Source organism: Pituophis catenifer, unplaced genomic scaffold (genome assembly GCF_029215685.1).
Source record: "Pituophis catenifer annectens isolate HBS135680 unplaced genomic scaffold, rPitCat1.0.hap2 SCAF_2, whole genome shotgun sequence".
NCBI lineage: Eukaryota > Metazoa > Chordata > Lepidosauria > Squamata > Colubridae > Pituophis > Pituophis catenifer.
Genome location: NW_027256882.1, coordinates 168,976,215 through 169,120,393, shown reverse-complemented (window position 1 = coordinate 169,120,393; position 144,179 = coordinate 168,976,215). Strand labels below are relative to the sequence as shown.

General features: G+C 42.1%; 1 protein-coding gene across 2 annotated transcripts; it reads left to right on the top strand.

The window, feature by feature from the left end:
• The first annotated feature begins 40,121 nt into the window (after window positions 1-40,121).
• LOC139312861 (protein phosphatase 1 regulatory subunit 1A-like) lies at window positions 40,122-138,387 on the top strand. Of its 2 annotated transcripts, none has more exons than XM_070938016.1 (7): window positions 40,122-40,311; window positions 88,600-88,660; window positions 123,170-123,207; window positions 124,036-124,099; window positions 126,166-126,372; window positions 134,128-134,254; window positions 136,040-138,387. In XM_070938016.1, exons 1-7 carry the CDS (start codon window positions 40,231-40,233, stop codon window positions 136,041-136,043), a joined length of 582 nt encoding a protein of 193 aa, XP_070794117.1. In that variant the 5' UTR covers window positions 40,122-40,230; the 3' UTR covers window positions 136,044-138,387. The 2 variants fall into 2 exon arrangements, with proteins under 2 accessions (XP_070794117.1, XP_070794118.1); XM_070938017.1 differs by having other exon boundaries at window positions 134,128-134,258.
• The last annotated feature ends 5,792 nt before the right edge of the window (window positions 138,388-144,179 follow it).

Sequence of the window (144,179 nt, the reverse complement as noted above, 5' to 3'; positions counted from 1 at the left end):
ACTGGTCCTTTCCCATTTAAGCAGAGAGAGCAACAGTATTCATGCTTTCTAGAAATTGAATTCAGCAATAGCAAGGAATTAATTGCCTTAGAAATGCTAGGCCTCAAGGAAACCAAAAACAGCTTTCTATGAGGCCACAAGTAGAAGCAGCGGCCCTGCAGCTCCTTTCATGCTGTCCTCCAAAGGGTTCTACCCAGATATATATGTTTGAGAGAGAAAGCAGGACTGAAATTAGAAGAAACAAGGAGTTTGGCTTGCCAAAAACAATAATAAAGGGGAACCTCAGTCCATAACCAAGATAAGATGGCTATAATGTTGATAGATGATTTGATAAACCATGATAGTGAAGATCATGTGATATCTAGATAGAGTACCATTGCCTTCCTAAATCAGTTATTGACAGACTTTCAGAAGCTGAGGACCATACTTAACCTATTTTTAAAAAGACAAAGACCTCCATGGATTTACTAATTATGTGTACTAGTGGTTCTCAACCTTTTCTTCACTACAGACCTCCCCCCGCCCCTTTTAAATACCTTTTGTGGCCACGGACCACCAAGACTTAACTCAAGATTTAAATCATAACATTTCTTCAAGCCTTCATGGACCCTTTGTGAGATTGTGCCCCCCCCCCAGGGGTCCGTGGACCACAGGTTGAGAACCATTGATGTATACAACGAGTCCAGAATTTTCTGGTGGATTTTTCTCCCTCCTGAATGACAATAATGTAGAGGATTTTTCTCTTATTTTTAATACATTAAAGTTACTGAGATTGAGAAACACTGGCTTGAATGATTGTTTTTCTACTACTGTCTTACTGATACAATTTGCCAGCCAGTTTTGTTGAGTGCAGAGTGTATAATTTGCAGAATTCTCAGTCTACATTGTTAGTGGCCACTCTGAGCTTATCATTCTCTGAGGGAGATGGATGGCTGAAAAATGTGAAAAAGAAACACATAAATACCGTATTTTTCGGAGTATAAAACGCACCTTTTTCCCCCCTAAAAGGGGGTGAAAATTTAGGTGCGTCTTATACACCAAATGTAGCCTCGCCCACCCACTGGCCCCCACCCTTTGGCCTCTGCTTCTCAGCAGTTACCTCCTTGCAAGCAAACAGCAAGAAAAAACAGCTCCTTTCAGCTTCAGCACAGTCTAATTAGCACAAGCTGATTGTATCGGCCTCCCGACTCTCAGCTGATTTGCTCTCAGCTGTTTTGCGCAGGGATCTGCTGCTTGCTGCAAAGAGGTAAATTGCTGGAGCAGATTTTTTTTTCCTTGTGCTAATCAAGCTATGCTGAAAACAAAAATGGAAGTAAAGCAGGCTGTTTACTGCAAGGAGGCAAAATTGCTAAGAGGCAGGGGGAAATTTCTTTTTCTTCTTTTCCTCACCAAAAAAGGTAGGTGTGTCTTATACTTCGAAAAATATAGTAAATTCTGGGATTTATAATCCCAGCATAGCTTCAGGTTTGAGGTTCGAAAAGATTGGTCAGCACTCTTTATAAGTACAAGATGAAGAAACTGTCTATTAAAACGACTGCACTTTTCCTTTGGGTCCTATTTGAGGGTGAAAATAGTGCGGCCAAAGGCATTGTGATTTCATCAGAGATAACAGGGATGGAATTTCTGGATCCAGTTTTCGTGTTGTGGGTATTAAAGCAAAAGATTGCTGCTTTAAGCCTAAATAATTAAAGCACCAATTTTGTCTTTTGACCTATTTTACCCAACTGGGGGGGGGGGGGGGAGAATGATCCATTTTGGCAGAGTCATTACTTTTAATGCGATGCTATACAGATAGTCTTCCCTTAACAACTGGTCTCTTAGGAACCACTCAAAATTACAAGAGGCCATCCAAAAGCTACTTACAACACTGGAGTTCTGATGGAGGCGCCTGCACACACACACACACACACACACACACACGCACACACTGAACCGAATTTCAGGTACTTGGCAATCGGCTCACCTTCTCAGCTGATTACTGCATTCCAGGGTCAAATGAAGCAATTTATGACAAGGGTATTTTTGCTGGAAACTGATCTTTGCAGCCGGTTTCCAGCACAAAATACCCATAGGAATGAATTGATTCACTTAACAATCACCACAAAAAAAGTTGTAGAATTGCAAAGGTCACAGGAGTAACCTTTGACTTACAACCATCTTGACTTGACAGAAATTTGAGACTCTATTATAGTTGTAGGTCAAGGACTATCTGTATGTGCTTCAAGTTTTTGCATGAGTTAAGAAATCTGTTGTGCTACTTAAAATTCTCCAATGCCTCAAAACAACACAAACCTCATTTGCAAATGCCACCCTTCCCTGCTCTGGGGATGCTGTGATTGTCCCAGTTTGTCTTAAGAGAATCTGTCTGAGAATAGGATGGAATTATTTGGAACCCAGCTGCATGATTACCTCTTTGATTTTTCAACACAGATAGATTGCTCTTTGATGGTTTTCCTCTTTGCCCCTCCTGTAGATTTACTATTTCTCTGTGTCTCAGGAAGCTGCCACATTTGATATGCTCCCCCCACCCCCAATGTCTAATTATATCTTTCTTTCTTTCTTTCTTTCTTTCTTTCTTTCTTTCTTTCTTTCTTTCTTTCTTTCTTTCTTTTTTTCTTTCTTTCTAGTGCAATCATGTTTACCATGCCAAACTGAGTAGTACGAAAGTCAAACTTGTTTATCATTGGACTTGGGCACAATCAACCCTTTGAAAATAGAGCAAGTAAAGGAGACAATGATAGTATGGGCTAAAAATTTTGGTTATACAATAGAGTTAGAAAAATGGCAGAAATTGTGGGATAGGAATTATAAATTAACGATGCTACTGCATATAGAGAAAATCTCTATAAAATGTTTTATAGATGGCATTTTTCACCCACAAGGTTGGCAAAGATGTTTAAGGACATGTCTGCTAAATGTTGGAAATGTCATCAGATACCTGGGTTGTATTATCATATGTGGACATGCCCAAAAGCAAAAAAATATTGGACAAAAATACACAGATGGTTGGAAAAAATGATAAAGCAACATATAGATTTAAAACCAGAAACATTTTTGTTGGGCATCTTACTGGATAAATATAACGAGGGGAATACATATTTCATTTTACATGTATTAACTGCAGCTAGAATTATATTTGCACAACAATGGAAGAGTGAAGAGATCCCTACAGATGAAAATATGATTAAAAAAATATTAGTATGTGCAGAAACGGATAGACTAACACTATTAAGGAGAAGGAAGAAACTGAATATTTTTTGACATGGGACTTATTTTATCAATGGTTAGCTAATAAAAACAGAAGTTAGAAATATGTGGATATAAGAAAAGGACTAATGACATAAGGGAGGTTTGTTAAAATGGACAAGAATTATTATTATTATTATTATTATATTATTATTATTATTATATTATTATTGAACTAATACCTATGTAATGAATATTGTTGTAAACACTTTGATTATTATTTCCTAAAAATATCTGTACCCAGACAACACACTGTTTAACTAAAAATGGAATTTTTATATGTTATAAAATAAAATAAAAACTATAAAAAAATAGAGAATCTATGGGTCCTGAATCCTCTCTTAAACCAATAGCTGTAAGAATTTTGCACTTTACAGAAGGACAAGACCTCTGAGAATAATGTATTAAATGCTAGAATGTGTGTGTGTGTGTGTGTGTGTGTGTGTGTGTGTGTCTGTATAACACAAATATCTTTCCAAACCTGGCATCATTCAGATGTACTGACTGCAACTCCATAACTTCCAAAGTATTTTGACTCTGGAGTAGTTACCTCAATATACACTGCTCAAAAAAATAAAGAGAACACAAGCAGAAGACATCCGAGATCTGAATGAATGAAATAGCCTTATTAAATACTTTGTTCGTTACATACAGTAGTTTTGTGGTCCCTTTAGGTGTTTGAGCAGTGTATAAACTACTGTATGTAAAGAACAAAGTATTTAATAAGGCTATTTCATTCATTCAGATCTCAGATGTCTTCTGCTTGTGTTCTCTTTATTTTTTTGAGCAGTATATTTGAAAGCACCTAATTTTAGAAGTGTGCCATTATGGTTTAGTTCCTTGGTGACATTAGTTGATCTTACATATTTTTTGGGGGGCGGGGTGGGTGCCCTGGCTCAGTGGTTAAAGATGCTGAGCTTGTCAGTTGGAAAGTCAACAGTCCATGTTCAAGACCCGAGTGTTACTTGCCCCAGGTCCGGGAGACCTAGCAGTTCATGCTAAGTCTCCCAGAAAAACATGCAAATGCGAGTAGATAAATAGGTACCACTTCATTGGGAAGGTAATAGTGTTCCATGTGTCTCAGCATATAGTCATGCTGGCCACATGATCACAGAAGCATCTTTGGACAATGCTGGCTCCTTCAGCTAGGAAATGGAGATGAGCACTGCCCCCTAGAGTCAGATATAACTGGACAGGGGCAACCTTAACCTTTACCTTGTCATTGTACATTATGACATCACAGAACAGCATGTTCTTACTCTATATCAGTGGTTTCTACTTATGTGGGGGAGAAACCAAAGACAAATGAAAGGGCACTTTTATCCTACAACATATATCATTAGCCAGGAAGAAGGTGATCCAAGCACAACATGTGATGGTAACACCAAACTCCAGCTTTACTCAATGTAGTCCATGATTTTGACTACAATTTAAATTCCTCTTAAAGGTTAGTCATGGTAAATGCAATTGACAAGAGTTCAATGTGCAACCTCTCAAGGGGGATCAGGAAAGTAATCAACAGATCAACTGCCTAAAATGTTGACCTATGCCAGGTAGGGAAATTCAACCCTTTGGGGAAAGATTAACCTAATTAAAATGAATATAGCCTCCAGACTGATGCATATTTTAAGAGAATTTCCATATTATCCCCGTTCGATATTTCATAGAGATTGATAAATTATTGAAAAAGCATTCTAGCAAAACAAGGTCACCCGAGTCTCTTTAGCCGAACTGAGAGTGTCTTATGACGATGGTGGCATCAAAATTACCAAATTTTCCATGCTATCATGATGCTTTTATTTCAATATACATATTTATGCGGAATTGGACTTTTGTTTTTAGCATCAGTCGCTTCAATCCCTTTGCAGTCCTTTAGTGAGTCAGTGGATGACTACATGAAATCTTGTCAAAAAATCAGCTTCTCTTGGACTTGTAGTTAAATTATTTTTTAAAAGGCATTATATAGTTTGCTACATTTTTATGGTGAATTGCAGGAGTGTCTGAAGAAGACACTGGAGGTATTGAAGAGAAAAACAGAGCCTGAAGGGATCAAATGCAGATGGATAATAGTCAGTGCCAGAACCAGCTGGAAACCATAAGCTGCGCTGTGTATCTGAGCATCCCTGATGCGACACCTTTAGCACTGCTAGCTGTGCCAAGGATCAGCTGCCTTAACGGTTGAAGGGATAAATCTGAAGGCAAGTGAATGAAACACTTGAAAAAGAGCAAATGGCTTGGAAGGAGCCAATGTAATGAAAAGGGAGGACAGAAAACGGGTCTAGCTGCTTGAAATATCCATACAAAGACAGCCATCAGAATGGTATTGACGGTCCAGCTTCCCTTAAGCTATCACAGTAGAAAGGCACAGATGTTACATTATTTCATGCCTCCATGTATTGTACAGGGATTTTACATGACTCCCACCCACTTCTTGGAGGGGAGGGGCAATTTCTTTATTTCTTTATTTATTTTTATTGTATATCCTACATGGTGTTTTACTGAAACCACCCAATACAGGAACTCAGAGAAGAAGATCCACAAGGTCTTTTAAACCATTAATGCTTGTAAAAAAAAATACCAAGGAATATTTTGTCATTTAGTTATAGTGAAGGGGAGGAATGGAAAAGCCTTTTGCAAATCATAGGCTACCTGACTTTGAATGATCTGTTAGGGGGCTATTCTAGAATTTACTGTACCATATCTGGGCTGCAAAATTCCAGAAGTCCACTAAGTGGCAGCAAAGGGCCAGAGTTTTCCATATCTCTCTACTGCCATCTTATGGTGGTTCTAATCAATTAATTGCCCATAATAAGAATTCTCATTAATCAAACACAGACAATACATTTACACCAGGGGTGTCAAACTCAAATCCCAGGGGTCGGATCTGGTCCACGGGGTGCTTAGATCTGGCCCACAGGACGCCCTGGAAACAGTGAAAGACTGGCCCGTAGTGCCTCTGCCAGCGAAAACAGAGCTCCTTTTGCAGAATTTCCTTTTCTCGTGCTATCTCCTATCTTTGTATGTCATGTCTTTTAGATTTTAAGTCTCAGAGACAGTGACCGCCTCAGGACTGAACTTCGCAAGCAGCTCTGGAAGCCATTTTGGTTAAAATGTGGTGATTCAAACCAACAGCCATTTGCTTAAACACAAATGAAATGTCTGGTCAGCTATCTTATATTCCTGTCCTGAGTACAATCTTGCAAACTTGCTCTGTGTGACAGTCAGTTGTGTGTAGGTTGTGGCAGAATGCAAGCGAAGCAACAGAAAAAAGGCCTACAAATGTTCTTCTTGAACTGTTACAGAATGGACCAGATGATTCACTGCTTGGAATGATAAGATTTTCCACCACCACAGAATAATTGGGGAGAAGGGAACTAGACTCCTTGAGAAAGAAAGGAGTATGACTCAGGAATCAGATAATTTGTTTAATCTCACAGTGCAGGACACTCAATAAGGACAGAATTTGCCAAAGGAAATTTTCCAGAATATAAAACTTCCACAATCAGAGCTGTGAAGGTAGGAAAATGTGTTCCCCAGCCTCTTTATATTATCTAGGAAAAAAGTAGAAGTGTTATCTGGCTGACAAAGAAAAGATGATAGATGGAGATATAGATGTAAGTAGTGTGAGAGAGAAAGAGAGAAGACATAAAATGTGTATTCTGCTTTGTTTTAAACTTGATTTATGGGGTTTTTATAGTAATTCAGTCAACAGAATATTTATGTCTGGTAAATGTCCAGTAAACCTATATATAAAAGCGAAAACCACTCACGCATTAATCACAAAATCTCCATAACCGTAAAGCCTACAAACTTGAAATTTGGCACGTATGTTCCTCTTGGCTTCTAGGTGCTTGCTAAGAAAGGATTTTTCGAAATGACCATCAGATCATTAGTATTTCTTATACAGTAATTAATATGCTCTGATGCTACGGAGTTAGACATTCTACTCCCCCTCCCTACCTGAAAAGAACTCTGTTCCAACTGCCGGTTGCCTCACATTCTGTTACCTCAGTTCAAACTGGCAGATGTTCCACTCCTTCACTCCGGGGCGGTCTGGGGCTCCTTACAGTACTAAAAGTCGGTACCTCACCAAAATGTCTACGCCTTCCACCTATGGAACTGCTTCTGGACTCAAGGCAGTGGGAGAGATATTCCCTTATGTGTTTCAATCATCAACCACCACTGAGCCAATGGATTGTGAACCAAATTTCTCCTGCATAGTGTCCCAGCCCCAACTCACTTCTTACACTGACCTCCTCAGTTCAGACGAATCTGTTCCTTCTACTGCAACACCAGTTGAAGAGAAAAGACTGTCTTTCTGCTGCCCGGAAGTACAATGGATGCTTCAAAATGATGTCTTTTGGAGCCAGAGAGGTGAAGAAGGGAAATTTTATGCCAACATTCAAAGTGCAGAGGCAGGTCCCCCCAGGATAGGGAGTATCATGGCGGGGCCTCAGCAGCAACCTTCATTTCTCCAGATATACTTTGTAGATGATGATGACAATGAGAGTCTGTCAAGACTATGGGGATGCTACAATGGTCATAAGTGTGAAAAATGGTCATAAGTAGTTTTTTCTTTAATATTTTTAATTACTAACATTACAAACAACATATACAATATTTCACCCTGTGCTATACATAAGAAAGGAAGATTTGGTTCTTCGGATATATCCTCATGATCGCCAAAATCCACATTCTCGGGGTACAGGTACCGAAGCATCCAATTTTCCCAGCGCATAGTCCACGAATGGTTTCCAAATTTTCCAGAAAATATCTTCTTTATAGTCACCATTTCTAATTTTAATATCACATGTCATTTTATCGTTTAAAGCTAATTTCCACATTTCACAATACCATTCTTCTATTCTAAAATTCACATCTAATTTCCAATATCTGGCTATTATAATTCTACCCATTATAATCATAATTCTAATCAATTCTTTCTCATATTTTGTTGGTTCTATTTCCTTAATTATCAACAGTAATATAGTTTCTGGTCTCAATATTATTGCTTTCCCCATCATTTCAAATATCATTTCCTCCAATTGTTGCCAAAACTTTTTAACTTTATCACATTTGTACCACATATGTTCATAAGTCCCTAATTCCATATCACATCTCCAACATTGTTTACTAATTTTGTTATCCATCAATGACAATCTTAATGGAGTCAAATACCATTTCCAAACAACCTTATAATTATGCTCTTTAATCCTTACAGATAAAGTCTTCATAATTCTACTCTTCCAATTCACGTTCCAATCTAAATCTGATATTTTAATATTAAGTTCTTTTTCCCAATTCATCTTCATCACCCTTTGTGGTTTTCCATCAAAATTTATAACCTTATATATCTTACTAACGAGTCCCTTTAGCCCAATTTCATCTTTCATAATTTGGAATACTAAATGTTCAAATGGTCATAAGTAGTGAAGCACAGGTATCCAGCTTGTACAATATATTTTTCTTGTTTACTAGGTAACATTAAGTAGTAACCCTACTTTCTTTTCTTCCACTGATGGTCTGGTCTGTTCAGGAGTTTTCAAAAATGGAAATTAGCCCCACAATCCTATCAAAAAAAACAACAACAGAAAACCAGTGGGGGAAGAAGAGAGAGAACAGGTGGCATATTGAGCATTGAATTAAATAAATATTAAGCTATCAAATGGAATGAATATATAGTTCGTTTTTCTTTACTTTTTTCAGAGCTGGGAGTGCTACAAGCAGAGAAGTTTGTGGAACCCCTGAGAGTTCCCATCTGTCATGGTTGGTGTGTTGTTTAGTTTTGTAAGAAACAACTTACTGGCACCTGAATCAACCGAATAACCGAAAGGTTCTGCAAGGCCACAAGGTGGCGCTACACTTCTGCCATATTTAACTGGAGCTGGCAAGCGGATGATGATTGTTGGTACCTATTTGCAAAAAGCAGCCCTTTTAGGGAAGACTGCCGCATACGATGCTGCAGTTTTGCACACAGGCAGCAAAGCTGCGTTCATAAAGACAGTCGGCAGGAAAAGTTGAAGAGAAGAATTAGGCCACTGAGTGACTCCTGACTCAGGGCAGGAATCCAAATTGAACATTCCCTGATAGAAAGCTTCCAGCCCCCCCCCCCCTTGAACACATCTATGAAGGAAGCATGTTTACTTCTCTGAGTAATTCTCACTTACTCACTCAATCTGTCATTCTCAAATTGCTCTTATGGTCAGAAAGTCGCCCCCCCCCCTTCTGATTCAGCCAGAATTAGCCTTCCTATATAACTCAGACGCACTACTGTATTCCACATCATCAGTTTCTGAAAAATGCTTATCCTCGCTGAGTCATCTTTTCCAAGGCTAGTGCCCAGCTCCAGTGATCTCTCTTCCTACACCTTCATTTCTGGTCATTTGATCCTCTTGCTGCCCTTCTTTAAACCTGCTCTGGTTTGTCACAATCTGTCTTAAAGTCTCTGGGCACGATATTTAAGATGCTGCCTGACCAAGACAAACCGAAATAGAACATCCCGCTATTTGCAAACTATAACTTGGTTGATGCAACCTAATACTGTATAAACTTTCTTGCAGATCTTGCAGATCAGAAAATTCTCCTTTATTCATTCTGGCTAAATAAACGGCACGGCCAAATATTCCTCTGTATACACAGAACCATTCAGTATAAAAATGCCATGCCTCCCCTTAATGTTGATTGGCTGGATTCCTTTAGCTTACTACATCCATAAAAAATGCTTGTTGTCAACACACCTCCAATGGAGACCAGCACAGTGCCCTGAATGGGGGTTTGTGTGTGTGTGTGTGTGTGTGTGTGTGTATTTGTTTGTTCGTTGTAATCAGGTACATTCTGTAATATTTGGCTCATTCACCTGGCATAAAATTCAATGACTCTTCCTGGAAAACTTTAGTTCAATTTTGTTTGTTCCCAGCTCTCTTCCAGGCAGGCACAATTCCAAATACAATTTTTTTTTAACCTGTAAGAAAGATTGTTTATATTCTACAATCCTGAAGAAATGCATAATGATGCAAGACCACATACAGAATTCAGATGCAGATATCTATCTTTTTTTTTCCTTCCTTCCTTCCTTCCTTCCTTCCTTCCTTCCTTCCTTCCTTCCTTCCTTTCTCATCCCTTAAGGCTTTGTAAATTTCCTGGAAAGTGTCTTGGTGATGTTCATTATGTTATAAAGAATCATCCCATTAGTTATTTTAACCCAATATTGTCAGCATCAGCTAAAAGCAAGAGGTCTTTAAACAGGAGGTCTTTGGGTAAACTCTTTGCTTCACAGTTGTCTGTCTTTACTCTGCAATTAGCATATCCAATATAAAAGGCACCACAGAATAAAAGTCAATCAGAAGAAAATATAGGGGTATAGAGGAAAAACATATATAACAGCAAAATATTTACATTAGTGCTTTCTTTGCACAGAATTTGGATTGCCTTACAATAGAATTTCGGGGTGGATTTATTGATTGTGGCAAGTATTCACAGAAACCTATTTATATAAAATTACAAAAATGGTTTTCCCTAAAATTTAGTAGCCTACTGCCAGTCAGATGTCACACTTGGGAGGGGGGGTGCATTTTCCATTTGCACATTCCCACAGTACAGAGATGACCGCAGTACAGAGATGACCTGACAATAGCTTCCTTCTCTTGTGGCTCCTTCACCTTGTCCCCAATTGATGAATGAGGCAGTTGTCCTTGAGCGCCCTGATGTTAATGTCCCTTATGCCACCCCATCCAAGGGCAGACTGAAGGCCAGAGCCTTCCACGGGACCTGACGTTTTCACCAAAATGAAGAAAGGAGCAGCACAATGGCACAAATCCTCCAGCACAATGGGGCAGCGTGCTTCCCTCATTCCCCCACTCCACTTTGCAGACACTTCTATTCCAGGTGTAGATTGTAGATTGTAAGTACACATGTAGATCAGGGCGTGGCTTATTTTGTGGGTGTGGCTTGGAGGTCATGTGACTAGGTGGGCATGGCTAGCTGGTCAGAGTCATTTCTGGAAGGTCTTCGCACTTACGACCAGTCCTCGCACTTACGACCCGACTCATTTGTTTGCTTTTAACACTGATCAGCTGTAGGACGGCCCTTTGAAGCCCCGCAGCAAGAGTTTAAACAGTTTTTTTCCCTCTAGTCATCAGCTGGGACTCAGGAGGCAGCAATAGATTGGGGGTGGGACCAAATAAAAGGTAAGAATAACGTGGGGGGATGGGGGGTGGGAGGGCGGGGGGGGAGAACCGGTTCGGTGATGTTATATCGTCACCGCTACTGGCTCGGCCGAACCGGACCGAACCAGGAGGAACCCACCACTGGTGTAGATCCAGATTGTAAAAACCTGTTACAATCCGTCACTTTGGAAGGAAGTCAGCTGGCTGCCACAACTCGAAGCAGAGAGAACAGAGGCAGAATAGGAGCTGACTTGAGGGGGCAGCAAATGTCACCACAGTGCAAGTTTTCTGCCAATTCAAGGACGGATATCACTTCAACTCAGCCCCAGAAAAAAAAGGAGTGGAAGAAGAGAGTGGAAAACAAGAAGGCAAAAGTCCGTTCTCTTTTATCAGAACTGGCAGCTGCTGAACCAATTGATTTTCTTGAAAGAAGGTTTCCCTGAGCTTCCCCTAGTTGACCCTTAGGGTCATCAGAGCTATCAGAGGACACCACAAGGGTTGTATTGTTTACCAAAAGGCCTGGGGCAAAGAGAGATTAGGGTCCTCTTGTTTGTAGAATGGAAGAGAGCAACATAGAGCGGTGGACCAAGGTCAAGGATGCAGTACTCTCTGCCCTTTGCACTGGCTTATATTTAACATTGCAATTGCTGCTGTTTTAGTCAGCCAACGTTTGGCCAACCCTGACTCCGCCTGCTTTTGCTTTCTTCAGTCTGTGCTTGAATCCTGCCATGCTCAAGAGCCAACCACCTTGCATTGTTGGGAGGGAAGGGTGGAGGGAGAGACTCAAGGACTTCCTGCTGAGCCAAACAGCTGACATACTGCACATGTCCTGAATGAAGGCTGCCTTCCCAGCAGAGCTGTGGGGAGGAGAAGCGCTTGCCAGCCCCCTGCCAGTTAATGACTGACTGATAGTGGCATGCCGTTTGGTGCTTGGCTATCTTGGTGAGCTTCACCTGCAATGAAAAGGATACCACTGTGGCTGGGAACCAAGCCAAGCTTTCCTAGAGATGAACAAATGTCAGCCCAATTATATGCAGGATGGGGCAAAGAGAGGCTATTTTCCCTGATGAAGAGACAACTGTAGGGATCCCAAATAAGTGTGAAATGTCTTTTAAAACAGCTTTTAGAGGCCAACTTTCAAGTATGATTTATATGTTGATTAGGTCTTCCCTCCAGAACCTCAAGGGAGTGTATACAACACTTTCTTCCCATTTTCTATGCACCATCACCAGGGGTGAAATGCTCCTGGTTCGGACCGGATCGCCCGATCTGGTAGTGATGGAGGCGGGTGGTTCGGAGAACCGGTAGCAAAAATCCCTGCACCGCCCCCCCCATGCCCAGCTGAGCTGCACAATCATCAGAGGCTTTTTCTTTTAATTTTTAAAAGCATTTTTTCTACAACCTCTTCGGCTGAAAAAATGCTTTTAAAAGTAAAAAAAAAAGCCTCTGATGATCGTGCGGCTCAGCTGGGATCATCAAAGGGATCGTCAGCAGATGATCCCAGCTGAGTTGCCTGATTGGCAGAGGCTTTTTTTCTTTTAAATGCCACTGACCAGTGGTGGGTTCCTCCCAGTTCCACCCAGTTCCACCGAGCTGGTAGCGGTGATGATATGACATCACCGAATCAGTTCTGCCCCCACCCCACCGCCGCCTTTTTGAGTCCAGGCATTTTTTAAATCCAGAATTACAAGATTACATCTGGAAGTGGTTCAGGCAGATGCTTCCCTGATTCACTGGAGTATAAAGAGGGAAAGGTCCAACACAGAGTTACAAGATTCTGTTATCACAGCCAATCTCAACAAAAGGAATTTTAGCCTTCTTGAAGAATTGATTTCTTGCTCCAATCTACTAGTGGGGTTAACTGTAACTGGTCCAAAGTCATCCAGTAAGAGTTCACAGGTTGATTTAAACTTTATGGATATCCTTTGTTCATCATCCAACCCTGCATCACACTATCAAACCTATCCTTTTGAACTCTTCTGGTCACCATGATGTAACAAAGATGTTGAGACTCTAGAAAGAGTGCAGAGAAGAGCAACAAAGATGATTAGGGGACTTGAGGATAAAATATATAAAGGACGGTTGCTGGAATTGGATATGTTTAGTCGGATGAAAAGAAGGACTTGGGTGACATGATAGCAGTGTTCCAATACCTCAGGGGCAGCCACAAAGAAGAGGGAGTCAAACCATTTTCCAAAGCACCTGAGGGTAGAACAAGTTTCCAATGGATGGAAACTAATCAAGAGAGAAGCAACCTAGAACTAAGGAGAAATTTCCTGACAGTAAGAACAATTAATCAGGGGAACAACTTGCCTCCAGAAGTTGTGAATGCTCCAACACTGGAAGTTTTAAAGAAGAGATTAGATAACCATTTGTCTGAAGTGGTGTAGGGTTTCCTGCCTAAGCAGGGGGTTGGACTAGAAGTCCTCCAAGGTCCCTTCCAACTTTGTTAAATTATTATTATTAACTTGGAAGAGTTAGCAATTGAACTTTGGGTCTTGTCAGCTCTGTCAACTTCGCTGGCAGCCTGGAGGGAAGGGATAGAGGAATTTGGGGAAGATGTGCAGAAGGAAAGGAGGATATAAGTCGCAGAGGGAAATACATTGTCAGGAACCAGAGGTGTCAAAAGATTCAGCCACCTCAAGGATGCCTGGCCTGGGAAAGAACCTCGTCAAGACACACCTGACATCAAATTGGTTCTCAAACCATTGCACTGACGATCTGGTCACAGGGGAAGGGCCAGGGAAAGGGAAAATTTTTAACTTGTAACTTCCGCATAGGAATACTTAGATCTAGCTGCAACTACTAATCCTTAATAAAAGAACTTATCACTTCAACCAAATGGAGTCGAGGATCTTTCTTTCTTAGGGACCTAGCTCGGGCAGGTCTGACAGGTCTCATGAATGAAAGGTGAAGAACTGGAGCTCAAGTATACATCAAGAACCCTGACTACCAGACATGCCAACTAGAATTCCTGACTCAACAAAATTGTCAACACTGGAAAAAAAAACCCACCTCTTTTCTGTCACCTAGTGTATTTTCTGTATGTTATAGTTTCATGGGAGAATAGAAAAATGTAAAGGATGTGGCATTCAAGTCAATTACACAGGAACCTTAGCACTACCTTCATCAGGATTCCTCTGAGATACGTTGAGCTGAGATGAAATGAGTGGTCCAAAGTCACCAAGCAGAGATTTGAAACAGGATCTCTCCATTGCACCACAGTGGCTCTTTTTCATAGGAGCCCATCAGATATTCACAACTTTGTTTTCTTTATTTGCTCATGTGTTCATGAGGTTATGTAGCATTTCCTTGGAACTTCTTGTTCCCACTCATCCTGAGCTTGTCTGTGAAATCTCTAATTCTTGGATAGCTTGGTTCCAGCCTCAGTTCTTCTGAATGCTTTGGACTTCCTATCATCCCTGAAAACCGGCCATGCAAGCTAGTTCCAAAACATTTGCAGTTTGTATTTGGGCTAGGAAAAATCGCTTTGGCTGACCTAAGCAAGGCCCCAAAGGATTCTGCCATTCCTTTGTAAAAGACCTGCTGTAATAGAAAAAGTACAAAGTGACTTGCTGACATTTCTTGTTTAACACAGGTACAAAATGTGCAGAAATTCTCTTGTCCTCTATCACATCTCACCTGCCCAGATAAATCAGTGGAAAGATTTAGACATCCCTAATATTGTTTCATGAGAGCAGCATCCTCATCCCGGGAAGTATTTGCAGGAGAAAACTGCCAAGTGTGCAGATTATGCTTTACTTTTCCTTTATTTTTCAACAAAAAAAATTAAAATAATCTTACAAACTCCGCCCACTTGCTCCACCTCATTTGAATACTCAACATCTATTCAAGTTCTGACATTAAATATAAAACACACCTGGAGAAAAAGGGAACATTTTTCAGGAGAAGGCTGGAGAAGAGTTGGAAGATTTGCACATCCTTCCCCTTTATTGATTCTTTCCTTTCAATGCTTCCCCCATATTCTTGGCCACTCAGCCCATTCAACAACCCTTTAACAGAGGGTTTTGAAAAGTTCCAAAGTTGCTTGAATTTAAAAGAATGAATCAGGAAAAATAGCGAGACACCTGGCTCAAGCAGCCCATCCAGTGGTGGTATTCAGGCAGTTCTATCCGGTTTGGGTAAACCGGTAGCGGCGGATGCGGGTGGCTCCGCCCACCCACCCAGACGTAATCACGTCCCATTTATCCACATTTTGGACACTCTGCACATGTGCACAGGCTCACATTTGCGAGCCGGTAGCAAAGGTAAGTGAATACCACCCCTGAGCCCATCCTATGAGAGGCGCCGTCATTTGCTCCCCCGTGCAGTATTGTTCTCCTTCACTACTCGTGGAAATTCTCAGAGCAGGATGGTGGCTGAGCAAGCATGGCAAACAATTCTAGAAGCCTAGCCAGAGAAAATAGAGGTGACACCCTTCTCTGCAAAAGAGTCTCCTTTCTCTTCTTGTGCTTGATTCTGCCTTCTCTTTCCAGGATGTCAGGTCTATTTAAAATAGGTTCCTTCTGGTTTATTACTAGCCAGACAGCCAGAAATTGCAATTTCAGCTGTCATGAGGCAATACTTGGCACCGTCATAAAAGGCAAAATGGAGCAACATTCCTGGCAAGAAATAAAGGGGTCACCTTTTGCGTCGCAGACACAATGCATAAGTGGCAGCTTGGTGATGCTACTGTTTGGTGAGTGCTTATCCCCACAGGTGGGTTTCAGTCTCCCCAATGAATCAGGATTCAGAGACCTCATTGTATTATAATAATAATATTGTCAGACCTGGAAGCCATCTTTTGTATTCGGCCTTCAGACCTGCCACATTTACTACTGTGGGAAACGGGAGTGGGGATTGTATGGAGCATGGGTAATATAGTCATAATAACATTCCTTTCGTTGGGGGTGTTACTTGGAACACACACACACACACATGTATGTATGTATGTATGTGTATATATGTATATTTGTGATACATTTTTAAATGTTCAGTTGAGTGAGTTTCATGTTTAATGAATAAAAGAGATAATAACAATAATAACAATAACAATAATAATAGCAGCAACAACCTCAGCGAGGCACTAATTTGGCATGGTTGTGGAGCCTGTGTGTTCTGAGAGAGATGGGAGCTATATCGCTAGTCCTTGACTTACTACCACAATGGAGCCCAAAATTTCCATTGCTGAGCAAAACATTTGTTAAGTGAGTTCTGCCCCATTTTACAACCTTTCTGGCCACAGTTGTTAAGCGAATCGCTGTAGTTAAATTAGTAACATGGTTGTTAAGAGAATCTGGCTTCTCCGTTGAATTTGCATGTCAGGTGGTCACAAAAGGGGATCGCATGACCCCTGGACACTGCAACTGTCATAAATATGAGTCATATGCCAAGCGTCTGAATTTTGATCACCTGACCATGAAGATGTGGCAACGGTCATAAGTTTGAAAAACAGTCATAGCTCCCATTTTTCAGTGCCGTTGTAACTTCAAATGGTCACTAAACAAACTGTTGTAAGTCGAGGGCTATCTGTACAATGTTTTAACCATACTGGGCAGGTCTCATCAGAGAAGCCAGATGAAGTGTGTCTCTCTAATAAGCAATATGGTGAGATTTAACTAATAAAAATCCATACGGAATCAATACGTGGCTTAGTCAATGAAGCCTCCACTACATGTTGAAGTTCTTGGACATGTAGTGACAAATGGGCTACATAGCTGAGTAACCAAGGCCAGTAGCTGCAGGTCTACTGGAAAAAAAAGGTGTTTACTTGTCACAAATATATAAAATTAAAAACAAAGAAATAAATATCTGTTATTACAAATCCAAATCCAGCAAAAAACGAATATCTGAAAAGAATGTACCAGTTCTGGAAAGAACAACATCCAGAATCAGAAATAACAGTCCAAAAAGCTTGCAGATCAACACTGATTTATAATGTGACATAAAGTATTCACAGAAGCAGAATTAGAAGACCTGCAAAGTTCTACTCAGGGCATAGAAATCAAAGCCTTGCCAGAAATAGCTCAGACTGTAGAGCCAAACCAGGGGAAGTCAGCAGTAGAGGAAACCAGCGTTGTTGAATCATTTCTGTGAGAGCTCCATCATTGGAGGTTTTTAGAGAAGAGATTGGACAGCTATTTGTCCAGAATGGTATAGGGCCGTGATGGCAAACCTATGGCACGCGTGCCACAGGTGGCACATGGAGCCATATCTGTGGGCATGCAAGTGTTGCCCTAGCTCAGCTCCAGCAAGCATATGCATGCTGGCCAGCTGATTTTCAGGCCTTCTCGGCCCACTGGAAGTCGGGAAACGGGCCGTTTCCGGCCTCCGGGGTGGGGGTGGGGAGGCCGTTTTCGCCCTCCCCAGGCTCCAAAAAAGCCTCTTGAGCCTGGGGAGGGCGAAAAAACGGGCCTAACGGGCCCACCAGTAACCTTTTTGCTATCACGTACCAAAAGCAGGAGGAGCGCAGGGGGGTCACGCGCACATGCGCAGGGGATGGAGCACAAGGGGAGCATTGAATTATGGGTTAAAGGTTAGCCATCACTGGTGTAGGGTATCCTGCTTGTGCAGGGAGTTGGATTAGAAGACTTTCAAGCTCCCTTCCAACTCTGTTACTCCGTTATTCGTTCCCAAACCAGTCACCCTCTTCTCTGCCTACTACAGTACTCAGAAAGAATAAAGCCCTCTAACTGAACTGAACTGCTCGATGCTGCCCATATATACAGCCAAGATATTGCAATGGAGTTTGGGCTGGAAAAATATGCCGTCTTCACTATCAATAGGAGAAAAATAGTGAAAACCGAAGGAATCCAGATTCCTTGCAGAAATAAGATTAAGAGTCTGGATGAAGATGATCACTGTAAATACCTGGGCACCCTTCAAGCTGATAACATCCTGCACATAAAGAAGAAAGTTAGATGTCAATACATCATATGAATGTAGGCGATATTCAAATTGAAACTCAGTGGAGGAAATACCATCAATGCAATGACCACCTGGGCAATTCTAGTCATTAGATTAAACAGCTGGAATAGTGGATTTGATTCAAGCAGAACTAAAAGCCCAGGATAAGAAGAGCAGCAAAATAATGACTATGAATCATGCCCTTTATTCTCGCAGCAACAATGACAGTCTCTGCCTACCAAGGAAAATAAGTGGATGTGGAATATTGCAAGTACACCTGACAGTTGAAAAAAGGCATTAGAAGAATATCTGAGGGCTGGTGATGAAAATGTACTGAAGCTGGATATCAAAGAGACCAAACTGCCCTACAAGAAAGACCAAATGATGAGTAGAAAAGAGACATGGCAAGGGGAAGGAAGGAAGGAAGGAAGGAAGGAAGGAAGGAAGGAAGGAAGGAAGGAAGGAAGGAAGGAAGGAAGGAAGGAAGGGCTATGCTAAATCATAAATTAGTTCAGTATGGTTATATAAACTACAGTTTGATGACTCCAGACAACAAATTAAACTACAAACCACGCTATGAAGATCCCAGTGGCTGAGTCCATGCACTGTTGTCAAAAACAGTTCAATCACACGAAGTCGTAGTGTAATGTACAGAGATACCAACTCTGGGCTGCAAAAATCCAGAAGATTACAGGCAAAAGGAAATTATGATTGTTGTTTTATTGTATTATTGTAAAACACAAGTAGTACATTATATATTTGGGCTCAGTGGAATCTATACAGTATTAACTAAACAGTATTAACACTCTATTGAGCCACGGTGGCCCAGTGGTTAGAGTGTAGTACTGCAGGCTAATTCTGATGATTGCCGGCTGCCTGCAATTTGGCAGTTCGAATCTCATCAGGCTTAAAGTTGACTCAGCCTTCCATCCTTCCGAGGTGAGTAAAATAAGGACTCAAATTGTTGGGGGCAATATGCTAACTCTCTAAACCGCTTAGAGAGGGCTGTAAAGCACTGTAAAGCGGTATATAAGTCTAATTGCTATTGCTAAAGTTTAATTAAACCTTTAAAGAAAAGGAAGACATTTATATCAATATTAACTATGATTTCTAAAATAGTGTTGAAAAGAATAATGTTCTTTCAATTGACATTTGAAGCTAAATGTGACATCCATAAACAACTGCACAAAACCTCAAAATCTTCGTTAGACAATAAAGGTTTCTGTCTTAGAAATAGCACTTAGACTTATATATCACTCCATAGTGCTTTACAGTCCTATCTAAGCAGTTTGCAGAGCCAGCCTATTGCCCCCAACAATCTGGGTCCTCATTTTACTGACCTCGGAAGGATGGAAGGCTGAGTCAACTTTGAGCTGGTCAGGATCAAACTCCTAGCTGTGGGCAGAGTTAGTCTGCAATACTGCATTCTAACCACTGCAGCACCATGGCTCCACTATCTTGTGATTTAATGGTCATCCAATTTCTGCAGATCCAGAATCCGTAGCATTGCTTAAAAGCACAGAGCACAGAAAACGTTTTCCCACCTGCCCGGTGGCACAGTGTCCATTGCCTTGCTGGCCACGTGCTGCTCACTCTTCCACTAGAAGAAGCTCAAGACTTTACAAAAGCAAAGCAATTGTCAGGGCCTTGGGAAGGCTCTATTTGTCAACCAATAATACCACAAGCTTCCCTTAATCCCTGTGGAAAAATTTTCTATAGACCTTTGTGCCTTCGTGCAGATTAACAGGGTATTTTCCCCACCGTAAATCAATATATCAGAAACCGTAAATAGGCAGTTCTCAAGGGAGCAGAAAAATAAGATAAACTGTATGAGAGCCACTGTTGTTTTTTAAGCTCCTTTCATGAATCACTTATATATAGCATCAGGAAACAGTTCTTTCAGGATATTTCAGGAGCCAAACTGGAAGTTCCTGAAGTCAGCAGTATTCAAGGTGCAAAAGTTTATAGGTTCTTGCTGCAGATAAGGGAGTAATTCAATTGTCTTAACTTTTTATTGGCTTTCATCTGTACTTTTTAATGGCCAGGAAGCTTTGCATGCAATAGCAGCCTCCCTTCTTTCACACTGAATTAATACGTTGGTTCAAAACCTGAGAATCAAGATTTGCCTTCACACATGTCATATAAGTCACATCAGTTATATACTATGAAGCTATGATTTATTTGAGCTAAACATGCTATATGTACATATGGTTGTTTTGTTAACCTTCTTTAGGATTTAGCATGTCATGTGAAACAAGCTCTGTAGTTCGTTAATGCGGCCAATTTTTTTTTATCATTGGAGCTCTGCCCCTTAATCAGAGGTTCTGAGATTTTTTTTTTTAAGCTAACAAATTTTGAAAGCTGAAGAAACGTTCTGATCTAATCCGATATCTTCCTTTGTACGGCAACCAGCGAGAGATGCTGGACACCATACAAAACAAATTTTAAGGCTGGCAGAAGAAAACAGAGGCAGAACCGTTTCACCCGCAGTCCAGAAAAGAATGAAAAAAGTTTTGAGAACTTTTAAAATTTTTATATAAATAGAAACTGTAACAAATGTCTTGCATTGAATCCCAATATCTATATCTATCGAAGCGAGAAAGTGTGTTCATACAAAGAAGCCGAATTGTATTCACGTAGTATTCCAGAACTTAAATCCAGGCAGCCTAATTTGGCTTTACGCAAATTAAACCTATTTGCATCTTTTAAATCTTTTTTAAAAAACTCAGGGCAATAATATAATCACAACAAAAACATAAGTCAATGCCTGAGATAATTACAATCTCTCATAAACAAAAGTACAGTTTTGTTTTGTAAAATGGAATAGTGGTCAAGTTTTGAGATGGAACATATTTTTGCATAACAGAGTACTGAGAGGAGAGGAGAAGGAGAAGCTGCTTTTCCCCTATAGTGTAAGGGAGCCTGAGTGGCATAGGAGGCTAATGCCTCCTACTAAGGCAGCATATAACATCCAGCTGCCTGCAATTACTGCGAGTTCAATTCTCACCAGGCTCAAGGTCAACTCAGCCTTCCATCCTTTCTAAGGTGGGTAAAATGAGGACCCGGTTTGTGGGGGCAATAAGCTGACTTTGTATAAATATACAAAAGTATGAAGGTTATTGCTTAACGCATTGTAAGCCGCCCTGAGTCTCCGGAGAAGGGCGGCATTAAATAAATAAATAAATAAATAAATAAATAAATAAATAAATAAATAAATAGATAAATAAATAAATAAATAAATAAATAAATTTCCCAGAAGATGCTGTCTCACGAAAATCAGCTAATGATCTTGGTTGAGACATTTAGAATTTAAAAATTCACCTTGAGATTAACTTAAATGCCATCACTCTGATTCTGGGATAATTGGGAGTAAATTATTAATACCTCCAGCATAAAAAAATGAATGGCCATCACATAATGTGCACGTGTAAGTTAGTGTACATGTGCCTTGTAAGTTAGTGATTGCAAGCAAGAAGCATGGCGGGGGGTTACATACAGTTAGCATGAACTCCCTGTAAAATCCTACTCAAATATGTACGGCACCTTAGGATTCATCCAAGGGCTTCCCTGCATGGCTGAGCAGTCTCTGAGGCAAGGTATCGCCTCTCTCCCAGCAGAGTGAAGGGAAAGCAGATGTCATTAGTGAATGCTCTCTCTGTGCTTCTCATTTAAGCATGAGTGTGTGACCTTGCAATTTCTCAAATAGGATGAGAATCCTCTTCTGCAATGAGAATACTCTTTGTGAACATCCAGTATGGAGAAGACAGCCATTTAAGATCCATTCTGTGCGAGTAACACTTTTTGACTATTGAGGACAGTGCTGTCTAGGAATAACAGAGTTGGAAGGGAACTTGGAGGTCTTTTAGTCCAACCCCCTGCTCTGGCAGGACACCCTAGACAAACGGTTGTTCAATCCTTTCTTTAAAACTTCCAGTGTTGGAGCACCCACAACTTCTGGAGGCAAGTCATTCCGCTGATTAATTGTTCTGTCAGGAAATTTCTCCTTAAGTTCTAGGTAGCTTCTCTCCTAGGAGACTCCCTGGTTTGACATATCCCTCTCTTTCGTTCATTATTGTCCTCCTGCCCTCTCAATCTAGTAGTACGGGTACTATTCTTCCTTATTTGCATGCTTTCTGGGTGTTGGTGATTATAATATTGGCATAACTCTTAGGGAAATGTGGCCACAAGCCATCTGCTTTTCTCCTAAACCTGCCTACCTGTTTCTGCTTTTCCCATTCTCACCTCTTCCTCAGCCTCCACAAGAGCCTCTCTTCCTTTATCCATCTCCTGCCCCAGCTCCTTTTCCAGCACTTCTCTCTCTCTCTCTCTTTGCCTCCTTATACACTTTCCCTGCTTGCATCTAGACATTTTATTTACTACTTTGCAGCAACTGCCACCTCTCCAGAAAACACACATTCCTGGACCTCATTTGCTTATCATTTGATGACAGCTGTCACCAGCACTGCTTCTGTCTCTTCTGGCTTCACACCGGCCCTTCCTATACTTTTTCAGGCCTTGCCACTGATTCCAACTCCAGTTTCCTCCTCCCTTTTCTTCTCCTTGAACCACTAGGAAAGGCCCATTCACTTGCTAGTGATGGGGCCATTTTTCTTCCTAATGCATGGCACTGAACTATTCTTTTTAAAAAAAATCCTGGTAGAAATGGGCTTTGATTTAAAAAAAAAAAAGCATCAAATTTCAGCTCCACCCAGGTGTCTGGATCCTAGGGCAATCCTACATCATTGTCCTTTAAAAAAATTCAAAAGAAATTAACACCAAAGATTCACTTTTTAAAGTATTTTTCATTGCAAAATTATTAACAGCCTGTGTAGCAGGACTTTTACGTTATTTCAAATTGGCTGACCCTAAGCAGGTTTCAAGAGGCGAAAAACAATCAACAGCATAAAAGCAATATAAAGAACACTATCCTTGTGATTACAACGTTTCACTTCTCATCAGCATCTTTGGGACATCCATGACCTGGATGATTGAGGATGTTAGGAAATGATTATTACCTAACTTGTTGGGTTGGCAATATATAAACCCTCAATATAGCTTTAAGACTGCTGTATTGCATCATACTGTGTCCTGATTGGTTAGCTCCATAGCCAATGTTCTTAGGAGGGAGCTAGAAACATGATTTGTTCTCTTTGCTGTTCTTGCTCTCTGATATCTCTGTGTGCTACTGTTTGCAAATCCAGAACTGTTTATTGTGAATGATTATGACGATTGGTAAGAAGACTTTGTTATTGTATTATCCCTGGAATGTCATTTTGCTATCTCCTGCTTTATATGTGTATGACCTGGACTGTTTATTGGACTGTGCCTTACTATTTCCCGAAAGTAAACACAACTCAGTGTATCTGTGTGTTGACCGTGTTTATTTGTAACTACTTTCAATCGCTTTCATGAGCACACCCTTGCTATTCAAGGGTTACCTGCGAATTCCTTAACAGAGGATCTCCATAGACTTCACCCCAAAGTGGAAGTTGGAGACTGGGCAATAGTTGATTAATATGGCCAGATCCAGGGACAGTCTTTTAAGGAAGGATCATTCCAGTGTTTCTCTTAAGGATGCTGACATCCTTAGGATCCCTCTCTCAGATCAGCACATTTCCTACTGTCTGCATTCATATCCTCCTCCTCTTCATGACAACTCATATCAGTTACCTGAAGTAGGAATCAACTGGCAGAGTTTGCCTCACAAAAGTCCTAGTATTAGTAGCAACAGCAGGAGCAGTAGTGACAGTAGTAGTTGTAACAGTAGTAAAAGCAGTACTTTTGTTTTTCATTTGCCTGTAATACAGAATTGGAGACCAAAATTACAGCATATACCATCACAGTTTGATATAATCACACACTACATTCCAATTTAAAATCACAGTTTAAAATAGTCTTAAAAGCTATAGAACAAGAGAGTGTCCTGACCTACTGTATTTGGCACACAATTGACTGTATTTCATATTGAAGAGCTGAAGTCTAAAACTGAATGCAGGTATTCAACCTAGCTGAAAACAAATCATTCCTAATTTGTTATTGTTTAGGAACATTTTTCACCAAATAAAAAAAAAAGTGGTTTAGAAAGTGGCTTGAAAGTATGCTCAGAATCCAGGTTCTATTTGAGCACCAGACCCAACTTCTCTGCTTAATTTCATATTTATTTATTTCATTTCCTTCACTGTCTCTTTTTAATTGTACCCTACTCATTGCTTCTTGCCTCATCTAGCCTCTTATCTCAGCTATTCTTTCCCTTCAAACTTTTATTACAGCCTAGCAGTTTCTCCAATCCATGGGGAGGATGCAATCCCTAGAAGAAGTTACAACTTGGCAGTGTCTTTTGAAGGAGAACTACACTAAGCACCGTCTATAATTAACATGGACATATTCATTACAAGCTGAAACAAATCAAAGCAACCACCTTATGACCATATGTCAATTGTGACCCAAGCCAGTGTAAGCTAGTTACTTGAAAAGTCTGGCTTAGTACATGCTCTTCATTACTAGGAGAAGGCATAAGGGAGGTAGTTGAACATAAGGAAGGAAGATTCAAGACCAGCCTTCTATTACATGAATGGATTGTGTTATAACTTCAAAGGATCTGTGAAGTCGATTCTGCAGTTCTCAAACAAAAATAGTCAAGGGTGGCAGGTGAGTTACCTATCAGCTTATTGTTTTCATAAGGATTTTTTCCCCCTTCCTCTTGAGCACTAGCCACAAATTTATAGTGAGAATGAGAATAGGAAACTAGCATATTGTGGGGGGTTTTTTGTTCTGTTTCCACAAAACAGAATTTGGGAAAGAATTGTCCCAAAGGAAGGTTGCCCATGTTTATTTAAGTCAAAACTGGGAGAAAACCATCTTAACACAAACATGAGATCAGGCCAAGGTGGAATTTCATTCCTATGTCCAACAGGTTTAACACTGGATTACAGGAATGTGTTCTACTTGAAGGTGACTATTGTATTAAAATGAATCAGACCCTGCCTTGCTGGGATTGAACCTGCCTGTCACCTATAAACATTTCATAGGGGTCTTCTCAGAGTCTTATGTGCCAGGTGCTGATCCTATGGACTAAACCCTAACCCTAACCCTAAGTAATAATTTTAATTAGCAATTTTATGATGTTTGTGTATCTATATTTTTCTTGACTGTACACCACCTTGAGTCCTACGGGAGAAAGGCGGTATAGAAATATAAATAATAATAATAATAATAATAATAATAATAATAATAATAATAATAATAATAATAATAATAAATGGTCAGTCTTTTCTATCATTCCCAGCCCCCCCTCCCCCGCTCTGGAATTCACTTCCCCTAGACCCTAGACAGCTTGGCCTGTCTCAGGAATTCTGGGAGTTGAAGTCCACAGGTTGTAAAAGAGCCACAATTGCCCACCCCTGCCCTAGATGCACGGGTGTCAAACTTGATCACGTTACGGGCTGGTTCGTGATGTATCCCGATGTTTTTTGCCTTTGTGGAGCCGGGGTAGACTTGGCCTGCGCGTGACATATCCGGCCCATGGCCTACCAGTTTGACAGGCCTGCACCTAGACTAGAGGCTGGTGCAGCACCTTCCCTCTTGTCATTACTCCTAGTGGCTAATACAACCCTGTGCCATCATAATCTTGATCCTAATGAATTACTTAGAGCCATTTGTCTCAGGATGGGTCAAATAATGTTTTATGTAACTGCCTTATTACCCCTTACCCAATCTTTAGGCTGAAGTGAGTTACAAAACTTGCCAATAAATAAATGCATATAATCTCTACTGAAACTATGACTTAATTCACACTTAACACTAAGTGTTAAGTCATAATGTGATCTGTTAGCATGTTGTGGGTGGACCCAGCCAACCAAAGGTTGTGTAGCAAAAGAAGGCTTAATGAATATCCTGAACCCAGACAAAACAGTGTTAACAGAAGTTTGTAGTCCCAGCTACAAGAAATATAAATGATTAATTCTTCATTGTATTTTTTCTTATGATTATGGTTTTAAAATAGTGATTTAAAATGCTTTATGGATGTTTTATTTACCTTACTTGTTTGATTTAGGGTTTTAATGATTAGGCAGGATAATTTATAAAAAGTATTATGATGTAACTTTAGAGAGAGGAGTTAAAATAGAATTTACTTATAATTCCTGTAAAGAAGCCACTTCTTTGCATCTTTGTTTTCTATTTTTCTTAAGCTTTTTTTTTTTGCCTTCTCTTTGCTTTTTTTTTTTTTTTTTTTTTTGCTTTTCCTTATTGTACACTAGTTTGGATTAATTTTCAAAGACGTTTCAGTAAAAATCATTTATCCATCTTATTTATTTTTGGCTTGGGTTAGGGGAGAAATTTGTACTCCTGTAGACAAAGGTGACTTCTGTGTTTCTCAGACATCAGACATGACTTGCTGCCTAATTGCTGAGCTCCTCATTTCTTTGCAAGTGTCTTAGTCACAATGTGGGTCATAAGAAAAGGCAAAATTCCAAAGAGTCATTTGGGAAATGAAGATCTAACCAACAATGCTGAGCACAGAGTTTTGGTCTGTTTATTTTTATTTTTACAGCCACCTGGCTCCTTGTAAAAAAAAAAAAAATCCTCTATAAAAAGCATGAGAAACAGCCACTACTTTCTCAAAAGAAATTTAAGGTTGGATTTTCACAACATAATATGCCATGGTTTAGTGATTAACCCATACCTGACTGGTTTTTCATAACTTACTAAGCCATAAATAAAGATACACAGTTTTAATGTGTAGTCTTAAACCAAAACAAAATGAATTGCCTTTTGGCTTGGTGTGATGCATGAAAGCAGTCCAAGATTGCTTTTTAAGAAACACTGTTAACCCAGATCAAGAATAGGCTCCTGGTAATCTCCAGATCACCCAGATGGCAATGAATAATGGGAACTGCTCTCCACTTCCCAAGGATTTCATGTTGCCCGCTTGCATCTTCACTTAAACCTAACTGTAGCAAAGACATCTTGAGTGGTGTCTTCCCTAAAACACATTGAGAAGCTTGATTGATTTTTTTTTTTTTAAATCTGTTTGGTAGGCTATTGTCAGTTCAGAAGGATCAGCAGCAGATTTTACAAGGCAGCTACTGTAAGCCTTTTGTCAATTACACCTGCCCACAGTATCAACACATCCTTGCAATCTGTGTTTTCTGCCATTTCACTGCATTATTGCCGTCATTTTCTTCTCAGCCCATGAGTGAGATAGGTGAAAGTTCTTAGCTGTACCAGTGTTATAACAGCATTTCCTGCTCTTATTCTGGCACCTACAATATCACACCAAGAAAAGGATTCACCCAGCACACATTAACAGACACATAGCAGAAATAAAATTGGGAGGGGGGAGGTAGGTTTTAGAGGAGAGTTCAGAGAATGAAAAGGGAGGGAGGAGACTGACTGGAGATTATTGGGACTTTGTGGGTGTGCCTTTGAGTCAGTCTTGATTGACTCCTGGCAATTTCATGGACAAGGCTCTGAAGTTTTCTGGGCAAGATTTTTCAAAACTGGTTTGCCCTGGTCTCCTCTCTAGTGTGATTGGGCCAATCTCACTTCGCTGGTTTTGTATTTAAAGTAGGGCTAGAATTCACAGTCTCCTAGTTTGTAACCTGGTGCCTTATCCATTATACAAATGCAGAAGAGATAAAATACACTGGGCAGCTGGTTATTCAATATCAAGATCTCATTGCCCCAAATACATAATGCCCTACTCCTGCCTTGATTTCATTAGAGCTGCGCAGATCTTTGAAGGGGTGCTTTCCTTCAGTGGAAGCTGAAGAAATGCCTTTTCAAAACTGCTGTTTGAAACGATGTGGTCCCCTCATGTCTAAAAGCAAACTTTCCATGTTGCTTTGCATTACCTCATCCAACTACCTCTTTCAGCAATTTTAATCTCCTGCAAAGGTTTCTGCACATGAATGTTTGCCTTTATTGGAAGTTGTGGGAAGATATTTATACAACACATGTATAAATATTTCTCCTAGTGATTGCAAGGGTTAGAGCAAGGCTGCAAAATGAGCAAAGCACAGAATGAATTCTTTGCTCAGGTATAGTCCATATAAGTTTGAACTTCCGCAGATCCAGAAAGCTCCAATGACTACTAGACTTCCAAAACATCTTTTAACTTCTTTGAAGTAACATGAAGGGACCTAGTTCGATTCAAAGAAATTGGAACCTTGTATTTAGAGGAATGGGGCAAGTCAAACAGAGCAGCCCAGATGGTGAAATAAATGATTGTGTCCAGCATATACAGTTGACTAGGACATCTTGTGGTCAAGCCCAAAGTGGAGAGCTTGGTGAATTTAGCAACCTGGCCTGTGCTTCCAGTCTTTTGCACATGGACTGTAGTGCTTATTCCTGGTGTGCTATCTGGGTCAACAATATGGGACCAGAACAGGGGTGAAATCCAGCAGGTTCTGACAGGTTCTGGAGAACCGGTAGTGGAAATTCTGAGCAGTTCGTAGAACTGGCAAATACCACCTCTGGCTGGCCCTAGAGTGGGGTGGGAATGGAGATTTTGCAATATCCTTCAGCTGGAGTGGGGTGGGAATGGAAATTTTGCTGTATCCTTTCCCTGCCACGCCCACCAAGCCATGCCCACCAAGCCACACCACGCCTACCAAACTGTGCCAACAGAACTGGTAGTAAAAAAATTTGGATTTCACCACTGGACCAGAACCAGGTCTGATTTTCAGGACTACCAGAACTGTTCATTACCCTATGGATTGGCAAGCAAAGAGACCATGATATAGCCAGAAGGTAAACCCTTCTCTACAATTGAACAGGAAAGAGAAAAACGGTTGCTAAAGAAACTGTTAGAATTCTGCCTGCTTATTGCTTAAGAAAGACACTTTATAAACAAAGGAGAAAGGAAGAGATGTTCAGGAGATAATAGCAGTTGAGGGTTGAGCCCGCAGGGACACTTGCTGATTCAAACACAACCTGTTTGACCTATGTGATCCTTCCTGAGCAACCTTGGGCCCCTTCTGATCAGATTGCATTTGTCTTGGGTTTTCACAGCACTTTATGGAGCATGTCAAACCAATTAGAGAGACATTTATGCTAATATCCTTTCAAGTAGGACAAGGGGAACAAGGAAGGCATTGTATTACAGTAGAAGATTGCTGTGAAATAGACATTCAGCAATAAAATAGCTGGTTTATACTTTATACCTGTGGATCTGGTAATTTATGGCTAAAACTGCCTTTTTGTTTAAGAGGAAATAGTATTGTGCTCAATGAGTTGCTCATTCACCTTAAAGCTTGTGTGTGTGCGCGTGCGTGCGTGTGTGCATATACAAACAACACACACACATGCTAGCTGTGCATATAGCATGGTCTAGTGGTTAAGGCACCAGGCTAGCAAGCTGGAGCCTGTGAGTTCTAGTCCCACCTTAGCCACGAAAACCAGTTGAATGACCTACAGTAGAACCAGTTACTCTCAGCCTAACTCACCTCACAGGGTTGTTGTGGGGAAACTAGGAAGCAGAAGCAGTATTGTATGTTTTAGTCAACTTGGGTCATTTGTAAGTAATAAAGGTGGGATTAAAATAAAATAAATAAACAGTATAACATTGTGGCTTGGTTCCCACAGCATGTTAAGCTAGGATCAAACAAGTCACAGTATGGTTTAGTCTTTAGTGTGTTGTAGAAATCTAAGAAATCTAAGGCTATGCTATCACATAATCCTAAACCAATGCATTTCGATCATGGTTTATCAAGAAAACTATAATGACTTGAGTCACTTATCATGCTAAATCATAACAGATAGTTCACCTCAAACGAATATGTCATATTATAACTGGGATCTCACAAGCTAAATCCTTGACTGAAGGCTTGCAACTTTACTTGTTGGTTTTATTTTAACTGAAGAAAATGTGTAAATTCTAAGTTGGGACCTTTATAAATGGGTTTAAGCAGGCCAACCATATCTGGATTGCAAAAACCCATTTGACCAGTAAATGGCAGCAAAATCATGCAGAAAACTCTAATTCTCTGCTGCTATCTCGTGGTCATGCATATTTTTGCAGCTCCACATAGTGTAGGCTATGACCACATACTGTTGTTATTAGCTGTTGTTTCTATATTTAGAAAACTGACAGCCTGACAGTTGCAGCATCCCCATGGTCACATGATCAAAATTCAGATGCTTGGCAATTGACTCATATTTATGACGGTTGCAGTGCCCCGGGGTCAGCTTATCACCTTTTGCAATCTTCTGACAAGCAAAAAATCAATGATGAAGATTAACTTAACAACCATGTTACTAACTTAACAACTGTGGCAAGAAAAGTCGTAAAATGGGGCAAAGTCACTTAACAAATGTTTCACATAGCAACATAAACTTTGGGCCCAATTGTGGTCATAACTTGAGGACTGCCTATACATCTGGAAGATATTACATTGGGAAACAGTGATATAAAGAAAATGTAATGATTCTACTAAATAACCTAATCCATAAAAATCTTTGACAAAGGGCAAAACAAGAAAAAAAATACCACTCAATAGGAAAAAAAATGTAACAAAAGTAAAGTTGTTTTTAATCACAGTTATGTGTACCTTTTGCAAACTATAGATAAAAATCTCATTCTTTGTATAAATCATGGAAAGGCCAGCTATTGCCTAAATGTTCAGGACAAATCAGGCAGAATGATGGCTGATACAAAGCTTGACAACAAAGAATGTGACACAAAAAGATTTTTATTATGCAACATGTTGACAGAAACTGACTAAATTTAATTTAACCAGCAGACACCACAATCAGAGGACTTCATTTCAAGACATATTTGCCAATCAATTTCTACTCTCCCATATTGTTGACTTGCAGGCTCTCAGCAATTCTACTCAGGAAGTGATGTCGGGTTTCCAGTTTAACAACATCTGGTTCCCCATCCCTGCTCCCCCCCCAAAAGAAAATTCAATATACAAGACCATTATGTGTTGTACTAGTCTTAATGACAACACAAGTTTTAATGTTCTTAATCATGTTTCATCTGCCCCTTGAATATGTTTTAAGAAAGTTATTGCAAATAATTCTCTGGGGCCTCTAAACGAACTGAATTTTTCCTTATGCACTTATAAATTCAATGGAACTGAACTATTTTCAGGATTAGGGGAGGAAATCCAGTTCCAAATTTTCCAGAAATTCATACAAGCCCTAACTGGACAAAAACTACGAAAAGCCTCAATTTGTCACATTTATGGAATAAAGGAAACAAGAAAAGTTGGTTTAAGGGATTATTCAGTTAAAGGTATCCCACCCAGGAGAATGAATTGAAAAAACTTTATTAAAAATGCAGAGGTTGCATGTAGTTTCTGAGCAGAGAGGAAAGTGTTTTCTAAAAATTTGTTTTCTAATCCCCTTTTCCTATTTCATTTTTCATAGGAAAAATTGACTCTAGTGAGTATATTCTAATCTGCCCACAATCTGCCCAAATTTCCCTATCCATATCATTAACAATTCCTTGTCCCAGCCAAGGCCTCCCAACTTAAAAACTTTTTGAGAGAACAAATCTTCTTATCTAATTCAATATGAGTGCTATCCATGGAAAGTCCACAAACAGGACAAGAAGGCAATTACACAATCCTATAAATGCCCAGCATTTACCTTATTTAGGGATTGAGGCCATGTGTTCTTCATTTCAGCATTCTTTTAAACCAACATGATTGGTCATTGCTACAGCTTGTGATCTCAAATTCCATAGTTAAATTATTGTGCATTTTATAAAGAGATGCTTCTCTTTTGTCCTGATTCTTGTCAGGCCCAAGGAACCAAAAAGGACACAAGGAGTTGCTTTTAAGTAGCTTCCTTATTGTTGCTTTCCTGTAGACAGAAATTTTACCAGATTGAAGCATTTACCTGCGTAACAATAGATATATCCTGAGAAGTGCTAGGAGTTTGCTCCAATAATGAAATCCAAATTTTTTTACTACCGGTTCTGTGGGCGTGGCTTGGTGGGCGTGGTGTGGCTTGGTGGGCTTGGCTTGGTGGGCGTGGCAGGGGAAGGATACTGCAAAATCCCCATTCCCTCCCCACTCCTGGGGGAAGGATATTGCAAAATCTCCATTCCCACCTCTCTCTGGGGCCAGCCAGAGGTAGTATTTGCCGGTTCTCTGAACTGTTCAAAATTTCTTCTACCGGTTCTCCAGAACCTGTCAGAATCTGCTGAATTTCACCCCTCTTTATACATACCAAAGAATCCAAGCTTCTTCATCTCTTTACTTGCTGGGAAAGAGCCCCTTCATCCCGCAACTCTGGCTCACATTCCATCACTATTGTCCCACTATCACACAGCTTCCTTGGATGATTCTCAATGAGCAGGTGGCAACCATGGCCAGTAGATCGGTTGCACCACTGCATTAGTGAATCAAGGGTGCCAATTGTTGGATCAGGAAACCCTCACTCATGCTTTCATCATTTCTCAGTTGAACTGGTGCAATGAGCTTTACATGGGACTGTCCTTCAAGATTATCCAGAATCTGCAACACATCCAGTGTGGGTAGTTATGGACGTACCTCAGGATGCTCATATAACATACCTACTATGCGTGCTGAACTGGTTCCTAGTTGCAATCCAAGTGGAATGGTCATCACTGCTAAAGCCCTTTATGGCTCATGATCAGGTTATTTGCAGAACTACCTCTCTCTGTTTCCGCCTGTCCCACATACTGTAATATAGTGAGCTTTGATTAAAGGCAGAAACATATTATTGACTCTTCTTAAAACATGGTGACCTGTTTTTATGGTGTATCCCACCCCGAGTTATATTTTTGGGAAGTGGGTAGCCATAACTCTTTAAATGTATAAATAAATGATGGTATTACAAAATAGAGTAAAATGCTCTCTTACTTTCTACTTTATTCCACAGCAGGCTTACTTTTATACACTTTTCCTATATACAGCCCGATATTTTTTTTCTGACCTAAAAAGCTCCAAACACTGATATATCTAGAGGTTGCCAAACTACCTATCCCAACATTCCAAACCACTTCCCTATTTATTTGTTTATTTCTTTAGTTTATTTATTCACATTGCACTTTTATTGTTTTTACAAATGACTCAAGTGGTGAACGTATCCAACACACCAGTGCTGGGTTTCAAAAATTTTTACTACCGGTTCTGTGGGTGTGGCTTGGTGGATGTGGCATGGCTTGGTGGGCATGGCAGGGGAAGGATACTGTAAAATCACCATTCCCTCCTGATCAGCTGGGACTTGGGGGGCAGAGAATAGATGGGGGAGGGGCCAGTCAGAATTTTTACTACTGGTTCTCCGAACTACTCAAAATTTCCGCTACCGGTTCTCCAGAACTGGTCAGAACCTGCTGAAACCCACCTCTGCAACACACCTTCCTCCTCCTATTTCCCCCACAACAACAACCTTGTGAGGTGAGTAGGACTGAGAGAGAGTGGCAGCCCCAAAGTGATCCAGCTGGCTTTCAGATCTAAGACAGGATTTAAACTCACAGGCTCCAACTTTCTAGCCTGGTGCCTTAACCACTAGAGCAGTGATGGCGAACCTTTCAGCACCGAGTGCACAAACCGGAACGCCCATGTGCGTGCTGCCCACCTGGTCTTCTGGTTTCCGGCGTGCGCATGCGCACTGGCTAGCTGGTCTTTGGGTTTCCAGGGCACAAAGATCAGCTGGCTGGCATGCATGCGCACACTGGAAACCAGAAGAACAGCTGGCAACGGCTCTGCATGCCACCTCTGGCATGCGTGCCATAGGTTTGCCATCATGGCACTAGAGCAAACTGGCTTTTGGCTGCAGTTTCTGAGAGGAAAGAAAACGACCCGCACTGAAAAGCAGTAGAACATGGACAAGCAGATACACACAATGTTGTTGAAGAACAGAACAAAAAATATCACCGAGCATGGGATTTAGGTTTTGTACTTTCCTTCCTAAAGCAAGTGCTTAGTCTTGGCACGTATCAGTGAGGTTTAGTTAAAATCTCAGAAATGTGAATAAATGATTAGGAGCTAGTTTTCAGCACTCACGATTATGCTTTCTTTATCGGTGGGGCCCAGTCATAAGAAAAATACACAGATCATTTAAATGTATAATTTAACATTTATGAGCAGGCAACTTTCCTTTTTAAAAATTGCATAATCTTGATTATGGGTAATATATTCATTTTACATGTATCTTCCAGTGCTAAGAAAACATACAATTAAAAGATGTTTTGCTGCTTTTCCACAGAATTCATCATCTACCAAGCCACTTCGGCACATTCTGTTTGTTCACTTTTTCCATGTAAACCACCACATACAGGTGAAACTCGAAAAATTAGAATATCGTGCAAAAGTTCATTTATTTCAGTAATGCAACTTAAAAGGTGAAACTAATATATGAGATAGACTCATTACATGCAAAATGAGATAGTTCAAGCCTTGATTTGTCATACTTTTGATGATTATGGCTTACAGCTCATGAAAACCCCAAATTCACAATCTCAGAAAATTAGAATATTGTGAAAAGGTTCCATATTCTAGGCTCAAAGGGTCCCACTCTAATCACCTAATTAAGCCATAACACCTGCAAAGGGTTCCTGAGCCTTTAAATGGTCTCTCAGTCTGGTTCAGTAGGAATCACTATCATGGGAAAGACTGCTGACCTGACAGTTGTGCAGAAAACCATCATTGACACTCTCCATAAGGAGGGAAAGCCTCAAAAGGTAATTGCAAAAGAAGTTGGATGTTCCCAAAGTGCTGTATCAAAGCACATTAATAGAAAGTTATGTGGAAGGGAAAAGTGTGGAAGAAAAAAGTGCACAAGCAGCAGGGATGACTGCAGCCTGGAGAGGATTGTCAGGAAAAGGCCATTCAAAAGTGTTGGGGACTTTCACAAGGAGTGGACTGAGGCTGGAGTCAGTGTATCAAGAGCCACCACACACAGACGGATCCTGGACATGGGCTTCAAATGTCGTATTCCTCTTGTCAAGCCGCTCCTGAACAACAAACAACGTCAGAAGCATCTTACCTGGGCTAAAGAAAAAAAGAATTGGTCTGTTGCTCAGTGGTCCAAAGTCCTCTTTTCTGATGAGAGCAACTTTTGCATCTCATTTGGAAACCAAGGACCCAGAGTCTGGAGGAAGAATGGAGAGGCACACACTGCAAGATGCTTGAAGTCCAGTGTGAAGTTTCCACAGTCTGTGTTGATTTGGTGAGCCATGTCATCTGCTGGTGTTGGTCCACTGTGCTTCATTAAGTCCAGGGTCAACGCAGCCGTCTACCAGGAGATTTTGGAGCACTTCATGCTTCCTTCCGCAGACGAGCTTTATGGGGATGCTGACTTCATTTTCCAGCAGGACTTGGCACCTGCCCACACTGCCAAAAGTACCAAAACCTGGTTCAATGACCATGGGATTACTGTGCTTGATTGGCCAGCAAACTCGCCTGACCTGAACACCATAGAGAATCCATGGGGCATTGCCAAGAGAAAGATGAGAGACATGAGACCGAACAATGCAGAAGAGCTGAAGGCCGCTATTGAAGCATCCTGGTCTTCCATAACACCTCAGCAGTACCACAGGCTGATAGCATCCATGCCACGCCGCATTGAGGCAGTAATTGATGCAAAAGGGGCCCAAACCAAGTACTGAGTACATATGCATACTTATACTTTTCAGAGGTCCGATATTGTTCTATGTACAATCCTTGTTTTATTGATTTCATGTAATATTCTAATTTTCTGAGATTGTGAATTTGGGGTTTTCATGAGCTGTAAACCATAATCATCAAAAGTATGACAAATCAAGGCTTGAACTATCTCATTTTGCATGTAATGAGTCTATCTCATATATTAGTTTCACCTTTTAAGTTGCATTACTGAAATAAATGAACTTTTGCACGATATTCTAATTTTTCGAGTTTCACCTGTAGACAATTTCTTTTATTTTTCAATTTCACATGTAGAAAATCAATTTATTCCCCCATAACATTAAAGCCACATCACTTTTGCAATAGCTTGAGGACCTTGTCCCAGATCACCCATTGCCAATATCATTACTGTATGCAATGAAATTATGCATGCGTTTACAAAGTCTAGTGGAATACTCTTTGCAAAATGTTCATGTGTAATATATCAGGCTTTGTGTGTGTGTACACACACACATACGCATATATATTCTTCTTTCCCCATTTTTTTAATTTTAGGTGCTCCTTTAAAAAAAAACTCTTAAAACTTAATGCATATTTAGTATCAGTGACTGTGTGTTGTATTGCACAGTCATAGTGACAAATATGTTTAGACAGTAAGAGTCTAAAAAATAAAAAAGCAAAGAGTTTTCATCTTGTTCAAATGTTCTTTCATTTGAAAGCCTGCGTGACTTCATCCCATAAAGTTGATGAGAAAATAAATCTACATAGAGCTATTAAACAGCAAGCGCAAAGAAACTGCAGTGTTGGATTTCTGCTTTGTTCAATTGATTTTGAAACTGCTCCTATCCTTCTGTGCTGGAATGCCCATCTAAACTTCCTTTTAAGGAATGGTTGTAATTAATATAATTTGGGATATAGTTTTCTGCCACCTAGAAAACCACATGAATGTCTTGAGTATAGGCAAATTTGTACCTGTTTAGTAATAAAAGATGCAGTAATCACATGGAAGCTCTTCAGATGTTTCTGAATTACAATTGCTAGCATCTCTTGCCATTAATCATAGTGAGAGCAAAGATTCCCAATTTTTGCCTTACTGTAGCCCTAAGTACATCCAGTTAAGAGTAAAATCCAGTAAATGCAATTTTCTTTCAAGTGGAAATAAATAGGATTATATTATAATAAGGCAATTATTGATCTTCTGCCTTTCTTTCTCCACCCCCACCCCCCATTCTGCAGCTGCTTACAGTGTTTTTGATTTGAGAAATTTGTTTTTAGAAGCTGTTCCATAGAGAAAATATTGTTACAACTGGAACTGCATGTGTGTGTGTTTTCCCCCCAGGCAAAATCACTCAAATTTAAGTTACTGTTGATCAACAGCTTTTCCTGGAAAATGAACATACTGCATACTGAGTTCATGCATCCATAAAATATTTTTTTTAAAATACAGGTTGTTTTGTGCAGCCCCAAACCCTATTTTGGTTTCACTCTGCAGTGTTTATTTTTGTGTGTGTAGGGGTGGGTAGGGATTGAATCTAGAGAGATTAGAAGGTGGAATACACACATCTTTAAATAACTGTCAATAACAGCTATCAGCACATGAATTGACTCATTTGAATGTGTGAAAACAAACTGTAAGAAATGAGTCACCATCAATCTGTGCCTTTCAACCGAGCAAATATGATCCCTTTTAAACCCAAATGAGAGCCTTTAAAAAGAGACAGTGATCCTCGATGACTGTGTATCTCTGAGCCCACCTTGCATTCTCTATGTAAAAATTATTGGAAGGGGGTCATTTTACCACCCACGCCACCCTATGAATCCACAGACTTCATTTTGTAATTCCTTTCGATAATCTGTTAGTCAGCCAGAATTATTTTAGCAGATAAGAAAGTCAGGTTTCTCTAAAAAAGCTAAGAAGGGTCAGGCTTCATCAGTTAAAACCATCAAAAAATTTCAGACATGTATTCTGTGCTAAAAAATATCAAAAACATCCACAAACAATCCAGTAACAAACCAGGTTCTTATTATTCATCAAGAAAATGGGATACTTGTGTCCATGAAATTACCAGAAATTAAATTTGAGAATTTTTTTTCTTTTCTAGTTATTAATGCTCAGCCCTATATATCTTACCAATTTGTCTTTATTTATCGATTTGTATTGTACTTCCCAATTTCTATAGTGACCTAGGCAGCTGATCAGAAGTAGATTCAGTATATTCTTTCTTTTATCCTGGAACTCAGAAGCTTCCTTGACTATCCCGGACTTGTTTAGCTTTAACTTTAACTTTAACAGGACTCAAATTAATGGTGCTGTAACACAATTATTCTCATCCTGTCTTACTTCAGTCCTATCCTGTCTGAAAAAAGCCTATTGTTTCAAAAAGGACATGGATAAGTTTATTGACATTATTATAACTGTATTGCCTTTCATATTTACGATAGGGCTTAAAGGCTTCAAGGTTTAGTGCCTGACCCCATGTCCTAATGCAATTACTTTCTGAAGCCTACACGGTACACCTGCTGATCTATTGCTTTGGCAGCCTTGGTAGCTGAGAGACAAGAGATCAGAAACAGATTCCAAACCACATTCTCTGCACCATCGCACTGTTCTTGATATATGTGTATCTGTCACTTGATGGCTGCAACGTCATGTCTTTTGGTAATGCTAGTCACAACTGCAATAGCTGTAAAATTGTACAGACTGTAACTTCCGTGTGTTTCCCTGGAAAATTAAATCCCAACATGCTAGTTCCTGCAGGTATGTTGTTCCAATATGTTCTCTTCACTGCAGCATTCAATGTAAACAAGTGTTTGTCTATCTATCCCAAATACAGAGCCTTTCAATAGACCTGATGCATATATAAAGTGTAATAAAAATGAGGATTCTATGCTCGTCTGAAAACATTTAAGTTTCATCCTGGTTCTTATTTCAGTTTCAGAAGTTGCTTTTTCTGTGTGTTCAATGATGATAATAATGGGTAACCTTCTTCAACCTGTTGTCCTCCTCTAATATGTCACTGCTGGCATTTTGGGAGTTCTAATACAATTTGGACCCCATGTTAAACTACAACTTCCATTATTCCCAGATTGCATTACCATTATAGGATGGTGGGATGGGAATATAGCTTAGCTAAGTGTCAGATTGTGGAAGGAATTTCCGATGCTTTCCTTATTCCTTCTCTAGTATTTATTTAGACATAGGTACCTGTGTGTGCCAGCTACTCCACAGATTCTACTTTGATTTTCATTCTAAAGACGAAACTGTATTCACCCATTTCCAGCCCTACACCCTGCAACAGCAATTGTCTCAGTTAAAACAGCACTTTTGCCTGAAAAATCTCATTGGAAAAGAGTTTTCACTGCGATCCTAACCATTAGCAGAGAAAGGGGGGTGGGGGGTATCCAGTTCGTCGGGGCTGCTTCTGTTTGTTCTCAGCTACTATTGCCCACTTCAGGGTATTGCTGATCTAAAGATTTTACGTCGTCTTTTGTCAGCCTTCTGGCTGCTTCACTTGCTGTAGCTAGTCATATATGCCAACTTGCTAAATTGCAAAAAAGAAGTGGGGGAAAAGCTACGAAGGATGCGGTCGAGTCCGTGTTTTGCTTAGTCAGAGGTGGAACAAGGGAAGGATTTGGACCGATGGCGCGGAGGAATCTCGCGTTTCCTCAGGGAGCGTGGCTCAGGGACGAACCGGCAGAGGAAAGCTTGGGAGATTTGGCGTTGTCAGAAGGCAGATCGCGCTAAGTAACTGGGTTTAAAAAAAAAACAAAACAAAACAAAAGGCAAAACACATGGAGGCTCAGGGCATTTCGTTTACAACTGCAACGCCATCCGGTATTTGGCGATTCGGAGTAAGCCCCTCTGATTTCAGCGAGGCTTACTCTTAGGTAAATATAGGTCGACTCGCAGAAGCAAAGCAGGTGTAAAGCTTCGGAGGCCCGAGGTCGGGCGCGTCTGCAGCTTTTCTCTCGGCACTCGTCTTTGTGAGGGCATCGCTCCACATCTCGGCTCCCTCAGGGCGCCCCGCGAGCGCGCGCCTCCCTTCGTCCGATTTCCCACCCCGCGCGCGGTGCCTTGTGTGTGTGTATCTGTGTGGGTGCGCGCGCGCGCGCTTGTCTCGCAGGGAGGGGCGGGCGGGCAACCTGAGCGACCAATCGCAGCGCCGTTCGCGGGGAAGGAGGGTGCGAGAGCGCCCTGGGTAGGAAAGCGAGCGGCGAGGCGCCCGCAGACCGGACGGGCGAAGGGAAGAGCGAGCAAAGGTATAGATATTATCGAGCGCGGCTGAGTGAGCGCCATCGATTTTTCCCGGGACGACGGAGCCGGCATGGAACCCAACAGTCCCCGTAAGATCCAATTTACTGTCCCGTTGCTGGAGCCTCATCTCGACCCGGAGGCAGCGGAGCAGGTTGGTTAGCAACGTTCGGGAGCGCCTACTTTTTTTAGGGGGGATATAACACCCCCCCGCTTTCCCCCAATGACAAGTTGAACGGAAAGTAAACCTCAGCCTGAGGTTAACCTTGACTCGGATCTGTTTTCTAGGTGGGCTTTTTAATCTCGGGACATCGTCCTGAAGTAATCGTGTAACCCCCGGTACCCCTAAACACGCGTTTTCCCATGTATTTCCAGTGAGATTCATTGCTAGGGAAGCGTGCTAAGGACAGACGCTGGGCACATGCGGAACATCATCATCATCTCATCCCTGAGAACTGATTTAAAGTATCTGCTGCACTCCTAGCGTGTGTGATCTCTGGCGGATTTCCAGAACGTCCGTTTTGGGGTTAACCTCCAAATCTGCTAGTTTCCCCCAGAAAGCCCCCTTAACAGAATCTGCTACAAGAGCCTCTTTCTCGTTGTGTTTCCCAACTACTAGCTTAGAAAATATTGCTGACTTTCATACTGGAGGTGACATTGCCATCTTGGTTAGGATCGATGATTGAGAGGCAGGCTTAAGCTTTGCCAGTGATGGGACCTTCTTTTGGGTATAGGTCTTTCTCCAGCTGCAGTCTTCCCTGGCGTTTTATCCAGGTTAAGCATGTTCTCCCTATTCTGATGCTCCCTCCTTTCCTCACCCAAATACCCAAGCATGGCAACATAACAGACTTCACCTGGTTCAATTAACTCAGATTTTCTGGATTCACACAATCATCATCAATTCACTAAACCACACCTTAAAATTAACCAAGGTAGGCATGGTTAAAGACAAAGCTGGCCAAAATTGACTAGATCATGGATTGCTTGGGACCCCTGTATATTGATACAAGTATGCCGTTGGGAAATTGGAGCTCCCCGTGGACAGCCCTGATATATTGGGATTAGGCTTCGCCAACACTGTAAGCAGGGAATAGCTAGCCAGAGGAGTTTCTTCTGGGTTGCGGGAGGAAGGGAGATGGTCTGATCACCCTGGCATGTTATGGGGGTTGGGGCTGTCAGATGTAGCAGGCTGCTTCCATTTGATCAGAAGAGCTCAATCGGGGCTTATTTGGGGAAATACATTGTTCTGTGACTGTAGCCAAACTCCCCTCTTCTACACAGTTATTGCAAGCGTTCAGAATTCTGAGCTCCCACTGTTTGTGCCCCAGAACTGTCACTGTTTTTTAATTTAATTGACCTCTTGCTTTCTCTGGCTCCTCCTCTACTACTACTTTCCATAGTACCATCCTCTGGAAAGAGAGAAAGTAGTCATGCCCATATCCCTGCTGTGAGGAGCTTCCCCTGCAGATGAAGCTGCTCCTTATAAATCCAGGCTGTCTCCCCCCCCCCATTTACTGATACTCTTGTCTCCTGTTGGAAGATCTTTAAGGGAACAGAGTTGTATTCCCTAATCCCTTTCCCACTTCCTTTTCATTATGTTACATATTTATTGTTTTAGCTTTGTTGCAATTTCATTATTAGGTTCTAATGAGCTTGATTTTGTTGCTTAGCTTCAAAATGGATACACAGGAAGCCATATGGGAATAGTTGGGAAGGGAAAAAAATATAACCCAGGATCTCTCCAGTGGTGTTCAATTAACACCTCTATAATGTGCAGCCTTCCCGGTTCTCCTGCCCTGCTCTCCAGCTCTTGGGATAAATAGTAAAGTTGTTTTTTTTCTGCTGCAGTATTTTTTCTTTTAGCTCATTGATCCACTTCAGTGGGTAGAACTTGCTGTCCTATGCTGGGCATGTGCCTTCCCTGAGCAATAGTCACCTTTATGGATTAAGTCATCTTTAGGAACCCCAATCTACTCTGAATCTCCACATCACTTCAAGCAATAGCAGTCGTTGGAGGAAGGCAGGGAAACCTAATTGCTCAGGTTAGCTTGAGCCTGCATTTGGAATGACAAGCTGTTGCTGATATATTAATTCTGTCTTCTAAGCTTTAAAAAAAAAAGAGTTAAAATCTCCTTTGAGTTGAGCTTGACCTTTTATAACCTCATAAATACGTCCATGCTGTTTTCTTCATAACAGGATGGAAATCATTTGCCATTACCTTCTTCTGGCACGTTAAAAAAAAAAACTGGTCTAGCCTGCAGCTGTGGATTTCCTGCATAGAAACTGACTGTATGCTTGGTCCAGACAAGATGGAGAGTCAGCTGTGACAGGTTTCCCCATCTTTTCACTTCACCAGCTTTCTTGCACAGGCAGTCCCTGTCAACAAGGGACAGCTCAGAGACTTGTTTCTTTCTGGGAAGTATCCCTGAGGAGAGTTTTTGAGAGAAGCTAATAAAAGCTGACCTTTACAACAAAAGAGACCAAAAATCTCCTCAGTGCTTTCATCTATAGGTAGAAGAAATCAAAGTCTTAAAGTAAGCCTGCTTTAGATTCTTCTACCTGAAGAACTCAAGACTGCCCTGGCAAATGCCCGTTGCTTCTTTCATCAGAGAACAGAAAATTCTAAATTCTAAATTCTGTCCTTAAGTTTGAGTACAGTCATAGGAGTTGGATGTTGGGAGTTGGATTTCAAGAAAATCTGGATGGCCTTCTTCCAGTGTAGACAGTCCTGGGCTTAGATTTTTTGATTTAGCCTAACCCAGGTTCAAGTGATTCTGCTACTTTATCAAAAGCTTACCCTCTTCCCCAGGTTACCATTTTTCCCCCTTTCCTTGAGTGAACATCTTGGTCACCATGATTCTTTACTGGTCCCACAGCCTGCAGTTGCCTGGTCCACCACCTACCACCCACCTTTTCAGAGGTGTGGTGATTTGGCTAAGATGGACTGGTTTAGTTTTGGATGACAGCAAGAGTAGTGAGAAGCATTTGTTGGAAATGAAAGATTGCTTTAGGCATTCTTGCCCCATATTCTGATTTTCTATCATTTTGATTACTTGGAGTTTGGTGACTCATAACTGTGAATATGTGAATTGACTATATTGAGAAATGAGGAGTCCTTGGTGCTCTCTGAGCTTGTTTGTTTTCTTGCAGATGTTTCATTACCCTAACTAGGTAACATCATCAGTGCTGAGTTACAAATATTTGATGCTTTCAATCCTGAGCTACAAATATTCTCCTTCATAGGTATATTGAGAAACTTTGGGCCTTCAGTGACAGATGCTTTATATTAGGTGTAGGCAAGTGGCACAATCTTCAAAGATAACTGTAAGGTGAGGAGACATAAGTATCAACCTACACAGGGTTGAATATAACTTGGAGTCTGAGGAGAGGGAGGGGAGGGGGGGAGGGGAGGCAGGAGGGGAGGAGGGAGGAGAGAGAAAAACTGTCTGTTTTATGGCTCCAGACTCTAATTCTTCAAGCAATGAATGGAAAACGTAATGTGGCTACAATTAGAGGAAGAAATAGGGTTATAAATTTCATTACCCCCACCCCACCCACCCCATAATTCAACACCAGTTACCCAAAGCACAAGCAGAGCCTCTCATTCTGTCTCTGATTGGTCTGTTATTGATCTGCTGGCCACATTGCTCAGTATATGCTGGATCTTGCTTTTTGCCTTTTATTTCCCGGAATTGAATTAACTTTCTCGATTTGCCTCTTTCTATGGAATAGCATGGGTGGTCTCGATTTGAAGCAGATAAAGCACAGTATGTAGTTTTTTAATTTTAATTTTAGTTTAGTTTTGCTTGTCACTGAGCCAGCTGAACTATCATAGCTTGGATATTGTGGCTTTGTAGAAGTTCCTTCCAAGTGGTGTTGGAGTTGTCAGCAACCTGGGTATATATTAAACTGTTACAGAAAGCCAGCACTCTTTTAAAATATTGGAAAAAGGGATGCTGAGTGAATCAACTTTGATGAATTTCTTAGAATAAACCAATTGTTTGTTTTGAATGTCATCAACTTCAAGCAATTCAGCCTAGGGCTCCTTCCCTTCTTTTGGTTCTTGACACTTTTTATTAGAGATTTCAGGAATTGAACCCAAATATTTCTGGAATTGGGATTAGTGTTCTACCAAGGTTTCCGGGGGAGCATGCCAAGCTACAATGAGCATGGCAAAGACTGAAGAACCAATGAATTACCCAGTTCTTCAGAAAGAGAAGACAGAAGACCACTTATATATGTTCCTGAAGGCTCGTTCCCTTTATCATTTAAATTGGACTCTAGCGGGGACTAAAAATTCCAGGCAAAAAGAAAGAAAGTGTACACCTACTTTTGTTTTGATCAGTATTGGAATTTACAAAATGACACAACACATTATAATACTTGAAATATTAAAGAATGGAATACATAACAGAAGTCATTTAGAATGGAAATACAAGTGACAGGCCTGGATAAGGGTTTTTTGCTGGATGAACAAAAGAAACTGACTCAAGTTTTAAAATTTAAAGGGGAAAAGGTGATGACCTTGATGTCTTTTTATTGGATTTACAAAGGAGGCTTGTTAAAAGCCTCCATCAAAGAAACCTATGGGGTGGAACAAAGAAGAATTGAAGAAAGAACATATTCTATGACAATAAAATTATCATTAAACTTTTAAGATTTTTCAGAAATAGAAATATTAAGATTTTTCAGAAATAGAAGTAAGAAATATAAAGTTGGTTTATTTGATCAAAGTTAAAATAAGACATAATTTTATAAATTCTGGCAATCTTTTATGGACCTTTTGCTGGCACCAGATTGAAAAGTTGATATCTTATGGACTTCTTTATCAACAAAGAATACAGTAGGTTATGACAGACCTGGGCATTTTACAGCCCAGGGGCCACATCTGGCTCACGAGCTGTCCCACTCCAGGCCACAACATTGGTGGCATCAGTGCTTGAGTGTTGGCAACGTCAGGGGCAGGACATTGGTGTGGGGTTGGCAGAGGGGATGGGCTGGCATCCCTAGAGGGGATGACACCAGGGCAGCGTCAGAGGCAGGGCAGCAAGGACAGCCCTCCACAACAGTCCCAGTTTTTCATGTGACTCCTTGGTAAAATTAATTACCCACCTTGGGTTATAGGTTGAACAGATATCCTTATCCAGGTCTGTCACTTTATATGAACCATGGGGGCACAGTGGTTAGAATACAGTATCGCAGGCTAGGTCTGCATTCCACTGCCAAGAATTCTATCCTGACCAGCTCAAAGTTAACTTGGTCTTCCATCCTTCCGAGGTTGGTCAAATGAGGACCCAGATTGTTGGGGGCCATATGCTGATTATGAAAACCACTTAGAGAGGGCTGTAAAGCACTATGAAGCAGCATATAAATCTTAGTGCTATTGCTATTGTTGTCTGTTTGTAACTTTAAAGAGAGTGTGAAGAGCTACAAAACTTATTTATGCAAGTTGTGATGAAGTGACTACGTTTTATATATATGTGTGTGTGTGTGTGTACACAGACACATATACAAATATACATACACATATGCATATTTTCTTTATCTTACTCTTTCTTCTTTTTCCCCCTATTTCCTCTTTGTATTTTATACTTTCTTTTTATTTTCTTACCTTGAATTGACTTTAAGCAATTTACAAAATTAGATAAACAACAAAATGGCACATAATAATCTAACCATACCTAACCATTGTTGATACATTCCCTAAATCTAGAATCATTTCTGATTTGTGACATAGATATTCAAACCTAATCGGTATTATTTTTCCTTGAAAACTCTTTGAAATAGCTAGTAAATAAGTATGTACAAGCTTCTTGTAAAGCTTCTTGGAATCAGACTGTTCATAAGAGAAGGTTCTCACACAAATACTGATTTCTAAGTTCTCATTCCCAATAGGTGGGAAGTCCTAATATAATCTTTTGGCTAGCATAGATTGGTTGATCAGATTCTGTTTGGAGCAGGAGTCTCCAAGTTATTTGATCTTTATTATTGGCAGTTTCCAGACATCTGAGCTAGTGCAAAGACCCTGCATACAGTGCACTTGGTTGGATCTAATACTCCTGAACTTTCAGTGAATGTGCAAGAGACTCTACATTTACGTAGGCAAGAAAAACAAAATGCACAGGTACTGTATATGTGGTACCTTGCTCAATAGTAGTAACTGTGAGAGGGATCTTGGAGTCCTAGTGGACAACCATTTAAATATGAGCCAGCAGTGTGCAGCAGCTGCCAAAAAAGCCAACACAGTTCTAGGCTGCATAAATAGAGGGATAGAATCAAGATCACGTGAAGTATTAATACCACTTTATAATGCCTTGGTAAGGCCACACTTGGAATACTGCATTCAGTTTTGGTCACCACGATGTAAAAAAGAAGTTGAGACTCTAGAAAGAGTGCAGAGAAGAGCAACAAAGATGATTAGGGGACTGGAGGCTAAAACATGAAGAACGGTTGCAGGAACTGGGTATGTCTAGCTTAATGAAAAGAAGAACTAGGGGAGACATGATAGCAGTGTTCCAGTATCTCAGGGGCTGCCACAAAGAAGAGGGAGTCAAGTTATTCTCCAAAGTACCTGAGAGCAGGGGAAGAAGCAGTGGGTGGAAACTAATCAAGGAGAGAAGCAACTTAGAACTAAGGAGAAATTTCCTGACAGTGAGAACAATTAATCAGTGGAACAACTTGCCTGCAGAAGTTGTGAATGCTCCAACACTGGAAGTTTTTAAGAAGATGTTGGATAACCATTTGTCTGAAGTGGTATAGGGTTTCCTGCTTAAGCAGGGGGTTGGACTAGAAGACCTCCAAGGTCCTTTCCTACCAGGGATGAAATCAAGCAGGTTCTGACAGGTTCTGGAGAACCGGTAGCGGAAATTTTGAGCAGTTCAGAGAACTTTCAAATACCACCTCTGGCTGGCCCCAGAGTGGGATGGGAATGGAGATTTTGCAGTATTCTTCCCCTGCCACGCCCACCAAGCCACACCACATCCACCAAGCCATGCCCACAGAACCAGTAGTAAAAAAATTTGGATTTGACCGCTGCTTCCAACTGTATTATTCTATTCTATTCTATTCTATTCTATTCTATTCTATTCTATTCTATTCTATTCTATTCTATTCTATTCTATTCTATTCTATTCTATTCTATTCTATTCTATTCTATTCTACTTTCCAGGTTAGACAAATCAAGCTTCCAATTATTGGTTCTCATCTGATCCCAGAACCAATGTATCTGAATTGGACAAAAAGAAATCAGTGTGCTAATATATTGAGGGCATTAGGCTTAAGGATGAGAACAGCACCACATTTTTATGTGGCTTCGCTCACCTTAGTCTTCTAGCACCACTTCTTGGAAATGGCCTTCCAGGCAGAAATGGAACTGCAGTGTCATGATGGTCTTGAAACTTATCTCAGAAGCATGGTTGGCATGAACACTTTCGTAAGAGAATTAAACGTTTCAAAGAATAAACGATTACATTTCCTCTGCTCTTCTTTGGCACAGAACACGGTGCTGCCAGGTGTTTATGGACTGTTATTCTCAGACTCTGAATTATGGGAATGGAAATCTCAGCACATCTGGATCACATTAGATTGCCTAACCCTTGTCATCTCACAATGAACAGGATACTTTCTGGGACAGAAACCAGATGAGAGATGATCATCAGTGCATTTAATGGTATTTATTTATTAAGAAAATCTATATGGCCGTGTGACTCATGATGACTCTGGGCAGCCTATAGAAGTAATACCCCAAATATAAAACCCAATAAACCTCCACCCCTCTGGTGAAAACCATCAAACAGGCCACCTGATAGACTCTATGTCACCCTGGAGCCCCAGGCCCACTAACAAACCCATGTCTCCAGGACCTTTCAAAATCTTATCTCTGCAGGGAGCCAATCTTATCTCTGCAGGGATGGTGTTCAAGAGGGAAGGCCCTTCTTCTTGGTCCTTAAGAGAGGGGATCTATAACATGCCCTGCCTCCCTACTCTGGTGGGTTAGATAGATGTATTTCAATCAGAATAGAGCTGGAAGGGGCCTTGGAGGTCTTCTAGTCCAGCCCCCTGCTCAGGCAGGAGCCCCTATACTAGTAATGGCTAATCTTTTTGCGGTTGTGTGCCAAAAGCGGGGAGAGTGCGGGGGGGGGGGGTTGCACGCACATGTGCCCACACCCATAATTCCATACCCCGCCCTCTCCGCGCATGCATGTGCAACCCCCCCTGCACCCAATTTTGGGCCTAGCAGGCCTACCTGAAGCCTCCGGAGGCCAAAAACGGCCTCCCCACCTGGAGGCCCTCCAGAGGCCAGAAACAACCCGTTTCCTGACTTCCGGTGAGCCCGGTAGGCCTGTTTTTCGCCCTCCCCAGGTGCCAGAAGCTTTCCTGGAGGCTGGGGAGGGTGAAAATGGCCTCCCCCACCCCCCCCGGAGACCCTCCAGAGGACAAAAATGCCTTCCCAGAGCCTCCACGTCAGCCCTGTACGTACCTGGCATCCAAAATGGGCCGTGTGGAGACTCCTGGGAGGGGAGGGGCGGCGTGGGCGAGGCCAGCTGAAAATCAGCTGGCCGGCACGCACATGCGCACTGGAGCTGAGCTAGGGCAATGGCTCGCGTGCCCGCAGATATGGCTCCATGTGCCACCTGTGGCATGCATGCCATAGGTTCGCCATCACAGCCCTATACCATTTCAGACAGGTATCTGCCCAGTCTTTTCTTAAAACCCTCCAGTGATGAAGCACCTACAACTTCTGAAGGCAAGTTTTTAAAATATATAAGCTTTAGAGTACTCAAAAAAAGTAAGTCCCAAAGGTGCTTTTTCAAGAGGCAACTGGAAGAACTCCAACCATGAAAGACAACCATGACCTAGATGACTGAGAATCTCCATAGTCAAAAAAGGAAGCTTTATCACTGGTGACAATCTATGTAGAGGATATTTCCAGTTCATCAGCCAAGGAAAAATGAGTAGATTTTATCTGGTAAGAATGTGATTGTTTACTGTTTTTCCACCACAATCCACTCTGTGAATGGAAAGAAGTAAAAGGTTACAAATCAGCCCCTCCCCCCCCAAAAAAGGAAATAAAAATCAGATATCCAGAATGCAGCATCAACTTTTTGTGATGCTTAATTCTTAATCATTTTTATCTGGAAGTCAGATAAAATGGAGGCTATTTATTTATAATCTATAGGAAATTGGATTCGGTACACTACTAGCAGGCAGTGCACTATGCTTTCAGAAGGCAGGCACCCAACTGTTCCAAAATAACTGGCAGCCCTTTCAGCCAGGCTGAAATAGCAGGGGGAAATCATATTTCAGGGCCATACGATCTCTTGGGAGCAAAAGGGCAAAGTGGTGTAATAAACCCAGTTTCCAATGGTTATAAACATATTGAGCAACTACAGCAAAAACTGAAGATTTCAAAGATCAGTTTTGGCGGGAGCCTGGGGAGGAGTTGAAAGTAATTCCCAAACCACCTAATGAAACTCATTCTTTCTGCATCCCATTAAAGAACTCTTAAAACCTATAGAAAGCCATCTAAGTGCCAAAAGTTAATAATAGCAGTGGTGACATTAATCCATGCAATAAAAGAGGGGGTGGGGGGTGGGAGAACGAACGTCACAGACAAAACTGACAATTTTATGTCTCAATATAACCTTCCTGATTTACCTTCCTTGGATTGCGTATATTTTGAAAGAAATAAAGCTCCAAAAATAAAATTAAAAAAAAAACAACCTTTTTCTTGGTTTCCCATTATCTGCTGAATCTGAGCCCTAAGGCAGGAATTGGAGACTGTTGCTATTTTCCCTGCTACTTTTTAAGCCTCTGCTGTTTTCAATTAGCATAATTTTTTAATGTAAACCCAGGTTCTAGCCTTTATAAAATATATAAGAAGGAAATGTGTATGCAAATTCTACCCAGCTGTTCAGTAAGAATTATAACTGCTGGACATTTTCCTGTGCTGTAGCCAATGAATACAAAAATCTGATAATGAGTAACAGGTGCTTAGCATCTTAAATTGTTTGAATGCATTAATTTTCTTTTTTTTTAAAAAAGTATATTATTCAGTTTCTGGTATTTAAGAAGAGCTTTGGTAGCACAGTGGACTAAAGCACTGTTATTAACATCTGCTGCTTGCAATTACTGCAAGTTCAAATCTCACCAGGCTCAAGGTTGACTCAGCCTTCTATCCTTTCAAAGGTAGGTAAAATGAGGACCCAGATTGTGGGGACAATAAGCTACTTTGTATAAATATACAAAAGTATGAAGGCTATTGCTTAACGCATTGTAAGCCGCCCTGAGTCTCCAGAGAAGGGCGGCATATAAATTAAAGCAAAAAAATAAAAAATAAAATAAAATAAAATAATGAAACATTATCTCCAGTGCTATCTTACAGTTTAGAGTTAAAGCCGTGGTGGTGCAGTGGTTAGAATGCAGTATTGCAGGCTAATTCCACCGCCTGCCAGAAGTTCGATCCTGACCGGCTGAAAGTTGACTCAGCCTTCCATCCTTCTGAGGTTGGTAAAATGTAGACCCAGATTGTTGGGAGCAATATGCTAGCTCTGTAAACTGTTTAGAGAGGGCTGTAAAACACTATGAAATGGTATATAAGGGCTATGGCTAATGTCTGTGACTCACCAAGCATTCTGGATTTCAACTCCCTTCAAACTCAAGCAGCATGCTAAAAGTATAGGTCTTGTAGATATTGTAATCCAGCACATCTGGGAGATAACAGGATTCCTTCTTTTCATGTACAGTTTTTTTTTTTTACAGTGTTTCCTCATCTTTTTAGCCTCTTTCCGTCCTTCTGTGGGATTCTTTATTCCCCTTTGTTTTAGCAGTATTATTATAAAATGGAATGATTTCAGTCCAAAGGACTACTTTGTGACTAATTAGCAATGAACGTAGAACCAAAGAAAAATTTCCTGACAGATAGAACAATTGATCAAGTGGAATGACTTGGCTCCAGAAGTTGTGGGTGCTCAAACACTAGAGGTCTTCAAGAAGAGATTGGACAATTGTTGATTTGAAATGATATAGGGCCGTGATGGCGAACCTATGGCACGCGTGCCAGAGGTGGCATGCAGCGCCCTCTCTGATGGCACGCAAGCTGTCACCCCAGTTGAGCTCCATTGTGCATATGTGCGCGCCTCCCGCTGGCTAGCTGGTCTTTGAGTCTCTCCTACGCATGCGTGGGGGGACAGGGTGCTTGGGGGGGCATGTGCGCATGCGTGGGGCAGGGATGGGGCTCACGTGCGTATGCACAGGGGGACGTGCCACATGTGGGGGCTTCGTTTTGGGCACTGCATTTTGGGGGTTCGGGTGTGCTTTGGGCACTTGGTCCGGAAAAGGTTAGCCATCACTGGTACAGGGTTTCCTGCTAGAGCAGCGGGTCAGACTAGATCTCCAAGATCCTTCAAACTCTGTTATTCTGTAGGAAGCTTTTTATAATCTTGCTCTACCTCCCCACTAACAATTTATAGCATTTTCTAGAGTCATCCCATCTTCACTGTGTCAAAATAATAGTAATGAGAACAGGACAATGCTGTGAAAATACTGTAAATTTCAGAAAAGGATTCCTGGGCAAGTGTATCTGCTGGGGGTTGAATAGTGAAAACTATGCCATTTATTTACCCATTGAGTGAGATGGTGTCATAGGCTATGGCTCAAGGCTGTTAATAGATAACAATAAATTGAGAGATCTGAGCTCTTCTCCTCAATAGAACAAGTTAGTTGCACCAGATTAAATCTTGCCGCTTTCAGTAAAGCAGATAAAGTTTGAACCTGATTATCTTGTAAATATTTTGAGTGTTTTGCATTCACCCATAAATGACTCTTTTGTTGAATCTTCTCCTTGCCACGCCTGCTCCCACAGATGCATATACCAACATTCACTTCTGCAAATTACTTACTCTATATAGCACAGTACCATAATACATCAGGCACCTCAGTGCCAGGATTAAACCTGCCCATCTGGTAAGTATCTCCCTCCTTAAGAAGAGTTTCCAACCACCACTAATGAAAATTAGGTTCAAGTCAGTGGTGAAATCTAATTTTTTTTACTACTGGTTCTGTGGGCGTGGCTTGGGTGTGGCAGGGGAAGGATACTGCAAAATTTCCATTCCCTCCCTACTCCTGTGGGAAGGATATTGCAAAATCTCCATTCCCACCCCACTCTGGGGCCAGATAAAAGTGGTATTTGCTGGTTCTCCGAACTGCTCAAAATTTCCGCTACCGGTTCTCGATAACCTGTCAGAACTTGCTGGATTTCACCCCTGGTTCAAGTGCTCTCAATGGTAGCCTTTTCAATAGGAACTGTGGCAGCACAGTGGTTAGAATGCAATATTGCAGGCTAATTCAGCTCACTGCCAGGAGTTCGATTCTCACCAGCTTCTAGCTGGTTGACTCAGCCTTCCAGCCTTCGGTAAAATGAAGACCCAGATTGTTGGGGGCAATATGTTGACTCTGTAAACTGCTTAGAGAGGGCTGTAAAGCACAGCGAAGCAGTGTATAAGTCTAATTGCTTTCGCTATTGCTTTTCTGTTGTGGCCTCACACTTTATTGCTCTCCAGTGCTGGAAGATTGCAGACCCCTCTTCCTCACAAGAGTCCTAATTCATTAAATTTTTAACACTAATTACTAACCAGAAGTGTCCATCTTGAAGGAGGTTTGCATGTTATTTTGTACTGTTTTATATTTTTAGTCTGTTATGATTAACTTAGGGTCTCCTGAATGGGTCAGTCAGGCTATAAAAATATCTTCTCTGGGTCCTTGTAGAGATCAGTTGGGAAAAGACTGAATTTTAAATGCTGCCAGATTGTCACTCCTGGGGCTCCAATGCCAATATTCTCTTTGATTCCCACGCAAAACACAATTTCCTGAAAGTCTTTCTCTCAGTCAGCAATATCCTTAGGTAGTGTCTTTCTGTGTAACCATAGATAATATAACATGTGGTTTCTTGAACAATACCCAGTGTGGAAACATTATCTTTTTGATCAACGTATCTACATTGCTCTTCTCCTGCTCCATATAAATCTGTTCAAATCTTGAAGGGCATTTCAGAAGAATTATTCTGCAAATAAAATGGTGCCAGACAGAGGAAAGTTTCCTGTAAAATCCCAGCCCTTTTTCTTTATTACGAACTTTGACCAGCCTTTACAATGAAAAAGTTACAGTAAAAAAAGAGAAAGAGTTTAACACAAGAATTTGTTATTGGGAAAGGGGGAAAAATAGGGCAATAAAACAATGCATGTAATTAAATGTTTTGTGCACTTGTAAAACTTTTTGAAGATATTTGGCCACCTGGTCCGTGAGTGTGGTGTTAGCATATCTAAAAAAATAATAAACATAAAATTTATCTGTATGGTCCTTGTGTTTGGATGATTGGGCTAATCAGTGCACATAATAGGCATCATTAAAAGGGCACCATATAAATTCATGATTGAGAGTTTTTACCTGCCTGCATTCACAAAAGCAAAGTCTCTGCAAATAAAGAGTCCCATCTTCCCATCAGTAGAGTTGATGGCTTGGCATCAAAGTGGTATCTGGAAAAGATCCATCTATATTTTCTTAAGATTAAATTATATAGATACCCCTCACTAAAGAGCTTGTGACTGTCTAAAATTTGGTGGTAGAATTCAGGGGCACTGGTGATACCATTTTGACAATCAGCGTCCCTGTTTCTCACTTTTACTATTGATTTGGCCTTCTCCAGGGTTAATTGGCCTAAATATTCAGGAGAGAAGCCGAAACTGCAAATTTCTCCTATATAGATAGGTGCCAATGAGGTTGTTTAATCGTCTGACAGCAGCAGAGGGACCGGGCCTGTGGTTCCAGAGCCAGAAAAACCTTGGTTATAGCTCTTCCCAAACTTGCTGCTGAATACTAGTATTTAACATAACAGAATTAAAAATGTGGGAAAGCAATCGTGTTCACTGTACTTCATTGATGCAGCTTTAATCACAGTTACACTGTAATGAAATAAAAACCAATTTAGCTTTTGTCATGGCTGCATTCCTTTCCTTGTGGCCTATATTACATTCAGTGAATAAGTGGAAGCCCTCTCCCTCCCTCCCTGCCCCCAGCAAAAAAGGTTGTACAGGCTTGCTTTCCTCATAAAAAATCATGGTTTAGACCATTGAAGTCTGCGAGTCCAATCTTTAGTTCCACAGAGGAATCCAACTTAAAGCATTCTTGGTAAATAGCAATCTAACCTCTCCCAGTAAAACCTGTCACCTCCTTCATTTACTAATTCCACTGATGATGAACTGCTCTTTTGGTTAAGAAGGTCTCCCGCCATTGAAGTTGCATTTTTTCCCCCCTATGACTTCAATCCATTATTCAACATCTTATCCTGATGGATGACAGAATAACGCCTTAACCTTTTTCAATTTACATCCTTTTAAGTATTTGAAGGGTATGGATATACCTACACATACATATCACACACTGTAGGAACCATGGAGATGACCTTGGAGTAACTATCCAGGAACTGTTAAGATAACAACACATACGTAAGTATGTTCTGAATATAGAGCAAAAGGAAAGCCTTAGGAAGGGATTCAGACTAGCTTTCTGCAAGTGAGATTCTGTTACTATAGCCTGTACCGATAAAATATAGTTGTAGTCTTCTTGTGGAATCTGCTTACTGATCTGGACAATCTCGTAGGATACACACACACAGAATGAGGGAACCAGTAACCTGGAGAGGTGGGAAACTGCCCTTTTTTCAGGGTGGATAAAAATCGATGGTTTTTTTAAAAATAAAATTAAAAATCAGATTTTTTTTAATTTAAATTGGATTTTTTAAAAATCAAATTTATTTTAATAAAATGCTTTTGGAGCAAAAATCTAACTAAAGATAGTTTTCTTTTAAGATACATTAATAATTTAGTTTATTCAGCATGAAATGGAGCTTAGTTATGTAGCATAAGGCTGTATATTCTGCAATATTGGGACTGTCGGTAAATCAACAGTGGGTCAGAGGAGGAGCTGCTGTGGGACAGAGATGACAGTTGCTGTTTAAAAGTTATTATTTAAATCGAATTGATTTAAATCAAGCCTTTTTACTAGTGATTTAAATCATGATTTAAATTGACTTGATTTAAATAAAATCCACTCTGCCTTTTTAAAAGGTGTTCTTATGAGAGTTGGGGACTCATGTGTCTCCAATGCTTTTGTTTTCATTCCTATGATGAGTATGGGGTTGAATGCAGTAGCTCAAGTAGTCCCTTCTAACTCTGATATTCAGTTATTGATTTTATCTGTTCTGATAGGATTGGATTTATATCTCAAGTTTTTGTTCTGGCACGCATTCAAGGCAACTAACAAAAATTTAAAACATAACCAGAAACTTAAAAGTTAAGAATACAGCTCCCTCAGTTTCTCCTAATCATTCTTGGAGCCTCTCAGAATATTTTTCAGTTGATCTGACTCTTTCCTAAAATATGAATCCTGCTCAAAACGAGCTTGGGAATCAATTATCTTGCCATCACTCTTAATCCAGTGAGGCTGGGACCGAATCCAATATATGGAGGTCAGTAATAGTCTCCCTCCCGAGTTTGAATGTTGAATTCATTTGGGAGAATTAAGATCGCTGGGTAATTTAGATAACTCATCAACTTTTCAATGTTGACAGAAAAAACTAGGCATGTGGAGAACTAAGTATAGAATCCTAAGAGTGGAGGAAGAGCAGAATGCAGGGGTTCGGACCGGTTCGCCTGAACCGGTAGTAATAAAAGCTACCGATTCAGGCAAACTGGTACTGAAAAAAACGCTACCAGTTCAGACGAATCGGTATTTCCAACGATCAGCTGTGCCGCGTGATTTATATTGATTGTGGATGCAGGAAATCCTGCTTTCTAGCGAATCTAAATCACATGACACAGCTGTTTCCCCCCCCCACTGTTCTACTTACCTTAGAAAAGGCTTCTTAAGTCTCCTTTTTCAGCACTGTGCGGTAGCACCTGTGGTGCGCATGCACGCATTTGGCACACACTGTGCATGCACGCGCACAGCGAACTGGTAGCTAAGCGAACTGGTAGCAGACCTCGGAGCATTTCATCTCTGGTAGAATGAATTCTTAATTCCTCTCAATTCTTCATAGCTACCAGTAACTCACTGTCAAACAATCCTCTAAACCAGTTCTGGAAACCCATCCAAAATTTCGAATTCCCATTCCCAGCATCCATATGAAATACAAGTATTTTTTTTTTAATGAAAACAGCCAACAGTGCAAATAACATGTGTGGCATTACACAAAGATGGTGTACTATAGCTACAAAGAAAAGGCTTCCAGATATCTCCCCTGCCGGGATTTATATCTTTAAAAGCAAACCTCGCTGGAACGTCATAGTATGTTGTTCTTATAGCCATTTGAGAGAATGGCAGAATTGTTGACAGAAACTGAAGAGAGGAAGGAGGAGGGAGTTAAGTCAGGCACAGGATGAAATCCCACTGGGCCCAGCTTCGTTTCCCAACATTGTTTGCAACCGTGCATAGACTGTTTTCTGTAGCACCAAGGGGAAGCTTCGGCACATCTGTTTCAATATTTCTCTCAGCTCATGTGCCCTTCTCCAGCTGATCTCAGACGTGCCTAAACGAGGAAGCACTGCCTTTTCCAGCAGGAGCTGGGACCTCTACATACCAGCGCCTCCTGCTATGTTGTTTGCTCTTCATCACATGGAAGAAGGGAGGGCATCTGAATATCTCTAAGGAATGTGCTGCAAACAGCTGGGGACATCATTACCTGCCGTACTCGGGAAACTCTGGGTGGCTGCTGCTTGTGGTACTTGGATTCCATGGACACTTTTGGCCTTATTTTTTGTTTTAAAAGAACAGAGAACAACGGGGTGTCAAATTGAGTCAAGGTCACCAGAGCTTAGTCCCAGGAACAATGTTCAAATCTTTTAGCATATGCAGTGCAATCATGGATGAAAAGTACACATGACCCATGTAAGCCTTTCCATATAATTGAATGACATAGTATACAATCTAATCCCCATGATTGCACTATAAGAGATCTCAATTCCAGATGATTTCGTTGAGACATCCAAATAGTTTTCTTGGCAATAACACAGATGTGATTAGCCAGTGCCGCCTTCTGGATGCTTTGTAGCCTTAGGCCTAGGACTTTCAGGTGACTTCCCATCCAAAGTTAGGTTCCTGGAGCTGGAAAAATGTCAAATTGCTGAAGAACTAGAAATATTTCTTAAGCAATTTGAGGATTTGGGCAGAAAGCAGAAGCAGCTGGTTCCCTCAATTGCCACTGAAGCCTTTATCAGTAGTTATTTCATAAAACCTACTGTTACCAGAGTTAAAAATTAAGGAAGCACTTTAGAAATACTGTCCCATTTGTTTCTGAATTAATTCTCCATCTACATATTGACTGAATGATTATAGGCCAGTAAGCCAGTGTCAGGGACCCAGTGGCTCGTGGCTAAGACGTTGAACTTGTCAATCGAAAGGTCGGCAGTTCAGCGGTTCGAATCCCTAGTGCCACGTAACAGGGTGAGCTCCCGTTACTTGTCCCAGCTTCTGTCAACCTAGCAGTTCCAAAGCACGTAAAAAAAATACAAGTAGAAAAATAGGGACCACCTTTGGCGGGAAGGTAACAATGTTCCGTTTAGTCATACCGGCCACATGACCATGGAGATGTCTTTGGACAGCGCTGGCTCTTTGGCTTTGAAACGGAGATGAGCACCGCCCCCTCAGATCAGATGTGCAAGGGGAACCTTTACCTTTACCTTAAATCAGTGTCAGCTCTCAGCCACCACATACATTAAATTTCTCCCTGAAGATCTATTCCTGATCTGTCTTAATTTGGTCCTTCAAGACTTCCAGCATTGCACTCATCACCACACTAATTAAATTTCCCCACCCTGTGGCAGGTCACCTCTTTTTCTCTTTCCTTCAACCTTTCCCAGTATAACAGACCTTTCTCCAGAGAGTTGCTTCTTCACATAATATGTTGGAAGTAGAATAATTTGGGCCTCATCATTTGTGCCTTGAGTCAGGACTCTGGACTGCTTTGTTCAATGATTCATTTGTTTTCTTGCCTGTCCATATGGTAAGGGATTGTTTAAATTTCAGATGCAGCATTCCATTGAAAGAAGGCATCCCATATCTGAGATAAACTTCTCTTACACTGAGTAATTTTATGCTGGATATTTTATCTAGACCCTAGCTGGTCGTGAAAAATTACACATGGGGTGGAATCAGGAACACCATGAAGTCTGCAAGTCTCCAGCTCGACTTAAAATTGTCAGTTTTATTGAGACGGAACAGATAGTGAGGGGTGGGGTACCAAAAAATGAACTAGGGAAGGATTTGAAAGTAGATGAAATTGTCCTTAAAAGAACAGAAATTATGTTGGGGGTAGCACTAGCAATATAGCAATAGCACTTAGAGTTGTATACCATTTTGCAGTGAGTTACTGCCCTCTCTAAGCAGTTTACAGAGTCAGCATATTGCCCCCAATAATTTGGGTCCTCATTTTACCGACCTCAGAAGGATGGAAGGCTGAATCCAACTTGAATCAACCAGGATTGAACTGCTGGCAAATTAGCCTGCAATACTGCATTTTAACCACTGCGCCACCACGGCTCATGTAGTTCTTAAAGCATATTCAGGAGAAACAGGAGAGAAATTTTTAGTCAACTAACGAGAGTAAGATGCTTGAAGGTAAAATAATAGAGACCCTGATCTTTTTGGGTGGGTTTGAGAGTGCTGACAAGGAATCACAAAGATTGTGAAATTTTGGCAAGAGGATTCCTGAGGGGGAGGGGAAAGAAGCTCTATTAGGGTTCAAGGGACTAGTTTTGTTATCGTAATAAATAAGATACATAATGCCAGAATCAATATTAAACAGCTTGAATGGCTTTTAAGTGATTGTGTCTTAGCGTGGAATCTGGTCATTAAAGTAAATTGTTAAAAAGAAGGACAATGTTTGGTGCTTCTTGAGTCCTGCGTTCAGAACGCAAGAGGGCTTATGAAATGGGCTGCCTGAGGAGGATTGCACTAAACTGTCCCTTAATCTTGCTGAGGCAGCAGGGGGTGGATCCTCTTAACCGCAGGCTGATACTTTGGGATGTTTTCTTTCATTTGGGAGCACTTCAGAGCTTATTTGCTTTTAATATTGAGGGAAATAACAGGCTCCCAAGAGATCAAGCAAGAAAGACACAACACAATCTCACAAACATTGTAATCTTTTCCTCATCTAAGAAATGGGAGTTTCCTGACATTTTCTACACAGCTTCCATTTCCGTGGCTAGAATTAAGTCTACAACTGAGCCCTTTTCAAAATATTATGAAGGATCAGGAGTGTGTGAGAACAGGAGGTAAGGCAGCAGGCAAATCCAGAATATAGATTCATGCAGAAATGCACTGGCAATCTACCTTCTATACATTTAGAGTAACTCAGCTTTGTATTCGTTAACTAATCACAGAGTATTTATAGGAAGGCCCCAAGGACTTGTTATCTCTATTAAAAAGGGGGACAAAACTAGAGAAGCGGATCCTACAAAGAAGCAGCAGGCAAACTTTTCTGAGGATGGAGACCTTAGACCAGAGGTGATATTCAGCAGGTTCTAACCAGTTCTGGAGAATCAGTAGCGGAAATTTTGAGTAGTTCGGAGAACCGGTAAATACCACCTCTGACCCTATCCTCTGCCTCCCGAGTCCCAGCTGATTGGGAGGAAATGGGGATTTTGCAGTAACCTTCGCCTGGAGTGGGGTGGGAACGGAGATTTTAAAGTATCCTTCCCCTACCACACCTATCAAGCCATGCCATGCCATGCCACGCCCACCAAACCACGCCTACAGAACCAGTAGTAAAAAAAATTGAATCCCACCACTGCCTTAGACCCACTGGAGGAAACAATAAAAGAGAATATTTGTAGCTCAGGGTTGAAATGAAGGATCCTTGGTGGTCTCTGAGCTTGGTTGTTTTCTTGCAGACATTTCATTACCCAAACTAGGTGGCATCATCAGTGCTAGTAGTAGTAGTAGTAGCTAGTAGACTACTAGCACTACTAGGCCCCCATACACATACACTGGAGGAGATTTGTATTTTATTTGTATGAGAGTTTGAATTATATTGGCTCTTTTCACTCATATCAACCTGCAGAACTGAGTAACTTCCTACTTCATCCTCCAAGCCTCAAGTACTCAGGCATGAGTATTCAATGCTGAAATTTTATAGGAATATGCTTTTGCAACAGAACAGATTTTTGAATGTACCCTATTTATCCTAAGCATTCCTAAATTTTCAGTTCAGAAAAGAGGAGCACCCTTGAACAAAATTGGGCACCAAAATAGAAAAAAATGCAGGTAGTCCTTGACTTACCACAGTGACTATACAAAGTTACAACATCACTGAAAAAAATGACTTGTGATCGGTTTTTCACGCTTACCACCATTGCAGCATCCCCATGGTCGCATAATCAAAATTCAGATACTTGGCAACTGACTCATATTTATGACAGTTGCAGATCCAGGGGTCATGAGATCCCCTTTTGCGACCTTCAGATAAGCAAAGTCCATGGGGAAGCCAGATTCATTTAACAACCCTGTTGCTAACTTAATAACTGCAGTTATTCACTTAACAACTGTGGTAAGAAAGAACGTAAAATAGGGCAAAATTTACTTAAATGTTTCACTTAGCAACAGAAATGTTGGGCTCAATTGTGGTTGTAAGTTGAGGTCTACCTGTACTTTCCCCATGGAATGGATCAGTCTCAGGCTCTGAATTCCATATTATCTGTCCAAATAAGATTCCAGGGGAAACAATGGAATTTAGTGCAACAAGAGTTGCTAACGGGACAAATGGCTCTTGATCTTTCTTAGCATCCATGTTACCTGAAAGTAATGGGCAATATGATAGGAAGGACAGCTGCAATATGGATGAGCGATTGCTTATAGATTCTCCACATCATTTTTCATTTGGAGGCGCCTACTGTTAGTAATAATAGTTACATCATTATTTACTAATTACAATTACAAATAGTGAAGCTGACTCTGGAAAGGATCAAAGTTAATCCCAAAGGATCAATGGTGGATCAACAAGACCTTTTTTTTCATACAGTCTGTCACAGACTATACTAAACAATGAAAACTCATTATTTTTATTTAGCTTATATTGGATGAAAAAGCACCAGAAACATACATTTTTTTGAGATATTTGTTTTGTTTCCTTTCTCTCTACATAGCAGTGATGAAATTTTGAAAATGAAAATTTCAGTGATGAATTTTTGGGTTCAGTTGTGGTTGTAACTTGAGGGCTACTTATACTTTATTTAAAATACATATTCCAGTAGAGAGAAGCAAGGTTATGCAGTCCTTCAGATATGAAAGGGGAAAGCTATGTTGGAGATCATAGTGGCCCACACCAAACAACTGTCTGCAGGTTCTTAAGGCAGCTGTGCCTTTTCTTAAGATTATGAAGCTGCCCTTTGCAACTGCAACATAATTCCAGGAAAAGACATGCTTGGTTTAAGGAATTGCCAATACGTGCTATGCAGGTACTCTCCTTTGTGTGTTCTGAAGTATCTATCCTAGTGTGAAACAGATGTGCAATTGTTCTTTTGTTCCCCTTGCTTTCATTGCAGAAGAATTTCATTTGAGCAATATGCTTAAATAAAAGTACCAAATGGATACTTCCTATGCAAATATCCAGATCAGAACACAATGTTTTCACCAGATAATTCTCCAGTTCCTCTAGGTTGCCTGTCCATTCAGCAGAGATTTTGAGAGCTTAAAGTTGTAAGGAACCAAAGCAATGGGATACTTTGTCAGCAAATTGCCAAAGGTCCTGTGGTTTCTCACACTGTGGATAGATTCACACATTTTGTCAGACTGGGCTCAGAGCTTGGGTATTGAGGTCTTTAGTGTTCTGTGGGAAGCCAGCCCATTGTCTTAGCATGGTTTATTTGTTTGGGCACAGCCTTTTATGTGATGTTTTGTTAATCCAGTTTAAGGTTTGGCATGCTATGTGAATCAAGCTCCTGAAAGAGGTTTAATTAGCCTGACATGTTTGGAAGTGGGAAGCAACTGAGAATTTAAGGATTTTTTTTCTTTCTTACAAAGAAAGAAAGAAAAAAATCCTTAAATTCTCAGTTGCTGGTCTATTACGGTTCTGGTAATGATTATACTAAAACATTGATTAAATGTGGCTAAACACTTAAATGTGGGGGCTGTAGCATCTACTTTTGTAGCATCTGTGTTTGTTTTCCAGTTGCCTTGTAATTCTAAAATAGTGGCCCAACTTGGGTGGTTGTACCAACCAGCTGACTTTCGGCCCAGTTTTGCTTTAATTCATTAATTCCAGGTACATCCAGGGAGTGAGGTGCAGTGGCTGCTAATTCTTGCTCTTCGGCAATGCACAAATTGAACTCTAGCCAGTTCATTCTGGCAGCCCTGTTGTGAAGATTGGCCATTGTGATAATTGCCAATCAATGTCGGAAATGGGTCTAAAAATAACAGCGGAGAGCAGCAGTAGGATGACGTCCGGTTGCCAAACAGTTCCATGCTGCTCCAAACTACAGTTCAGTAAAGAGAGAGAACTGAAGAGATGGAGAATGAGGGCAACTTTTTCACCCCTGTATTTTATTCCCCCACCCTGGACTAGAAAAACATGGTGTTTAAGCCTCTATAATTCTCTTTTCTCTAGGTGTGTTTATGAAGGGAAACAGTATGTTGGACTAGCTAGGAAAAGCTAACGGTAATAGCATTTTTTTTTCTCCCAGAAAGATGTCCTTCATCCTTCCCAAATGAGTCTCTCTCAGACTGCCCTGGTTGATGTGGACAGCATGGCATTAGACAGCAGAAAATGCTATGCTGGGGAGGCTAATTTACATTATGATTAAATTGGAATACATTTTTGTGATGTCGAAATAAGGCTAGGGAGCCACAGTCCAACATTTTCCAATTCAACATCCTATCCTATCCTATCCTATCCTATCCTATCCTATCCTATCCTATCCTATCCTATCCTATCCTATCCTATCCTATCCTATTCTCTTTCCTCTCCTCTCCTCTCCTCTCCTCTCCTCTCCTTTTTTTTTTAAAAAAAGTTTCTCCTGTCTCTTTTCTCTTTCTCCCCTCCAAAGAAAAGAGAATGCTAGCTATAACCATAGCTTTGCCTGTGGTGCATCCATATCTAAATACATGTTGAAGGGGAAAATAATAAGGGATACAGAGAGAACATATCAAGGGGGAAGAAAGAGAAAATAAATGAGTGGGTCACAGTGAGGGAGAAAAAAAAGCTGTAGGCAGTTAAATACCAGGAGTGTTGTTGGACCTGGGAACAAAGAACATCTCATCCTGGGCCCTTTCCACCTGGGCCCTGGAAATACTCTGACAATTTAGCCTGTTTTATTAATGGATTAAGTAACACAATTTCTGTATAATTTCTCCATACCCTAATTTCATGACTCTGTTTTTATTTTTTTTAAAGGGTATTAAAAAGGTATTAATTGCAATCCCCACACGACTAAGAGATAGCAGATTAGGGAAGAGGGTTATATTTTGAAGACAAGGAAATGGCTTGATTTGGCTAGTAAGCGCTCCCACTACCAACAGCATTTTTGCTTTGAACCATCACAATATTATAGAATTGGAAAGGGCCATAAGGCTCATGTAATTCAAACTTTAACAGCATGCAGGAAAATGAATTAAAGCATTCCCTGAGTGGTGGCTGGCCATCTACTTCTTTAAAACTTTCCATGTTTTTCAGGAGCCCACAAATTCCATAGATTGGCTATTGCTGTATTGCTGTACAGCTCTTCCTGAAGTCAAGCACAGTAGAGTAGAAAGACCATTGCCAATATTCAGTCTGTGCCTCTTAATTCACCCTTTGCTTATGAGAAGTGAAAAAAGAAGCAGCGTTTCAGAACTGTCTCAGTTTTCAGCATCCTGAGTGAGTGAGAGATTAAAGAGAAGCAAGTCACTGTACCTTCAAAGGATTGAAGAGACAGAAAGCATGTAGGGATTGCAGTAAAATCCTACATCTGGCAATTCACATACACAGGAAGTAAACATGCTTTTATTTTTCTTTTGTATTTAGAGGATGAGCCTCCAGTGCCCTATTTAGCTCTTTGCTTCCCCCATTCTGTGCTCAAAAGTATTGTTTTATTGTATGCCTGCATACACAAACTCTCACTGTATATGCCTGGATGGATGAATGAATGGATGTTCATCTTCAGACTTAGATAACACGTAGATCAGCATTTTGGGTTGCAGAAGGCTCTATGTGTTTAATGCTGAAAGCAGGCACATCTTTAGAACTAACGCAGAGATGGGCATTTGGTTGAACACAGAGGGCTCCATGAAAAATCCTCATCTAAAATGCATATTGGGTTGCCTGCCATTAGCTCTGTTTTCCTCCTAGTGATTTTTACGACCCTTGCCAACAGGGAATAGTGGCGCTTGATAGCACAGCACATCTCTGAATTCTCTAGCTAAGCAGTTTCCACTTACAGGACCAAGGCTAGAAGCAAAGCTGGGGAAGGAGCTGCTAATCAAAGTTGGCAGTCTTGGGTGAGGTAGGCCAGACCAGTCTGCCTAACTCAGCTCCTTATGTCTCTACATATAATCTTTGGTATGGAGGTAATGCGTATTAGCTCACGTTGGTGCTGCCAAGTGTAAGAAACCCCTGCCAATATTTGAAAGACATTTTGTTTATATGGGTCATAAGGAAACATTAGCCATTCTGCAAGTGCCCAATTTCTCAAGGGCAAGTAGCAGCTGTTTTGCAACCGCTTAGTTAAATCTGAATCTTATCAAGCCATAATATTCTAGGGACAAAAAAAGGCTTCAATCAACTTGTTGGCCCTACTTAATTTATCAGTTCAGAGATCATTTGTTTTTTTAAGACAAGGACTAAGGTAGTTCCTTTCATATACAAAAACAGGGCTGTTTTAAGACTAGCAATGAATTTATGCCATGCAACACACCTGAAAGCTTAGGTGGCTGTGGCAGATTATGTGTTTGCCTGTGGACCTCTTCCTGCCTCCCAGAATTTGTTATCCAAGGTGGCCATCTATTTAAATAGCTTATATGAGTAAATGTCTCCCTTCCATTATGGTCACAACAGCCCTACTGTGATAAGCTGCCTAGGGTCAATATTTTGTTTACCTTCCATCTTCCCTTTATCTAGCTATCCAAATAGTGAACATGATGGAACAGCTACTCTTCAAATCAGAGATGGGCAATCTGGTGCCCTTCAGCTACTTTGAATGGTAGTTCCCGCAATTCCTTCCCAACGTGGGTTGATGGGAGTTGAAATCTAAAACTTGTAAACGGATCGAGTGGTTCACCTATGTGAGATCTTGGTGAAGGCTTCAAACATGTGTGTTCGTGTTTTATGCAAAACCTTGATATTTACATGGTTCTATTTGAGCCTGGGCTGGAGTAGGTGGTGTGAAAAAGTGCCGCCGTAGCAGGAAAGCGAGGTTGCTAATTAGGAGATTCAGCCATGGTGGCTGAGGGCACCATGGCATTTTCAAGCAAAAACTCCTATGTGAATCTCAACCATATTGAAAGAAGCACTTGTTGGCTGAACTCAGAAGTAAAGCAAGTCACGTTTGGATGGGCGAAGACATTTGGGAATTCCAGAGCCATAGGCTGGAGCAGTGTTTTTTTCAATCTTAGCTGCCTGAAGACTCTGAGGACCTGAAGACTATGAGGAATTCTGAGAGTTGAAGCCCTCACATCTTTATGTAGCCAAGGTGGAGAAAGACTGGGCTGGACAGAGAAGTCATAAGAATATTCTAGAAGAAGTTGTCAACCAGTTCCAAATATTGTGAGGAACTACATAGATTCAGTTATCAAAGCTAAGATCAACTGCTTGCAGTCCTCATCTTATGACCCCAATTGAGCCCAAAATGTATGTCGCTAAGTGAGAAATATTTTAAGCGAGTCCTGCCCCATTTTATGACTTTTCTTGCTACATTTGTTAAGTGGATCACTGCAGTTGTTAAATTAGTAGCACGGTTGTTAAATGAATCTGGTTTCCCCGTAGACTTTGCTTGACAGAAGGTCGCAAAAGGTGATCCCATGACCCTGGGACCCTGTAATCGTCATACATGTGAGTCACTTTTCAAGCATCCTAATGTAAATCACATGACCAGGGGGATGCTGCAATGGTCTTAAGTGTGAAAAATGGCCATAAGTCACTTTTTTCAGTGTCATCGTAACTTTGACACTAAGCAAACTGTCATATGTTGGAAATTACCTGTACTAGTCTTTACAGGTAGTCTTCAAGTTACAACTGTCATTGAGCCCAGAATTAAGATCCTAAGTTGTGGTGATCATTAAGCAAGTCACCATGCGACCTCACCCAATTTTACAGCCTTTTTTTGCAGTGGTTGTTAAGCAAATGCCGTGGTTAAGCGGACATTGCAGTCATTAAGCAAGCCCGTTTTTTTTCAATGGGTGTTTTATCCTGGAAACTGGAAATCAATGGGAAATGTAAAAAAAAAAAATGCTGAAAATTGCAGTCATGTGATCACAAGACACTGTAAATGGCCATAAATGGGAGCCGATTGCCAAGCACCCAAAATGCAATCATGTGACCATGATGTTTGTTTGTGTGTGTGTCAAAACTCCGGAACTGGATCATAAGTAGCTCCGAGGAAGCCCATCACAATTTTGTACGATTTCTAAGCGAACCAGTCGTTAAGTGAGGACTACCCTTGCTTTTTCTTTTTTTGGATAAGTGGAAAAAAATGAACTGAAACGGTGTGAAATGGCACATTTTTCAATTGCTTTTATATTCAGCCTTTGAAGAGTAGGAAGAGATGACCTCTTCTCTAGCGATAGTTTTTGGTGGCAGAACTCTGACAATTGCTTCTGAAGGCTTTCTCAATCCCCTTCCCAAGTGCCCTAGATGTGTCAATTCTTTCGCTGCACGTTGCCATTGTCAAGAATATAAAGCAAGCGGAGGAGGCTGTCTCGCCTCTTCTCTCTTCACTCATTGTTTATATGCTTTAGTGGAAAGAGGCAATTTGACAGCCAAGGGGAGCTTTGGATCAGGATCTCCAAAGCGATGCTGCAGTGTGGGGCTTTCGTGGCACGTTCAGCAATGCTTACAACCCCGACGCCATTTCTCCTCAGGGCCACCGATGGGCAGCCATGGCGAGCAAGCCTGTGAAATTTACAAATGGTCTCTAAATGCCTGACAGGTAGCAATTTTAGTTTGTGTCACCAAACCAGCGTGTGTTTTGAAGCACCTTTTAAAAGTTGATAGATTGATTGTGGCATGAGCTTTGGGGAAATCATACTTTTCAGGCTATGCTTTTTCTCCTTCCTCCTAACCCTCCTCCTCTCTTTTCCTGAGGAATATGTCAGGATGCTTCTTCACATCTGTCCCACCCCCTACCCCTATTATTCTTGTCATTGGCATAGCTGTGTGCAAATGAGCATGGGTGTCAAAGGACATCTCTTAAGATCCTTGACCCCATAGGTTAATTCATTCAGATACAGTCCTGGCTGCATTTAAGAATGTCTGAGGGGGAAGGAATGAGTCACGTAGTGCAGAAATTCTCAGAATCATGCCGGATGTCAGGAAACAGCACAATCTTTATCTGAAAATTATTAAAAGTATAGATTTCATGTGTGTTAGTTGTACCTTCACGTTGGGTAGATTTCAACTATCAACCTTTGGTATAAAGTAGCCTGTTGCAATGCAATGTGCTCCATCCACATCAATAGGGGGAAAAAAGAAAGAAATCTGGATATTCTAATTTTCATTCAAAATTGCAAAATTACTTGGAAAGTACAATACTTAGATACAGTATGCCAACTGATGGGTCATCATTCCTTACCAACAGTTATCTGTCACATTAGTTATCTATTATCTCTCAAAGAATTAACGATGACACTAGTCACTATTTCCTTTGAAACATTCCTGCTAATAAAAGCAAATTTACCCACAACCATTGTGATTGTTCTAGTCATTAAGAATTTTATCTTTTGCAGACCACACCATTCCTAGCTAATTTGGGTAATTCCAAAAGTCCTTGTCAACATTCTGGCTACACTAAAACTTGCAAGCACAATTAATTTTTGCTATATTCAGACATTTTCTATTTGTTACTTGTATAGATAGATAGATAGATAGATAGATAGATAGATAGATAGATAGATAGATAGATAGATAGATAGATATAGATATATTGATATAGATATAGATATAGATATATAGATATATATAGATATATAGATATGCATATTCTTTCTAGCCAGGTTCCACCTATGTAAGCTAAGTTGTTCTTCAGCCCTAGTTCTGTGAAATCTCATTCACAAGTTTCTGGGCTTTTTGTATCCTGCTGAAAAGCAACAACTCTGTGCTGCAATTTGGGAGACTTGCACAGAGTTGTTGCTTTTCAGCAGGATACAAAAAGCCCAGAAACTTGTGAATGAGATTTCACAGAACTAGGGCTGAAGAACAACTTAGCTTACATAGGTGGAACCTGGCTAGAAAGAATATGCACATAAAAGCCTATGAAAAAAGAAAAAGACATATATAGATATATAGATATATAGATATATATAGATATATATATAGATACTGGGGGATAGGGGGAGGGGAAGGGACTCCATTAATGTTCCTAACATTTGTTGTTGTTAGTTGCGAAGTTGTGTCCGACCCATCACGACCCCATGGACAACGTTCCTCCAGGCTTTTCTGTCCTCTACCATCCTCTGGAGTCTATTTAAGCTCACGCCGACTGCTTCAGTGACTCCATCCATCCACCTCATTCTCTGTCGTCCCATTCTTCTTTTGCCCTCAATCTTTCCCAGCATTAGGCTCTTGTCCAGTGAGTCCTTCCTTCTCATTAGGTGGCCAAAGTATTTGAGTTTCATCTTCAGAACCTGGACATCCTACCCTGCCATATGTTAAATCAGCAGACCCCAACCTTTTGGGCACCAGGGACCGGTTCCATGGAGAAAGGTATTTCTGCGGACCGGAGGGGGGCATGGGTTCGCGTGCTGCCTGCTTTGCTTGTTTGCACGGCCCCGTTTCTGGCATGCCGCAGCCTGGTGCTGGTCCACGGACCAGGGGTTGGGATCCCTGTGTTAAATCCTGCATTGAATTGAGATCTCTGAAAGGAGCCCTCAATCTGTAAGCAATAGCAGAATGTGCAAAAGCACTCTGTACAAAGTAGACCTGTAGAACCACGTCATTCACACAATGTACTTTTGAACAAATCTGGGTTACAATGGTCCAGAATTTCAATGTGTTTGGCACAATTACTACAATTCTGTAAAAGGCTGAGCTGGCCATCTCTCTTTTTCTGGATAGTAGAGGTTGACTCCTCCCTGCCAAGAGAGTCCCAGGAAACAGCACACTGGGTTGCTAGAAACATCTTATTGGATTCTGAAAACTGGAAACAAAGTGTATGTGCAACAGGTAGGGGGACCCCCCCCCCTCAATTCTGAGAGGATAATTGATACCAGTCAATGAAAATGAAAAAAAAAAAGTGCTGTGAAATGGGATTTGAAGCCAGATACATCTTATAATATCGGGAGGTTGACCAGGCAGTCTATGGAGAGTCAACTTCAACATCTCTTGGGGTTTAGTTAGGCTTGGATTGAAGAGCCCTTGAGAACAGCATCACCAGAACCACAGTTTGAGAGCCTATAACATATCAGGTCTTACTGTCTGGGGTTGTTGAGAGTTTATAAGAAATGGCATTTGACAGGCTTATGAGATAGATCATTGTCTTCATGTGACTATCTTTGTAGGGATGTCCAGTGAAAGAGATGATCCAATTTCTGAGCTACTATATTTTAAACCAGAGAGGGATTGTACACATTCCTTTCATGTGATCATCATGTTATAATCCATAAAATGGAAAAATAATCCAAGCACATCACTTTAAAATTAATAAATCAACTGTGTGTGTGTGTGTGTGTCCATTTGTGTGTATGTGTGTGGTACTATAGGTACTATAAACAAAAACCAAAGGAGTGAAGATACTATCCAGATCTTTAGTGGAAGGTTCATCCAAATAGTAGGTGCTCTTTCAGAAGAACACCTGAATTTCCCGCAGAAGAGAAACCTGAACATGCCTAGCTGGGAAAAGGGCACCGAATAGGTAGGATTGACTTGAGGCAGAAAGCGCTGCAGGTGTCAAGCCATGAAGGCCTTTTCAGATCAATACTAGCACTTCCAATTGTACACAGGAACTATTAGCAAACACTACAGAACCGTTAACAGGCAGTGGGTTTGCATTTTGTACCAATTACAGTTTGGTGAGAATCTTCTCCCACAGGGGCAAGTTGTTTCCCCTTGACCCAGGCACTTCATATGAATGGGATACCCCGCTGTACTTTGTCAAAACAAAGTCAGTCCGACTTGATTGACTGGCACGTGGACAGAAGTCCCCCCTATTGTCAAGCCGAGCTGCCATTCTGATCTGAGGCTTTGAGGAGTACTACTCAGCTTGGAGAAGGCACTTTGAGAGGATCCTTCAATCATTCTCCTGGCAGGAAAGCACTTCCTTGAAGTTCCCACACACATTCCCAAATACATAGAAATGCAGGGCACATCTGTTTATTCGTTGGTTAAGAACCGTATCAAAAGCTAAAGCAGATCTGTGACTTCTCAGCACCTTGACTCCTTTGGGGCTGCTTTCCTGTATCAGGAAAAGGGAGAATGTAAAATAGCTTACGTCTCTTTTGGGGGTTTATATAGGATTGTAGCCTATTGGACTGTTAAGTTTACCCTCTAGTTCCAGTAGTTCTTTGATGTGCCAGAAAGGTGTTTTTTTTAAAAAAAAAATTTAATGCCATTTGTGATAGCTTTGACTTGCAGTGTTTGAGCTCTTCTGTGGGAGATCTTGTGGGAGATCCAATCTGGCCTAACTAAGGGGTTGCATCTTCCATCTGAACATATGGCCAAGTCCTTAGTATGTACAGTCAGCTTAAGCTGGAAGAGACATTGAATTGCATTGCATTGCATTTTTATTTAATATAGCCATCCATTCCAGTGGATTCTGGACAACTTACGAAATATATTACTAATATATTTAGTATATTGTATACTAAATGTAGGGGGTTGCTTCCCATCAGAGGTGGGTTTTAGCAGGTTCTGACCAGTTCTGGAGAATCGGTAGCGGAAATTTTGAGTAGTTCGGAGAACTGGTAGTAAAAATTCTGACTGGCCCCACCCCCATCTATTCTCTGCCTCCCGTATCCCAGCTGATTGGGAGGAAATGAGGATTTTGCAGTAACCTTCCCCTGGATTGGGGAGGGAATGGAGATTTTACAGTATCCTTCCCACGCCCACCAAGCCACACCCCCAGAACCAGTAGTAAAAAATTTTGAAACCCACCACTGCTTCCCAGTACTTTTAATAGAAGGGTCCTTGAGTGCAACACTCTGCCCAATCATAGTAAGCGGGCAGAAACACTGGGAGAAAGACCACTACCCAGCTAACCAGGCCCTAACCCTATGCCATGAATGGAAAGAGGTATGCCTTGCCTTTCCTGCTCTGTGTTATTGCATTGACCCAAAAATTATGAAGCTCCAATTATTTAAAATGATTGGGGGGAAGAAGACTCAGCCAGTGAAGATCTGAGTAGCTCACCTGGCTGATGAATGGTGTGGCCCAGAGGCACAGATTTTGAAGGCAGCCTTTAGATGCTTCCTGTAAGGGCAGGCAAGGGCACAAACCCTCTGTTTGGGGAAGCCATGAGGGATGCCACTTTTTTTGTCAACAGCTTTGATGGAAACATCATTTAGAACAGGGGTCCCTAACCCCGAGCCACGGCATGCCAGAAACGGGGCCACACAAGAAAGCAAAGCCCCATCTGCGGGATGCAGGCAACACATGAAACCACACACCCCTCCGGCCCACAGAAAAATCTCTCTCCATGGAACTGATCCCTGGTGCCCAAAAAGTTAACATTGACACCAGATCCAGGATAGCACATGACGCCACCACCAATCATTCTCACCAGACTCAAGCCCAATCCCATGCCATAGACGAAATGCAACCACCTTCCAAGGGCCAGACCACGGTGGCATCGCCAGCTGGTGCCCCCCCCATCCCCACATAAAGCAGACTAGCACACGCCATAAGCACATGACAAGACCTCAGACTCGGAGCCAAACCAAAGCCCGGGATGTTGCATCACAGCCATCTGCTCAAGACAATACATCACAGAACTCAGGATGTCACAACACTAGAGCTCAGGATGCTACCACACAACCCATTACCGAGGTCGTTAAAACACAAAAGACTAATGGGCACACAGCTAAGACCTCGCCCACACAGGATGTTATGAAACAGCCAACTAATCTGCATACATCAACTCCATCAACTAATCAAGATGCAACAACACAGCCAACCAACCTGCCTTCAGCAACAAAGCCAGCACTCCACACCTCCCCACCAGTATTTATAGAGAGACAGCATCTCTGATCACGCTTTGCTCACACAGACATGAAGCTGAAGACACCAGCCTGAAGATGACGAGTGGGACCTCATCGAAACGTTGCCAAGATACTCTCAATCTTACACGGGAAAAGACCCGAATATGCCAAGACTTGCATACCTGTACCCGTGAAAATCTACGAAAATTTTGGTTCACCGAGGAACTGAGGGAGATGAAACGCCGGAAAAGACGCCTGGAGAGCAGTTGGAGGGCCAGCCATTCTGAATCTGACCGAACACTGGTAAGGTCTCATATTAAGACCTACCTGGTGGCAATAAAAGCGGCAAAGTGTAACTATTTTTCCGCTCTTATTGCGTCATCAGATAATCGCCCGGCCGCCCTGTTTAGGGTGACCAGCTCCCTGCTCCACCAGGAAGCGCGGGAGGACCCCTTGGAGGGTAGAGCCGAGGACTTTGTACAATATCTGTATGACAAAATCGCTCAGATTCGGGAAAATTTGGACTCTGACTGGGTAGATTCGGGAGGGAGGATGGAGGCAAGTCTTGAGAATATTACCTGGGAAGAGTTTGATTCTGTGACTCCGGAAAACGTGGACAAGATACTGGGCAGACTGAGCGCGGCCACATGTTTATTGGACCCGTGTCCCTCCTGGCTGGTGCTGGCCTCTCGGGAGGTTACACGAGGTTGGCTCCAGGGGATTATAAATGCTTCCTTGAGAGAAGGTGTCTTCCCTGCCGCCTTGAAGGAGGCGGTGGTGAGGCCTCTCCTCAAGAAGCCTTCCCTGGACCCAGCAGTGTTGGCTAATTACCGTCCAGTCTCCAACCTTCGCTTCGTTGCGAAGGTTGTTGAGAGTGTGGTAGCGTGACAGCTTCCTCAGTACTTGGATGAATCGGCTTATCTAGATCCGTTCCAGTCAGGCTTCAGGCCTGGATACAGCACTGAAACGGCATTGGTCGCATTGGTAGATGATCTCTGGAGGGCCCGGGACAGGGGTTGTTCCTCTGTCCTGGTCCTGTTAGACCTCTCAGCAGCTTTTGATACCATCGACCATGGTATCATGCTGCACCGGTTGGAAGAGTTAGGGGTGGGGGGCACCGTGTTGCGGTGGTTCTCCTCCTTTCTCTCTGATCGGTCACAGTCTGTGTTGACAGGGGGGCAGAGGTCGACCCCGAGGCCCCTTGTATGTGGGGTGCCACAGGGGTCGGTTCTCTCACCCCTTCTGTTCAACATTTATGTGAAGCCGCTGGGTGAGATCATCCGTGGTTTTGGGGTGAAGTATCATCAGTATGCTGATGATACTCAGCTTTACATCTCCACCCCGGACCACCCCAATGATGCCCTTAAAGTGATGTCTCAGTGCCTGGAGGCTGTACGGATCTGGATGGGGAGGAACAGACTCAGGCTCAACCCATCCAAGACCGAGTGGCTGTGGTTTCCGACGTCCCAATATAGTCAGTTGGTGCCATCACTGACTATTGGGGATGAGTCATTGCCCCCCACGGAGAGGGTTCGCAACTTAGGCGTCCTCTTGGACTCACAGCTGTCTTTAGAAGAACACTTGACGGCTGTGGCCGGGAGGTCTTTTTATCAGGTTCGCCTGATTCGCCAGTTGCGTCCCTTTCTGGATCGGGACTTGTTAAATACGGTCACTCATGCCCTCGTCACTTCACGCCTGGACTACTGTAATACTCTCTACATGGGGCTCCCCTTGAGGAGCACCCGGAGGCTCCAGCTGGTCCAGAATGCGGCCGCGCGGGTAGTTATGGGAGCAGCATGGCGCTCCCATGTGGCTCCCCTCCTGCGTGAGCTGCACTGGCTCCCTGTGGTCTTCCGGGTGCACTTCAAGGTCTTAGTTACCACCTTTAGAGCGCTCCATGGCTGAGGACCAGGGTACTTACGAGACCGCCTTCTGCCACCAATAGCCTCTCACCGCCCAGTACGCTCCCATAGAGAGGGGCTTCTCAGGGTGCCGTCAGCCAAACAGTGTCGACTGGCGGCCCCCAGGGGGAGAGCCTTTTCTGTGAGGGCACCCACCATCTGGAACGAACTCCCCCCAGAGATACAGAAGATTCCGGATCTGCGCACTTTCCACCGTGCCCTCAAAACATTCCTGTTTCAGCAGGCCGGCCTGGCCTAACTTTCCCTTTATATTGCTTTTTGATTTTATTTTAAACTGGGATGTCTTGAATTATCTAGGACCAGAGTGTTTAGTATATTTTAATTGGTTTTTTATTAAAGTTTGTATTACATGTATTTTTATCGTTCGCTGTTCACCGCCCTGTGTCCCTTAGAAATAGGGTGGTATATAAATTTAATAAATAAATAAATAAATAAAATAAATAAATAACTCAAGACGGTGAACATATCCAACACATTTTCCTCCTTCTATTTCCCCCACCACAACAACCCTGTAATATAGGTTGGCCTGAGGGACAGTGACTGGCCCAAAATCATCCAATTGGCTTTCAGAATTTAAAATAACAATAAATCCATAAGAGAATCAAAAGTAACTGAAGAAAAATAGAAAAAAAACAAGGAGAAATGGGAATGCACAGACAAAAAAGAATACAATATAGCAGAATCTTTGTGATGTGAAAACAATACTCAGTATTTCTATTCAAGCACATTTGTACCTGCAACATTTTAGGGAAAGCATTAATAATACACTGTAACTAATAAATGGTCTTGAGTACATTTAGTCTTAATTGTAGGAAGTTTCAATGTTCTTTGTGTGTTGTGCCAATTTTAAAATCAGAGCAACTTCCCTTACTTTTAAATACTTCTTTTCCAATGAAACGTGAATTTTAATTCTCCAGTTTTTGCGTTATTGGATTTGGCAGTTAACAACAGGAAGTGAATTAATTTCTTATGCTACACTGACTTTTATTTGAAAAATTTATACAACATTAAAAATGTGAACACTAAACCAACAGCAGCAGGGCTCATTATAAAAGCTTGTTGGGTGAGTTTCTTAATTTCTTTACAAGCCAAATGGACTAACTGGGCATTGCCAGAGAAGAGGGTAATATGCACCAATTCAGTTACAATGTTGTCAACAAAATATAGTGCAATTTTGCTGAACTGGAGTCTTACCTATGGCTTGTCTTCTTGATCTATTCCTGGTGACTTGCTGAAATAGAATCGAAAGGAATTTGGTGCCATAAAGAGTTCCAATGAAATCGAAGTCTTTACCATCCTCTCTAAATTTTTAATTTTCAAGAGACTCTGACGTTCTCAGTATAACTAATAAAATTGTTTTCCTGGTGGCATACTGGTGCTTGGGGACCCACAAGCCAGCTGATATTCACAAGCAACAAATTTCATGAGCTGTGATTGGAGGATTCTACTCATGTTGGTCCCACTTCAGAGAATGTTAATTGTGCCTAAAATCTAGCTGTGGTCTTTAATCCTAGGGCTGGGGGTTCAATTTAAATATTATTATGGAGATCAATGCTCTTGTCTGTTGTCAGGGCAACTAACCATATGCAATAGTAAGCCAGGAGCTACAGAATAAGACAGTCCTCCAGACCAGAGCCAGAATCCCAAGACAAACTAGAAAGGTTGGATGTGAGAGTGAGCCAAGAATCTAGATTGAAGAATAATGGAAGATAGAAGCATTAGAAGAAAGCAAGACATTCCATATAGTTTCCATAATGTTTGCTTTATCCTGGCTGCAGATCTGTTTCCAAATTATAAGCCTAGCCATGCATTTCTCCAAACATGCATTCTTTTTGTCATGTCCTAGTTTATTTCCCATGTGATTTTTCTTTAGCATTGCACTTTGGGCATTAGGTTCATTTATATGCACTTACAAGAAAGATTGTACAGCAATTCTCAGGAGAGTGCGATGAATAAGTTGTTTTTAATGGAAATGCGGTGAATTTCTCCTTCATCTACATAAGAACACATCAAGATGCTAAAACTCAGCTGCAACGCCTAGTCCCAGCTTTCCTCCTTTGTACTCTTCCCTGGGAGATGAAAACAGGGCCATAAGAAAATTGTGACAATTGTATTCTTGTCCTAAAAGATAGGTGACTGTCCCAAGTATTAAACCTGGCTTGAAGGCACCTTTATTTTTTACTCTGGATCATTGTGGTGTGAACAGCAATTAGGCCTTGGTAGGAATTGCTATGGAGAGAGAAAATGTGTGTGGATCGTTTGATGCCTCTTCACATTTGGGGGCTTACATTTGGCTGCCATGCTGGTTGCTCAGCATGGGAGAGAGAGAGAGACAGAGAGAAACAGAGAGAGAGACAGAGAGAGAGAGAGAGAGAGACAGACAGACAGAGAGAGACAGAGAGAGACAGAAAGAGAGATGAGCACCAGTAGGAAAGATATTTGGTATCACAGTTGATTTGCTCTTCCTGGATAAAGTGAACTAGTAGCATGGCCCAAGGCCCAGTCTCAGACAAAGTATTGAGAGTTTCATTTTTAACAGAATTGGTTTTGTTAAAAGGGATTATTTTTTCTGACTGTTCTCATGCCCTTGTATTTGGCTAATTGCTCAATTATTCATAAACATTAGATTGTGTCCCTTGTGTTTTGTATTTCCAACACAATTCTGAACCATGTCATTAGTGTTGCAAGAAAGCCAAGGGTCAAACACAGTCGCACTCCAGGTTGCTGAGACTTTCCATTGTGTAATTAGCATTTTCCTGTTTTACATAATTATCTTTTTTTAAAGGACTTTTTTATTAACTAAATACAAAGAAAAAGAATGCACATAATTATAAAAGAACAGTAACAAAGGTGAAAAAAGAAGCAAAAGCCTACAGTGTATATTTACAGACATCAATAAATTGAAACCATGATTCATTACGGTCATCCAGTGCTGATCTATATGAATCAATTTTGCAAACAACTGAATAGTTGGAGTCATGTGCTTGTCTTTCTGATGCCGAATAGTAAATCTTTGGACTTATAAGTCAATTTTGTTTGTCCAGAATTGAAAAATATTAAACCTCAGTTAATGTATGTACCTGTGTCTTATCAAAATGGAACAATATATTTAAATAAAGCAATAATTTCACTGCACCTCCAACAACATAAATGTAATGAAATCATTTCTAAAATATTATTTCTTGTTGAAAAGGATGTAATCTAAAAATTTATTGAAATTTTTGGTTTTACACAATTATCATCAGTGTCTGGTACCTGTCACTGTCACAATTAAGCAGGAACAAGAGTTGAGTTCAAAGAACTAAACGTTTATTATATGCTACCTATGGACAAGAATCTGGTCTACTAATGATCAGGGCAAATTGGCACTAGATAAAAGTCACCAGAATTCACCAGGGGTGGGAGTGGACTTAGGTCTCTTGTGATTGCGTAAGGATTCCAAACTAATGACTCGTTTGACCTCACCTTCAGGCTCCGCCTGGTCATCTACAGTATCCATTATCATTTTGTGCTCGTCATTTTTAAAGGCATATAGGGATTGCTGGTCAAACATAATTCTTGGATGGATCCACTAAAACCAGAAAGGGGCAGATAGTCTTGCCTTCCCCACAAATATTTCCTTGATACGTTTTGTGTAGTTCCCATTATCCCATTGGCTTTGCCAGAAGTAATTGCTAGCAGCTGTAGTTCAAGGGGCCCATGGGTTGAAAAAAGTGGGGTGGCCGCTAGCCTAGCCTGATGTAATGGACTGCGAGAATAACTTTGGGAGGCAGGAAGAAAAGGTATAATCTAGACAATGGTCTGATAACAGAGATCTGAGTCCAAAGGAGGGATGGGGTGGAGAAAGCATTTCAGAAGGAACCCTCCCAAGATCTCAGGAAAGTAAAGGCAATGGATAAGAGCCTTGGTAGTACAGTGGTCTAAGGCACCCTGTTATTAAGATGGTTATTAAGACCAGCTGCCTGCAATTACTGCAGGTTCAAATCTCGCCAAGGCTCAAGGTTGACTCAGCCTTCCGTCCTTTCTAAGGTAGGTAAATTGAGGACTCAGTTGTGGGGGCAATAAGCTGACTTTGTATAAATATACAAAAGGATGAAGGCTATTGCTGAGCACATTGTAAGCCGCCCTGAGTCTCCGGAGAAGGCGGCATATAAATCAAATTTTTAAAAAAAATGGAGGGGGAAAGTGTTTTCAGACTGGAAAAACAAACCATACTGTGGATTATTGTGGTAACCTGATTTGCAGAACATACTAAGTGGATGTTGGAGTTTCTTCAAAGCTTTAGATTCCAAGATACCAACTGTGCAGACTGAGAAAGGTGACCTTGAGAGAGAGAGAGAGAGAGAGATGAGATCCTTTGCCAAGGTGACAAGGTGCAAAACCGCTTTGAAAGATGAAGGAAACATGCAAAAAACAGGCAGAACCTCCCTAATTCATACTAGTATATGGGTGGGAGTGAGTGAAGTCTGTGAACTCTGTTACTTTTTTTTCCTCTTCCATTTAATCACATTCAGTTCCCAGAAAGAGCTTGGGCAATTTCTGCAGGTTTCTTGACAAGGTTTTTCAGAAATGGATTGCCATTGTTTTCTTCCTAGGGCTGAAAAAAAGTGACTATAACCTAAGGTCACCCAGCTAGCTTTGTGTCTTAGGCACGACTAGAACTCACCGTTCCCCTGGTTTTTAGCCTGATGCCTTAACCACTACATCAAACTGCCAAAAAGAAACACACCCCAGAATTTCAGCCTTCGTGTAAGTTGATGTCTTGGTTTGGTCTACATCAGTGGCCCCCAACCTTTTGGACACCAGGACAGCTTCCATGGAGAAAGGTTTTTCCACAGACCGGAGGAGGCCTGCTTTGTGTGCGGCCTGCATCTTGTGAATGGGGCTTCGCTTGTTTATGCACCCCGGTTGCTAGCATGCTGCGGACTGGTGCCAGTCCACAAATGGGGGGGTTCAGGACCCCTGGTCTAGATAGAGAGACTAATACCAACCCCATTTTAGTCTGGCGTGCAGTTCAGCCAGAGAATCTTCAATTGATCTGTTGCTGATAGAGGAGTATTCAAATAAAAGAGATGTATTAAGCCTAGTTCTGAGTTCAAATTAATAGTTCAGGTGCTGCTTTGCAAATAGGTGCCTTTATTGAGAGAGACAAAGAGACAAGATTCCTTATGACTCACGGGAGGGAAAAAGTACCAATTATCAGGGGCAACAGCCCTTCAAGCATGCTTTTTGGGGTTGTGATTCCTCTGTTTGAGAAGCCAGGCGGGGCTACATTCAGAGTATAAGATGCATCTAGATTTTCTTCCTCCTTTTGGGGGGAAAAAAGGGTGTCTTATACTCTGAAAAATACGGTAACTAGGTGTCACCACTAATGATCATGGAGAGGTGAAGTTCACCCAACACTTGATCGGTCTCATCCTCCCTGCCCTCCCCCCATGCTACTAATAATATCTCGTGCAGCTGTTCATTCACTTTTTTAAAAAAAGAAAGAAAGAAAATCTGGACTTTTGAGCTGAAATATTGATTCTTGACAAAACATATGGGCTAATTACATGCCATAAATTTGGACGCTCGGGGAATGACTGCACTTATTTATAATCTCCTGCATTAGCTGGAGAACCAGATTCCCCCATTTGCCAGCTTCCCTGAATGCAGAGGCATTATTAATAGCTGTAACATAGTACACTTCATCTCCAAAGCATGAGAGAGAGAGAAAGAGAGAGAGAGAGGAGGGGCGAGGGAGGGCATAATTAATTAATCATTTAATGCTTAACAGCACTTAACTCCATGCCGCTCTCTACACAGAAAGAAAGAGCAAGTGTGTACACCGTAGATATTAAGCACTTCAGTGTATTTAACTCTCTGATCGTATCAAGTGCAGCCTGGAGCCAGCAGGGAGATGCTGGAGGAACTTCAGCAACCTGAGCTCCTGTTCAGGGCTAAGTATTTAATCCTGCTGCAAAGGACTCGGGAGTAAGCAACCTGCCTTCCTCCAAAACTACAACGTTCAGTAGCCCTGGCATCTAGCCAGCACTGAGAGAGACTATGGACTTGGGGACTTCTAGATGATGTTGTGGTCCGCTGGCAGCCTGCAGAGCTGGCAGCAGAGTCGGACAGTGAGAAGGCTGGGGAGGAACATGGGCCAGTCCTGGAGTCTGGGGAAGGCTCGGATGAGAGCTCTGTGTCAGAGGCCGAGAAAGAGCCATCTGGAAGGTTCGTGCTACCTCCGGAACCTCCAGAGTCGGACCTCAGCGAGGCAGAGGAACAGGGGGAGCCTGTTCCCAGTGCGCCCATGCGCAGAGCTGCCAGAAGGCAAGAACAGTTAAAACAAAAGGGACGACTCGGGAGTAGGGCTTGGAGATGATTGGCCCCTTCCATAAGACTTAAAAGAGGAGCAAAGGCACATGGGCCTTTGCAGGAAGCAACGTTGTTAATTCTGTGCAGAAGTCTGAAGCTCTGTTTGATTCTGGACTCTGTGTGGCTTTGCCAATTAGGTCTTTGGCAGCATGTCAAGGGAGATAAAGATGGGTGATTATCAGCCTTATCCCGAAGGACTCTTTACAACTATTTGGGACTCATCTGCGAATGAACAGAATTCACAGCTGTTAAAATAAAACAGGTTTTTGGAACTACCCTTGTGTTTTACTGACTCAGGAAGCCTAGGTCAGAACAGATGAACATGTATTGGCTGTCCACAATGACTCAGTCCTTAAAAATTTCAGGTGCAAGACTGACTTATATAGTGATTGGGTTGGAGACATTGTATAAGCCATAATTGACTGGAAGAGGTAATAGCTGGCGGAGGGCAACTGATCTCACATTTGTTGGGATGCCATTGCACAAATGACATGCATTGTCAATGTGCATTGTTTGCATCCATTGATGTTGTTACTTAATTTTGATGCCAGTGCAGCTTCAGTGTTGGCTGGGTTCCCACTGAAGGGTTGAATTACCTGCCACAGCTGGCAAGCAGTCATGGCTAGATTCACGCAAGTCCAAAGTCCAAATTAGACAAACCATCTTAAAGCTGAGATCACCCAAGACACTGCACCAGGTCAGATACAAAGGTAGCATCTGCATTTGCACTCCATTCCAAGTCTGGATAGTTTTGGTAACGTTTTGTTTGTTCACTTGGCAGTGAACAAACTCTTTTTCTCTTTTTGGCAGCTTAATGATTTTTTTTTTGTGAACCCAGGTCATCTAGTTAAAATATGGGTCAATGGTCAATGCATTATGTAATCAGCCCTCCTCCCATTGGATAAATTCACTAACCTGCTTAAGCATATTGTGTGAATCTATCCTATGGTTTATTCTGAACTGGGAACCCAGCCAGTGATATTTTGTTGGCTTGTGTCCATGCCGCATCTCTGCCTTCTTAAATTCCATTTCCCTTTTTGTAATGTTCTCCAAAGGACATACAGCTCTCCAGTGCATGCACTTTACTCTTTCCAACCCAACAGAATGTGGCAAAGAGATTATGTAAAGAGGCTGAGGGGGGGGTGCTCTCTTTTTATATCTGTCAGTATACTAATTCTCTGAAAATTGAACAGAACAGGCACAAAGTTGGTGTGGCAAAAGAACAAGGAAAAAAAATTCAAATTCAAAAATGGACCAGGAGCAAAAAAATCTCTCATTGCATCCCGATGGGAAAGGCAGATGGGTAGCTGATTGCTCTGTTCAATTTATTCAAAGCTCCCCTTCCAAATTCCTTCCTGTGCTCATGTGTCCCTGAGCAGAACATATGTAAACCACCTTGTGCTTCCCAGTCCACATATATATGTACACACATACTCAGAAAAACATAAACACAATATGTTACTCAGTTACTCAGATAAAAGTAGAGATGCCTGCCTATGGATTACTAATGATGGTGGGGTTGGAGACAACTTCAGAAGCTAAGCTCTGTGTAGCCTCCCAATCTTAACTTGCTAATAACTTTAGGACTTGCATGGAGCAAGCTTGGTCCCCATCATCTACAAGCCTAGCACTTATCTCACACTTTAGGCACAGGGGTCTCAAACTGGCCAGATTTGTCACACAAAGACCACCCCCACCTCAGCTCCACGAATGGGAAAAATGTTACAAAACATCCCGTGATGGCAATGTAACATAGCGAGTTTGACACCTGTGCTTTAGGGCATGCTTTTAGAGAGTCAGGTTTCTTGGAGATTAGGAGAGATTTTGTGCAAATTCAATTAGCCCTGGGAAAGGTAGGTTCTACCTGCTTTTATTTAAACAAAATAATAATAATTCTTATGGCCCATTAATGTCTCAAGTTCTATCATAAGCAACCAGTTAGACCTCAAAGTACTGCAAGATTGCTAGTATGTCTATCGCATGCTACACACAGCCATCCTTTTGAAGATCTCTTAGTTCATGGTCCTAGAATGTTTGTGCAGCATCTGCAATTCAGCTGCTGCTGATTTTTAAGTAGGTTAAAATGAAGCTAAGCAATGCTAATAGCAATGATGAATCAGGAGAGGTGGATGGGGAAAGAGAGATAACGGGTGAATTAAAAAGTAAAGAAAAGCTAAACCTTTTTCTGCTTGCTACACCCATTTTCCCCCGACCCACACCTCCACTCCTGATATATTCTACCAGGCTGACTTATGGCTGCTAATTTTTCATTCATTCTGAACTTGGGCATTCAGACATTTGGTTATTGCATGCTAGGCTATTGCAACCTTTTTCTTTTTCTTTTCTTTTTTTTTTTTTAAAAAAAAGCTAACCCTAACACTAGCTGGCTTTGCAAGACTCAGCAGCTCATGTTACGATTGGCACTAGTTAATCGAACAGGTGACTTCCCTTTTTTTGCAATTCCTTCACTGGCTCCTAGGATTCAAACGCTAGTGGAAAATGCTGGGTGCTGCCTAGCAAGGCACTAAATATCTCACAACCGTGCCAAGATATCTAATTGCTTTTCTCTGCTCATATGAATCTACTTGGACATTTGGTACTGCAGGAGACATGCCTATCAACCTCTGAGCTGCACATGGCTGAGAGGTGGAGAGTGTTTTCTGTAATCACCATTAACCCATTAAATTCCTCTCTTGTCTTTCCCTGGTTGTCCTTAGAAACTGCTGGCAATACCCTTCACCCCTGCAATCATCTAGTTTCTTGAACTTGATGTTTTAAGAGCCCACTCTTGAATTAATTCTCTCTCTTTTCATTTATCTCTTTATCTTTCATCTCACATTTTACAAAGCATGGTTCTTTTTTTTCCACTTCTTTCATGCTCCAGCTTGAATTTTCAAAGAAGTTCATGTAATTAATAAAACCGTTCAATTACATGAATACTTGTAAAAATATGCCTCGTCTATTTATTTTTTTTAAAAAAATCAGCCTTTAACAATTCTGATTCAATTCCAAGAAATATTGACATCTGTAAGATACGTGTTACACAATAGCACAAATGTGTATATTTTTGTAAGAATATCAGCTAACCGGGACGCATCTCACTATGATAGAAAAATGTACAGAAAGGGTTTCAGGTAACTCTAGATTTTTTGGGGGAGGAGAGCTCTGAGGTTCTTCAAGATCATGCTATTTAAGTTAGGGGACAGTCACATAATGGTACCTTGATTTTCAATCAGTTCAGGGAGGATGATTAAAACAGGTGCGATTAAACTTTGGATAAGCTTACAATAACAATTAAAGATGCCTCTTTTTCAATGTAATGGGTTGGCAAAGCTTTAGCTTGATTGATCAGGTCTAATAATAAAATGATACAGATTTTGGTTGTTCAGGGCCTCTTCTCGCTAACCTTGGTTGATCTGGTGTAGTCACTGAAAGCAAAAGTTTAAAGGGAATTGTTGCTCTCACTCTTGCATGCATAAACAAAATGTACACATCAGGGGTGGGTTCTACTTACCTTTACTACCGGTTCGCAACGGGGCCACGCTCGTGCACTTGCTTTGCTCGCTTGTGCGCGCGCTCTTCTGCGTATGCGTAGAAGCGTTCTGATGACGACGGGCTCGGTGGGCAGAGCCTCCCTCCAGTTTTACTACTGGTTCTATAGAACTGGTCCGAACCGGGGGCAACCCACCACTGGTACATATTTAAGACATAAACGTAAGAGAGGTTTGGGTCATGAGGGATGTTGATGGAGAAGCTCAGCAAAACAGGACAGTTCGGTGTCCCCAAATCCCTCTTCGTTGATGTGCATTTGCCTAAAATTAATTGTTCTTCCCCATGCCCCCCCCCAAGGTATTTTCCCTTATGCAGAGACTAGCTTGAATCAGAACTAATCTAAGTAGAGCAAAGCCAGTGCTCATTTTTTATATTTCTCTCTCCTGGCAATCTCCTTACAATTCAGTCATTCACTATTCAAAAATTTTCTTGATCATTTGGGGAATCTTTTTGAGCGGGGTGCCCAGGACAGGAACAAGAGGCCTGAAAGTCCCAGCCATGCCCATTCCAACCATGCCCCCCTCTCCTCCCCCCCCCCTGAGGTCAAACACAACCCTGATGCGGCCCTCAATGAAATTGAGTTTGACACCCCTGGAATAGGATATGACAGAATATTATTTCTTTTTTGCTTTATCTTTAATTAACATCGGCATTTTTAACTGATACCTGCATTGTTAACTAAGGCTTTCAGGGGCACAAGCCCAACAACATAGGAGCATGATCAGTGTTCAGGAAGCTTTTGGTGGCTCTTCCGAATAGGAGCAGTTGCTCTACTCTGTGCCAAGGGACTCTAGTGACTAGCAAAATCTAGCTGGAAGCATCCCCCACTGCCTGTTAATAATGAGGATAACAGCTGGCAACTGGGGATCCCTCCAAAGGCGGCAGCTGCCTAAACAAAATCTGTCAAAACGTCATTACACAACGGAGGCTGCTCTACATCTGCTGAGCCTCTAGTGGGGTGGGGAGCCTGTCCCCCTCCCAAAAAATATGGCAATAAGCACATGGCCAGCTGGAAATCCTTCCTTAATGGAAAAGCTGCCCTGGGAAGGATCTCCCCTGTGTTGGCTGCCATTTTACTCTTTTGCTACCTTTCCAGTGCCAGATAGCTATTTTCTGCCAATAGTAAGGAGAACCTGCCATACCAACAGAAGGGAGGGAAGAAAAATGAATTTCACCCTGACTTCTGTTGTTCAGTTTTCCATGATCAAACAGAGAGGGATCCTTCGGGCTGGAGGACATGCAGGTCATATAACTCCAGTAGTTTATACTGTAATTACCAGTCTTTTTTTGTTTTCAGGAAGACTCTAAGCTGACTTTGTATAAAATATACAAAAGAATGAAGGCTATTGCTTAACGCATTGTAAACCGCCCTGAGTCTCCGGAGAAGGGCGGCATATAAATCAAATTAAAAAAAAAAAAAAAAAAGATCATTGCTCTGTCTAGGGGTTCATAATCAGTTGAAGCCTAGTGTTTGGGAAGACTTAGAACGGGGGGGGGGGGGGGGAACTATGGCCCTTTTATAACTTGTGGACTTCAACTCCCAGAATTCCTGAGCCAGCATTGCCATAGTTCCCGACCTCTGACTTAGAGGGCCTTTAAGCATCCATAGCTTTAAAATGGGAGAAGTTAGGCACCCCTTTCCATTGGAATATGGAAGCTTTTATGTTCCCCACCCAAAAGCAGCGACAGAGAAACCCAAGTGGAAACAACCTCACCTCAATTTCAGCCCATCACAGCAGCCCCAGCAAGAAGATTGGGACTAGATGAAGACTGAAAGCAGGATGAACTATATTTTAGGCATGAGGTCTGCAGTTAGTCTGATTGAGATGCATGAAAAATAGATGTGGCTATGTGGGAAATAGGAGGAGGGGGAAGGAGCTGGAGCTATGAATATTTCATCAATTAATGGCGTGTATGCCCCATATTTTTATTCCATCCCTGCCTGTGGATCACGCATCCCATAAAAGATGTGAGGCTTTTTGGCAGCAAAGACTTCATCGTCCCCCTCCCCTCCTTCCTCTGCCATCCTCCTTCGGATATTTGGTTGCAGGTAAGACTGCACCAAATGTCTGTGCAGCAGCTTCCTAAAAAAGGAAACGGTGGAGCTAAAAATATACACGGTGAGCAAACCAGTAACATAATAAAGCAATAAACACTTCAGTCCGGTAGTACATTTGGGGCATAGCATCAATGCAGCCTCAGCCACAGCGCTTTAAAAAAAGATCAAATCAAAATATCTGCACAGATGTTTGAAATATAAAAGAGGTCACCCTGGGAATATGCTAGAAGCGGGGCCACTATCAAAAAGGATTTCTGCTGTTCCAATTATGGCTGGGTGTGTGTGGATGTATTCCATAGAGGGCCATTGATGTTAATGAAATGCTCTTGTTTATTTATCTATTTTTTTTTCAAACGTAGTATATCCAATATAGCAAACACACCCAATAATAAACCAAAATGCTTCACAAGGGCTAGAAACCAGAGGCTTAAAACCGCAGCTAAAAGCAGCAATTACGGATTTAACAATATCGAGCTGAAAATACTTAAAATTGGAAAGAAGTGCAAAGCACTTGCATATTTCTCAGGTTGGAATCAAAAGAAATGTTTTTCCCTGGTCCTTGAAGGACATTGGAGAGGGTCCTAGCCACACATAGACTAGACAAACTTTAACACAACTGGGATGTGTTAAAAACTCGTCAGAGGAATTCTTAGCAGCACCTTTCTTCCAGTAATTCTCCAAGACAAAAAATAATTATGAAAAAGTAAAATTCTTTATTTTTGAAGAAAGCATGGTGATGCTATGGTCATCACTGCCCAATACCCCCAATTTGCTTAACAAGGGATTCTTAGCTACTCTATCCAGAACTTTTTCCTTCAGCTCAGTTAGAGGTATTATCTCAATAGCCAGCAACTGACATGCCTCCTGGTTCATCACCCCCGAAGTGGCTGAACTGAGTGAGAGGAAGAAGGACTTCAAACATGGTGTCTTCCTTAACGGATATGAAAGTGACAGCATCACTGGGCTGTCTGGAGATTGGAGGTAGTTGCAATCTAAAAAGAAGTGCTGAAATGTAAATATATTGTGATGTGTATTGGGCTGCAAAAATAATCTTGGGAGAAAGGAGGAAGAGCCACAGCCTAGGCCTGTGATGGCGAACCTATGGCACGCCTGCCACAGGTGGCACACAGAGCTGTCTCTGCGGGCCTGCCAGCTGTTGCCCCAGATCAGCTTCACTGCGTATGTGCGCATGCCTCCCACCAGCCAGATGGTCTTCAGGTGTCTGCCACGCATGCCCCCCCTGCACCCCATTTTGGGCCTGGAAAGCCACCTGGACCAACCTGGAAGTCAAAATGGGGTGTGGGGCACATGCGCGGGGATGCGCACGCATGCGTGAGGAGCTTGGTGCATGCATGGGGGCACTCTCATTACATTTTGGGGGTTCGTGCATGTGCATTTGCACGTGCTTTGGGCACTCGGCACCAAAACGGTTAACCATCACTGGCCTAGGCAGTAGTCAGATAAGAGAAATCTGTGTCCCAAGGAGTGATGAGAGTGAAGAAAACATCTCAGAAGCAATCCTCTCTTAGAGCTTTGGAAGGTAAAGTGGTTTCAGACACTTCAGACAGCAGGTTGCTGTTACTGTATCTTTACAATAAAAGTAGGATTAATACTCATAATTTGGTTTCCTGTCTGGACTATCTCATGTTTCCAAGGATTCAATCTCACCTTTGTGAGAAAGGATTGTTTTGTTCAACCTGGTTTGCTCAAAATGATTCTGTTAATTCTATTCATGCTTTTTGTGGTCCTCCGTGGTGAAGATAGCTCTATCAAGGTTTTTTTTTTTACTCCATTGTCAAATAATTGGAAAAGAATGCCACCAGCATAATGGGTGGGGAATGTCTTTTGATGTCTTTGATGTCTATTTCCCATCCCTATTGCCTTTATGGACGGGAATAATGAAACAACGGTTCAGCACGTCCATCATTAAGATACCCAGTCCGAGATAACTCCGTTCTCATAGTACTTTGCAATTGACTGTGTCTTTTAGAGAATGACAGTCTAAAAAACATCTGTACAAAAACATTGGTAGTGTTGCCAATCCCTAGTGTGCCATCTACCATAAAGAACTATCTTTAGAGTTGCTGACAAATAACAGTCCGTCTCTTCCGCCTGCGGTTTTTTTGGACATTTAGAGTAAGTTTCTTACAAGCAGTTACTGTAATTAATCTCTCTTTGCTTACAGATCCGAAGGCGTCGTCCAACTCCTGCCACGTTGGTCTTGAGCAGCGACCAATCATCACCTGGTGAGAGCAGATGCATGACTTGATTAAATGCAAATTGGCCCTCCCTCTGATTCCCCAGAATAGCATGCTTCTTATTCAGTAGGTCCTGGAAAGAATTTGAATAGTTGCATGCGAGACAGCAAAGGCTTTGAATCAGGGATGGGGGAGATCTGTAGCCATCCGGCTATTACTGAAATATCTTCTCAGCAGCTGCAGCTAATATTGCTCAATATCTAGATCTAATACAGGTAGTCCTCAACTTACAATCATTTGTTTAGTGACCATTCAAAGTTACAATGGCATTGAAAAAAGTAACCAATGACCATTTTTTTGCACTTATGACCATTGCAACCCCCCACCCCATGGTGATGTGATCAAAATTCAGATGCTTGGCAACTGGCTATATTTATGACGGTTGCAATGCCCAATGGGCGTGTGATCCCCATTTTGCGACCTTCTGCCAAGCCAAGCCAATGGGGGGGGGGGGAAATGCCTTTAAAAGCCTCTGACGATCCCAGCTGAGTCGCCTGATCGTCAGAGGCTTTTAAAAGCATTTTTTTCTGCAATCTCTTAAGGTTGTAGAAAAAATGCTTTTAAAGGTTAAAAAAAAAAAGTTGGCCACGCCCACCCAGTCACATTACCACCACCACCACCAAGTCATGCCCACAGAACCGGTAGTAACAAATTTTACATTTCACCGCTTTAGGAAACCCTGCACCACTTCTTCGGCCGAAGAAGTTGTAAAAAAAATGCTTTTAAAAGTAAAAAAAAAAAAAAAGCCTCTGATGATCACGCGACTCAGCTGGGCATGGGGAGGGGCAGAGAGTTTTGCTACCAGTTCTCCGAACCACCACTCGCCATCACTACTGGATCGGGAAATCAGGTCCGAACCGGGACCATTTCACCCCTGCAGAGTCACTTATCAACCGTGTGGCTAACTTAACAACTCCAGTGATTCACTTAACAGCTGCAGCAAGAAAGATTGTAAAATGGGGGGAAACTCACTTAACAACTCTCTCTCTTAGCAACAAAAATTTTGGGCTCAATTGTGATTGTAAATTAAGCACTACCTGTAATATCTCAAAATCTAGAACTAGTAGTATCTAGATGGCCATGACCAACATCTGGATGACCACCCCTCTCGTCCATACCTGTCCTAAAAATTTGCTCATTATTGTACTATGGAGGCATCTTATCTGACCTCTGAGGAAAGGGATATATGGGAGCTTCACCTATAATACCATCCTTTCTGATTGGTTCAAGAGACTATTTCTGATATTGCTGAAACTGTCAGACTAGAGCTAAGAACTAAGAGCCAGTCAGGTATATCTATTCCAAAATATAATTTTTTGCTGAAGCCTTTGCTGTCGATCAGGTTTTTCTATTACTTTTTGCAGTGCAAAAAATAGATTACAGAGTATGATTGATGCTAAATAATGGTTGTTCAGTCCTGCCTTAGTTCATGACTGCACAATTGAGGCGGGGGGGGGGGGGCTTTGGCCAGCTTCCCATTCCTTTCCTGTACTGCTCCTGGTTTACAGTGAATAAATTAAAATTAAAATTATCAGATTTAAGTTTGGATAAGAGGGATAAGAAGAAGGGACTGAACTAATGAATAAAACACATGTGGGTATAAGAAAACATAAGTATTATCCTGGACAAGGCTTTTGACTCCTCCCCCATACAACTTTCAAAACACTTGATAGATTGATAGATTGTCTTCAGTCCAAACCTAAGAGAGACAAAACTGCAGCACCTTAGGTGGGTGAGACTCTGATTTCCATGCACTATGACCAGAGTCTAGAAATTGTGGGAATTGTAATCTAATCTATTTAATATTTGAATCATTTTCTCTATTATAACAAATTACACATACTACCTAAGAGGCTGAGTCCTGAAATTCATCTGTTCAGCAGGTGCTTTTGCAAGCAGCATAGATTTTCCTCTCTGGTTTGGCTGATGTGGAGCAGCTCAAGAGAAACAGGAATTCTATGATATCTGTGTTGGAGTTTCTCCAGGCTGTTTTAACCAGACAATGTGTGGTTGCAAGCCATGTTTTTAAATATAAATCTCCCACAACATTGTGGAGTAGTTGAGAACATCATTCCTAGGAATTGTAGAACATTTTATGTGCCAGTTATGGAGGGAAGCTCTGCTGCCCTATAGTATACAGAGAAGTGGGTCTGCAGGAAAGGATACTATGGTGATACGGGTGCAGGAGAGGGTCAGAAGAGAGGGTAAGCCCCACATTTTTGTAATCTTGGTATTTGCCCAGAATGACACCAAAAGACTTAACATTCAGAGTCTGTTAGAAAATAAACATTAAGCCAAGTATTCAGGGCAAATTGTTTTTAGAAATGTACCCCAATTTGGCAACTAATCTATTTTGCTCAGCATTCCCCACCCATGCTATTTTGGTTTAGTGTGCAAAATGGTATGAATTTCACATATCCTGCTTTTGGTGGGATCTAGGATGAAAAGAAAGCCAGAATGCTGATGTTGGTAAATGACTTAAATGAGATTGTTGTGAAGTCAGCTTGTAGTTATATTATTACAAACTGTCAGGCTTTCCTCCCAGACATGAGGTACGCATTTACTCATCTGAGGTTGCTACATTTTCACAAGTACAAAATTCATGCTCTAAGTCAGATACAGAGACAAATTTTCTCCAACCCTTCCATTTCATCTGAGACTCTTGATTGTTTCAGAACAAAGGCAGAAATTGAGTTATGAGGCTAGAAAAAGGAGAGAAGCAACCTCTGGTTTGGGATTACCAAGAACTGGGCATGGCTAGTCTAGTGAAGAGAAGGACCAGGGGAGATATGATAGCAATATTTGAGGGGTTGCCACAGAGAGAAGGGGGTCAAGCTAATTTCCAAAGTACCTGAAGGCCAAACAAGGAATAATGGATGGAAACTGAACAAGGAGAGATTCAACCTGGAAATAAGAACTTTTCTGACAGTGAGAACAATCAACCAATGGAACAGCTTGCCTTTCAGAAGTTGTGGGAGCTTCATCACTGGAAGCTTTCAAGAAGAGACTGGACCGCCATCTGTCAGAAATGATCTCCTGCTTGGGTGAAGTTTGGACTAGATAACCTACAAGGTCCCTTTCAACCAGAGGTGGGTTTCAGCAGGTTCTGACCAGTTCTGGAGAACCGGTAGTGGAAATTTTGAATAGTTCGGAGAACCGGTAGTAAAAATTCTGACTGGTCCTGCCCCCATCTATTCTCTGCCTCCCAATTCCCAGCTGATTGGGAGGAAATGGGGATTTTGCAGTAACCTTCCCCTGGAGTGGGGTGGGAATGGAGATTTTACAGTATTTTTACAGCCACGCCCACCAAGCCACACCCACAGAACCGGTAGTAAAAAAATTTGAAACCACCACTGCTTTCAACTCTATTAATCTGTATTACCAGATATCTGAATGAGCAATGGAGGATATGAACAATTGGATAGGAGAACAAAGAGTAGGGGAGAGGACACACCAATTGTTTAGCTATCTTGATGTCTGCAGCAAACAGCATAGTTTCCCAGCCGGAAACTATTCACAATGCCTGAGAATAGTCCGGGCAACCTGTGACATCCTGAGAAGGCAGTTGGAGTGTGAGGAAGCCACAGTGCTCCCCTGCCTCACTGATGCACTATGAGGGAACTCTAAAGATGTAGTGTCACCTCCCAATTGGACTACTGTAATGTGCTTTACATGGGACAGCCCTTGAAAAGTATTCAGATGTTGCAGGTGGTCCACAATACAGCAGTGTAGGCAGAAGTGCACACACCTCAATGCATCCATGTAACAGCACTGCTGTTTGAGATGCACTGCCTCACAATAAACTTCTGAGTAGATGCCGGCTGATAATGTTAAGGCCCTACATGGCATGACTCTAGTTGTTAGCAAAACTGCCTATTCATGAAGGTTTCTGTCTGTATTACTCAAACTAGCAGGATGGGTGTGTTTCAGGTCTCTTCAATGAAGCAGTGTCATCTGGTGGGGCCTCGGAAATGTGCCTTTTTTTTTTGTCTCAGTACATGCCTTAAAGAACACCCTGGGGATATAGATGGTCTCCAACCCTGTTGGCCTTCAGGAAAGCTGTGAAGGTTGTCTTCCCCACCAGGCATTGGGGCCAGGATGTTGGTAGAGCAGGCACTGGGTAGTTGGTCAGTAGCTAGCTGGAAGTAAGTTTTATTGGAGTCTCGATTTGTTAAATGTTATGAAAGTTTAGTTATTAAAAAAAAACTGGTTATAAAAAGATAAGATCTACCATGAGGCTTATAGATTAGGGAAAAAAAATATAGGTCGGAGATGGGTGTTCTCTTATCCTTACTTTTCCTTCTTTCCCTCCAGGGCCATCTTTCGGAAACTAAGATTGGCAATGCAGCAATTGGAATTTATGTCATGCCTATTTGGATTTTTAATTGACTCGCAGGTTTCATTAATGTAGATTTGAAGGGAGTTGGGAAGAGAAATAGCAAAGAAGGGACCTAAGCGATTTGTTGAGGTTGGAATAGTAGCGAATATTTTTCACATAAATACATTTTTCAGCACCCCTCCTTCCCAATTTGCCAATGTTACAGTTAGAAAATCAATTGAAGGGGGAAAAAAGTATACCAGGATGCAACATTGGTTGTAGCTTTTATTTTTGCAACATATCTTCTCCAGCTGATGAGGTTTTCTTTTTTTCTGTCTCTGGTATCAGCATAGAGGTCCTCTCATTTTCTTATTATTTCCGCCCATGGTTTGGTGTATAAAATGAGTTGCATGAAAATCCCTCGTTTGATGGTTGCTTAATGATACAGCCAAACATGATTACCCATCCTGCTCCCAATTTAAGGAAATTATTGCAAGAAAATGTCCTCAATATCTGGACACTCATTTTCCTGTCCGGTCAATCTCGAACAGATGCATCGGCCCCTTTAAAAGACTTGCAGCCACTGTAATTGCCTGCCTTTGAATGACCTGTACATCTCTCTCCATCTGTCTGAACATTTAGGAACTTTTCATAGCAGATGGGCAGATTGGCAAAATATTCCTAGGAACTGCCTAGGAATTCAAAGCATGTTGTTCTCCAAAAGTAAAATTTAGATGCTTAGAAAAATGTTGAGATTTAAGAGCTAAGAGGTATTTACAGTTTAATCCCACAATTTAGAAGAACTCAGTATCTAAGTGATAATTATTTTCCAATAATTGATAAATAAGACTTGTTCAAGTAAAACTGTGCCACTAGGTTTCACTGATAGTAGAGCAAAGCAAACAGTATGTTAAAAGCTTGCTTTCTCTCACATATGCCCCCCATTTCTCCCAGGCAGAGACACAGAAGTGAACAACTGATTTATGGAAAACTTGCAACTTTTTGAATAGGGAGACTTCTTGATTGTGTGAAGGAAAAACTCAAAAGAGGTGTCCTTGTGAAAGGAAGTGTGGAAACCCATATTCACCCATGTTAAAGTCCAGCTTTGCATCTGATACAGAATCACATCCATCCTTGGAATTAACATCTAATGGATAGTTTTGGAAACCAATACATATAAACTTATCTCAAGGCACTGTTTGGCTCAATCAAAATTATCCCCATTCAGGACAATGTCCTTGCCAGCAACCTGACAAATACGTAACAGCAGTATGGAGCACAACTAACTTTCTTATACAAAGATGTAGGCATGTCTTCGTCCATCATTCAGAGAACTGATCCTTATAACACAGCATGTCCCCAATGCTTGGCGCACTAAAGTAGGATATTAGCAGTTCTGTTCAATGAACTATCAAATCCCATTAGCTTCTTTGGGAAATCACACTATCTATGGAAAGATAACTCTAAATATAAGACTATCCTCTAACATCAGTAGATAGGAAAATAGGCTCAGGCTCAGTTCCTGTACAATGTTTGGCTTCCCTATTTTGTCATTCTGGGATTGGCAACTCTAACTGAAAGCGATCCTCCACCAAAAACTATACTTCCTTTAAACAAATATATTTATATTTCTATGTATCTGTCTAATGTCACGCTCCAAAAAAGGGTAGGGCCGAATAATTAATACTGTAAGAGAGAGGGAGGGACAGACAGGGTAGGTACTGTAGGTAGGTAGATGAATTAAAAATATTAACAATTTGAACAGTAACTTACCCCATTTATAAAATTGATGCTGACCTGGATGTGTCACCAATCTTCTCTCAGGCAAACCATTCTCACATGCAGAGGCACATTTGTGCGCACACACATATTCTTCTCCCTTTTTCAATAGAAACAACAGAAGAAGACAATTGAATAGAGAGGGAGTGCAAGGAAAGGATAGTTGCATGGGGAGGAAAGATTTGAGAAAGGGCAAGGATAAAACTGGAAGGAGTTTGGGTGAAGGGGGAAGAAGAAAGCTTTTGTTTCGACATGACAGGAATTGTTATGTTTAGCAGCTCCCACCATGAAAAAGCTAATCTTCCAAAGAACCTCCTGTAAAATATTCTCCTACAAATTTCTTGGTTCTCTAGAGCTTCTTCTATTCTTATCGGCTGAATGCAACAAGTAATTATCCTAATTATCTGGGATCAGGCAATTATTTACCTGATACATATTCATTAGACTTGCTTGAGAGGAACAAATGGGTAAAGAATATACTTTATGGGACAAAGATGCAATAGAAGGATCTTTAAATTCCCCTGGTATGTCCACTACTTCTAGGCTGCATTTGTGATAATGCTCTTCCGAATGTGTGAGAATAACCACACATAAAGAAACAGAAAAGGAAGAGAAAAATCCCCATGCTCTTGAAATTGGTTCTTTATTTTCTGACTCAGTGAGTTTCAGATTGAATTAGTCCTTCAGGAGTACATAAACCTAACATACACTTAATCGAAGTACCAGTTAGGTTCAACCTGGAACAAAGCACCTCCTTGGAAGCTAAGCTGGGCAGCACCAGTGTAGATTGTCGTAGGGAATCCAAAATACCCAAGCCAGAGGCATTTAGCCAGAGTGCTCAACAGATGCCAAGGTGTCTCCCAGATGGCAGTTTCAGTGTGGCTTGCTGGCAGTCTCACAGTGGGCACAGGAAAAGACAGTCTCTTTAGTGTAACCTAGGGCCTCCTAGGACTCTGGGAAATCCTTCTAGGATTGCTCCCGCACTTGAGAGAAACAAGCAGGCCAGAAAAGCTCCTTTTGTACCATTAGGCTCTTTGGCATTGATGCCAAGTGGCTGAGAGAGTCAGTGACATGCAAGAAGAGTCCTTTCACATGGCATGTATTCTCTCTGTGGCTGCCAGTGGATTAGAGAAGAGAGCAGGCTAGAAAAGCTATTTTTGTGCTGCTGGACTCCCCCAGCTGCTCACCACCTCCAGAGGAAGATTAATAGTGGAGTAGGGGACGCGGTGGCTCAGTGGCTACGACATTGAGCTTGTCAATTGAAAGGTCGGCAGTTCAGCAGTTCGAATCCCTAGTGTCGCATAAAGGGGTGAGCTCCCGTTACTTGTCCCAGCTTCTGCCAACCTAGCAGTTCGAAAGCACGTACAAAATGCAAGTAGAAAAAATAGGGACCACCTTTGGTGGGAAGGTAACAGCATTCTGTGCGCCTTCGGCGTTTAGTCATGCTGGCCACATGACCACGGAGATGTCTTCAGACAGCGCTGGCTCTTTGGCTTAGAAACGGAGATGAGCACCGCCCCCTAGAGTCGGGAACGACTAGCACGTATGTGCGAGGGGAAACTTTACCTTTACCTTTAGGAGTATCTATGGAGATTCTCAGTCATCCAGGTCATGGTTGTCCCAAAGGCTTTTTAAAAGGCAACTGGACTTCCTTGGAGTTTTTTTTTCCTTGAAAACCTTTCACTTCTCATTCAAGAAGTTTCTTCAATTCTTCAGAGAACTGAAGAAACTTCTTGGATGAGAAAGAAAATGTTTTCAAGGGGAAAAAAACAATGAAGCCCAGTTGCTTTTTGAAAAGCATCTTTGGGACATATTGGAGTAGGGCCATTGGTCTCCTCCTATAGAAGGATCTTATGGTACAAAAGGGGGAGTGGTACCAAAGGAGGTTGGAAGGGCCAAATCTTTTGAAAGAGCTCTGTGGAAAAAGGCTGAGAGAAACTTTCTTTGTATCCATGGCCAAAGTGCTTTCAGACTAGGCAATATAGAGATCCTTAGTTACACATTAAGATTTTTCTGGATGGGGGGGGGCAACCATCATGGGAACATTTGAGTCGTATTGGGAGAGAAAGCTGAGAGGAGTCTTCTCCCACCACACGGACCAAAGCAATTCAAGGCCATCCCAATTTTTTTGCTGAGGTGAATTGGGGTGACCTCTTTGTTTCTGCAATATAATCAGGTAGCCCCCTGAAGCAGCTCCATCAAAGGGCCATCTATAAACCTAATGCCTCTTCATGAGAATCAAATAAGGCAAGATATTTTGGAATTCTTAAAGATGTTTTAATAATATACATGTAAATGCTCCAAAATAGAACCAGTTTAGTGTAATGCTTAAAGAAAGAAGACAAGAAGTCTAGAAGACTAGACTAGACTAGACTAGACTAGACTAGACTAGACTAGACTAGATTAGACTAGACTAGACTAGACCAGAATAGACCAGAATAGATTAGAAATAGACTAGACTAGACTAGACCAGAATAGACCAGAATAGACTAGAAATAGACTAGACTAGACTAGACCAGAATAGACCAGAATAGACTAGAAATAGACTAGACTAGACTAGACTAGACTAGACTAGACTAGACTAGACTAGACTAGACTAGACTAGACTAGAATAGAATAGAATAGAATAGAATAGAATAGAATAGAATAGAATAGAATAGAATTTGGGAAACCATGAATCCTTAGCACTTGCATAGGCATGAAATACGTGGCATGACTTTGGGCCGGTTACTCTCTTTCAACCTTAGGAAAAAGGTAATGGCAAACCATCTGAAATCTTGCCAAGAAAACTGTACGTCCATATATTTGCCAGGAGTCAATACTGACTGAAAGGCTCATACACTAAGACTACAGGAACAAATGTGTATAGTATTATATATAGATAATCCTTGATTAGTGACCAGTTGCTTAGTGACCGTTCAAATTTATGCTGGACCTCTCCAGGATACTTACGACCTGATTATGAAGTTCCAATAGCCAACACACACAAACACATACACAGAGTAACATGACTGCAGTTTGGGCTCAACCATCCTATATTTACAGCCAATTAAAACATCCCAAGATCAGATGACCTCATTTTGTTTTTGTTTTTCAGCAAAACCAACTCATAGTGAACAATTAATAACGCCTAACCTAGGGAACAATTAACACTTAATGGGTGAGTAGCTATTTTACAATGACCTGCGTTCACTTAATGCCCACCATAAACAAAAAAGGTCATAAAATTTGGGTCAGTCACGTGGGTGATCCACTTTATGACTGTCCTGACTTACAACATGATACATACATACATACAGATTGTGTATGTATGTCTATATCTATATGTATTAAGCAACATTTTTTAAAAAAAAATGTCCTAAAAAGAAAACTTTAATATATGCTTTTGTCATCCCACTAATGTACAAAAGAAAATCCTAACCATCTTCTTTCTTTTAAGAGTCATAGAAAAGAGAAAGCATTTTTTTTCTTGCTCATGTTTATAAGTAAAAAGATGCGCACTGTTACCTGTGTTATAATAGCCATGTAAATCAAAGCTGCAGCACAGAAATGAAAGCTCTTAACCCTTCCCTAACATGGTTGGAGTCAACAGCAGAAGCGAAGGAAGCGCTCTGAAACGCTGAAAAAAATACTTACCTGATAAACATTACAGCAAAGGAAAAAAAGAGGGCATCTCAATTCTGCCATCCTTAAAAAGTTAAAAGATTTATAAAAGAGGGTTATAAATCTCATTACATCTCATTAAAGATCACAAAACACCCATCTCATTAAAACTATCTAATTTCAGCATCTTATGTAGTTTCCTCCTTTGTTGTTTTTTTTTAAAATCCTCTATCCTGGGAGCAAACTTTTTCAATTCCCAGAATATTGTCAACTGGAGTGTGTTTGCAGTTAATCAGTGGCTTACTAAAGAAGCACTTATCCTCCCATTCCAGATATGACTTAGGGTTTCCCCTATGGTCTTTTCAAGGGTCAAGTTATCATGTGCAGCTTGTCTTGGGTACACAGTAGTCTAAGTCAGGGGTCCCCAAACCCCGGTCTGTGGATCGGAACCAGTCCACGGCATGTCAGCAACTGGGCCGTGCAAACAAGCGAAGCCCCATCCACAGGATGCAGGCAGCATGCAAAACCACACCCCCTCCAAACCACGGAAAAACTTTTCTCCACAGAACCGGTCCCTAGTGCCCAAAAGGTTGGGGGCCGCTGATCTAAATGACACAAGGGTTGCGACGTATGGCTTCTAGGTTTGTAAAAAAATTACAAATAGTCCTCGACTTACAACAGTTCGTTTAGTAACCATTCAAAGTTACAACGGCACTAAAAAAAAGGTGACATGACCATATTTCATACTTACGACCGTTGCAGCATCCCCACAGTCACGTGATCAAAATTTGGACACTTGGCAACTGACCAAGGGGTGAAATGCTCCTGGTTTGGACTGGATCGGGTGATCCGGTAGCGATTGTGGCAGGTGCTTTGGAGAACTGGTAGCGATGGCGGTGTGAGGCTCCGCCCACCCGCCTGGGTCTCGTTACTTCCTGGTTTTAACAAGGAACTAATGTGTTTTTTACCCTCTGCACATGCGCAGAGGGTCTGCGCACGCATGTGAAGCGCGGGCGCACGGCGTGTACACTTCCAAACCGGTAAGGAAGGTAAGTAGATTTCAACCCTGAACTGACTAGAATTAGAATTAGAATTCTTTATTGGCCAAGTGTGATTAGACACACAAGGAATTTGTCTCCGGTGCATAAGCTCTCAGTATACATACAACAATAGTGATAGATCATTATCATAGTCAGTGGTGGGTTGCTACCATTTCTCTCTGATTCGGGTGAGCCGGTAGTGGAGATGGTGAAGTGAGAGCAAACCGGTTCTCTCCGACCATCAGTTGGGCCCTCCCGCCCGCCCCTGCGCTATACCTACCTATATTTGTTCACTTTTAGTCCAGCTGATAGGCGCGGCAGAGCAGATTGCAGTGCCTCAGCTGTTCTGAAATTCAATGCGCTTGCGCGAAGCGAACCGGTGGTAACTGGTTGAAACCCACCACCGATCATAGTCATTGTAAAAATACATTCATCATAAAACATTAGATACAACACTTAATGATAGTCATGGATACTAAATAACCAATCAACATAAATCATACTAGGATACAAAGTAATATTTATTACGGTTGCAGTATCCCAGGGTCATCTGATCACCTTTTGCGACCTTCTGATAAGCAAAGTCAATGGGTGAAGCCAGATTCATGTGTTACTAGCTTAATAACTGCAGCGATTCAACTTAACAACCGTGGCAAGGAAGGGGGGAAATTCACTTAACAAATGTCTCACTTAGCAACAGAAATTTTGGGCTCAATTGTGGTTGTAAATTGAGGACTATCTGTATTCTATTTTGGAATGGATTTGAGGAATGCATTGTGACTGCAAGTTTGGACTGGACACACACGTCACTAGTATTGGTTGGTTGGAAGGGGGGAACAATAAAGAAGGGGGAGCCATTTCTTCAGAAGCCCCAGGAGAGAAAATGGAAATGTCAATAAGACAAAATCATTTGCATTGCTGATGGACCATCAGCCCAGCTTAGATTGTGTCCATAGTTGCCTTTCCATACTGGAATGAAAAATGGGCTCAATGGATTTGCATTCAGCAGAAGTTAATGTTATTCAACTTTTTTTTAAAAAAATATCCTTCCGGCTGCATAAAATTAACATCTTTTTATCCCATGGCTAAGCTTTATTCCCTAGAGCTGACAGGTGAGTTCCGCTTATTTTACAATAATTGTTCCCTTTCTTTAGTCACCCTAATATCCTTTCAGAAACACAATAGAAAAGAATCTTTAATCTGTCCCCCTCCCTTCCTCTCTCAAATCTCCTGGCATGGAAATCTTCTGTCTTCCAGTCACTGCAGTTGCAGATGTATTTTATTAGGAAGGAGCAAGAGCTTCCATGGATAGATGAGAAGTAATAAGGAGAGAGTGTGAGTCGATGGGGTTACAGTCTCCTCAATGGCCTTTTCTGTCTCCCTTTCATTATGGGATTGCAGTGTTCTGGATATCACCTGAAGCTGATTCCTGCTGGAATAGGTTTCCTGCCCATCTCGTACCCTTGCTTAACAACAATACCAATAGCATTTATATACTACTTCATAATGCTTTAAAGCAGGGGTGTCAAACTCAAGGCCAGTGGGCCAGATCCGGCCCATGGAGTGCTTAGATCCAGCCTGTAGGGCCGCCCTGGAAACAGCAAAGAACCAGCCCATGGTACCTCTGCCAGTGAAAACAGAGTTTGGGAGGGTCGTGCGCAACCCTCAGTGGCTCCGTTTTCAGCCGCGACTTCCTCCTGCAGCCCTCTGCCAGCGAAAATTGAGCCCGGGTCGGCCAAGTGACATCGAGCTGGCCATACCTACCCTGACCATGCCCCCCCAAGGTCAAACACAACCCTGATGTGGCCCTCAATGAAATCAAGTTTGACACCCCTGCTTTACAGCATTCTCAAAGCAGTTTACAGAGTCAGCCTATTGCCCCCAACAATCTGGGTCCTCATTTTACCGATCTCTGAAGGATGGAAGTTTTTGAGTCAACCTTGAGCCAGTCAGGACCAAACTCCTGGCAGTGGATAGAATTAGGCTGTAATACTGCATTCTGACCACTATGCCGCTGGGGCTAAGCTAAATTATCTCTCGTGCTCTGAAGTAAAACCAATCACTGTAATGCACATTTTAATACAAGTAGTCCTTGACTTACGACCACAATTGAGCCAAAATCTTTGTTGCTGAGACAGTTGTTAAGTGAATTTTGTGCCATTTTACGACCTTACTTTGCCATGGATGTTAAATGAATCACTGCAGTTGTTAAGTTAGTAACACAGCTGTTAAGTGAATCTGACTTCCCCATTGACTTTGCTTGTCAGAAGGTTGCAAAAAGGGATCACATGACCCTGGGCCACAGCAGTAGTCATAAATGTGAATCAGTTGCCAAGCTCCTGAATTTTGATCACATGATCATGGGGATGCGGCAATGGTCATAAGTGGGGAAAACAGTCATGTCACTTTTTTTCAGTACCGTTGTAACCTCTGGTCCGCAGAAAAACCTCTCTCCATGGAACCAGTCCCTGGTGCCTAAAATGTTGGGGGCCGTTGATCTACTTTATGGCCCATTTGTGCCTTTGGTTCTACAAGATGTCACAACCCTTGCCAAAGGAAGACACCTGCAATTCTGCAGCAGACAGGATTGTATCAGTAGAAGAGATGGGAATAAAGATAAGACTAATGGATAAAAAAATATCTCTCCTTAGAGAAAAGCTGACTGTAGATATATTTTTATCCTCAGACAGCTCTGGCTTTCAAATGGAATTTTGGAACAGTGCCAGCGTGATAAGTAAATTGCTTGATGCTCAGACTGCAGAATAACTCTTCCACCACCTGCTCACACCTACCTTTCCCCAGTGATTTGATTCCAGGTTGCGTTTAGATCTGGGCATTTAGTCTTTTAACTGAAGTGATATCTCTGTCATTTCCTTACCTAGAAAAACTAGCTGAGCGTGTAGCAATCTAGCAGTTCTAATCATTTCTGAATTCTCTGTTCTCCCAACATCTGTGGCCTACTCTAGCTATTGGGTAAGATTACAATCATACTAGGTGGTACAATTCTGAACTTTATAAGGGGAAGGGGAATCTTGGTTGTGGTTTTTGACATCACAGATCATCCTTTCCCAAACAAGCACCCTCCAGTCCAGATCTGTAGGTTTACAATTAGCATCATTCTCAGCATTGGGAATGGAAACCCACAGTGAGGAGAAATGATAGTGGCTGAAAAGCTGAAAGAGGATGGCTTTTGGGTGAAGGACCTATGATCAGTAGTGGGTTCCTCCCAGTGATGTCACCAAACCAGTTCTCCCCCCCCTGCCCCCCACCCCCCACCCCCCCACGTTATTCTTACTTTTTATTTGGTCCCACCCCCAATCTATTGCTGCCTCCTGAGTCCCAGCTGATGGCTAGAGGGAAAAAAACGGTTTAAACTCTTGCCAAGGGACTTCAAAGGGCCACCCTACAGCTGATCAGTGTTAAAAGAAAACAAATGAGTAGACCGGTGCCTGCAAAAATACATGAGTAGATCAGTGCCTGCAAAAATAAATGGGTAGATCGGTACAGCTCTGCAAGCAGTTAAAAGCCTGGTAGACCAGTACCTCTGCTAAATCCTAAATAATTGTCACATGACCATCAAGCCATGCCCACAAAATAAGCCACGCCCCCAGAACCAGTAGTAAAAAAATTTAGAACCCACCCCTGCCTATGATGCCAAGAAATCTGCAGTTGTTAGGTGGCAAGGAAGTTCTAATTTTAGCATCAGAGGGTGTGCTAAAATACCTGAAGTCATACTTCTGTCAATCTGCCCTATGAGAGAACATATTTTTAAAGACATATTTTGGAGAGTGCTTTCATGTTGCTTTTGGTGATCTTCAATCAAGGATAAACATATCAGGTTTCCTGCTTGAGTAGGGGGTTGAACTAGAAGACATCCAAGGTCCCTTCCAACTCTGTTATTCTCTTATATCCAGATCCTTCAGTCCACCTTCATGGGATTTAGTTGCCACTCCCCTGATCATATTTTCTCTGAAGATCTGTTCAAATTTCTGTGAATTCTTGCTCAAGTGAAGGGCCTAGAACCAGGGGTGAAATCTAAATTATTTTGCTACCGGTTCTGTGGGCGTGGCTTGGTAGTCATGTGACTGGGTGGGCGTGGCCAGTTTGATGTCATTCACGTCACTGCTGTGCATGGGGCGCTTGGAGAGCGAGCGAGCAAGACAGCTTTCCAACCTCTGTGTGTGTGTGTGAGGGAGGGAGGGAGAGTGGGAGCGATCTGAATAATAATAATAATAATAATAATAATAATAATAATAATAATAATAATAATAATAATAATAATAATAATAATAATTTTATTTCTATACCGCCCTTCTCCCGAAGGACTCAGGGCGGTGTACAGCCTATTTAAAAACACAGAAACAAAACAACAATTTAAAATTTAAAATCATTAAATAATTAGGCTCCAATTAAAATCCCAGAAATTTAAAATACCCCAGTTTAAAAAAGTTATGTTAATAGACCGGCCTGGCGGAACAACAGGGTCTTCAGAGCGCAGCGAAACACCCGGAGGTCGGAGATCTTACGTATTTCCGGGGGCAGTTCATTCCACAGGGCTGGGGCTCCCACAGAGAAGGCCCTCCCCCTAGGTGTCGCCAGCCGACATAACTTGGCCGATGGCACCCTGAGGAGACCCTCTCTGTGGGAGCGGACTGGTCGGTGGGAGGCTATTGGTGGCAGAAGTCGGTCTCGAAGGTACCCGGGTCCTATGCCATGGAGCGCTTTAAAGGTGGTAACCAACACCTTGAATCGCACCCGGAAGACCACTGGAAGCCAGTGCAGCTCGCGCAGGAGGGGTGTCACGTGGGCGCAACGAGTTGCACCCATAACCACCCACGCGGCCGCATTCTGGACCAGTTGGAGCCTCCGAGTGCTCTTCAAGGGGAGCCCCATGTAGAGAGCATTACAATAGTCCAACCGGGAGTCTATCTGAAGCCGAGGCACCCAAACTTCTGGCAGCGGCAGGGCAGCTTCTGAGCAGCCAGCTGCACCTGACCTACTCCCTGAGTCTCGCCGTTCTTCTGGCCCCACCCCCACCCCACTCAAGCAGCAGCTTCCCTGCTCAGCCCCAACAAGCTATGCATCCATGGTGTCCGCACGAGCATCCCGAGAGAAGCAGAGAAGATCATCGCTTGCAAGCAGACAAGCAGAGGTAGCACGCCGTGCTGTGGGAAAAATGAGAGGTCCTGTTGTCCCGCGGAGCCTGCCGCTGCTTGAGTGGGGTGGGGGTGGCAGGAGAACAGCGAGACTCAGGGAATAGATCAGGTGGAGCTGGCTGCTCAGAAGCTGCCCCGCCTCTGCCAGAAGTTTGGGTGCCTCGGCTTCAGATCCCTCCCTCTCTCCCACACCCACACGCACACACACACAAAAACAGAGGTTGGAGAGCTCTCTTGCTCGCTCACTCTCTAAGCGCCCCATGCACAGCCCATTTGAGGAAAGGGCATGCACGGCTGGGCACGTTTGGCTGCAGAAGGAGGAGCAGCGCAATGGGGTTGTTTTGTTCACTGAGGTGGTACTTCAGCAGGGCAGACGGATGTCTGCAGCTGACAACTATAATGAATATGTCCACCTGCCCTCCCGAAGCACCACTGCAGCGAACAAAACAACCCCTTTGCTATGGATGCGTAGCTTGTCGGGGCTGAGCAGGGAAGCTGCTGCCTGAGTGAGGGGGCGGGGGGCAGTAAGCTGCTAACTCCTTCCCCACAGCCCTGCCATGCTTGCCTGCCTTCCACATGGACTTCTGCTTGCCTGCCTTCGCAAGCTGGCCACCGGGACGCCAGGAAGGCAGCATGGAAGGTAGGCAAGCATGGCAGGACTGCAGGCCATGGATTGGTTTGGGAGCGTGGCCAGCCAGCCATTGCTCCCAGTTCGGCGAACTAGCTTCAATCTCCACTACCTACTCGCCCGAGCTGGTCCGAACCGGGAGCATTTCACCCCTGCCTAGAACCCTTTAAAAGTATTGATTTATGTTTCCCAGTGTTACATCACCTGAAAACTTGATAGGTATTCACCTTTACCTTTTCATCCAAATCATTAAGGAACATACTGAAAACCAAAGGACTCAGCACTGATTTTTGTGGCACTCAACAATATATCTTGATATATGAAACGAGAAAACATTACAGGTAGTCCTTAAATTACAGCTGTGATTGAGCCTGCAATTACAATCAAATGTTGACAGTCATTATGTCAGCCATCACATGACTGACCGATTTTACAAACTTTTTTTGCAGAAAAAAGTTCTTTATGTGAACCCTGTGGCTGTTAAGCAAACCAGTTTTCACTAAGGGGTGGGTTTTTTTTGCTGGAAACTGGAAATAAATGCTGATTTCTGACAAGAACATCATAAATTACTGTAACATGATCATAGGATGACTAAAAATGTGGGTTGGTTGCCGAGCACACAAAATAAGGTCCTTTGAATTGGGGGGGGGCAGCCATTGAATTTGGGTCGTACATAACTTTTTCAGGGTCCATTATAACTTTGAACCATTGCTAAGCAACCAGTCATAAGTTGAGTATTATCTATAATGTGCATCATTTGAGTAAGATTTTTGAATTATGTCTATTAGGGATGCTAGCTGATCAAACAATGAGATAAAGGTAATCAGCAAAATTTATTCTTAACAAGTTCTTGCTGTCTTCTGTTTATTAACTTATCATTTTAAGATGCTCTCTAAAGAGACTTATTGTATGCCCTTCCCAGCTATCATTGTCTGTTTGGTTTGTAGCTCACTGGATCATCTCTTTTCCCTTTTTACAAACAGGAATAATATGTGCTCTTTCCTAGTCATCTATTTTACCAGTTCTCTAAAGTTTCTCAGAAATAATACATAAAAGTTCAGGTAAAGGATCAGCCTATATCTTCAGAATGCTAAAATGTAGTTCATTTGGCCTTAAAAAGTTTTTAAATCATTCAAGGCGAAGACCTGTTCCCTCACCCTGTGTCTGTCAATCTCTAGCAAATTGACCAATTCTAAGTTGTAGGCTCCTTGGTGGTCTCTGAACTTGGTGGTTTTTCTTGCAGACATTTTATTACCAAACTGGTAATGTCATCAGTGTTAATAGAGAGTGGTTTTAATAAAGGAGAATATTTGTAACTCAGGGTTGACCTGACACTCTCAGTGCTAGTGACTAGCACTGAGGATATTACCTAGTTTGGGTAATGAACCCTCTGCGAAGAAACAAGCAAGGTCAGAGAGCACCAACACCCCCCTCAAAGAGTGGTTTGCTCCAGGGGTGGGTTCTACTTACCTTTACTACTGGTTCACAGCAGGAATGCGTGCACTTCCGCGCATGTGCAGAAGCTGTTGCGCATGCGCAGATCAACCATGATGACATTGTGGCGGGTCGGCGGAGCCTCCTGCCATTTTTACTACCAGTTCTATAGAACCGGACCAAACCGGGAGCAACCCACCACTGGTTTGCTTGTATTTTTATATACTAGTGGCTTGCCTTGTCAGTTTTGATGGGGGTGGTCTTGGTAGTTCCTTGCTTAGGCTGTTGTTTACTTTTAGCTTGTTTGTCTGCTGTTGGTAGCAACTTGATTATTTACTTCTTGATTGCTGGTCTAAATGTTAATCTCTGCTCATCAGCAGATTGATTGCTGTTGAGGAGGTGTTTACTAATTCTAAGCATTTCAATTCTAAGCATTGGCTGACCTGTCACCTCAGCATTTTTCCATTTCATTTACTTATTTCTTTTTCTATTTAGATCTTCACTAAGTTTTAATGTAACCGTGTTAGCTTCTTCTGTTATCCTCTCCCCAAACACCCCCCCCCCCTCTGTTTGGCTTTCTGTTTCCTTCTTTAGGAGATCTCATCCATGTTGAGTTCCTTTTCTCATCAGCCTCTCCTTCTATGGGGATCTTACTGATCATTGCTCTGAGTTGATTAAAATCTACTTGTTCGCTATCGAAAATACGCATTTGACATCATTCAGTTTTACTTTTCCTTAAAAAAAGGAAGAATTCCAGCATTGCACGGTCCTTTTCTCCAACATTCTTCTTAACATCTACTGATTTAATTAAATCTTTCCTTTTGATTAGTATCAAATCTAGAATAGCTAATTCCCTTCTGCCTTACTCCAGCCAGCTAGAGGAAGTTGTTAGGGAGGGAAATCATGACTTCCTTGGAAGGACCATGCTTGTTTCTCAAATTGTTTCTCAAAAGCTGATGGAGTGAATTTTTCCTCCACTATATCCTTTTATGTCTCTTTGAAAGATCTGAATTTTGTGTTTTGGAAGGCATAGTTTTGTGTTTGGAAGGCATAGTTCCATTTTCTTGGCTGGCTGGGTGAGAGTTCACACTAATAATACTAGTGTTTTTGTTTGCTTTTCCCATTATTTTAATACAGAAACTATTTACAACATTGCAAGTTTCATTCATCTGAATTTCTGAGCAGGAAAAGGTGTTTTTAACATGCAGTAACACAACAATCCTAACTTTCCGTTGTCATTGCTCCTTTGGAAGAAACCATATCCTTAATGATCATATTCCAGTTAAGGGAATAGGATGTCATCCTGCCAGGTCCTTATTATAACTATTGAATCCTATTTCTCTTCCTGTACAAAAGGCTGAAACTCATAGTTATTTCCCATAATTTTAATATTAATGTAAAGACAAGGCCATGAATCTCCTAAGCCATTCCTTATTCTTCATTGAGTGGTTTAAGATGTCCCATATCAGCAATATCCCCACTTTTTACAGAGCACAAATCTTGATCTGAGGCCCTTAGCTCAGAGTTTTCATTCACAGATGCCTACCAAGATTCAGACTAGAGCCCTCTCAATTAACCTTGCCATAATTTTGCTAACATGTTTTTATCCTTGGACGTACAACCCCATTTTATGTCAGCAGTCCATCATCTAAATAGGTCCAACCATGGTCCCAGAAACCAGATCTCTCTCATCAACACCAGGTACAGGTAGTCCTCGACTTACGACTGCAATTGAACCCAACATTTCTGTTGCTAAGCGAGACATTTGTTAAGCGAGTTCTGCCCCATTTTACGACCTTTCTTGGCACAGTTGTTAAGTGAATCACTGCAATTGTTAGGTTTGTAACGTGGTTGTAAAGTGAATCTGGCTTCCCCTTTGACTTTGCTTGTTAAAAAGTTTCAAAAAGTGATCACATGACCCCGGGACACTGCAGTCATCATAAATATGAATCAATTGCCAAACATCTGAATTTTGATGGCATGATCGTGGGGATGCCTCAATGGCCATAAGTGTGAAAAATGATCATGTGTCACTTTTTTCAGTGACTTTGAAAGGTCACTAAATGAACTGTTGTATGTCAAGAACTACCTGTACTAACCCTGAGATATTCGACTTCCTTTTCTGGTCCTGTTCCATGTAGTGAAAGGTTGGACAAGAACACCATCTAAACCTCTAGAGCAAGGATATCAAACTGGCAGTCCGCAAGCCGGATGCCTAATGTGCAGGCCACGTGTACCCTGACACCACAAAGGCAAAAACGTCGCGATACATCATGTGACAGCACATGACGCGATCGTGTTTGAAACCCATGCTCTAGAGCCGTGATGGCGAACCTATGGCACGCGTGCCACAGGTGGTATGCAGAGCCCTTTCTGCGGGCACGCCAGCCATCGCCCCAGCCCAGCTCCACCGCATATGCACGCACCTCCCATCGGCCAGCTGGTCTTCGGGTCTGCCGCACATGCACGGGGCCAGGGCCTTCCCCAATCTCTGCAGGTTCCACCCTCTGCAGGTGCCTCTCCGTGGCAGGAAGGCAGGAGAAAGCTAGGACGCGATGGGGGGAAAGACTTTGGAGATCGTAGAAGGCAGGAGGCAGCTAGGATTCAATGGGGGAGAAACTTTGGAGATCGTGGAAGGCAGGAGGCAGCTAGGATTTGATGGGGTTGACCTGGAAGCCAAAACGGGGGCCCAGGGCACATGCGCAGGGGGGGCACATGCGCAGGGGGGCACATGCGCAGGGAACATGCATGCATGTGCAGAGTGTATGCGTGGGGGGCACTAACATTGCATTTTGGGGGCTGTGGCACACGCACATGCTTTGGGCACTCAGCACCAAAAAGGTTAACCATCACTACTCTAGAGCCTTGAGCATCCTTCCAAGATTTTCAAACTCTTTGGTAGCTGTCCCTTTTTGTAACATCTGTTCCAGCTTGGATTATCTGAGAAAAGGTCATTGTTAGTGGACCAGATAAGTATTCCATTGTTTTTTCATTCCTAGTCCTGCCAGGCAGTACAGATAGTCCTCAATCTACGACCACAATTGAGCCCAACATTTCTGTTGCTAAGCAAAGCATTGGTTAAGTGAGTCTTGTCCCATTTTACGACCTTTCTCGCCGGAGTTGTAAAAGTGAATCACTGCAGTTGTTAAATTAGTAGCATGCTTGTTAAGTGAATCTGACTTCCCCATTGACTTTGCTTGTCAGAAGGTCGCAGAAGGGGATCACATGACTGCGAGACACTGCAACCGTCATAAATATGAATCAGTGGCCCAGCATCCGAATTTTGATCACGTGACCAAGGCGACATGCAACAGTCATAAGTGTGAAAAATGGTCACAAGTCACTTTTTTCAGAGCCGTTGTAACTACGAACGGTCACTAAACCAACTGGTAGTATTTTCATTCCTCATGGTTGTCCCAGAGGTGCTTTTTTTTTCAAGGGGCAACTGGACTTTCTGGTTTTTCTTTGATGACGTTTCACTTCTCATCCAAGAAGCTTCTTCAGCTCTGATGGGATGGTGGGGAATGGAAGGATTTATACTCCTTGCAGACAGCTGGACATTTGCATTCTTTTAGCAGATCGTTCAGGTCACCTGGAAGTTTATCTGTGTCATCAGGGTCCCCTGAGTGGTGCAAATGAGTGTGGAGTCTTCTTGGAACTGTTGAAAGGACTGTGTTGTAGACTGCAGATAGATGATGTTGTATCCTTCCCCCTCTGTTGAGAGAGGGATGTTCAATTTTGACATAGATCAGTGGTGGGTTCCTCCCAGTTCGGCCTGGTTCGGCCGAACTGGTATCGGTGACGATATGACGTCACCGAATCGGTTCTCTTTGTTCAGGAGCTGCCCCCCCATGTTATTCTTACCTTTTATTTGGCCCCGCCCCAATCTATTTGCTGAGAGCCAGTTGATCGGCTAGAACAGTGGTTCTCAACCTTCCTAATGCTGCGACCCTTTAATACAGTTCCTCATATTGTGGTGACCCCCAACCATAAAATTATTCCTAAAACCATTGAAAATAGGTCTTCCGATGGTCTTAGGCGACCCCTGTGAATGGGTCATTCGACCCCCAAAGGGGTCCCGACCCACAGGTTGAGAACCACTGGGCTATAAGGAAAAAAACTGTTTAAACTCTTGCCACAGAGCTTCAAAGGGCCGCCCTACAGCTGATCAGTGTTAAAAGGCAGTGTGGTGGTAGACCAGTGCGCTCGAAAAACAAATGGGTAGACCGGTACAGCTCTGTAAGCAGTTAAAAGCCTAGTAGACCAGTACCTCTGCTAAATCCTAAAGAATTGTCACATGTTTTCGGCCAAAATATTTAATAATTTTAAGGGATTTTTAATATTTGTATTATCTGTATTTTATCTTGGCTGTTCACCGCCCTGAGTCCTTCGGGAGTAGGGCGGTATAGAAATTTGATTAAATAAATAAATAAATAAATAAATAAATAAATAAATAAATAACCATCAAACCACGCCCACAAAATAAGCCACACCCACAGAACCGGTAGTAAAAAAAATTAGAACCCACCCCTGACATAGATGGCCTCACTGACCTCTTTTTCAAACTCTTTTCCAGTTGCCTCTTGAAAAAAACATCTTTGGGGACAACCATGACCTGGATGACTGAGAATCTCCATAGACATTCCCCATGGTTGTGAGTCATCTGCTACCATATCTAGCTACCCCTAAACTCTGAGAGGAAATACAGGTGCTGATTCATTTACAGCGCATGTCACTGGCAACAGCATTGAAGGGGGCCAGCACAAGTCCTGTATGCGTATTTTGAAAGTGATATTGTCCTTATTTTAATCATTTAAATGCAGGGCTGCCTAACGAACGGCTATAAACAGTAATTTTCATCCTAGAAGAAATGCCCTTTTCAGAACAAAATTCCAAGGATTGACTGAGGCCGTATTCAAAACTCAGCTACCATTTATGATATGCCTGCTGGGCTATCTATCTGTCACGCATCTGAAGCCCAACTCTTTGTGCTGAGCACAACAGGCTGCCAGAGTGGGGAAAAACACAACAACATTGCTCTCCCACCTGCAAACAACACAGGCATCGCTATCATACTCCAGTTACAGTTTCAGCAAGTGGGCTTTTTTTTTCTTTTTCTTTTTTTAACTTACCGCCTGACACACACACACCCCGCCTCCTTCTGCCAGCAGGCACCTGTGTTTGATCTTTAAATGGAGCAGAGATCACTTGAGAGCCATTCCAGACTTTCTCTTCCACTGCTCCCGGCCCCTCCCGCCTTCGCCCCCACTGCATTGCCATGATGTAAAGGTGGATCTCAGACAGAGGAGGCGGAAGAGCAATAGGTCTGTTTTTCGGCAAGCAATAACCTAAAGCTGAAGTCAGATTCCTGATTATTCCTTGGAATAAAAGAATAACAGGCAAGGCAAGGCAGAACTATTTGCAAGACTTGGAGAACTTCCATTATTGCCCTTATTTTATTTTTTTTAAATTTGATTTATATGCCGCCCTTCTCCGGAGACTCAGGGCGGCTTACAATGTGCTCAGCAATAGCCTTCATCCTTTTGTATATTTATACAAAGTCAGCTTATTGCCCCCACAAACTGGGTCCTCATTTCACCTACCTTAGAAAGGAGGGAAGGCTGAGTCAACCTTGAGCCTTGGCGAGATTCGAACCTGCAGTAATTGTAGGCAGCTGGTCTTAATAACCAGCTTAATAACAGGGTACCTTAGACCACTGTATTACCAAGGCTCTTATTATCACTTGTATGTGTCTGTCTGTGTGTGTGTGTGTGTGTCACACACATACATATAATTTTTTCCTCCTTTGCCCAAGGAGTGGCAGGATAGTTGTATTAAAAGAAAGAGCTGTAGTGGGCGACAGATCTGCAGAAGTTCGTTCTTGTCCTGCCATAGAGATCAAAAATTAGCTGGGTGATTTGGGCCCAGTCGGTCTCTCTCAGCCCAGCCCACCTCACAGGGTTGTTGTGGGGAAAATAGGAGGAGGAAGGAGTAATAATCATATTTGCCACCTTGAGGTATGAGTTAAAATAATAAAGGCAGGATAAAAAATGCGTTTAAAAAATACAAAACTGGCTGCTTCTTATGATGTCAGCAAATGTCTTCTCTTCCAACCTGTCCTTCTCAGAGCAAATCTACAACTTTTTTAAAAAATGATTTTTTTAAAAATAACATTGAAATATTAAAACATACAGGCACATCCACCACCACCCCTAACCCAAACACATGTACCTGAAATATAACAAATAAAGAAGAGAGATTCTCTGAAATATCAGGATAGTGGGCTCCTACCAGATCTTTTTACACACTTGTCATCATTGTTACTGTTCAACTAAACACGATCTGTGGATCTGGTGTTCAAAAGAAGAAGAGGCATGTCTGAAGAGGCAGGATTAAACCTGTTGGAGTCTCTCTGTACTTAAAAGATTCTCCCCGCCCCCCACACACAATTTCTTGTTCCAGTACTAAATCTATAAGTGATCAGGCAAGATACAGGAAAGATCATCCTTCTGGATAGAGTTGTCTATAAATCTTGGGGAAAGGAGGACTAGTGTAGGTCCTCCCACTCTGATCTTTGCCTGCTATTTACTTTTTAAAAGAGGGTCCCCTGAGGAAGGAGGAGGAGGAGGAGGAGGAGGAGGAGGAGGAGGAGGAGGAGGAGAAGAAGAAGAAGAAGAAGAAGAAGAAGAAGAAGAAGAAGAAGAAGAAGAAGAAGAAGAAGAAGAAGAAGAAGAAGAAGAAGAAGAAGAAGAAGAAGAAGCTGCTAATGACCAGATGACTGCAAAGAAATATGATCCTTCCAACACCTTCCCCCATCCTATCAGAATTAATCTTTTCATCACCCCCACCATCCTGCCAGAACTGATGAAAGCTTCTTGGATGTGAAACAAAACGTCATCTTCTTCTTCCTCAGGACAACAACCCTGCACCTCCAATCTAGTTACCTTTTGAAAAAGCACTTTTGAGACAGCCTGGATGACTGAGAATCTCCACAGACATTTTTGTAAAGAAGGTGTGCAAACTGCATTTCGCTCAGATTTTTTTTCAATTTTGCCCCCACTGCCCCTTCAGGTGCTTCTTCTATTACCCTTGGCATGTTTTAAAAGACTTTTTAAAGATGTTTTTGCCATAGCAGGTGGCAGCACCTAGCCAAACTTGACTGCTTAAAAAAAAAAAAAGCTAAGCTTAGAACACCAGGAAACTCCAAAACTGTAGACTATATTGGGAAGTCAAAACAAATCTCTTGGAAGAAAAAAATGGAAGACTACTTTCACCTTGTTCCCCCACCCCCACCCCAAAAAACCCTCCATGGCTGAATGCATCCATGTAAGTTGCCAAAAGGCAAAATTGATGTTCTACCATGCTTGGTTGAAGGTCACAGAAGAATGTGGTTAGGGGGACAGTGTCACAATATATTGAAGCTGCTGCTGACGTTGAACTGATTCTGAAATCTTACAGGGCTGGATTGTTAAGTGTGTATATCTTATTGTTAAAACGGATGATTGCAACTCCCAAAGATTACATTTGATGATAGTCTTCTCAGTTATCCTTCTTGCCCCAAGTTCCAACCTTTCTATTAATTTAGCATATTGCCCACCAGACTGATTTACTTAAAAGTGGGATTTGGCGCTAGGAACTACTACTGTAGCTGCTTTTGGAAGAGTCAAGAACGGGGAGCCTGGCAGTCCGGCAGAATTCTAGTTCCCATGGTAACATCCTGGTATGTTTCCTGGGTGACAGAGATGCTCCAAATTATGTACCTTTTAGATAGTGTAGAATATGTCTGGTTGTGTTTCACTGTTTGCTGCTTAGCTTTTTAGAGCAGAAGGAAGACTTTTTAGGAGGAAAACTTCTCAACCATCATCACCACTCCTTTAAACAACAAAAACCCATTTTTGTTTTTAAGGCATTTCAGATATTGTTTGGAGTTTGGTCTGCTTCTTTGGCTCAGTTAAAAAAAAACCAAAACCCTAGGTCATCATCTTCCTGGGAAAAGTCATATCAGGAGGTCTTCATATCAGGTCATGATGTTAACAAGATGACATTGTGGTGATTCATAATCAGTCAAGATGCCTGTAAGTTGATGTCACCAAGGACAAGTGAAATAGCTTTCATAAGCTTTATTATTTCTCCAAATAGCTCAAAGCTGCGAATATATCCTCCTGTTTTCTCCCACAACAACAATCTTGTGAGGTGAGTTTGGCTGAGAGAGAGGTCACCCAGCTATCTTCTCACTGTACACATATGATATTTATCTTCACATTGAGCTTTAAGAGAGTTTTTGGAATATTTTTTTGCTGTTGATGTAGCAAGTGGACAGCTATGGAGATCTTTTCAGTAACCATCATTTTATATACCTAAAATCCCTTCAATGTCCATCAGAGTATTTGCGGGGTGTCTGTGCGTCAAAACATGATTTTATGAGTCCATACACAAGGCACATAAAATCAAAGCCCACCCTTTTTATGTGAGACATTCATAAAATGCACATAAAAAGGGGTAGGATTTTGATCATACAATCAGAAACTTCATCTTGACTTCTCTCTCTCTCTCTCTGTCTCTCTCCCTCCCTCCCTCCCTGTCTCCCTCTCCCCCTCTTTCTCTCTCTCACACACATATTCTCTCTCTTCCTCTCTCTCTCCTCCTCTTTCTCTCTCACACACACATATTATTTCTGTGTATGTGTGAGAGAGAGAGAGACACACACACACACACACATTTTCTCTCTCTTTCTCCCCCTCCCTCCCTCCCTCTCCCTCTCTTTCTCTCTCACACACACATATTCTCTCTTCCTCCCTCTCTCCTTCTCTCTTTCTCTCTCACACATACACATATTATTTCTCTCTCTTGCTCTCACACTCACACATTTTCTCTCTCTCCCTCCCTCCCTCCCTCCCTCCTTCTCTCTCTCTCTCTCTCTCTCTCTCTCTCTCTCTCTCTCTCTCTCTCTCTCTCTCTCTCTCTCATCATACACACACAGAGAGACCACTGCAGCTGCCCCTGAAGTTCCTGGGATTTCAGGCTGTTTTACATTATTTAACTGGGGGCACAATTATAAATTATAACAATTTCTCCCTGTGGGTAAATAAAATGGTAGTTACCTAGTTTATCAAGAAACACTGCTTCTTCCTGCAGTGGTTTGGAAAAAACAAAAGAAGAAGAAACAAAAGCTCTTTTTTTTAGAAATAAATGAATAATACAACAAAAGAGAACTATTGTATACTATTTATAAACTACTGCAACTCCCTTGTCTGTTTGTCACCTTCAACTGAGTGAAGGTGACAATTTTTGAACCCAGGTATACCTCAAATATGCTAACTTAACATTAACCGTGTCCCAAAACCATTAATCCCACAAGATTGAAATTTCAAGGATCTTTAGACCAGTTGCAGTGGCAAAGTTGTGGCCATTGCCATGCAATCACGTCACCCTACGATACTGCTTTTTTTTTTTTTTTTTTTTTTTAGCAGTGATCGCATGAACCTAATTTCCAGCGCTCCCTGGCAGCTTCCCACAAGTGAAGTCAATGGGGAAATCGGCATGAGATTGGAACTCGCTTCTGCTCTCACTGGTTTTTTTTAATACCCGACCGTAGCTAACCTGTGCCTCTGTTTAGATAAGGGAATATCTCTGAAGCAATGAGCCAAGGGGTCAGGGGTTGCCTAGTCAAATCGAAACCTGATTACGTATTATAAAACGTAGGAGAGGGAATTATGCAAACTCTTACTACTGTCAAACTAACTCTAATACAAGAGGCTTAATTCTGTCTCCAACATTTTGAGAACATGGTCTCGGCTGGGGCTTCCAGATCTGGGCTGCATAGACCACCAGATGATCACAAAGAGATACAGGCAATAACCCCCTGCTGCAGTATGGTAGTTATCCAGTTTTTGACTGCCAGATAGCGATAGCAATAGCAATAGCACTTAGACTTATATACCGCTTTCCAGTGCTTTCCAGCCCTCTCTAAGCGGCTTACAGAGTCAGCATATTGCCCCCAACAACCAGATAGAATAGAATAGAATAGAATTCTTTATTGGCCAAGTGTGATTGGACACACAAGGAATTTGTCTTGGTGCATACGCTCTCAGTGTACATAAAAGAAAAGATACATTCATCAAGAATCATAAGGTATAGTACTTAATGATAGTCATAGGAAACAAATAAGCAATCAAATCATATTTAATTGAATCAGATCAGGTTCATTCAGTTGCATGGACCTGAGAAAAGTTCAAAAATATTTGTTGCTTGTTTACAGGGATTATTGAACCCTGGGATTTAAACTTGGACATTTAAACTCCATTGAGTTCTGGTAAACATTAACCTCTGTTTCCTTTTCACAATTTGGAGCACTTCCGCATAGTTACCGGCTCCATCCTTGAAACTTTCCACATCGAACACAAGTCTCCTCCTTTCTGTTTTGGCGAAGTTGGAGACGATTCTCCAGCTTCCTAAAAGACAGGTGTGAAAAAGTTACCCTCCGAGTACGAGACCCCTATCCTTGCTTCATCCCCACATTTGGTCTTGCAGTGAGGGAAAAAAAAGGAAAAGAAAAACACTGGTCTGCCTGCAAAAAGCCTGGTAGAAGGAGACCGCGGAGCTCCAAGGATGTCACAGTTGGGAGGTGGAGATTGGCTAGGCATCCTGCCAATTATCACCTGGTCCACCTCCAAGACCGTCTTAGCTTTAAATTCAGCTGCCAATTTGAGTTGGTTTGGCTGCCTGAGGCCAGCAGGGTATTAATGCTGATGCATGGTGCCAGTCCAGAGCAACCGCCATAGAGAAAGGGCCTTGGAAATGCCCGTTTTGTGAAGAGTTCTGGATAGGTTTTGAAATTTCAAATAATCTTTCTGTCATGAATTGGGTCAAAATATTTAAATCTGGAGATGGTTAATTTCACCCAATTAAGATACCACATGTCCTTGACTTATGACTGGTCGCTTAGCGGCCATTCAAAGTGATGACAGACACCCCCCCAAAAAAGCTACTTATGACCCACCTTTGAAGATCCAGCATCCCCCCCACCCACAGTCACATGATTGCATTTTGAGTGCTCGGAAATCAGCCCACATTTACAGCTATCTGCAGCATCCCACATCCCACAACTATGATTTATGTCATTTTGCCAGAAACTGACATTTGCTTCTAGTTTCTGGTAAAAACCACCCTAAAGTGATCATTTATGCAAAAAGTTGTAATATCAAGCCTGATCACATGGTGACCCACTTAACAACTGTTATTAGTTGTGACAGTTGCAGGTCATAACTTGAGGACTACCTGTATCACATCTCAATCGTGTCAGAAGCCTTGAGACGCTTCCGGGTTGGAAGGATTAGCCAGCAACATCACCGTTTCCCAGGGGACGCCCAGTTGGGTCTCCTTTCATGTCTCCAGCAGGAGCTGGTTTAAAGGACGGGAGCTCATCCGCCCCACAACAGCACATGGGTTTCAAACGCGGGCTTGCTAACCTCCAATCCAGTATCCTAACCATGAGAGCCACCATACTCTAGGTCTACCTGTAAAGAGAAGCAGACTGTTGTAGTCATTCTCAAGTGCTGACCTCAGGCTTGAGAGAGCCTGGTTCAAATCCATCCTCTGCCACAGAGCAATTTTAACCGAGTCGGTTTTGCTCTACCCAGCCTTCCTTACAGGGTTGTTGTAAGAGGCAAAATGGGAGGAGAGATTTATATATATATATATATATATATGTATGTATGTATGTATGTATGTATGTATGTATGTAGGTCTTTGGTTATTCGGTTTTTCTCCCGCGTAAAATTGGAAGTGTCTTGGCGACATTTTGACGAAGTCTCATTCGTCATCTTCAGGCTGGTGTTTTCGGCTTCGTGCTTCTAGGAGCAATGTGTGATCGCAGCTGTCCCTTCCTTTTAACTGCCAGTGGGGGTCTGAACTGATTGGGTGGGAGCTTGGCTATGTCCTGATTGGTTGGAGGCTTGGCTGTGCTCTGATTGGATGCGGGGTTGGCTGTGCTCTGATTGGATGGGGGGGGGTGTTCTGTTTGGGTGGGGGCTTGGTTGTGCTCGGGTTAGTCTGAGTTGCAGGGGGATTTGAGCTGGTGAGCTGTGTTGCTGTTGTTCGGCTTCGCGTTCGTGGTCGTGCCACATCTTCATGGTGGGTGTCAGTTTGCTTCATGTATGGATTGGAGGGGTTTAAAGTGGCTAACGATGCAGCTGTGGTCTGGCTTCTGGTTTGTGGTTGTGCCTCATCATCGGTGTGGGTTTTGGTTTGCTTTTTGCGTGGATTTGTGGTGATGACATCCTGTGTGGTTTTCATGAGTGTGGGTCTGGTGTCATTCTTTGTGTTAGGGACTCGTTTGTCAATAAGGACAGGTTTCCAAATGGCTGGTAGGCAGGAGGTATCATCTCATTTATTCATGCTGTGTGGGTGTTTTTCTATCTCGATGGCTTCTCTGATTATTCTGTTGTTAAAGTATTCAGTTTTGGCGATAGTTCTGGTCTTTTTAAAGTCAATTTCATGTCCTGTGGCTTTAAGGTGTTGGACCAGGGAAGAAGTTGGTTCTTCTCTGGTCTAACCTCTTCCCTGGTCCAACACTTTAAAGCCACAGGACATGAAATTGACTTTAAAAAGACCAGAGCTATCGCCAAAACTGAACACTTTAACAACAGAATAAAAAACACAGCATTCAGCTACCTGCAGAAACTAGATTACACCATTGTTCCCGAGGTCTCCTTCTGGGAAGAGCTAACAATTTAGCCAAGGCTCTTTACTGCCGTACCTCAAATTGCCGTTCATTCTATGGGCAATAAAAAGGTTTATCACCATGGAAAGCTTCACATGCTCAATTTCTGTAGGACCAGTTGGCCCACCCTACCCATAACAGAGCTGACAACTAATAAAACAATAATAAAACTCCCATCATAATGTAATAAACGACTCAAACGTGGAGGTGCTGCCAGTAATGCGATTCCGCAGTCGGCATAAGTCATCCTTAAAATCTCAAAGCGCAGCGTAATCAAGCACGACAGGCACTTTGACAAATAAAATCACAGGCTGCCGGCAGGGATCCAGCAAATTGCAGAGGCCACTGCTTAAGCGGCAGGATTGTGGGAAAAAGCCTCAGGTGTTTTTCCAGGCAGCATCTGACCGGGGCTTGCTGTATGTCCTCCACGACACCTGCTGTCTTGTCCAGCCCTTTGTGAACCAAGCCAACTTTGGAATCCCTGGGGAAAAGATCACGGACTGTAGTTGAGCAGGTGGATAGGATAAGCTACTCATTGGTGGGCCAGAACTGAAGTTTTGCCCCGTTTTTAATACTTGAAGCTTCCGGAAAACCTGCTTGTTTTACTCGAGCTTTTGGGCTACAGTTTACTGCATGGTCCTCAAACTATGGCCCGCAGGCTGCAATGATGAAATAAAAATAATAATTGAATATAAAATTGAAATGAGAATAAAGATAATTAGAAAATCAGGGCTGCTCGAATACCACTTTAGATTGAACTGAAAAGGGAAACAACAGGAGAGAGGGGAAGGAGTAGAGAGAGAGGAAGGGAGAGAAGAGGAGAAAGTAGAAAGGGAAAAGGAGAGGAAAAAAAGGGAGGGGAAAGAGGAGTAGAGAAGAAGGTTAGAAGGAGGGAAGAAAGGAGTGGGGGAAGAGAAGGGGAAGGAAGAGAAGGGGAGGAGAAAAAGAAAGGTTGGAGTAAAGGTAAAGGGTAAAAGAGCAGTCCCGAAAAAGTAAAAATGAAAAATGAAAGTTAAAAGAAAAGATGAATGAAAAATGATGAAAATGACTGTACATGTAAATGTGTTTATGAGAAATAAAAATAAAAAAATTTATAAAAAAAAATCTGGCCCAAGCAGGACCATTAGGCTGCCCTGCCCACATTGCCCCGCCCACCCTTTGGCCAAGCGCAGGACTTAACCTTTGTGAGCCCCGAGGGCTGGAACTGAAAGATAAAGCCAACAATTTTGGCCTACAGAGACATTCTCGAGTTGGGAGAGGTAAAAAATGGGGTGCACAGATGCCCCAGGAAGCCAAAAAACAGGCAAAAATGGCCCATTTTGGCCAAAAATCAAGCTGTTTTGGCCTGGTTTTGGCCTGCAGAATGCTGCTGGAGGTGGGGGAGGTGAAAAATTGAACACCCCCGGAGCAAAACAAATTAAAGTTTAATGGGCTGTTAAATTGGCCACGCCCACCCAGTCACATGAACACTTAGCCCCGCCCACCCAGCCAGTCCAGGGCTCCCCCAAACAGTCTGAGGGATGTGAATTGACCCCCTGTTTAAAAAGTTTGAAGACCTCGGGTTTACTGAGATGGGGCAAACATCAAGATTGTAGGGTTACTTTGTTATTGTTAAGTCGGGGTGGGAAACAGCCACAGTTGGCATTTCATGGTGGCCGAGGGCTGCAAAGAGGAACAACATCAAGTATACAAGCTAAGGCTTGGGTTAGGGGAAGATTCTTGGGGTTGTCTTAAAGGTGGTGTATGCCTATTTGAGGGCTTACAGAACGGGTCTATGACAATTTGCCATGGCCAACTCACCATGGCCAATTTGCCACGGCCATCTCACCATGTCTCGCCATAGGACAACTCACTACTGGCCAAGAGCTACACTAATACCAAAGAAATGGTGGAACAAAATCATTAAAGAAAGGGTGCAAAAGGAGGGACAGAATGGAAATGTGAATGGCAAAAATTAAAATAATTTTTATTTATTTTAAATAATTTAATTTAATTGTTAAATTATCCCGCAGTGAGTTGTTCTGCAGCGAGTTGGCCATGGCAAGTTGGCCATGGTGAGTTGGCTACAGCAAGTTGGCTGTGTCAAGTTGTCTCATTCCCTTACAGAACAGCTGACATCTGTCTCCAAGTGGCAGGAAGGCTGGCCATCAGCTTTCAGTTGTCCTGATCAGGAGGGGTCTTAAGGACCATAGAAAGGATCTTTGGCTGGTGGTAGCTTTGAGCCTTTAGATGGTCTGTCCTTGCTAATTGTAGCCACAGATTCAGGATACAGTATAGCCCAGGGGTCTGCAACCTTAAACACTCAAAGAGCCATTTGGACCTGTTTCCCACAGAAAAGAAAACACCGGGAGCCACAAAACCCTTCCTGTGCCTGACTATTTCTCGAGCAGCCACAACACTAGCATATGTAGTTGAATTAAACGTTCTGTTTTCTTCTGAAACTTTTCTTTTCTTGGATTTATCCATGGTTGGCCTACCGGGGGTTGAAAAGCTCAATAAATCACGTGCCGGCGGGTGTCACACATTGGTGGTTGTGATGCATATTTTGAGTGACGGAGCCGCAGCAGAGGGATGAAAGAGCCACATGTGGCTCCAGAGCCGCGGGTTGCTGACCCCTGGTATAGCCTTACCCTTTACCCTTATATCATTCCAGAGGTGTTCCCCCCCCCAATATGTCTTGTTTATCTTAACAATTGCACAGAAATAACTAATCAAACAGAGCAAGACAGACAGACAGACTGACTCAATCGATGACAAAAATGCCAAATCCAGTCTAAACATCTGGCTGTCTGGGTGAGCAACCCTAATAATAATAGAAATATATGAAAACTATAAAAAGAAAAAAAAGCTACTTAAGTTAACCAGCAAACTCTCCAGCACGGCTGAATCTTAGCAATGTTGCTTAATGATTAATCAACGGGATGGGTGGTCCAGCACATTGAAGGGCCCCAAGTAATGCAGAGAGAAGCACAAAGGAGAAGTGCAGAAGTTGGAGGTAGCCCTCTCATGCACTCCTTGAGTCACATATGGGAACAGCCTCTGTCTACTCTGTACTGTAACAAGAAGTGCATTGCTCATCAGGCTAGAAACCGAGAGATTGTGAGTTCTAGTCCTGCCTTAGCTGTGAAAGCCATCTCTGGGTGACCTCTCTCTCAGCCAAACTCACCTCTCAGGGTTGTTGTTTTGGGGGGAAACAGGAGGATATATTCGCCCGCCTTGAGCTATTTGTAGAAATAATAAAGATGGTGTTAGGATATGGTTTGAGCCTAACAAGTTGTCCAGGCAATATAAGTGTACTGTAACTTTAATCTGTAAATGTATTATGTGACTTTAATGCTGAGTCATGCTGTAATTAGGTAATGACTGGTTGTGAGAGTATTTAAGCAAGGTATTGTAATGTGTTCAGTTGCTGCTATGATATGCTGCCATTGTGTATGAAGCTGATGTGATATGCTACCAGAGTATGATATTCTGCCATAGTGAGGAGTTGCTATCTGCTACCATCGTGGTTTGTGAACCAGAATGAGTTTGTTATTCTAACCAACTACTGTTTGTTTGGTGAGAAGATATCTGTAACTACTGGACTGATTTACTGACAAAGACTTGGAATTTGTTTAAAGACTATGAGACTGTTTTTCTACTATAAAGTAAGCTTTTGATAAACAAATACAAATAAATAAAATTCAGGGAGACAGTGAGAAGATATTTCTATTGCAAAAATAGCCCAGAGTTCTGAGATTTGGTGTGTTGGCTTTACCATGCCTTTAACTTATTGTTCTTCCTGTCTTTTCCCTCTCTGTCTCTACTTTTTCCCCTAGAAATCGATGAAGACCGGATCCCCAACCCGCTTCTGAAGGTATATATTCCTGCTGCTCTCAGACTTGAACAGTGGAGTCAATTTATGCATTTAACAGAGTAATATTGTGATACATGAAAGCCATCCAGGATGATGATAGGGGAATACATTTCATGTATGAATGTACACGCTTCTCATAAAAGATATTTACTAAGAAGTAAAAGTGAAAGACGAAATTTCAGAATGCCAGGAAGACCAAAGTGTGAGTGCCACACACAAAGCCTTCATTGGACTGGAATGAGTTTTATTGTCATTGCTCTAATTAATAAGCTTTAATCATGGAAAAAGATGGAATTAATTTTACCGCTACTTAAAGTCTCCCAACGAACACCAGCTGGCAGCAAAGTAGTACAGGAAATCTAGCCCTTTGCTGCCCCCCTGTGGTTGTCTAGATTTTCCCAACCCTGATTTGTAGCCTCAATTGTATTTCTGAGATGATCTGCAGGTCTGATTCTGAAGAGGTCAAACAAGACAAAAACCATATGCTCTTTACCCTATGTTTTTTCCCCATTGTTCCATGGGAATGGGGAGAATTATAGACCTCTCCAGATCATAAACTTGAAAAAGGGGAATACAAGCGAAGAGGCTTGGGCTGATTCTAGCTTACCAACCCAAAGGCATGAGCCAAGAAAATGGTAATCACCAGATTATGTGCCCATCACAAAGGAGAAGCTGGAACTCCAGATCTTCAATGATTTTTTTCACTCATTCTTGTTTCATTCTGTAAGTAGCAAGAGCTAGATGCAACACATGGCTAGAAGATTATACATTGCACCTGAATGTTGGCATTTTGTATCTCTTAGGACTTTCTCTTTCTTCTCTTTGCAGCCAGGATTGTCAATGTCCCCAAGGCAGAGGAAGAAGGTCTCTCGCACCACTCCCACCATGAAAGGTAACTGGTCCAGAAGCCATGTTGTGGCTGTATTGAAGGATGGAATCCATCATGGCAACTACAATGCCTAGGAAGCAACAACAAGATAGTTTACTGCTTTCTGAGCCTCAGAAGGGCTCACTGTTATGTCCAACAGTTCCCTTGCCCTTCTTGAAATGATAGGGAGAAAGAAGGTTGGAAATTTGGAAAGGTCGTCTCACAAAACTTTGGTGGCTTTTCTTCCCACTCAGCCTTCTTGTATGCCCAAATCACAATCTGACCTCACCCCAATCCCCTATCCAATTCTCCAAACATGAAGTGAGGGTGAGGTGAGTAGTAAGTCAAATGCTTGCCAGCTGTCTGTAGAACAGAGCTTGAAATAACATCTTGTTGCTAAAATGGAAGCTCCACAGGCTGATGGTGGGTTTTTAAAGGTATACACATATCTTCTTTTTTTTTGCTATGTATGCTAAACCAGACGTTGCATCCTGTGATACTCATTAAAAGAGCTTAGGGTTTATTTTTGGATGAGTGTCGCCACCTTGTATATAATGTATTCCCCATTAGCTTGCAGTATTCAGAACTTGCCAGTCAGTGCTAAGATTCCTTTAGCCTTCCCATGGTTTTGTAAAGTCTTTTCTTCTCTCCCCACCCCGCTCTGTTCCCTCTCCCCCTCCCCCCAACCCCCTGTAACTTTTCACACATCCTGCCTAATCCCTGCCAGGATCATTTTTCATTAATTTTGCATTAAAGCATTTTATCTCTTTGCATTGGTCCTCTGCATTCTCTCCAATTACCAGCCTTCTCCTGCTTCGTCTTCGCCTCCGAAGCGTTGCAGTGCCTCATATAATGCAGGATGCAATTGTCAGGCTGGGGTGGGACTGCAGCAGCCACTGCAGAGGAGTGCAGAGATCAGCATTAAAAACCTGTCTGAAGTTTCTAAATTAGAACGTGTGAATACAAGAAAAGAGGAAATTTCACAATCCAGCACACAGATACAAGAATTATTTTTGGCATTCAAGGTTCAAGGTCAACCAGTGAATGCCTATTAGGAATACTGTATTATTAGTCCGAAGCCTAGGTAGTAGGAATGTGTAGAGGAGCAAAGATTTTCTTACAATAAAATAATCCTGTCCTAATGATGCATTCCACCTACAATGGTTTCCAAATCATCGGTGAATAGCTATCTTCGGGAACCTGTTTACTGTAAGTGTGGTCCAATTTCCCATACTCTCTAGCCATCAAAGGCATTTGTGAAGCTGAAGTTCACAAATTCCAGTATCTAAGGGACTGCCACAAAAGAAGAGGGGGTCAACCAGTGGTGAAATCCAATTTTTTTTACTACCGGTTCTGTTGGCATGGCTTGGTGGGCGTGGTGCTGCTTGGTGGGTGTGGTTTGGTAGGCGTGGCAGGAGGATACTGCAAAATCTCCATTCTCACCTTACTCCAGGGGAAAGATACTGCAAAATCCCCATTCCCTTCCAACTCCTGGGAGAAGGATATTGCAAAATCTCCATTCCCACCCCACTCTGGGGCCAGCCAGAGTTGGTATTTGCTGGTTCTCCGAACTACTCAAAATTTCTGCTACCGGTTCTCCAGAACCTCTCAGAACCTGCTGGATTTCACCCTTGGGGTCAATCAATTCTCCAAAACATCTGAAAGTAGAACAAGAAACAATAGATGGAAACTAATCAAAGAGATATACAACCTAGAACTAAGGAGAAATTTCCTGACAGTGAGAACAATTAATCAATTGTGGAATTGTTTGCCTCCAGAAGTTGTGAGTGTTCCCACACTGGACGTTTTTAAGAAGAGATTGGACAACCATTTGTCTGAAACAGTGTAGGGTTTCCTGTTCGAGCAGGGGATTGGACTAGAAAACCCCCAAAGTCCCTTCCAACTCTGTTATTCTGTTAAAACTGCAGGCCACTTAAACTGGGTGAGATTAACCAATAAATATGTTCCTTAATGCACAAGAACAATTTGCTGTTTTCAGCAGAGACCTTAAAAAAGCGAGCATTTCCATTAAGAATCAAGTCATCCTGAGATCACAGTTTACATGAATTCTGCCCATCCCTACTTTTCAGAGCTCCAGCTGATGGTCGAACACCATCTTTGCAAGCAGCAGAGAGATGAAGAGGAAGAAGACAGTGCTGAAGTACAGGAGTCACACAGTCCAAGCTGCTGCCCTCATGCCAACATAGAACCGACCCACAGTCCCGAAAGTTGCCCTTTGGCTCAAGCCCACGCCCAGCTGGAATCCCAGGAAAAACCACACTCTGGCCTTGAAGAACGTGAGTATGATCCTATCAATGCAGGGCAAGCTAGGCTTCCTTAGAGCATCTCGCTTGTACCCACTTCCAATGAAGAAGGAAGCCAGTCTAGATTGCTTCAAGTCTTGACCCCAATGTGACCAGATATGTGCTTTCTTCAAAGGAGATAGTCCAAGCCTAGTAAGGAACATGAAGCTCTTTAGATCAGGGGTGGGTTCTAAATATTTTACTACCGGTTCTGTGGGCGTGGCTTATTTTGTGGGCGTGGCTAGCTGGTCAGTCATTTCTGGAAGGTCCTCGCACTTACGACCAGTCCTTGCACTTACAACCCGACTCATTTGTTTGCTTTTAACACTGATCAGCTGTAGGACGGCCCTTTGAAGCCCCACGGCAAGAGTTTAAACAGTTTTTTTCCCTCTAGTCATCAGCTGGGACTCAGGAGGCAGCAATAGATTGGGGGTGGGACCAAATAAAAGGTCAGAATAACGTGGGGGGGGAGGGCAGGGTGGGAGAACCGGTTCGGTGACGTCATATCGTCACTGCTACTGGCTCGGCCGAACCGGACCGAACCGGGAGGAACCCACCACTGCTCCAGGTGTTACTGAATCACAGTTCCCAACAGGCCTGGCCTGTGTGACAACATTTGAGAGCCACAGATATTCCACCTCTACCAAAATCAAGGAAAAAAAACCCCCTCCTTTAAATTCACTCTTCTTTCATGAGGGAAATTCATTTTCCATGGGACAGGAAAATACTTAATAAAACAGTCCCTGAGGCATACTGCTTTTGGAAAATATGTACTTGTTTGTTTTGTTTACCCAGTGCATGCTCTTTTCATTCATGCCCTAATATTATAATTAGCAAAGGCCCTTCCAAGCCACCAGCTCTGGGAGGAAGGATCAGAGTCCCAAGTTTAGGCTTTGATTTATTTATTTTTTTCCTTCAGAAATGAAGGACCACGATCGAGAGAAGGGGAAAAAAAAAAAAAAAAGGACTTAGCAACACCAATGGGACAATAAGAACACAGAGCAGGATTTGATCCTGGCTAATTTCATGCCCTGATCCATGCCGCCCAGATTGACACACACATTAGACCAAGCCCATTCTTCAGAATTTGCACTTCTTTGAATATTGCCCTGCCCATTTTGGCTCAAAGGAGAAAATGCTCTTCAAAGCTGTACCTATTTCAAAGGAAATGTATGCTGCGTCGGATAGATTTTTTAAATGCATATGTACGTGTCTGTACTTGTCTATGGTGCATATCTGGGTGTCTAAATAGAGGTTTTATGCAGATTTTTAAAAATTGCCCATCCAAGGCAGGGCCACTAATCCATTAATATCCATTAATAGATCCATTAATATATGCATGACAAGTTAGCGCAGGCCCAGAAAATAATTGATCTGTCCAAAACTCATTCTAGGAAGTCACAGTGTTCAGATTTCTTCAGTGTCCAGTGGTGACCTAAATTATTATGTGTACCTTATCCCCCCCACCCCACCCCAAAGCCGAGAAATAGGCCTTTCCTGCCTGTGGAATCCAGCTCAGTCATTCAAGGAACGTGACCTTGGCTCTGCATATTGACACAATGCTACCATAAGATGGGTTCCAATTTGGAACTTCCGGCTTCTTTCCCTCATGGTCAGGCAGGCTTGTTGTTGTTGCGCATTGTAGCTCCGCAACCTGGGAGAGCCGCAATTTCTCCACCACCGATATAAGCCAGTGTTTCATCCAGATGCATGTTAAAATCATGTTGCTGCAAATCCCTTTGATCAGCTGCGCAGGTGGCAGAAGCACATATACTCTTATCTATGCCAACGCACCCTGGATTCTGTGATGCCTCATACAACCTACTTTTCCTTAATAAATCAGGGAAACAGTGGCCTCTAGTGGCCAAAGGCTAATGTGACAGCCAAGTTGGTTTTGGCCATACTCAACTACAGGTAGTCCTCAGTTTGTTGTTGACTGACCGTTCAGTTACAACAGCACTGAAAAGAGTGGCGTATGACCGTTTTTCACAGTGACGACCGTTGCAGCATCCCCATGATCATGTGATCAAAATTGAGACACTTGGGCAAACTGGTTCATACTTTATGACTGTTTGCTGTGTCCCAAGGTCACGTGATCCCCTTTTTTGTGACCTTCTGACAAGCAAGGTCAATGGGGAAGCCAGATTCTCTCAACGACCGGATTACTAATTTAACAACGACAGTGATTCACTTAATAACCGTGGCAAGAAAGGTCATAAAATGGGGCCAAACGCACTTAACAAATGTCAACAACAGAAATGTTGGGCTCGATTGTGGCCATAAGTTGAGGACTACCTGTATTTGAGAGAGTAAAATTAAGCCATTCTAAGCTCATCCCTTGCCCCAGGGGTCTTGCATTGTTTGTACCCAGGAGGGGAGGATTTTGATCCATTGCTATCCCCATAAATAATGCATTAAGAATGTTCTTTTTTAATCAGCCTGAAATCCCTTACCAAATTCTCACAGCACGAGCTGGCTCTACAATGTGGTGTCCCTGGAAAATGAGCCTCAAACGATCGCAGCAGAAATAGCAATAGCATACCAATAGCCTTTAAGTTTATATACCTCCCCAGAGGGCTTTACAGCACTCTGGGTGGTTTACAATGTAAGCATTATTTGCATATTGTCCCCAACAATCTGGGTCCTCTTTGTACCGACCTTGGAAGAATAGAAGGCTGAGTCAACCTTGAGCCCCATCAGGATCAAACTCAGGGGTGGGCTGCTGGAGGTTCGCAGGGGTTCGAGAGAACCTTTAGCTAAGATTCTGTGCAGTTCGGAGAACCCCCAAATCTCACTCCTGGCTGGCCTGTTTTAGATGCAGGTAAGTGCAGGACACGTGTGGAGGCTCGGGGAAGGCAAAAAACAGGCCTACTGGAAGTTCAGGAAGGCCGGAAACGGCCTGGGGAAGGTGTTTTCGCCCTCCCAGAGGCTCAAAGAAAGCCTCCAGAGTCTGGGGAGGGCAAAAACGCCCCCCCCCCCACCATGGTGCAGCAGGCCAACCAGGCCACGCCCACCATGGCCACGCCCACTGCAATCGGGCAGAGAACCCCTTGCTAAAATTTTTGAAGCCCATCCCTGATCAAACTCCAGGCTGTGGGCAGATTTGCCAGCAATTCTATACTTTAACCACTGAGCCACCAGGGCAGCGTGTCCTTTGACCTTTCAGAGGGGAAGGAAGTTGCAGTTCAGGGAGAAATATCAGTCACTGAAAGAGTACAGTCTGGGCTTATCCAGTCACAGAAGTAGGCTAAGTAACTTTCTGGTGCATCAGTAACCTAGGGGTGCCCGTGCCCCAGTTGTTCACCCATCTTTTAAGAGGCCCACATCTTTGGAGAAAGCACACTATTGGCAGAAAGTCAGCAGTTCGTGGACGCTCAATATTTTCCTGCATTTCACAGGATGTAATCAGGCGCCATTGTATTTCTTTCAGCCACCCACAAATTCAAATATAGAAACACCTATTCGAGCAAAAGCATTGATTGGTGTGTGATCATTTGACTCTTTGAAATGATTAAATGGATTTTCAGCATTGAAGAGTGAGTAAAGGAGAGCATATGCAAGCAACGTTCTTATTTGGTTTGTTTTATTCCTTCATTCATGGATTAGGACTTGCATTTATGTTCTCCTTTTTTTCCAGGAAATATACATCACACTTCCTTCCCATTCAGTTTTATTGTCACAAATGACCCTGTGAGATGGGTTAGCTAAAGAGGATTGAGAGACTGTTCCCAAGTCATTAAATGGGATTCGTGGCTAAGTAGGGATTGAGCCTGGATCCATCCAGTACTTTGATCACACCAGATTGTGGTAATGTCATTCCAGTGGATGAGTAGATGGGTGGGTTGGTTGCTGGATATACTGAGGCAAATGGGTTTTTCCTCTAGTCTATGCATCTTGCTTCTGCACCTCCAGGTAAATCAAAAGCTTTTTTTAATTATTATTTTTTTGTCCCTTTGAATTAGTCTTGACTGCTGGTCAGTCAGTGCCTCTGCAGTTTTCTTCACAAGTTTTTTCAAACATTGTTTGCCTTTGCCTGCTTTCCAGGGCTGAGAGGGAGTGACTGGCCCAAGGTCACCCAGCTGGCTTCATGTCTAAGGCAGGACTAGAACTCAGTCTTTCGGTTTCTAGCCTGGTACCTTAACCACTGCACTAAACCGGCTGTCATCAAAGGCTTAGACAGACCATTTTAATTTAGTACTCAACAGATTCTGGATGGTTGAATTGCAAATGTAATGAAGAGAATTTAAGGAGTGGTAGGAAAGATGGAAACCCTCCTCCCATTGCCATGTGGATGAATGGGCAGCATAGTGGATCTAATTGATATGAATGATGGTTGCCAAAAAATGTGGCAGAAAGATTTAATCTAGGTTTTAAAAGACTGTACAAGTTCAATTACAAAGTCAGAAATGCAAATAAGAAACAAGTAATCATGTTCATTCCTATAATTTAATGTGACAGTATTCTGCAGTTAGGCTACGAGACATAAGGCAGACAGTGTAAAATGTTGATTTGCTTGAGGCAGGGGGAAAAAATTGGGCTGGCTCTGCAGAACACAATCTGGGTCAGAAACTATTAGCTGGATACAGTAAAAGAAAACACAAAAATAAATTAGCACATGGCTATCTTGCAATAGCATGAAAAAGGTTCAGAGATGTTACCATTCCCTTAAAAATAAAAATACTAGCATTTGTGCCTTATGGAATTGCTTCCAGAGTAACTCAAGGAAATAAGTACAGAGGTTTACTGCAGATACCAATAGTTGCACCTCGTCCACTACCACTTTTCTTGGTTTTTCTCTCATTTTAAAGTGGTTTTTTAAAAAACCTCCTAGTTCCGCTCTCCCGTAGCTTCTAGATCTAGTTCCATTAAAGGTTCCCTCACACATACGTGCTAGTTGTTCCCGACTCTAGGGGGCGGTGCTCATCTCCGTTTCAAAGCTGAAGAGCCAGCGCTGTCCGAAGACGTCTCCGTGGTCATGTGGCCGGCATGACTAAACGCCAAAGGCACACAGAATGCTGTTACCTTCCCACCAAAGGTGGTCCCTATTTTTCTACTTGCATTTTTTACGTGCTTTCGAACTGCTAGGTTGGCAGAAGCTGCCATATTTCCAGATCAGTGCACTGTTCTTTATCCAGAACTCCAAACCTTATACATGGTTCTTTCATCTACAGCCCCTATCCCACATTTTCACAAACGGAAAGCAAGCTGCGTGGGCCTTCCCAAAACAAATTTTTCTTCAAACTTGTTCCACTAATATGGAGCCTCCGTAAGTGGACTTTTCCCTTTTGAGACTAGAATGAATGTGAGGATTCTCCTGCAGGACTAACCTCCACGCAGGTAGCTAGCATATCTGCTTCTCTCTTCCAACAACAATTTGCATAGATGCAAGATGGATTGGGTGGAAGAGTCAGCTGATGGGCATGGCTGATGAGAGATCCTGAGGAGCTCTCGCCTGTTCTTCAGGTCCCACTGTTGATCCCAGAGAACTGTCAGGGAAAAGAGACATCTGCAGCAGTACCTAAGGAGAACAACTTCAAGGAAAATGGCTAATTAAACAACAGCTCTTAGTAGGAGGAGCCCGGAGAGAAAGAAGGCAAGCAATTTTATAGCTTGCATGCTCTTAGCAAAATTTTCTGTTGCATTGGCATCGTTGCCATTTGGCACAGCAGTAAAGCATAAAACCCTCTCCCTGATATTTGCAGCCAGCAATATTGCAAAGTCAGCCCCAAAACAGGTATACTTAAAGCAGGGGTCTCCAACCTTGGCAACTTTAAGCCTGGCGGACTTCAACTCCCAGAATTCCCCAGCCAGATTTGCTGGCTAGGGAATTCTGGGAGTTGAAGTCCTCCAGGCTTAAAGTCGCCAAGGTTGGAGACCCCTGACTTAAAGGACATTTAGCCTCGAATCCTTCCTCAACTCTTCCCTCTGTTTCCTTTCCCCATCCAAGGATTTGATAAACTAGGAGGGAACAGGGAAGTCCTTATATTACAGCTGATAGGCGGAATGAGTGTATAATGTTTAGGTCACCACTAGTATTATACTAGTATAATACGGTAGTATTATACATACCTAAAAAGAAAGAAAGCTGAGATCAAAAACTCTTATTCTAAAAAGTGATTTCTTCCATGCTCAATTTAATTTTTTTTTTTAAAAAAAAACAATTTTACTCTTTGCTCTTTCTTTTCAAAATTGGAAAACTCTACCCACTGAAGCATTTCTCCCTAAAAGAAACCGTTAACACTGAATTATTTGGGACTCTGACCTCCCTGCCGAGTATGGGAAGTCAATTATTCTGCTAATGTATGCAGACCTAGTTATCTCTTGTAAGCCACTTTTATTCTGAAAGGCAGCATCTAGATACTTTAAATAAATAATGTTACATGGTAGATTTAATTAGTGGCAGGGGGGTGCTTTTCCGATTTGTTTCGCTAGCATTTACGCTCTTGGAGTGCTCCCAGATTTTTCTCCTTGCTTTTTTTGGGGGGGGGGGCGGGAGGGGGGCAGTGGGAAGCATCACAAAAGTGCTCTCACCTGAAATTTGCCTTCACCCATTGACATAAACAAAGAGGGTGCATCCCATCCAAAGTCTGAGCATCCACGAGCTGGTGTGGATTGATTTGTTTTGGTTTGTTTCCAGTTACTTGTAGGGCTGCCTCCTCAATCAATTGTAGGGATGGGGATTGATGGTCACGGCCCGCTAGTGACGGGTTTTAATTGCTGTCTACCCAATTCCCTTCCAACAGCTACAAGCCATCTGGAACCCATCTATACATACCTACCCAGGATGTTATGCACATCAGTGCCTGCTTATTAACAGTGCATCTCATTTGGCATTTCTTTTCTCAGTGACCTAGTTTTGAAGAGATTTCCCAGGAACTTGACAGCTTTCTTGTCTTATCTTGTTTTTTGTTTTTTGTTTCTTTGAATTCTATATCCTTTCGTGTTATCTACTAAGATTGCCATTTCCCAGTTTCTCCCCTCCTCCTGCTCTTTTCTGCTGATCTCCCCATGGAGATTATATATATCTATATATCTATATATCTATATATCTATATCTATATCTATATATCTATATCTATATCTATATCTATATCTATATCTATATCTATATCTATATCTATATCTATATCTATATCTATATCTATCTATCTATCTATCTATCTATCTATCTATCTATCTATCTATCTATTTGTATGCATATTCTTTCTAGCCAGGTTTTACCTACGTAAACTAAGTTTACTGGGAGACTCAGATAGCTATTTCTGCCTTTTAAGGCGTCGTCAGTGAGCCACACCCACACACCCAGATATCCTCCCAGCAACCAGGGCTGCATAAAAGCCTACGAAAAAGAAAAAGACACATTGTACCTTTACAGGGAGGATATCTGAGAAGTGGGTGTGGCTCACTGACGACGCCTTAAAAGGCAGAAATAGCTATCTGAGTCTCCCAGAGAGCAACACAGAGTTGCAGTTTGTCAACAGAAAAAAAGCCCAGAAGCTTGTGAATGAGATTTCACAGAACCAGGGCTGCAGAACAACTTAGTTTACGTAGGTAAAACCTGGCTAGAAAGAATATGCACATAAAAGCCTACGAAAAAGAAAAAGACATATATTTGTATGTATGTATGTATGTATGTATGTATGTATGTATGTATGTATGTGTATATATATATATATATATATATATATATATATATATATATATATATATATATTTGTAGCATTTTTTTTGTTTGTTTGTTTTGAACAGAGGGAAGAGTCACAGAAGCGTGTGGTGCAGGGAGCTCTGACAAAACGAGGTCTTACTTGTGCTCAGAAAAGCAAGGGATTCATATATCATCGGAGAACTCCGTGGAGAAGGACAGGCTGCCCAAGGAGTAGGTATATAACCGCGTATCAGGGTGGAGGTGAGTGAGGATGGGGCTGTATTCAGACATTTCACCAAACTGTACTTGGTTTTGTTGAACAAATGATACTTCTACGTGAACAAAATAATTGCAGGTTGGCCGGCCAAATTTTGAGGGACAGGACATCCCAAACTCATGACTTGATCATGGAGATAATCCATGGATTTTTGACTAGGAGTGACTTGATGGCACACAGTCATATAATCAATCAATAATCAATCAGTTAGTCTTGACTTGTATCCCTGATCAGAGGCTTGACCAAGAAACAAAAGCAAGTAGGAATAAGCCAGGAAATGGCATTCTCATGAACACATGACATAAAGCCAAAGTAGGGTACAAAGATCATTTGTACCCTACGACTATCATTAAGTATTGTACCTTATGATTCTTGATGGACGTATCTTTTCTTTTATGTACAGAGAGCATATGCACCAAGACAAATTCCTTGTGTGTCCAATCACACTTGGCCAATAAAAAATTATATTCTATTCTACCACATAGTAAGCCAATAAAAGTTCAGTCTGGAACTGTGGTTTTTTGTCTTAAATGCTAACCATGGTTTAGTCACTGACCAACCTCCCTGATTCATCCAGCACTCTAAATTAAAAACAAAACACACAAGGGCTTATGTAGGCAACCAGCAGTGTGACAACACCGTGGTCAGTCATGCACAAAAGAGTCAGATCATCAGGCAAAACCCTACCAAGATAAGTTCTTGATAGGTTTTCAGATGCCAAGTTGCAAAAACAGCCACTGAATCATTCCAAAATTGTGACTCGGTGGGCAGTGAATTAAAACAATCCTGGCTCTTGATAACAATTATTATTATCTCCTACTTGTTACTTCTCAGCTAGCACTACAGATAACCAGGGCTTGGATGCAGTGCAGGAAACCAATACCCGCAAGCTTGGAAAGAATAAAATCCTGAGCGTGCTATGTGTCAGCCAGCAAAAGATGCATCACTTTCCTTTGGGGAACCACCCATGATTATGACAGTGAATTCTCCTTTCAGCTTGGATTAGCTCAGCTGCAATCAAACCAGAGAACGATTACACTGTGCTGCCACGCTCATAAATTAGACTAATCCAAACTGAAAGTCGCTTATTTCTCAGATGGAGGTAGGGTTTAGAAAAGCAGGCTTCATAAGAGGCCTGGGCCTTCATGGGGCCCTTCCAACCTGATACGCAGCCTAAAGCCACATACATCTCCTAAAACTCTCCCAAAATCCTTGGGAGCAGCAATAAAGCTGGCTTGAAGATGTCCCTGAAACTCAGGGCAACCCTCTCCCTCAGGGAGAGGAAGAAGAGACATAGTCTTACTGGGTACACCTAGTCAATGGATTCCTCTCCACTGGAGGAAGAGGATCGATTCCTCCCTCTAGGCAGCAATTACAGTACAGTTGGCTATTGAGAGGGGGTCAGTGGAGAGGGTGGGCCACAGGGAGAAGAGTTTCTTCCCCGTACCTGTTTGTTGGAGCAGTAGGAGCTTCTTCTATTGTCTGTCCATCCATCCATCCTTTCTGTTTCACATTCAACTAATGGGGGAACAGATTCTATGCAAGCCAAAGGAGACTTTGTTCATACCTTTTGGTCAGCCCAAGGAACAAGAAGTCTTATCTAAAAACATGGCTTGGTTTGGAATGTGGCATCCTGAAAATGCCCCCTCCCTTTTCAGTAAATCCCCATGGTTTTGTTGCAAAGAGTGTGTCTGTAACTTTTTTTCTCTCTCTCTCTTGTTTTTTATCTTTTCCTTTAGGTGATTCTCTGCTGGAGGCACAGAGTTACAGCTGGACACAGGGCTCATGCATACCTGAGGAATATCACACAGCTCCTTCCTTCCTTCCTTCCTTCCTTCCTTCCTTCCTTCCTTCCTTCCTTCCTTCCTTCCTTCCTTCCTTCCTTCCTTCTTTTTAAATGATTATGGTTTTTTTTAAAAAAGATTTCAATGACTAGGTCATATATTTGTAATGGTCCCATCTTATTTTTTTAAAGTGAAAAAACCCAAAACACTTTTTCACTGTTTTGAGTTTTGTGGCCAGACAATAGTAGGGATTTAGCCTAGAGCACTAGGCAGATTTTGATCAGAGACGGAAAAGCCTCTGCATTTGGCCCTGAGTGGCAGCCTAGATCTCCCAAGCAACAGATGTGAGGCTGATAAAGGCCTTCAGGAAATTCTCTACCTGGTTGGATTATGACCCCTATCACTCCGAGCCACACTGGACGAAGGTAATGAAATTGGTAATCTAGCATATGTGAAGGCAGACAAAATGGGAAGGTGATCTTAAGCCTAGAGCTGGACTACTATAGACTCCAAGGGTGAGGCCCTGACTGAATTTCCTGCTGTGCATTCCCCTGCCTCCAGCCTACTCTGTGTATGTGTGAAAAAAGAACCAGGAATTCTACCTCCTGATGGGCCACTCTTTGTGTTGTTCCGTAGACAATCATTAGAAGTTTCTCCTTGCCAACATGATATAGTATGGCTCAAACGCCAATTCATCTTTTCTCTCCTCTGCTGTTGAATAGAACTAGGAGAATTTTCTGTAATATTTTACTCCTTTGGCCAGTTTTTCTGCCCAAAGCTATCGCCCTCCAAAGTTGCTTGAGATTTCACCTCCCCAGGTTTGCAGTCTATGTGGCCAAAAATCTGATCCGAGGAAGATTTCTCTAGGTCTTGTTTTCTACACTGTATGATATTTTGATAGCTGTCTATTGTTTTCTGAACCTTGTATTGCTTTCTACTCTAGCATAGCTTTTATGTATGCTGGGGCCTCTTATAGCTCCCTCCGAGCATGCATCACAAGGCAGCAAAAATGCGTACAGCAGATTTAGGGTGACAAACAAGATGGACTGCATGCACTAGGCCTGTGTGCAGCTGTGCTTCACACCACAAAAGCAACACTTTTCATCTAGTCGGGTGAAAAGACAATGTGATTCTTGTCATGGCACTGTGCCTCACCTCAAAGCCTCCTCTGGCCACTCCAATAGCTGGAAGATGAGTAGAAGAGTCTGGGAGCTTCTGCATGTGTGTGTCACGTGGGCAGAATGCACTTGTGACTCCTGGAACTGTTAGCAAAGCGATGGGAAGCAAAGGATTTGGAGATGGGACACGTTGCTTCGGGATGCATGGTGTAAACCTTCATCGAAAAGAGCCAAGCCCACCTTGGAAGCTCTGCACGGCTCCAGTATACTCACAGGTGGGCCATACAGTTACCAACCTGGACCTGAATAAGAGAATTTTTTCTTCTGGTGTTGTGGGGCAGGGCCCCTTTAGCTGTCTTCAAGCCCATCTCTTGGTTCCAGTTCTATTCTGCTGAATCCTGCCTCATTAGGTAAGGAAAACTGGGCAGCTCTGGTCCTTTCTGACACCTCTCAATTCCCCTTCTAGTGGAGGTACACCAACAGTACCATCCAGCAGTGCCTTCCGAGAACAAACCAGCATTTCTGCTGTCACACCTACAGGCCTCTGTTGCACGTGTGTGCAAAACCTCCAAGAGTTGCCATGCAAGTATTACAAGATCATGAGTACTGGGATACAATTTTTTTTTTTTTAACGATAAGGTGTGTTTGCAATAGCTGCCCATTTTCCCCTTCTCGTTTTAGATGTATTACCAGTGTTTTAAACTTTTAAAAGTGAAAAACTAGCAGCCCTTCTAATGATGTTGAACTACAGTTTGCAGCCTTCTCTTCCCCTTCGATGGTGCTGGTGGCCAGGCTGCTAGAGATAGTAGTTTGACAGCATCCGAAGGGCTACATAATCCATTCAAATACAAAATACATTCAAGGCTGCCATGTCTTAATAAGGGAACTAGTTGAACATAGCCTAGATGAGTAGAAGACTACACATAGTTGGGCAGTGACGTTTGGGGAGGGGGGCTTTCCTTATATTATTGTTTGCAACATAATCCCACCTAACATGATGAGGTGGCTGCAATCGAGAACCGTGTGAAAGTTCAGAGCAAACTGCTTGCTTGGGAGTGTCCTAAGTCCTACATTGCTGTATCCCTGAGTTGGTTTTACGTACCTGGACTACAATGCTGGACTCTGCATCCTCACTCCCCCACCTGTGAATCCTGCTTCTTTATTAAATGGGTCATCTTTGCTTGCTTTGTGAGTCCTTAATCACTGGATTTGCCAATCTGTTTTGCGTAGTGTTTAAACCCACATGGATGCAGCATCATTCGGCATCAACATTCAGAATTCCGTTGATAACCCTTTTCTCTTGACTTACAAGACTGGTCCTTGGTCCCAAATATTGATACTATTGATTCTACCCTGATTACAAAGGAAGTTAAATCCTTCTGTGATCAGAAAATTCCTTACAAAGAGCACAAACTTCTAAGAGGAAGCTCACACTAAACTCAGGCTGCAAGAACTGAAAAACATATAACAAAAAGCATTTGAAAGCTCCATCTGAGGGAATCTGCCTATTGATCACGGCCTAGAGTTGCCTATACCCAACTTTATACCCAACTATTGGAAATACAAATTTCCCTATTGCCATCTTGAAGCTTAATAAGTGCATATAGCAGCTATCTCCTGGATGATTTCAAAAGTTGTTTAGCATTCCCTACTGATTTGCTTATACAACTCCTAACTTCATCTGAGGCTGTAATCCTACGTATACTTTCCTATGAGAGAAATCTACATATTCAGTCCATTTTCAGTTGCTTCCTGAAAAACATATATAGGATTCGGCTATGAAAGCCATAAGGGCAGGGCCGGGTGTGGTATTCTGGATCCTGAAACAGGAAGAGGATGAGAAGACTTCACTTTCTAATATAATTAATACAGCCCTCTCCTTTACCCTCAAACAAAACAGGACGATCTCACCCAATGGCTTCAAGAAAGATTTAAACCTGGGTAATCACAATTGCAGTTCACATATTTCTGAGCTTTCAATTTACAGCTTTGGTTATGATGAATGGGACAGATGGAACTTGTAGTGTCTGGAGGGTCAAGGATACCCACAGTCTTATCCAAAAGAGCCTTGTAATTTTGTAGAGGTGGTATTAAAAATGCGTGATCCATTCTCAGAAAAATTACAGGTAATCCTCGTTTAGCAACAATTGAGACCAGCAGCACTATGTAAGAACAATTGGAATGGCTTACCTCTGGAAGTTGTGAGTGCTTCATCACTGGAGGTTTTCAAGAAGAGACTGGACAGCCATTTGATATAGGGTAGTGATGGCGAACCTATAGCATGCGTAACAGAAGTGGCCCGCAGAGCCATCTCTCCAGGCATGCCAGCCATTGCCCATTGCTCTTCCGGGTTCCGGTGCACACACAGGAGCACTGGAAACCAGAAGAACATCTCCCTAGCGCATATGCGCACACTGGGAAGCTGAGTTTCTGGTGCACGCATGCGCGCCGGCCAGCTGATCTTCACACGCATGTGCGCTCCTGAAACCAGAAGACCAGGTGACCGGCACAAACTCCAGAAACCGGAAACTCAGCTTCCCGGTATGCGCATGTACACTGGGGAACTGCTCTTCCGGTTTCCGGCGAGCTGCTCTTCTGGCTTCCAGCACTCCCGTTTCGGCACTCGGTGCCAAAAAGGTTCACTAACACTGATATAGGGTCTTCTGTTTGAGCAGAACTAGAAGACTTCCAACTCAGTTATGCTATGTTCTATCATTAAGCAAAGCTGTCACTAAGTGGGAAATCAGGACTACTTTCTTTATCCCCATTCCCCACCCTTTATAATGCTCAATCTGGTACAGTGCCTGGATAGCCGATGCAATTATTGCCTATAACTGATCAACTAGTTTCACACCTTTATCTTTTTTTTGCCTCCTAACAATTTCACTGCAACTTCCCTTGAGAATTGGAGAATAATTTCCAAGAAGGGATTTAATGTTTCTATTTACATTCATTCCAGAGCAAAGGATTACAAGAGAGTAAGCAGGCACAGAATGGTGAACACACAATGAAACTAATGCTGTGGTGCTAACAGCTCCCAGCATATTTCACAAACAGTTCAGTTTATTTCGGATTGGATGCCTGCCTGCTCTCTTGTAATCCCTTCCTCTCCAATCTCTCTATTCTGCAAGAGAGGGGGAGAAAAAACACAAGTGATTTCTGTAGGTAATCTTGACATGTTTATTTCCCCCCCTCCCTCTCACGAAGAAAGACTGGAGAAGAAAGGATTACATGAGAGTAAGCAGGCACACAATAGGGAACACACTAGGCTGCTTGCACAGCATGCCTTGATGGATTGTGTCTATGAAGGGAGAAGTGGCATGATGGACTACAGCGAAGCATAAATTTCCCAGAAAAGAGGGGGCACATTCCAAGGAAGGGAGACGAGACAAGAGATAGCCTGGATCTGGATTGGAAACAGAAGAAATTTAGCACAGCCACTCCCTAGAATTTCTAAGGGTATATTCATTAGAACTATAGTAATATAGCTTTAGTCTGGCAAACTTCTGGTTGTGTGGTGTAAGCACATAAAGAAGTGAAGTTTGATTGGATTGTTCTATGCCATTCTTGGGTTGGGCCTGATATGCTCACTAGTGTTGCCATATTCCTTTCAATATTTATTCCCCATTATATGCCTGACTAAATTTTTGAAATCCTTTACTGTCCAGTCAGTTCACTTTGCAAGGGAGAAAAAAAAGAAAATTCTATCTTTTATCAATGTCAAATTTTGTGGCGTACTACTTTATTACTTATTCCCTGCTCATTTTGCATTGCCTTGGCAGTTCTGTTTTCAAAGCCTGTTGCATAGCATACAATACAGTGGTGAAATCCAAATTTTTTTACTACCGGTTCTGTGGGCATGGCTTGGTGGGCGTGATGTGGTGTGGGTGTGGCTTGGTGGGAGTGGCAGGGGAAAGATACTGCAAAATCTCCATTCCCACCCCACTCCAGGAGAAGGATACTGCAAAATCCCCATTCCCTCCCCACTCCTGGGGAAGGATATTACAAAATCTCCATTCCCACCCCACTCTGGGGCCAGCCAGAGGTGGTATTTGCCGATTCTCCGAACTACTCAAAATTTCCACTACTGGTTCTCCAGAACCTGCTGGATTTCACCCTTGATACAATGTCACAGTAATATTGGCAACTTTTGTTATTAAGAATGGAATCTTATTTCAGCAATTGACCTAAAGATCCTGACTTTGCTGCTTCACATCAAATTAGCATATTAATTAGTATTATAAGCCCTCTTTTCACCTGCATATCTACTCCAGAAAACTGGTTAATGTCTCTCTTAATCTCTACAATTATATGAAATTATTAAATGTCTGTGGCAACTCAGATACTTTCCCACTAAATTCCTAAATGTTTGAATCGAATTCTATGCTCAAGCACATTTTTAAAAACACTTAAGAGAAACTATGTATATAAATGAGAATCCTTGTGCAGATTTTTAAGCAAAAATTAGAAAATGAGTGTAGCTGTTCAAACATGCATGAGTATTTGCATAAGAGCTAAAATTGACGAGAGCTTTTTTTTTTTTTTAAAAGAGTTGACCCCACCTCCCTTTTCTATGAAATTTCTGATAAACAAACCAGGAGTCAAAATGCTTGTTTGATTTTCCCCCTCCTTTTATTTTATTTTGCTGTTTATTTGTTTCTTCTTTTTAAAGTTGCTTTTACATGCGCATAATTTGGAATTCTGCATTGGAATATGGAGCTGTGTTATAATAAGAATCTGACTTCAAGAAACAGAACGACAACCAAAAAAAAGTTACTGCATGGTAGAAAAAATTATGTCCGAGGTACAAATACATACAGAGTTCCAAGGACCAAAATGTTTTTGACAAAGAGATATTTACAAAGTTGTGGGATTGAGGGAAGAGGACAAGGAAGATGGAAATGCAAACAGGAAGTTTTGCCCGAGTTGAACACTTGGAGAACTAGCCAAATCAGGAAAAGATAGCTCCAGTCCACTATGATCCTTGTTCAACCATGTTGGTCTCCAGGAAAACATTCAGAATGTTAGATTAGGTGGCATAGCCGAAGAAGAAATATAGGGCAAATTTTCAGCTACATCTCCATTTCAAAAGAAGAATCTACTTGGATGAAAGGCGGGAGAGGGGGAACTGAGGCCTGATTCTATTAGTTGCGTTGTTGGCCTAACTGCAGAGTCAGGGAGAGTGACATTCATTGTGAAGAAATGGACACAATATCCATTCCCATCACAGTCACTGTAAGGATACTCTACTTTTACTTCTGTATACTGTACTTAAATGGAGGCTTTCCCTGTTATTCAGCCATCTCTGTACAGAACTTCCTCTGGAGCTTATCCAAATATGCTATCCCCACCCTGAGGCTAATCTGAAAAAATAAAACCCACTTATCCTACCTTCTCCTTTCTTCTTGCAGTACCTGAACTAGGCAGCCAAATGCAAGAAGATAACTTTATCCTGCTGGCCTGATGCTCTGAGCTCCGTAGCTAAAGAAAAGTAAAGAGACCAATGGCAATGTTGGCCCAACCAATTGATTTTTCATAGAGGATCACCAATTTGCCTTTTTTACACTGTTCACAATGAAAAAGCCAACATTTGGGATGGACCATCTAAAATCAACCTTTGCGTTCAGTAAAAGCATCTGAGACAACACACCTAGAACTAACCTCTTGTGCTTGCACTTAGCACCCAATCATACCAATCCTGTTCTCCCCCGTTAAGATAAACATCCCTGCACATAGAATACATTCCCCTAGCATCCTAGTTTTTTTTTTTAATGGATTAAGAGTGATTTGAAGAGATTTTGTGAATTCTTCAGGGTCCTCTTGAGCTGCTCTGTACGTCTCTTCGTGAACTTATATGTCTTAGCTCTCCCTAAGATTTCTCACAGTTGCCCTGTTTTAATTGTGCCCTAAGACACGCAGGTGTACTTGGAACATGGACTAACCAAATTCCTGCTACAGATCAGCCAATGTTGGAGTGTCACACAATTGCTTTGATGCCCAATTGGCCTGTCAAATGACAGTCTTCCAAGCCATTTCTCAAGATGTGGCAGTTTCTTGGCACCTATTACTGCACCCCCAATGCCCTTATCCTGACCGTAGCATTTCTTTGCTGTGTACACTTGCAGTTGTGTAGTATTATATTGGCAGCTCAGACTATTGTAATTTAGCAAACAGAAGTATAAGCGAATGAGTGTGCGCCCAAAATGGGAATTAGCCAAACTCGCTCTTCAATAGTAATGTAATAAGTGTGTCTCAATCTTGTAGAAGAACTTCAAAGAAGTTTCTGCTATGAGTCTGACAATGTTCCAGAGTCCTAGAGCCACAATTTATCTAATATGGATCCTCAACAAGTCAAAACCATGCTTCTGTTCTAATTTGCTGCTAAATGTGAAAGAGGTGCCAGGGCTTAAATAGCAACCAATCATTACATCTGGAAGACATATCTTCACATTTCAGATCTATGGAATGATCTGCAGCTTGAGAGAAAGACGATCTGCCCTTGGTGACAAGTATGATGTTATTACTTAGCTGAGCCCTAACATTACTCTGTGCTCCTGATTCAGGTTAAATAAACCCTGGTCTTTTGTTCTCTTCTGCTGGTGGGATGCCCTTCTCAGAATTCCCTTTGTCTGCAGGAGATGTCTCTTTTTTTATCTTGATCACAACTATGAAGAGTAACATCCATGTTAGCAGGACACCACAAGGGAGACCTTCAGAGTGCTAGTGACCAGATGACTGCTAAGGAATATAAATCCTTCCACTCTCCACCGTTCCATCAGAACCGAAGAAGTTTCTGGGATGAGAAGTGAAACGTCTTCAAGAAAAAAACCAAGAAAATTCAGTTGCCTTTAAAAAAAACACCTTTGGGGCAACCATAACCTGGATGGCTGAGAGTCTCCATAGACACAAGAGAGATAGGGTTTGTGTTGAAGGAGCATCTAAACCCACAATCACAGTGGGGGAAAAAAACAGATGCT

Coding starts and splice junctions, on each gene's coding strand:
- LOC139312861 (XM_070938016.1), top strand. CDS start 40,231: ATGGAACCCAACAGTCCCCGTAAGATCCAATTTACTGTCCCGTTGCTG. Junction 40,312..88,599: donor ACCCGGAGGCAGCGGAGCAG/GTTGGTTAGCAA, acceptor CTTTGCTTACAG/ATCCGAAGGCGTCGTCCAAC. Junction 88,661..123,169: donor CAGCGACCAATCATCACCTG/GTGAGAGCAGAT, acceptor TTTTTCCCCTAG/AAATCGATGAAGACCGGATC.